Source organism: Hyperolius riggenbachi, chromosome 3 (assembly GCF_040937935.1).
Source record: "Hyperolius riggenbachi isolate aHypRig1 chromosome 3, aHypRig1.pri, whole genome shotgun sequence".
Classification (NCBI taxonomy): Eukaryota; Metazoa; Chordata; class Amphibia; order Anura; family Hyperoliidae; genus Hyperolius; species Hyperolius riggenbachi.
This window is the reverse complement of record NC_090648.1, coordinates 90,137,921-90,282,099: the sequence shown is the minus strand read 5'-3', so window position 1 is coordinate 90,282,099 and position 144,179 is coordinate 90,137,921. Positions and strand designations below refer to the sequence as shown.

At 44.7% G+C, this 144,179-nt stretch overlaps 2 protein-coding genes across 3 annotated transcripts; both read left to right on the top strand.

Annotated features, from left to right (window-relative positions):
- Window positions 1–21,714: 21,714 nt before the first annotated feature.
- Window positions 21,715–56,922, top strand: LOC137561045 (C-type lectin domain family 4 member G-like). 2 transcript variants are annotated; one of them, XM_068272264.1, is made up of 11 exons: window positions 21,715–21,781; window positions 26,962–27,078; window positions 28,145–28,213; window positions 30,879–30,980; window positions 33,271–33,312; window positions 36,830–36,874; window positions 37,245–37,289; window positions 39,509–39,553; window positions 46,713–46,855; window positions 51,259–51,365; window positions 54,392–56,922. In XM_068272264.1, the coding sequence occupies exons 1-11, from the start codon at window positions 21,730–21,732 to the stop codon at window positions 54,522–54,524; spliced, it is 900 nt and encodes a 299-aa protein (XP_068128365.1). In that variant the 5' UTR covers window positions 21,715–21,729; the 3' UTR covers window positions 54,525–56,922. The 2 variants fall into 2 exon arrangements, with proteins under 2 accessions (XP_068128365.1, XP_068128366.1); XM_068272265.1 differs by lacking the exon at window positions 26,962–27,078 and having other exon boundaries at window positions 21,731–21,781.
- A 20,227-nt stretch (window positions 56,923–77,149) lies between these two features.
- On the top strand, window positions 77,150–136,489 carry LOC137561043 (C-type lectin domain family 4 member G-like). The gene is made up of 7 exons (XM_068272263.1): window positions 77,150–77,186; window positions 83,267–83,308; window positions 89,605–89,649; window positions 106,688–106,732; window positions 112,089–112,231; window positions 118,401–118,507; window positions 135,954–136,489. The coding sequence occupies exons 1-7, from the start codon at window positions 77,153–77,155 to the stop codon at window positions 136,081–136,083; spliced, it is 546 nt and encodes a 181-aa protein (XP_068128364.1). The 5' UTR covers window positions 77,150–77,152; the 3' UTR covers window positions 136,084–136,489.
- The last annotated feature ends 7,690 nt before the right edge of the window (window positions 136,490–144,179 follow it).

Here is a 144,179-nt window from a genome sequence, read left to right as displayed (position 1 = left end):
CTTTTAAATGCGGGAAATGTCTGTTTTCTTTGCACAGGTAACATGTTTTTTGTCGGCATGCAGTCATAAATGTAATACATATAAGAGGTTCCAGGAAAAGGGACCGGTAACGCTAACCCAGCAGCAGCACACGTGATGGAACAGGAGGAGGGTGGCGCAGGAGGAGAAGAAGGCCACGCTTTGTGAGACACAACAACCCCGGCCTTGCATGAGGGCAAGAAGCGTGCGGATAGCATGCTTTGTACCGCCATGCAGTCATAAATGTAATAAAGATAAGTGGTTCAATAAACAGGGACCACGCGGCAACGCTAACCCAGCAGCAGCAGACGTGATGGAACAGGAGCAGGCGCAGGAGAAGAAGGCCACGCTTTGTGAGACACAACAACCCAGGCCTTGCATGAGGGCAAGAAGCGTGCGGATAGCATGCTTTGTACCGCCATGCAGTCATAAATGTAATAAAGATAAGTGGTTCAATAAACAGGGACCACGCGGCAACGCTAACCCAGCAGCAGCAGACGTGATGGAACAGGAGCAGGCGCAGGAGGAGAAGGCCACGCTTTGTGAGACACAACAACCCAGGCCTTGCATGTGGACAAAAAGCGTGCGGATATAGCAGCAATGCTTTTTGCCGCCATGCAGTCATAAATGTAATACAGATGAGAGGTTCAATAAACAGGGCCCCGGAAACGCAACACCATCCCAGATGTTCATTGGTCATGTTACTTGGTTGGGGTCCTGGAGTGTTGCGTAGTCATTTCCAATCCAGGATTGATTCATTTTAATTTGAGTCAGACGGTCTGCATTTTCTGTAGAGAGGCGGATACGCCGATCTGTGACGATGCCTCCGGCAGCACTGAAACAGCGTTCCGACATAACGCTGGCTGCCGGGCAAGCCAGCACCTCTATTGCGTACATTGCCAGTTCGTGCCAGGTGTCTAGCTTCGATACCCAATAGTTGAAGGGTGCAGATGGATGGTTCGACACAGCTACGCCATCTGACATGTAGTCCTTGACCATCTTCTCCAGGCGATCGGTGTTGGAGGTGGATCTGCACGCTTGCTGTTCAGTGGGCTGCGGCTGCATGGGTGTCAGAAAATTTTCCCACTCCAAGGACACTGCCGATACCATTCCCTTTTGGGTACTAGCTGCGGCTTGCGTTGTTTGCTGCCCTCCTGGTCGTCCTGGGTTTGCGGAAGTCAGTCTGTCTGCGTACAACTGGCTAGAGGAGGGGGAGGATGTCAATCTCCTCTCTAAAGTCTCCACAAGGGCCTGCTGGTATTCTTCCATTTTGACCTGTCTGACTCTTTCTTCAAGCAGTTTTGGAACATTGTGTTTGTACCGTGGATCCAGAAGGGTATAAACCCAGTAATTGGTGTTGTCCAGAATGCGCACAATGCGTGGGTCACGTTCAATGCAGTCTAGCATGAATTGAGCCATGTGTGCCAGAGTCCTACCAGAATCCTCATCATCCTCTTGTGAGCGTTGTGATAGTTGTTGTGATGCATCATAGTCGTCACCTTCCTCCTGGTCTGCTTCTGCTGACCATTCGCGTTGAATTGTGGAAGTCCAACGTGCACCGCTCTGGCCCTCGTCAGTGGTGGCATGAAATTCCTGCTCCAACTCCAGCTGTTCCTCCTCCTCTTCTTCGTCATAGCTGCTGGGGCCAGCGTTCCCTGAGGCGGATGGCCTGATGTTGGTACCATCACGCTGATCGTTTTCTCCTTCAGATTCCCCCAGTTGCATCATGACAGCTGTTTCCTTGATTTTTAACATCGACCTCTTCAGTAAACACAGCAGTGGTATGGTAATGCTGACTGAAGAGTTGTCACTGCTCACAAGCAACGTGGATTGCTCAAAATTTTGGAGGACTTGGCAGAGGTCCAACATGTTGGCCCAATCGGATCCACAGAAGCTTGGCAGCTGGCCGGATGCGCCTCGGTACTGCGCCGTCATGTACTGGACCACTGCACTCTTCTGCTCGCAAAAGCGGGCTAGCATGTGCAGCGTAGAATTCCAGCGCGTAGGGACATCACACAGCAAGCGATGGTGGGGGAGATTGAAGCGCTCCTGCATCTTGGCGAGTGCCCCCGAAGCAGTACTGGAATTTCTACAATGTTTGGACACTCGACGCACCTTCAACAGCAGATCGGGCACGCCTGGGTATGTCCTCAGGAACCGCTGAACTACTAGGTTCATCACGTGCGCCAGGCAAGGGATGTGTGTCAGCTTAGCCAACCTTAAAGCGCGAATGAGATTACTCCCATTATCACACACAACCATGCCCGGTTTCAGGTCCAGCGGTGCCAGCCACAAATCCGTCTGTTCCTTTATTCCCCTCCAAATTTCCTCCCCTGTGTGCTGCTTATCCCCAAGGCAGATTAGCTTCAGCAACGCTTGCTGACGCATGCCAACAGCTGTGCTGCACTGCTTCCACGATCCTACTGCTGCTGGGTTAGCGTTTCCGGATGAGGTACAGCTTTGAGATGCGTTGGAGGAGAAGGAGTCAGAGAGGTAGGTGCTGCTGTTATCCAGTGGGAGGGACGGCGGTGCAGCTGTTTGTGGCGTGGGCAACACCCGTGCCGTAGCAGGTGAGGAATCGCTGCCAGGCTCCACAAGGTTCACCCAGTGCGCGGTAAGGGAGATGTATCGACCCTGGCCGAACGCACTCGTCCAGGTGTCAGTGGTGAGGTGAACCTTGCAGGCAACGGCATTCTTCAAGCTTCGGGTTATTTTGCTGACCACGTGCTCATGCAACTCAGGCACTGCAGAGCGTGCAAAGTGGTAGCGGCTGGGAACCACGTAACGTGGGATGGCCACTGACATCATGCCCTTGAAGCTGTTTGTCTCCACCAATCGATATGGCAGCATTTCGCAGGCCAGAAGCTTGGCTATGCTGGCTGTTACTGCCACGGCCCGGGGGTCATTTGCTGGCAATTTCCTCTTGCGCTCAAACATCTCCGACACAGACAACTGAACCGTAGCGCTGCACACGGAAGGGCTGTTGGTTGTTGTGTTTGATGAACACTGGGAGACCTCAAGAGCACTACTCCGGAAAGTGACAGTGTCAGCGTCGTCTGATGTTTGTGAATGTTGTGAACCACGCAATGGCTGGGCTACTGCTGCTGCTGAGGCGGGTCTGGTGAACCCAAGGGAGGCAGTGTTGTTTCTGGTACCCTGTCCTGACGCGTTTGCCCAAAGAGTGGGATGTTTGGATAGCATGTGACGGCTCATGCTGGTGGTGGAGAGGTTGTTAATATTTTTCCCCCTGCTCAGGCGGGTCTTGCACACCTTGCAAATCGCCATGGTAACATCCTCAGTGCAGTCTTCAAAGAAAGCCCAGACTTTGGAGCACCTGCCTCCTTGCTGGCGATTTCTGTTTGCTCCTCTTTTGCCTCTCACTTGAACTTCCACGCTTGTGGTGCCTGAAATTGCGCGCCGCCTACCTTGTGGCACAAGGCGAACTCGTGCAGCAGTGTGTTCTTCAACAGACTCATCTGTGCTGCTGCTACGACGGCGATGTTCTCGTTCACAAACAAAATCTGGGTCTCTGCCCACATTGTCCATACCCTCCTCTTCCATCTCCTCAAACTCGTCATATGTCATTGTGGGCCACCGCCGTGGAGTAGAGCTCCCCAGAACAACCTCTGCGCAGCTCACTCCAACGTCGTCTTCCAGATCTTGTCGGCCGACCTCCTGCAATTGCAACCCCTCCTGCCCAAATTGCTCTGGGATTTGGGTTTCCGAGTCCTCTTCGGACTCGCCTTGTATTTCAGTGCGCGGTGCATTTCCCACAGTTAACGGTTGTGAATCCAGGCACAACATTTCTGGCTGTTCCTCCATTGACCTTTGAAAGGTGGAAGTTTGTTGGGCTGGGAATAGCTCCTGCGAATACCCCATTGTGTCCTGAGGTAATTCATCGGACTGGTTATCTGGCAGTTGTGTGCGTGGTGTCGCTGCCGGTTGTGTCAGCTTTGTGCCCACTGGCTCCTTGTAACTGGCTGAGGACTCGGACCTCGTGCGTGATGTGCTGGTGCTGCTTAACCCACTGCTGGACGCTTGAGAGGTCATCCAAGTAATTATCTGGTCCTGTTCTTTTGGATTTGTGAGGGTTGTTGTCCTGGACAACATGGGCGGTATTGAGTGGGTTTTCTTGGGTGCTCCCCTGTGGCCTGTACATGAACCGTCAGGGGAAACACCTCTTCCCTTGCCCCTCCCTCTTTCACCGGATTTCTTCCTCATTTCACTTATCCTTACAGTACACGCTGACTGGCAGCAGTACAGTGGCAGTACAGAAATGCTATACAGTACCACTATTCCCAGCAGCGACACAGAGCACAATGCTATACAGTGACGGGTGAGCGGTGTACCACTATTCCCAGCAGCGACACAGAGCACAATGCTATACAGTGACGGGTGAGCGGTGTACCACTATTCCCAGCAGCGACACAGAGCACAATGCTATACAGTGACGGGTGAGCGGTGTACCACTATTCCCAGCAGCGACACAGAGCACAATGCTATACAGTGGCGAACGAGCGGTGTACCACTATTCCCAGCAGACACAGAACAGTACACAGAATGCTATATAGTGTGGCTGAACGAGCGGTGTACCACTATTCCCAGCAGACACAGAACAGTACACAGAATGCTATATAGTGTGGCTGAACGAGCGGTGTACTACTGTTCCCAGCAGACACAGAACAGTACACAGAATGCTATATAGTGTGGCTGAACGAGCGGTGTACTACTGTTCCCAGCAGACACAGAACAGTACACAGAATGCTATATAGTGTGGCTGAACGAGCGGTGTACCACTGTTCCCAGCAGACACAGAACAGTACACAGAATGCTATATAGTGTGGCTGAACGAGCGGTGTACCACTATTCCCAGCAGACACAGAACAGTACACAGAATGCTATATAGTGTGGCTGAACGAGCGGTGTACCACTATTCCCAGCAGACACAGAACAGTACACAGAATGCTATATAGTGTGGCTGAACGAGCGGTGTACTACTGTTCCCAGCAGACACAGAACAGTACACAGAATGCTATATAGTGTGGCTGAACGAGCGGTGTACCACTGTTCCCAGCAGACACAGAACAGTACACAGAATGCTATATAGTGTGGCTGAACGAGCGGTGTACCACTATTCCCAGCAGACACAGAACAGTACACAGAATGCTATATAGTGTGGCTGAACGAGCGGTGTACCACTATTCCCAGCAGACACAGAACAGTACACAGAATGCTATATAGTGTGGCTGAACGAGCGGTGTACTACTGTTCCCAGCAGACACAGAACAGTACACAGAATGCTATATAGTGTGGCTGAACGAGCGGTGTACTACTGTTCCCAGCAGACACAGAACAGTACACAGAATGCTATATAGTGTGGCTGAACGAGCGGTGTACCACTATTCCCAGCAGACACAGAACAGTACACAGAATGCTATATAGTGTGGCTGAACGAGCGGTGTACCACTATTCCCAGCAGACACAGAACAGTACACAGAATGCTATATAGTGTGGCTGAACGAGCGGTGTACTACTGTTCCCAGCAGACACAGAACAGTACACAGAATGCTATATAGTGTGGCTGAACGAGCGGTGTACTACTGTTCCCAGCAGACACAGAACAGTACACAGAATGCTATATAGTGTGGCTGAACGAGCGGTGTACTACTGTTCCCAGCAGACACAGAACAGTACACAGAATGCTATATAGTGTGGCTGAACGAGCGGTGTACTACTGTTCCCAGCAGACACAGAACAGTACACAGAATGCTATATAGTGTGGCTGAACGAGCGGTGTACTACTGTTCCCAGCAGACACAGAACAGTACACAGAATGCTATATAGTGTGGCTGAACGAGCGGTGTACTACTGTTCCCAGCAGACACAGAACAGTACACAGAATGCTATATAGTGTGGCTGAACGAGCGGTGTACCACTGTTCCCAGCAGACACAGAACAGTACACAGAATGCTATATAGTGTGGCTGAACGAGCGGTGTACTACTGTTCCCAGCAGACACAGAACAGTACACAGAATGCTATATAGTGTGGCTGAACGAGCGGTGTACTACTGTTCCCAGCAGACACAGAACAGTACACAGAATGCTATATAGTGTGGCTGAACGAGCGGTGTACTACTGTTCCCAGCAGACACAGAACAGTACACAGAATGCTATATAGTGTGGCTGAACGAGCGGTGTACCACTGTTCCCAGCAGACACAGAACAGTACACAGAATGCTATATAGTGTGGCTGAACGAGCGGTGTACTACTGTTCCCAGCAGTGACACACAATGACTGGGGGGGACCCTGGCTAGCGTGGCTGGAGCGCGAACTACCCTGCCTGCCTACCCAAAGCTAAACCCACAGACAAATGGCGGAGATATGACGTGGTTCGGGTATTTATTTACCCGAACCACGTGACAGTTCGGCCAATCAGAGCGCGTTCGGGTCCGAACCACGTGACCCGTTCGGCCAATCACAGCGCTAGCCGAACGTTCGGGGAACGTTCGGCCATGCGCTCTTAGTTCGGCCATATGGCCGAACGGTTTGGCCGAGCACCGTCAGGTTTTCGGCCGAACTCGAACATCACCTGAACAGGGTGATGTTCTGCAGAACCCGAACAGTGGCGAACACTGTTCGCCCAACACTAGTCCTCCATCCTCCAAACCCCCGCCGATGTTGTCAGACCTCTGATCCGTGGCGACAGAAGAGATAGAGGGTGCACACACTACCCACCCAGTGCACTTCAGATGTGGAAGTGACATCACCAGTGGGAGGCAGTAGACAGCAGTGGTGCAAGCTGCTCGCCGCTGATCTGAGGTCTGACTGAGTACTGGCAACCAGCCAGCAACCACCCAGTCCCCAGCCAGCATCCGACCAGTCCCCCAGCCAGCCAATAGCACCCACCCAGTCCCCAGCCAGCACCCAGCATCCACCCAGTTCCCAGCCAGCACCCAGAATCCACCCAATCCCCAACCAGCACCCACCCAGTCCCCAGCTAGCACCCAGCATCCACCCAGTGCCCAGCCAGCACCCATCCAATCCCCCAACCAGCACCCACTCTGTCACTAGCCAGCACCCAGAAAATCCAGAAAATGGATCATTTGTATGTAGTTACCAGATTTCAGTACTTAATGTGTGGTTTAAATGACTCCAGGAAAATACTTGATTATTTCCTACTTTTGGTTGATTCAAAACTAGCTTATGCTCCTAGAGTCGGCCAGGGAAGAGAGGGTGGATTTCCTGGCCACTGTGGTGAGTAGGAACAGGTGAGGATTTCTGCTTCTGGCCCAGCTAGCCTGAGTGCTTAGTGTGCAGTCTATTGCAGGAGACTGAAGGAAAAGGAGCTTCCTGTGTGTGTGATCTCATGCAGTGTCGGACTGGGACTGGGAGGTGGAAAGACTTAGGAAATCCACCTGCTGGTCAAGTAGCAGTAACCCTGTGTTATCAAACCTGCAGCAAGGCTTCACTGTGAGCAGCAACACCTGATACTACTGCTTGGCCAGCAAGTGGATTTCCTCAGCTTTACCACCTCCCAGTCAGACACTGATCTCATGTAATGACTGTAATCTGTATTTTTACCTGCATTTGTTTTAATGTTAGGGTTACATGTGAGGTAGCTAGGTGCCAGATGACCATTGTTTGGAATTTGCTGTTTACTTGTTATTTTGATCAAACTTATATTAACTGCAGGCAGCAGCATGTTTTAAAAAGTGAAACATCTGCTGAGATGCCTGTTTTCTGTTCTGCTGACCCCTAGTGAAAGTGGGAAGTAACTCGCACATGGGGTTGGATGCAGCCATAGAGATTCCCTGTGGCGCCAGTTGTGATTATGTCTATTTTTCTTGTTGTTTCATGGTTAAAAAAACAAACAAAAACAAAACAAATATGCCAAACAAATATGCCAATAAAAATAACACCTAGCAAGTTTTTGTTGAATTACATCCCAACTACCAATTGTAAAAACAGTGGAGGATCCGGTGTTATGATTGTCTCAGACTAGTGCAAGAAGCAAATGCTGTTCCGTGAGAAACTAACATTAGACACCAAGAAAATATTTTCCGCCCAGCAGGAGGTGCAGCGGGAAACTGCACATCTGTTGAGTGCACAGGTAGCAACCACATGCCTAGAGCTCTGGGCCCCCCCTCCCAAGCACTGTATACATAACAATTAATATGGCACACCAGAACCTGCCAAGGACAACCACAGTGTCAGGAGTGCAAGAAGGGGATGGGGAACAGTTTGTTAATGATTACTATTATTCAAAGTATTTATAGAAGTGATTATTAAAAGCACAGGACCACTAAAGAGCTAATACTTCAGTTGCGGGAAGGTTCTGTGGGTAGAGATGGCCCAAACAGTTCGCCGGCGAGCAGTATTTTGCGAACATCGGCTGTTCGCATTCGCGGCGAGCAGCAAATATTTGGCATGTTTGATTTGCCCCCCTATACATTATTATTGAGCTAACCTTTCACTCCTTACCTCACAGTCAGCAGACACATGGCAGCCAATCAGCTAGCACCCCTTCCTGGACCCCCCACCCCCCTATCAAAAAGCAGTAGCGATGGTCATATTGGATTAATTTTCTGCTGGCTGCAGACTGTTAGCGAGAGCAGGGACAGACTTACTGCAGATAGGTAGGGAAAGCATTAGCTAGGCCTGTAAAAACAAAACAGAGGACACCAAGAGCCCAATAGTGCAATATTGTCTGGTAAGCTCAATATATAATGTAATGTCAAAGGTTCTTATACTCACAAAGGTGGGTTACCATCAGGTAACCACTTGACAGGCAGGTGGGGAGTATTAGTACCTGACCCCACTCAGGTATAAAAGTCGCTCTCTGTAGATAGGAAAATGGGGAAAGAACCCCTCCACCAGGGGTGGACTTAATCGTGCTGTAATAGGTACGAACAGAGGCGCCAAGCAGAGTAAAAGAATGTTCTAAAAATGATAAAAAGAGGGACATTGAGGTGGACTTACCTCCCTCTGGTAGTGGACATATACTCAAATGCAGAGTAAAAAATATACAATTTATTCACAGCTCCATAAAATCGCAACGCATTTCGCGGTCAACAGTCCCGCTTCATCAGGCAGTACAGGAGCATATAAAACTGGTTCAGGTCCATAAAGCGTGTGAGCGCCACTGTTGACCGCGAAACGCGTTCCGATTTTATGGAGCTGTGAATAAATTGTATATTTTTTACTCTGCATTTGAGTATATGTCCACTACCAGAGGGAGGTAAGTTCACCTCGACTTCCCTCTTTTTATAATTTTTAGAACATTGTTTTACTCTGCTTAGCTAGTCCTGTGTCCTTGTTCCTCACTAGCTGTGAAAGCACCCCAAACAGCCCTTTTGAGGGCTAGCACATCAGTCTCGTGTGTTTTTTATGTGTGACACTCCACAGCCCACTGACACCCAGAGTTGTGTGCATACTATTGCTGTTGCCTCATTACGTTGCAGCCACAGAACCACTCCAGTGCATTACTATTTCACTGTATTCTGGTAGTATTATTGTATTTCTCTGTGTGTAACACTCCACAGCCCACTGACACCTAGAGACGTGCATAATGTGATTTGCGTCAACTCCGTAATTTTTGTTGGGACTTTTGGCATGGACCCCCCTCCGGCATGCCCCTGTCCAGGTGTTAGACCCCTAGAAACAATTTGCCCATCACTTCTGTAGCCAGAAACAGTCTTTGTAGGTGATAAACCTCGCCTGCCCATTGAAGTCTATGGCGGTTCACTAGATTCGCCTGTTCGCAAACATTTGCGGAAATTCACGTTTGCCGTTCGCAAATGGAAAATTCTATACTCACGTCATCTCTACCTATGTCCCTGGTGTGGTTGAGACCTCTGCAACCCCTATTGCTACTCCACTGATTTCAGCGTCCGCGCTTAGATGTTATTCCATTCAGCACTGCGTAAAATGTTGCCGCTTTATAAATACACTAAATAAATGAAAATAAATAAATAAATTCCATGTGTTGGCCACCTGCATAGCGCCAATACTGAGCACTGACAGGCTGTAAATTCACTGTCTACAGCTGCACAGGGCCGGGCCGAGGCAGAGGCGAGAGAGGCTCCAGCCTCAGGGCGCAGTGTAGGAGGGTGCACACAACTCACTCAGCTATCATTACCCTATTATGTTTGGAGCAGAGGAAAATTAGAAAAGGGGATACATGGCAGTGACTGAAAGCCAGATAACTAGAGATTAAGGTGTTGGGGGCCCTGGAGCGCCTCTTAGTCTAATAGCAATCAGTGTGTGGCGGCTGGGGTGGGAGGGATAGAGGGGCGCACTTTGGTGTCTCAGCCTTGGGTGCTGGAGGACCTTGTCCCGGCTCTGCAGTTGCACATATGAAAGAGTCTTTAGATTGCCTTGATTTTTCAGTGACTGTGATCTGTATTTCTATAAGCATTTGTATTGGTAAGTTAGGGTTACTAGTGAGTTAGCTAGGTGCCACACAGCCATTGTTTTATTTTGCTGGTTGTGTTATTTTGGTCAAGCAGCCGTTTTAAAAAGTGACGCATGCACTGAGACACCTGTTTTCTGTTCTGCTGATGCTTGGTGAAAGTGGGAAGTAACTCACACTAGACATAGGGCTTGATTCACAAAAGAGCGCTAACTCAGTTAGCACGCCTAAAAGCAGGTTTTCACATGCTATTATGCGAGCGCAAAGTATTGACATCACGTGCAAACACGATTTTTCATGCAAAGTCATTGCTTTGCGCACGTAAAGTTTTGCGCGCATCTCGTGCAAACCAGCTTAGCACGGGCATGCTAAGCATACACTCTAATATGTATTCTTAATATATAATCCACTGTGCTTTTCCAAGGTATCCTGAAAAAAAAACAACTTTACATAGCGTAATACTGCTTCACTTCCATAAACTTATGCTTTACCAAAAACTTCCGTGCACATGCAGCACAGTGCTATACAATGTTCCCACCACATCATAGATCAAGAGGCTCACCAGATTCAAACAACCTCTGTACAAGTGGAGGTCTCGCTCAATCTGTATGTCTCACTCCGCACATCAGTGATCCATACTCAGCATCACGTTGTAAAATAGGCCTTTTTAATAAAACACATTAAAATTGAATCGCGCAGTATGTCAGTACAAAACAGATCTCAACTGCGCTTCTCGTGCACTCTAGCAACTTACAAGTTGCTCTCAGCGATGTTTACCGTTCCACCTCTACCACGTGACGTGCATCAGGCGTACTGGCTCCGCCCAAGGCGTTTCGTCATCAAGACTTATCAGGGAGCCCCTGATGAGTGGATGTTATACAGCGCACTAACAGGACATTCCTGATAATTGTGCAATTGGGTTTGTGCAATTGCATTGCAGAGGGTGCAGCATATTTTTGCAATATTTGATACACTCTAATAGGTTTGCACGCAAAGTCCACCTGTTGCGCATGATGCGTAACGCTGTGCACGCGATAAATAGTTAACACACTAAATTTGCAAGTGCAAAATAGCTGCAAAGTGGCTTGCACTCCTGTTTGCACGTGCAAACTTTTTAGGCGTGCTAACTGAGTTAGCACTCTTGTGAATCGAGCCCATCGTTGGAAATATATTTGGCGTCAAAACCTGCAAACAGCTTTAGTACTAGTATCAACACAACCAGGGCTGTGGAGTCGGTCCAAAAATCCACCGACTCCGACTCCTCAGTTTAGGATTCCACCGACTCCGACTCCACGACTCCGACTCCTCTAATTTGCATATTACAATTTTGTTGATTAAAAGTATGTAACATGAAATTCGTCTCTTAACTGCCAACGCTTAGGAATTTTACAAGACAACTGAAGTGAGAAGGATATGTAGACTACTATATTTATTCCCTTTAGACTAAAACTAGTCCTTGGTAAGAGTACTTGTAAAAGGTACAACGAACATCTATCAAGTGTGGGTGCATGTAAGAATGATGTGCAGGTACTCTGCAGGGGAATGAGGAGATTGTAAACAGACAACACCTCTGTGTTCAATGTGCACAGCATTCTCAGTGGATTCCCTGCAGCTCTGTGGGGAGTGCATATGTAGAGTATTGTACTACTGTGTAACAAAGTAAACCTGAGACAGATGAAATTAAAGTTTTATACATACCTGGGGCTTCCTCCAGTCGCCTTCAAGATAATCAGTCCCTCGTTGTCCTCCTCCACCACCTGGATCTTCTGCTATGAGTCCAGGTACTTGAGTCAGTCAAGCGTAGTGCGCATGCACACACTCCGCCGCCAGGAGCATACTACACCTGTGCAGCACTATTGCGCAGGTGCAGAATGTTCCTGGCTGTGGGAGCGGGGTGCGGCCGGACAGCGCTGACTGGCTGAATTACCAGGACTCATAGCAGAAGATCCGGGTGGTGGAGGACAGTGAGGGACTGATTAGCCTGAAGGGGGCTGGAGGAAGCCCCAGGTATGTATAAAACTTTACTTTTCATCCGTCTCAGTTACCCTTTAATTTGTAGTCACCAAACCATATTTTAATAACATATCAAATTATTTTATTTCATCAGCAAAGGGAGTGCATACATTTGCATAAATCAGCATCAATGCAGAATTATTTCCATCTCATTGACCATCTCTATTAGTGACATAGCTACACATCAGGCTTTATTCTTACAGCATAGATGTTATTTAGTATATATAAGAGATTCCTGTGTACACATCATATATACAGTCACAATCAGATATGTATATCTGACCTTAAAAATACGGGAACTGCTTTATTGAAGCAGCACAAGTAACTAATTTTGATTGGTTTCTTTCATCTTTGTGGACTAAGCACAGCTATTACTGTATATATACTGTATATATACATTATTTTTAATGACTATTATCTGAGAAATAGAACATTTTATCATATTTTCTATTTTAATTACAGTTACAAATTCATTAGGAGTCGGAGCATTTTTTCCCGACTCCGACTCCAGGCACCCAAAATTGCCCGACTCCACGACTCCGACTCCACGACTCCGACTCCACAGCCCTGAACACAACAACTCAACTTTCCATGATAAGGACAAGTCAACAACACTGACCTACAATGATAAACTATTCTGTCTACCTATCTTCTATCTATCTATCTATCTATCTATCTATCTATCTATCTATCTATCTATCTATCTATCTATCTATCTATCTATCTATCATGGCCGAACAGTTCACACAGCAAATGCCCATTTGCCAGTAATGCAACCTACACCGGCCACTTGCACTCGCCCTCTACTTTTTTATGGAGACATTTTTTACCCTTCACCTTGAAGTCAGGTGGGGCAGGGCATACATGTTATATTGCCGCCGATGAGCTGGGCTATCTGTGTTGCAGAGCAATGCAATAGTGAGCCCAGGACCTTAGTATGATCTCAAATCACTGTTTGTATGATTGATAACTAGGGATTTGCTTATTTATTAAAGGAGAGGGTGCTTTAGCCAACGTTTCACTGTCCTTATGTTACACTGTTGCTTGGTTCATGTACATTTGGCCCCACCCACAGCCACACCCACTGCTCACTACATGGCCATGCCCATATTTCGCAGCAGTGTGCTGAACCTGATGCCCAGGAATGCCCCGGATCGCCCCCATAGTGCACCATCAACTTTGACCCTCTACATCACAGTCAGCAGGCACATTGTAGCCAATCAGGCTACACTCCCTCCTGGAGCCGCTCCCCCCTTATAAAAGGCAGACAGTGCCGGCCATTTTACTCACTCGTGTGCCTGCAGTAATTAGGGAAGGGACAGCTGCTGCAGACTCTCATAGGGAAAGATTAGTTAGGCTCTTGTAGGCTTCTTAGCTTGCTCCTTGCTGATTCTTATTGCTAAAATAGCACCCCTTAACAGCTCTTTTGAGAGCTAATCTTGTTCTTGTGATCTATTTTTTGTGTGTGTGTGTGTCCCACTGACACTTGTGTTACATAGACAGCCTTGATCATACATACTGTGTGTGCCACTGCCAGGCCTAGCACATTCAGTGACTACCTGTGTATGTGACAGGTGCACATTGTAATACCCATTACTGCATATACCTACCTGTTGTTCACTTCAGTGCACCCACCTAGCTACGTGAGCGCACACAGTGTCACTGTGCCTGTCCAGTACCAGTCTGTGTGTGACTATCAGGTGCACATTGTAATAACCATCACTGCATATACCTACCTGTTGTTCACAGTGCACCCACCTACCTACGTGAGTGCACGCAGTGTGATATACCACTCCATGCATACCTGCTAACTGCACCTGTGTGACTTCACATTGTATTAGTCAAGTCAGTGCATACCTTTCACTTCATCCCCCCCCCCCCCCCATTATGGACAAAACAGGTAGAGGAAGAGGTAGAGGCAGACCCAGAGGAAGGCCACCCGGCAGGTCTGTGTGAGGTTGTGTTGATGTGATGTCGTGCGGCCCTGGCCCAAAGTGTAGTGCTCAGAAGAAGGCATGTCCCATCAACTCCCAAGATTGTCAGGACGTGGTCGACTATTTAACACAGAACACCTCATCTTCTGCAGCCACCAGCGCTACTACAAGCACCACATACACTGCATTTGACACTTCACAGGAGTTAATTGGTGGGGAATTAGCTGATTCACAGCCATTATTGTTACAACCAGATGAAGGCGCTAAGCAAGTTACACCACCTCATATGTCTGAGTTAGGCGGCGACACTATGGACGTAACGTGTGAGGATGAGGCGTTTGACAGCTGGCTTGGCTGAACTGTTAGCTCACCAGCTGTTACCATACCAGCTGGTGGAGTCAGAGGCCTTCCGTAAATTTGTGGCCATTGGGACACCGCAGTGGAAGTTACCAGGCCGCAATTATTTCTCTAAAAAGACGATACCCAAACTGTACCGTGAGGTTGAGAGGCAAGTGGTGTCATCTCTGGCACACAGCATTGGGTCAAGGGTCCACCTGACCATGGATGCCTGGTCTGCCAAGCACGGTCAGGGCAGGTACATAACTTACACAGCCCATTGAGTCAACCACCTCCTCTCTGTCATGAGCCTGAACGGAGAAACTGGGATTGATTGCAGTTTGCAGCAACACAGACACTGAGACAGGAATAAACTATGCAGGAAGGTTTATTTACAATCGTGCATACAGTATTATGCAATATCAATGCAGCAGCACACATAACACTATGTACAGCAGTCAGAGAATATGGTGGCAATTATATACAAGAACGCAACCACCACATACATACACACCATACAATCAAGGCAAGATGCAAAAACCCCAATCCCTATCTATCTATCTACCTAAATATATACAGGATATATATATATATATACACACACACACAGATACACCGGACAAAGATATACAATATATACACCAAACGCAGTACAAGAAGGCAGGCACAAAATCACAGTCAGGACAAAGCATAGGTCGGCAACAATCGAGCAATCACGGTACACAAGGAGCAGGCAGTAAACGAGGTCAGACAGAATCTAGGTTCAGAAACAGGATAACAGATACAGGGATACAGGATACCAGAGAACCAGGGTTGTCCAGATACTCCAGCTAGCGAGCACAAAGTTCTGGCAAAGGTTGCTCCTTGCAGGGCTCTTAAATAAGGAGGACACACCTGCAGCATGATTGACAAGCAAAGTCCATAGAGAGCAACCCTTGCAGTGGCAGAGCTGTCTCCAGCCAGCATAGAGCCACCCAGTGGTGGAACAAGGAAAGTTCAGGTCCTGCAAAGTCTCTAGAGCCATCTGCTGGTGGAATAAAGGAAGTTCAGAGTTCAACACAATGCTGCCACCAGCAGGCAGGAAGTGGCATGACCATATTCCTAACACTCTCCTTCTCCTCCTGCTACAGCCTCTTCGCTATCGTTCTCCTCCTCCTTGGCTGAATAGCAGTTCAACTCTACCGGTGCTGCAATCTCCTCTCAAGCTACACAGCCCCATCTCTCCAGGGCCTATGCTGCATGCCAGGTATGACGGTGTCACGCGATCTTAGACATGTCTTGCCTCAAAGCAGAGAGTCACACTGGACCAGCTCTTCTGGCTGCTCTTAACAAACAGGTGGATCAGTGGCTGACCCCGCACCAGCTGGAGATTGGCAACGTGGTGTGTGACAACGGCAGCAATCTCCTTTCCGCTTTGAATTTGGGAAAGCCGACACATGTACCCTGCATGGCACATGTGCTGAATCTAGTCATTCAAAGATTTGTGTCAAAGTACCCAGGCTTAGAGGACGTCCTGAAGCAGGGCAGGAAGTTGTGTGAGCATTTTAGGCGGTCTTACATAGCCATGGCACGCTTTGCAGACATTCAGCAGAGAAACAACTTGCCGGTGAGACGCTTGATATGTTATAGCCCGACGCGCTGGAATTCGACCCCGGTCATGTTCTTTGCCTGCTAGAACAGGAGAAAGCCGTCACCCAGTACCTGTACAATTACAGTAAAAGGACACAATCTTGGGAGATGGGGATGTTCCGGCCCAACAACTGGACACTGATGAGAAATGCATGCAGGCTCATGCGGCCGTTTGAGGAGGTGACCAACCTGGTGAGTCGCAGTTAAGGCACCATCAGCGACTTGATCCCGTACGCTTACTTCCTGGAGCGTGCCGTGCGTAGAGTGGTGGATCAAGCTGTGGAGGAGTGTGAAGAGGAACAGTTATGGGAGGAACAGTTGTGGGAGCAATTTTCATCAGAACCAGATGTTTCCTCAACACCTGCGGCAGCACAGAGGGGAGAGGAGGAGGAAGAGTCGTGTGGGGAAGAGGAGTCAGACTCGGATGATGAGGAAGGTGTTTCTTTGGAGGAGGAGGAGGCGGCGGCAGAAGAACAACTGCAGCAGGCGTCGCAGGGGGCTTGTGCTGCTCGACGTTCCCGTGGTATTGTTCGTGGCTGGGGGGAGGAGAAGGACTTACATGACATCACTGAGGAAGAGCAAGAGCATACGGATAGTATGACTGGATTCAACTTTGTGCAGATGGCGTCTTTCATGCTGTCCAGCCTGTTGAGGGACCCCCGTATAAAAAAACTCAAGGGGAATGAGCTGTACTGGGTGGCCACGCTACTAGACCCTCGGTATAGGCACAAAGTGGCGGACATGTTGCCAACTCACCTGAAGGCAGAAAGAATGTAACACATGCAGAACAAGCTGGCAACTATGCTTTACAATGCGTTTAAGGGTGATGTCACAGCACAACGCAATAAAGTCACCACTGCCAGTATTCCTCCTCCCATGTCCATACAGGCAAGGACAGGACGCTCCAGCGATCTCATGGTGATGTCGGACATGCGGACATTCTTTAGTCCAACGCCTAATTGTCCCAGCTATTTCAACATTTCAATTATCCGCTTCCGGATCCACCCTCCACCAATGCCTGGACTGGCAGGTAGCTGACTACCTGGCCTTAAGTGTGGATGTAGACACTGTGAGCAGCAATGAACCCTTGGACTGCTGGGTGCGCAGGCTTGACCTGTGGCCAGAGCTGTCCCAATTTGCCATCCAACTTCTGTCTTGACCTACCTCAAGCGTCTTGTCAGAAAGGACCTTCAGCACATTTGGAGGCATTTTCACTGAGAAGAGAAGTCGCCTAAGTCACAAAAGTGTTCAGTACCTCACCTTTATCAAAATTAATGAGGCATGGATCCCGGAGGGCTACTGCCCGCCCGAAGACTAAGTCAATCCCCACACACAGCATCTCTGCCTGCACGCCGTGTGACTGGCTGCCTGCCCCTAGACTAAGTCGCTCCCCACACAGCACCTCTGCCCGCAGGCCGCTTGACTGCCTTCACCGCCACCACCAACAGGGTCCAGGACTCCAGGCGGATTCCTGAACTTTTAAGGCCGCTGCTAGCAGCGGCCACTATAATAATTTTTCTGGTGCGTGTACATGCCTGCCTAATTTTTCTGGCTGCACTGCAGCTGCTACAACAAAACAAAAGGCATGTACATGTGCCCATTCCCCTTCATGATCATTACCTTGCCGCGGTGAAGGGGCATGCATATCATAATGAAGCAATGAGTTGACCGCCGGCTATATGAGTGTCTCGGGGGGTGGCACACCAAAGATAATACGGTCATTGCCTCATTGTGGACAGACCAAATTTGATCAGCTGGACAGTCACTGTTCTGTTAATCAGCTACCTCAGCCCGGCGACCATATGGGCTGGAAAGCTGCCATCACCTGCACTCTCGTCATGGGACGCACCAGTCCAGCATGGCCGTCACTACACAAACAGCTGTTTGCAGTCACTGCATAACTTTCACTGCATCTTTGACTGCGCATTGTATTATACCTGGCAGTCAGTGCATACCTTTCACTTGAATGGATGGCAGACTTGCCCTCCATAACAGATTCTCATTAAAGGTAGTAAAGTCTATCAGTGTCATATACAGCAGGGCCTCGAAAGTCCTCCGGTATTGTTATTTTTGGTCACTACCTCGGACATGCATGCCATGCCTGCTGCCTTCCTTGGATGTGTGGTAGCCGTTCCTGCTCCTTTGCCCACAGCGTACCTGCTGCCTTCCTTGGATGTGCGGTGGTGGTAGCCGTTTCTTAGGGTCCCACTCCGGACAGGAATCAAACCAGGATTCCCCAGCCATTACCCGTGGTCACCATGCTACTGAGAAAGTACCATAGAAAGTTTCACAGAGTTGTATGAATGGCAGACTTGCCCTCCATAACACATTCTTGGCAAATGCTTTCGATTTGGTTCGTCTTGCGCTGGGTCAAGGGTCCATTTGACCACAGATGCCTGGTCTGCAAAGCACGGTCAGGGCAGATACATTACTTATACAGCAAATGGGTCCTTACTTGGATGTGCAGTGGGGGTAGCCAGTTCTCAGGCTCTCACTCCGGACCGGAATCGAACCTTAATTCCCCGGCCATTACCCGTGGCCACTCAAAATGGCAGACTTGCCCTTCATAAAAGATTCTCGTTGCAGGTACTGAACAGCAAGCAGAACAAGTATTTAAAAAAATAGGTGTAAGCTTTAACAATGGTAGCGAAAGAACCATTGAAAGTTGATAAGGCAGTCAGACATTACCTGACATCACTGAGTGAGGAAGAGCAATCTCGCCATGGTGCGCACCAGTCCAGCACGGCCCTCACTACGCAAACAGCTGTTTGCGGTGTGTTACACAGTGAGTTCGGTGCGTCAGTGTGAAGCAGTACACTAATTACACTCCCTTATTGATGTATACACATGCAAGATGTTTTAAAGCACTTTAGGCCTGCAATTTAGCATTCAATGTGATTTCTGCCCTTAAAACGCTGCTTTGCATCAAATGTAGATTTTCCCCCGGGACTTTTGGCATGTATCCCATTCCGCCATGCCCCCCTTCAGGTGTTAGACCCCTTGAAAAAGTTTGCACGAATCGTTTGGCGACGGTTCGCGAACCTAAAATTGGAGGTTCGGGCCATCTCTACAGGTGATCTGATCGCACAAGACAGATGTTGCAAAAAATTGTATGTTCATTTATTTCACTGTGTAAGACACTGACCTGTTGTACAGCATTGCAACTACAGCATTGCAACTACACTGAAAGATTGATGGGTGGCATTCATGTCATCCAGTTCATAATGCAAACTAACAATATTGCATACCTTCCTACCACTTCCTGGAGCACAGACTACAACTGCAGTGCCGGCACACACCATCTTGGTCTAGGCCTCTTCTGGGTTGCATCGCTGATGCACTCTACCAAGCTCATGTTGCCAGCTAGCAATAAGGTCCAAGCTCTGTCTCGGGGCTCACTGCCTCCTCCTTCTGCTGCTGCCCACAACAAAGGTTAACACTAGATGACTGTAGTGCAAGCTACTGTTTCTTATCTTGTCACACAAGGGAGATGATTAGATGTACTCTAACCACAATTAGGTAACCAGGCAACAGAAGGCACAGGAGGTGGGAGGGGGAGAGAGGTGGGAGGAGGAGAGAGGGGGGGGGGTGAAAGGAGAAATACCTAGCGTAAGTAAGTACCTCAAGTAGAGATGAGGGGATAAACAGAGCTAGTGACACGTGGCAGCAGCAGACATGAGGGCAAGGTGGGTAGCTGAGTGTAGCAACATTGAAGGGTCAGGTCTGCAAAATAAACAGGTGGAGATACTTTACTCAGAAGACAAACAGTACCGCAACATGGACGGCCAATCATTTTTTTGACCCATTTCCATAAAAAAATCAGTTGAATGGATTGGTCGGTAATTACATAAAGTGTGTGTCTCCACCATGTGCAGTGTTAAAGACTTGCCTATCTGCCCCCTGAATCCTGGCCTCCTCCAGTGTCCGGTTTCAGCCACTGTCTTGCCAGTGAGGCCCATTGTCTTTAGGTTACATCGCTGCTAAGTTCTGGTTATCAATACCCTGGTGCCGAGGGGTGCCCAGGATCTCCCAGGATCCTAGCAATGCCCCTGAGCCCAGCTAACAATGTTGTCTATGCTCCATCTTAGGTCCCACTGCCTCTGCTTCCTGCTGCTGCAGCAGACACCTTTTGGTATAAGTACTCTATTGATGCTACTTGTATGTATACTTCTGGAGATGCAGTCCACCTAGCTCATGCTGCCAGCTAGCAATGCTAGCCATAAATTGCTACTGCTCTCTTATGGAACCACAAACAAAGTTACCCATTCAAAAAATCCACGACCATTCCAATCAATTAGGTAATCAATCAATTATTCAACACAGGTTAAAAACATTGAAAAACAAATTAAATCTCCCCTGGTCACCAAGTAATAGTAAGTACCTACTGCCAGACCCACACTGAAAAATAACTTGGTTAGCAAAACGCAGTAAGCAGGTAAATAATACATTAGTAAATGCACTTGCACCCTTAGCACTGAGCACTTTTCCCCTGACGAAGCCTCCTATTAAAGGGGTGAAACATGTTGGATTGGTGGTGGTGGTGGTGGTGGTGATGGGGGGGGTGTTAATGTAAATACAGCATTATTTTAGTCGATGATACAGTGAACCTGGTTCCACTAAGCAGTTGTGACAAGAAGTATATAGGGATCCAGAATAAACTTAGATCCTGTACTCGTTTTGGTTTAACTATTTCAATATGATATGATGCAGCTTAGTTTTTAAACATCTTTATTAAATGTTATGTTTTATCTTTCCTTCTTTCCTTATAGGGCAATCTTGTGTTGAGGGAATGGGGATCATGTAAGGGGGTGGGGTAAGGGTACAGTGGGTTAGCACATACAATTCCAATTTATCTGATGTCACTTTAACTGCACTTTTCTAAAAAACCACAAAGTCTTTTGGAACTTTTTTCCCTTGTTGCCACTATCCTCCTACACATACCTAACACATTTGGTGCTTCTAACACGTATAGGGACTTTGATTTTAAAATTTAAAGTTGACTATTTGACTTTAATGGAGCTACTGTAATTTGCAGAGCGATGAGAAGTTTGAGGACATTTTCATGAGACTGCCAGAGGCATTCTCGCTCATTCCTCCTTCAGCTTTCTACAGGAGCTGTCAATTTCAATATTGCTCCATTTACTTATCACTGAAGCTAATTACAGTACAGTAGTGTTCATTTTGTGCAGATATTTTTCTTTACGTCACAAGTATTTTGTTCAACTTAGGTAAACTTTTACATTTTCTGGTCATGTGAAATTTATAGGCAGAATTATATAAGCTTCCCCTTTGTGGTTACTGAGGTTCCTGAAAATGTTCATCCTCAGTTCCTATAAATGCTTGAAAGGAAAATAACATTTTAAGAAGAATCACAACCTTGCAGTGAATGGAGTCCCACTTGTGTACAAGGATGAAAACTGAATATACTGAAATGTCAGGTAATTCAAGAAGGTTTTAATTCACGTATGTTAAAGTAGGAAGGAACCTTGTGTGTACAGTTGGGACGAGGGTGTAGCAATAGCCATCGAAACCATAACAACTGTTGTGGGATTCTATAGCAAATGAGGGACCCAGTATAGGCCTAACCTACCTGAGCAATATACTACATATCCTCATGTACTCCATGCACTGGTAAATGTGATTGGGCATTGCCATACACATGCATATCAATATGTCTGGGCTAGAGAAGGAATCATTGCTAATGTGTATTTAGGGCTTTGGGCCCCATAAAAAACCTTGGCATGGGCCCCTGTGATATGTAGGTATTACTCTAGGGAGAGTTATTTAGCAAACAAGACAGATTCAAGAATGTATCTGGTGCCACAGAGGTTGCTTCTTAAAGTGAATGGGAACCGCATTTAAAAAAAAAATGAAGCAAATACTTACCTAAGGAGAGGGAAGGCTCTGGGTCGTATAGAGCCTTCCCTCTCCTCTCTCGGTGCCCTCTATCCTGTGCTGGCTCTCCCCGATTTTAATCCCCCACCGAAAGGGTATTTGGAAGTCTTCGGGAGCCGTGTCCTCCCGAAGACGTGCGGCTCCATACTGCACAGGCGTGAGCGTGCAAGAGAGCGTACTTGCGCAGGCGCAGTACAGGGCCGCCCTTCTTCAGGAGCACTCGGGCTCCCTGAAGACTTCTGAAGCCTTCTTCGGCCGGGTAAAGCAGTATTTGACTAAATTAGTCAATTACTGCTAACGGGCGAGCCAACACTGGAACGAGGGGACCAGGAGAGGAGCGGGAAGGCTCTATACTATAGAGCCTATAGGACCCAGAGCCTTCCCTCTCCTTGGGTAAGTATCTGCCTAATTTTTTTAAATGCAGTTCCAATTCACTTTAAATATCTAGAGGCATACAATCATTGATGTGTATCTTTATTACACAATGTTATTTCTGGGAAAATCTATGAATCTAGATGAAATTGTCACATTGCCCCATATGCAAATAAGTTTTTCTCCTGAGTTTTTTCCTATGTGACATTTTCAAACTAAAATTTCCTTTAAGACACCAGAAAAGCTAATTAAATAAATAAAAAAAAATACTCAAAATAATTTTGATAGTACTTTTTCTTTTGATAGTACTTTTTCACTTACTTTTTCAATTGCAAAGTGCTGAAAAGCTATTCTAAATTGATGGTGAACAATGTGATTGGATATGGCCCTATGTCCTTTAAGCAATTAACTTTTTCACCTGAGTTTTCTCCCAGGTAAGAAAAAGCTGGTGGCACACCTTGGCACATATGCTATTAACTTTTTCTCCTGAGTTTTCTGGAAGGAGATCATTTTTTATCTTCTATTTAAAATAATTTTCTATCACTTTTCAATTGAAAAAGTGCTGAAAAGTACTATCAAAAATATTTTGAGTATTTTCTTGCTTGCTGGTGGCTTAACCTCGTCATCAACGTCGTGACGTCAGAGGGAGTCCCGATCCACCCCTCAGCGCTGCCTGGCACTGATTGGCCAGGCAACGCACGGGTCTCAGGGGGGGGCACCCTCTGATGTAGCGGCGAATCGGCGCGGAGCGGTGGCGATTGTAAGTGAAACGCAGCTAGCAAAGTGCTAGCTGCGTGTATAAAAAAAATTATGCAAATCGGCCGAGCAGGGCCTGAGGAATCCTCCGCGGCAGCTGAGCTCGGGATAACCGGCAAGGAGGTTAGAAGGCATTTTATTGAAAAGTTTAAAAATATCACCTTGGAGAAAACTCAGGAGAAAAATGTTAATTACATATGGGCCCTTGTCAATAAAATACTTTTTAGGCCACCAGTGTGCTGATTAGGAATATCAGAGTAACATTGTTAGCGATAATTGGAATTGCATATTTCCAACTTTAACATAATTCCGACTTAAATTCTGACTTTTTTTACATTGAACTTTTGTGTGATGTCATTGAGAAATGTAATTGTATCCATTAGAAGTTACCAAAAAATAAATAATTTATAATAATCCAGACCTTTTACAATTGCTATATATCACACTGAACACCACAAATAAGATTTAAAATATTATACTTGTGTGAAAACATTTTATTTTTGGTAAATCCTCACTATTAAAATTGTTAATTTGTAAAGATGTCACAATAATTTATTTTGCAGACACCTCAACCAATGTCAACAGTATTGTTCATTTTTTTTTTAATCTACAGTAATTCACATTTTTTTGCTTGAGACCAATTTTTCAACATATTTTCAACTTTCACAATGATTATCCTCTTTCATAAATTCATACTACTATTCCTTCTCGGTTCATCAAATGCTTTCTAAATTTTACATTTTCTATTGGGAACCCTCATTTTAGATCTAACCCTTGGATCACCAACCCACAATCCATTTCTAACCCCTCTAACATCAAATTTGGACTGTACAAGAAGAATAGGGCCCCTATGCAAATCACTTTTTCGCCTTAGTTTTCTCCAAGTTGATATTTTTACACCTTGCCCATAAAATGCGTTTTAAGCCACCAGTAAGCAAGAAAAAACTCAGAATAATTTCGGCAGTACTTTTCAACCTACTTTTAATACTTTATCAATTGCAAAGTGCTGAAAAAGGCATTTTAAACAGAAGATTAAAAATTATCTCCCAGGAGAAGACTTAGGTGAAAAAGTGAATTGCATATGGGCCTAGAACTCCTAAATTGGTTACATGTGCTTATAGCCTAAAGGTGGACAAACACCATACAATTTTTAAATATCTTTTCAATTCAAGAATTGCAATCAATTTTTCTGATTGATTGTAACTTTTCAGAAATCTGTCAAATATACCACATACCTTTGTTTCAATTTTTCCCCAATTATGATAACAATGCTTGACAATTACTTGACCCAAGCAATTTTTCTGAGTTTTCAATCTACAACATACCATTTATTTTTCATATAAATTGATCATCCAACATTCCCAATCTTCTTTTATTGAATAAAAATGGGAAATAGGATCAGATTTATTGAATGAATTAAAAAAAAATAATTCAATTTTTCGGTACAACTAATCGTATTAATTGAATTGATGTAAAATTGGATCTTTTAATTGTATAGTGTGTGTCCACCTTAAAGCCCAATCTACACGATACGATTCTTTGTGAGATTCGATTACGATTCTATTTACAATCCGATTAAATCCAACATGTTCGATTGGGATTCGATTCAATTCAATTTGCCATTGCAAAACAATGGCAAATCGAATTGAATCAAATCGAATCCCAATAAGACATGTCAGATTTAATCGTATCGTAAATACAATCATAATCGATTCACACAAAGAATCGTATCGTGTAGATTGGGCAAGCCCCATTTACACGTTACAATTCTTTGTGCGATTGTATTTTCGATTCTATTTACGATCCGCTTAAATCCGACATGTCTGATCAGGATTCAATCTGATTCAATTCGATTAGCCATTTGGCAAATCGAATTGAATTGAATCGAATTCTGATCGGATATGTGGGATTTAATTGGATCCTAAATACAATCGTAATCGAATCGCACAAAGAATGGTATCGTGTAGATTGGAGTTTACACTGTATTATCTAAAGATAGATCACAATAATGTTTTTGTTATATATATTTTGAAACTATAAACACATTTTGCATAACATAATAAAAGACTTACGTGACGATAGGTGAAAAGATCAAAGTTTATTATTTTCAGATACGGATAATTATTTTTATTAAAGTACATTTTATTTCACACTATTATAGAATCTGTTGGGTGCTCATGTCCCTCAGTAACAAGTCAAATAATACATAATAATAATGATGAATCATTATTTTCAGTATTTATGGTAATTAATACAATTGTGTCTGTTCTTTAGATTTTATTTTTGTATTGCAGTTTAAAAAGTTTTCTCCTGGGTGAAATTTCACAATTTGTCAATAAAATAACATTTAAACCACAAGCAAGTAAGAAAACACTCAAAATAATTGTGCTATTACTTTACACAAACTTTTGGCACTATTTTATTGTAAAGTGCTTACAAATTATTTTAAAGAGAAGATGAAAATGTATCTCCTAGGAGAAAACTCAGGAGAAAAGGTGAATTGTATATGGGTCAGAATGTATAGCATAAAATCATAGGGAAAGTGACATTGGTAGTATACAGGCAGGGCTGAGCTCACAACTTCCTCTCGGCTCTAAAAGATTAGGCACAGTATGAAAACAATCAGGGAAAAATGTTTTAATTACAATGCACAGAAATCCCCAAATAGCCCTGAAAATGTACTGGGTGAACTTTAAGGGAGCAAAAAAAAAGGGTTAAAGCATCTTTATTTTCCTGTATAGTAGCGCCAAAGTGCTGACAGTCATGCCTACTGATTACACACTTGTTACACTCAACTGTAGCTAAATAAAAAAACGCAGCTCAGTGCAGCTGATTTCTACAGCATTTCTATGTGCAGTGAACACTTTTCAGTCTGTTCTTTGCAAGAGCACCGGTCCATTTTTAATACTTCAAAATAGAAATTTGCAAAGTAAGATTCATGGCAATTCCGGATGTTTTGTGCAAAGAACACTCCTTGTGAATCTGATGCCAAAATTTGCTGTGATGCAAATTTTGTTTCAGTGGAGTCCATTATCTTTTTTTTACATTCAATAAAGTAGTAGCACTAGAGTATTGTACTGTGTTAGCCATCAGTAAATTCAAAAACATCCTACATTCAATGAAGTGTTTCCAGGTAACCTAGCAAACAAATCAGACCATACACAGTCTGTCCCTAGCAATTAGTAAGGTATCATCACCACTTTATAAAGGGGAGAGTTTCCTGCTTCCACATTGGCTGTGGAGGGATGGAGAGTTACAGGGAGAATTGATTGACAGGGTTGGTAAGAGTATGCAGAAGAAGTGAGTGCTACACAAATACATACCGGTAATAAGGTCTCTTTTAAACTGTTGACTAGCGATCACACTGCAGCTAAAAAAAACAAAAAAACAAGTAGGCATACTTTCCATTGAAAGTATTATTCTTATTTAGTATTTATATAGCACCGACATCTTCGGTGGCACTTTAAAGTATATAGTTTTGTCACACTGTTCCCCTTAGAGGAGCTCACACTCTAATCCCTACAATAGTCATATGTCCATTGTAGTCTAGGGCCAATTTAGGGGGATGCCAATTAACTTATATGTATGTTTTTAGGATGTGGGAGGATACCGGAGTGCCCAGAGGAAACAGGAGGAGAACACAGAAACTCCGTACCGATGTGTGCATATAATGCCCAGGCTCTGATTCGTACCAGGGACCCAGCAGTGCAAGGCGAGAGTGTTATCTACTATGCCACCATGCTTTCCACTTCTGGTGTATATGTGCAAGTCATCTGGTAACACACTGTATGCAGTGTTACCATGCTGGGCCCCGCCACACCGAGATCACTGATATAGTCCCATAGGGCTATCCTTGCTCCTGGGAAGCAGAGTGTTCGCAATGTATTAAGTGTAAAAGGGGCCTAATAATACTAGTCTAATGGTAGCAGCTGAAAGGTCTATGACTTACTAGGCTGTGTGACTGCTGATATTCTCAGCGTCAGAAGCAATAAGATTTTTAATAATTTTAGGCTGTCCTTGGTTTATTAAAAATAAATTCTTGCTTTCAGAATGTTATGTGAATACAACTGCAGTAGCACAAACAGAAATTCACTGGTTTTTAAAGGGTCTCTGAACAGAGGTGAAAAATGAAATACTGGACTTACCTGAGGCTACCTCTAGCCCCCTGTAACCTATGCTTCTTCTGGATCCCCTCCGTTGTCCTGCTGGTGGCTCCACAAGCACCATGACCCAAAGTCTTGCGCAACTGTGCATGCGTTACCTGTCCATGTGCCCATCGCAATCATGCGCCCATCCCCGTGAGAAGTCTGTGCAAACCTGGTTCTTAAAAGAATGAACTGCTTATGGTGACAGGCGCAGACGGGCCGTGCATGCACAGTAGCACATGACTCCTGGCCAGGTCACGCTGCTTATGGAGCAGCCAGGGGCTGGACAATGGAGGTGACCCAGAAGACGCCGAGGGACCGCAAAGACTACAGGGGGCTGGAGGAAGCACCAGGTAAGTTCAGTATTCTATTTTTCCGCTCTGTTCAGGGTCCCTTTAAAAATCTTCACTATGTTTTGCTGTGGGCCTGGAAAACTTGGCTTCCCTATTCTTCCCAAATATATACTCTGGTTGAACTCGCTGGACGTATGTCTTTTTTCAACCCAAATATCTATGTAACTATATATTCCATCTTTACTAAATTAGCCCCACTGTATTTACATGTTATCCTTTTTGCATATTTGATTTGCTTGAACTATTGAACATTTATGTTGTGATTTGTTCTTGTTTTCAGTAGGAAATATGTATACAAATATGGCTGATTTTGTTGCACAGAAGATAGAAGAAACACCAAAGCACCAAGGTAAGGTGTCATAAGAAACAACCACTACAGTATTCCATTTGAGTCAGCTAAATAACACACAAGGCACAGGCTATAGGATTAGTGGTGCTCGGGATACAATATGTGATCGCGGCATAGCCATGATTCACAAGCTTTTTTTCACTATCCGACATCGTGATGCAAATCCGTGATAGGGAATCGATCACAACAGTCAATCACAAATTCAGTCGTTGTTCCAAGTATTCGGCCCTTGATCATGGGAAAAGTATCTGTGATTATCACCTGAAAACCAGCCAACTTTAGCAGTTAAAGTGAATGGGAACCGCATTTAAAAAAATGAGAAGATACTTACCCAAGGAGAGGGAAGACTCTGGGTCCTATAGAGCCCTCCCGCTCCTCTCCTGGTCCCCTCGTTCCAGTGCTGGCTCCCCTGGTAGCAGTATTTGACAAATTTAGTTAAATATTGCTTTACCCGGCCGAAGGAGGCTTCAGAAGTCTTCAGGGAGCCGAGTGCTCCTGAAGAAGGGCGGCCCTGTACTGTGTCTGCGCAAGCACGCTCTCTTGCACGCTAACGCCTGTGCAGTATGGAGCCGCACGTCTTTGGGAGGACACGGCTCCCGAAGACTTCCAAATACACTTTCAGCAAAGGATTGAAACGGGGGGGGGGGGGGGGGGGGGGAGGGGAGCCAGCACAGGATAGAGGGCACCGAGAGAGGAGACGGAAGGCTCTATATGACCCAGAGCCTTCCCTCTCCTTAGGTAAGTATTTGAGTCATTTTTTTTTTTTTTAAATGCGGTTCCCATTCACTTTAATAGCAAAGTCCCTTTACATGGTAGAAACACCAAAACGCCATGTTAAGAAGAATAGTGGGAACAAGAGGTAACATTTTTTTTTCAAAAAGACCTTATAGTTTTTGAGAAAATCAATTTTAAAATGTCAAAGGAAAATAGTATACATTTAAATGCGTTAATAGCTGTAAATGACAGTTAATGTATTTACCGCATTTACATGTATAATATTTTTCCTTTGAAACTTCCTTTGAAATTTTAAAATCGATTTTCTAAAAAACCTATGTTTTCCCCTTGTTCCCACTGTTCTACGTAACATATCCTGCAAATGTGGTGTTTCTAGCAAGTAAGGGGGCTTTGCTATTAACCGCTAAAATCAGCGGGTTTTGGCACTTTTTAAACACGAATATTTTTTTTATTTGAAACTTTAAAATTGATTTTCTCAAAAACTATTAGGTCTTTTTGAAAACAATCTTTTTTAAGTTGTGGCGACTGATCACCTTTATATTCCATGCAATTTTGGTGATTGTAGCATGTATGGTGGCTTTGCTATTAATGTTAAAGTAAAATCCGTAATCATGTCCGTTCAACATGTAATCACGGCTAAAATCGGGAGCTCCGATTCAAATCCGGATCACGATCATGGCATATTCGGATTTCGACTCTCCTGGGGCCGGATTTACTTGAATTTGTGATTGGGGGTATCCGAACATCCCTGCATAGGATATTTGTTTTCTACTAACAAAAGCCATTAAAAATGTGGGCTAATTGTGGTTTTGAAGTCAAACATGGGATCGAATATCCTGCTTTTATGATTAAACACAGATGGGTAAATACAAACCATGGGCCCTCCAAGCCATAATCTCGCAGGGCCCCCTCTCTTTGATACAACCTCACCCAGCTCACCAATTGTGGGCACTATAACATTCCTCCATCCCCCCCCCCCCCCCCACACACAGCAAGAGTGGCCATCGCTGCCCCCTAGCACCTGTAGCTAGTATAGCACCCCACATCCCCATAGCAAGTATGAGAGCCCTTCCTTCAGTAGCAAGTGTGGCCGATAAAGCAACCCCATTCCCTCCAGAAAGTGTAGCCAGTAAAACACACCAACCTCTAGAAGCATATGACACAATTATCCCGTGCCCCCTACCCAAATTGCACAGTTGGGTCCTCCCTGCATCATGATACACCATGATGCATACCAGTGTTTGGCTCCCGAGTCTTTCTAGATGTCATGTGACTTACATTAGAAACTGGACACTAGTATATAGCATAGTGCATGTGGCTGCAGGGAAGCACAGAGCGGACCTACCCAGCGCTGAAGCAGGTATACATTGCACTGCTCTGCTGCACAACATTCCCCTCAAAGTCACTGTGGGGGGCATTTATCAAGAGTGTCTGAGACAAAATATTAGTAGGTTTTTAGAAATCCAGAACTGTCTCAGACATCCTAAGAAATCATTAGATAGTCCAGATTCCTTCTTAAACTGTTAGGAATTGGAGGGACTAGAAAGGTCTCTCAGGCAGTGCAGTGTGTGAGGGGAATTACTGTTTCCAAGGTATTCTGCAGCAGTTTAGGGATGGATTTGCACTTTTCTTAACTGTAGTGTAGCTCTAGAAATCCACGCTAAACTGCCGCTATTACATAGGATTTGTGAAGTTTCTTACTATCATGCAGAACTGTTCCTCTGCTGGTTAGACCAGTTTTAGAAGAAACAACTGTCAGTAATGCTTTGATAAATCTGACCCACACTCTGCTCTCAGATGTAGCCTAAAAATATCATATTTATGGGTAAGATAAAATCTAAGATGTTTTGATATATAAAGTATGGCAGACTGTGAAAACTCCTAAAACAACCAGTCTTATTTACAAATAAATTGTTGCATATAATTCCAGGAGCAAAGACAAATGGAAATCGGGCGCTGCAGATCTTGGTGATCCTCCAAATCATAATGTTCTGTATTCTGGCAGTCTTCACAAGTGTCCTGTTTGTTCACTGTGAGTATCGGTCATTTATCCAGATCTGTGATTGCCATAACTATTGTTACAAAAATATGCCCGGTCCCATGTTTAACCATAGAGCAGGAGTGTAAATCAATGCACGGGTTCAGTGGTGAAACTACAATTGATGGGGAACCCCAGCAAGACTTTGATAGGGTCCCCCAAGGTTTACCCTCCTTCTCTAGCCTCCTCTTGGTGACCATCAGGGCCTGGGGCTCCATCTTACAGGGGTCATAAAATAAGTGTAGCCACAAAAACACTTGATCTAGAGGAAGGACCACTTTATCAGAGGGAGTAAAGTAGTAGTTGGGGACCCCTTACAGCTCTAGGCCCCCCTGTGGTAGCAGGGGCTGCTTCTCTATAGTTACGCCCCTGATGTAGGGGCCACCTTCTTTTGCCACTCTGCCTCCCCTTTGCTCGACTGTAGGTTATCAGCCACCACTGTAGCAGTAGCAGCCACTGATTAGCAGCGGCCACTATGCCAGCAACAGTACCAGCCACTAATTAGCAGTTGCCACTGTGCTAACTGCACACAGTATATGGGTTATTTCTCTAAAATATCACAGACATAGGCCTCAATTTATCATTGTCTTTGAGATAACTTTTTCCAGTTCGTTAAATTACCGAATTCGAAGTTTATCGATTTCTAGTTGTATTCATCAAGGTTTTTTTCGCATTCGGTGTGAATTCGATAAAATATCGATAACAATCCGGTAACCATTCGGTAACGTGTCGATATTTCCATTTTACAGTGGTAATTTAACACAAGGCCATAAGATTCCCATGGAATTGTGGGTTAAAGGCAGTCCTTTGAACACTACGTAGCAACATTCTGAATAGGGCTTAACACCTGGACCAGGATTCTGGAAGTGGTTTGGGACAATCCCACAATTTCGCCAGCTGCAGCTTGATAGGAGCCTTTTCTAAAAAAAATAGTGCAGCTAGCAAATTAGTTAACCCTGGCACTGCCTGTGTTCTCTTACAAGATGATTCAAAAGAAATGCAGATGTCCTGGTATAGCAAATAAATCCATTATCTTCCAAATTGATATGGTTCTACACCTTACTCTTGCCCTTCTGCGCCTTTGAATCACTCTCAGCTGATACATAACCACTTCAAATGGCTCCATCTTCTCTGTCAGCAATGATCTGACCGGAATAACGACACAGCAGTGAAGGAGATAACTAATCCTAAATGTAACGCTAAACCACGCCCACTTTCATTTTCATGAATTGCACTTTCTTCCGCTTTAACGCATCACTAACGAATGGTTACCGAATGCTTGCTAACAGCTGTAGATAAATTTGATGAATCCTGAAATCAACTTAACGAATTCGTTATTTACCGAACTGTTGTTAACCTATTCGATAAGTCTTGATGAATCGAGGCCATAGTGTATCTAGCGGCAATCATCAAACATTGTGTTCAGCTAGTTCGGCTACCTAACACTCTCAAGAACGACGATATGGCCCTTGGCCTAAAAAGTTTAGACAGCCTTGGTGTACTCCACAGTGCTGCACCTCCTGCTTTTTTCCTCCTACCATAGCCACACTGTCCATTGGAACTAACATTAGAGAAGGACAGTGAAGGGTTGTAACATTCATGTCCTCCGCCAATGAAACAAGGGACAGAGAATGAAAAAGGTAGAAGGCATCATGGGAAGAGGGCCTCTATGATGATGTAGCAGCCCACTTCCAGAACACTATGGGAAGTGGGCTTACAAATGAACTGACTGAACATATTTGATATTTTCTCATATAAATGTCAGTGGTGTCTGAAAAAGTAAGTGGTAGGGAGAGGCACACCTTTCCGTAATGTTCGGGTCCGTAACCACGGATGCCAAGCAACATCCAGAGAACAGTCCAATAGTAGAAGAAATTGGTTAGCACTCCAGCTTCTCAGTGAGCAAAGTTTTATTCTCCAATCACGTCAACACTTAAGTTAACAATTGTTTCGGGGCCATCAGGGGTCCCCTTCTTCAGAACAGTGCAGACAGTGCTGGTGAAAAAAACACATGTGAAAATATTGGCAGTTTTCGTGCTTACAAGTGTGAACCCAGCCTTGCGTAAAGCTTTCTTTTCACTAGACCATTTGTGAATATACATGGCATGCAGAAAAAAGCATGCAGATGGAAATGGGGCCTGTATTCATCTGTGCTGCAACCCTCTGACTGGTGACTTATAACATCAGAATTCTTACCATAGTACAATCCACAGGCGGAACATTTACATGTCACATAATGTGCATTACAGCTTTCATTCATGTGTTTTATATGGTTTTCTTCCAGATAAAAGTACGAGGGAGGAAACATTTCAGCTTCAAAATAACGGTGAGTGGTCAAAAAGCCGGTGTTGCTTTCTTGCTACTGAAAAGTTCCTTTGAGATATCCAACAGTAAGACAGTAAAATTTTAACGCGAGTCGTGTAAAAGACAAAGACAAACACTTATATCGCGCTTTTCTCCTGGCGGACTCAAAGCTCCAGAGCTGCAGCCACTAGGACGCGCTCTATAGGTAGTAGAAGTGTTAGGGAGACTTGCCTAAGGTCTCCTGCTGAATAGGTGCTGGCTTACTGATCAGGCAGAGCCAAGATTTGAACCCTGGTCTCCCGTGTCAAAGGCAGAGCCCTTAACCATTACACTTTCCAGTCACTATCACTCCTGCAGGGATGACAACTCCTCCTCTGCATGTCTAAGCTGAGCATGACGTGTTCCGCACCTCTCTGACTCAGGGGGCTGGGCTTAGCAGGAAGGCTCAAAACATACCTAAACCCAGATCTTCCACTCAGCTCTAAAACATAAGCAACAGCATAATAACCTTTATAGAACTCCTACTGAGATTCTGCAGACTGGTTACTTCTTGGTTTCATGGAAGCACAGAAACTGTTAACCTCCTGTGTTCACGTATTAGCCTGTCTGAATGGCACAACCATGGCACAGATCAGACAGAGCTGACTGTCAGGAACTGACCCCGCGGAACGTCTGCAGAGACGGGTACAGCTGGGTTTGACCAAATCGGGAGGAGGAGCAGCCCTATTTAAAGTGAACCAGATCCTTCACTGCTCAGCATGCTTGTTAACAGCCATGTTTAAATCCCCGAATGAGCATTCAGCCTGGCTTTGCTCAAGAATCATTATAGCTGAGTCTGTCTTCTCTGGTGTCTTTTCAAGCCCAAGCCTGCCCCCTTCTGGCTCTGCTATAATGGCTCAGCTTTAATCACTCCTGAGCAAAGCCAAACTGAATGCTCTGTCGGGGATTTTATCTGGGCTAATAACAAGCAGGCTGAACAGTGAAGGATGAAGCAGAGAGCAGGGTAGGTGTTTTCTCTAATGTTCCCACTGATATATATGGTAAAATACACAAGGGTGCTTTATCTCAGGTTCACTTTAAGCTAAAACAAGGCTTTCGCCCTCAACCCCATCCTGCAAGACTCCGCCACTACTAGCAGTTGTACATGATGATACTGGTAGACAGCATACACACACAGATTCCTGTACCAAAGGAGATCTGCCCCGTCTATGGCAATTATGACAATTGTATGCACTATTGTCGAGCTGCACACACTCAGGCTGGCATTCACGTATACTGGGTCAGCCACAGGCTTTAGATCAACACTACGGGAACGCCATCCACACTCACAATGCAATCTAGCACGGTAGCAATGAACAATCTGGACATACAAACTGGCATTGAACTGTAACACAGTACACTGCAGTCTCAATCTAGGAGATGCCAGTTCTCTGCTTAGTACACAGATGGTTAGTTTATTAAATAAGACTTAATATTTCAAAAAGTGGAAAAAAAGGCAGAAAGAATATATACAGAAATATTTACAAAAAGAAAAGTAAAAATGACAAAGACACACAACAAGACATTCCTTTATACAATAAAAGGGAATAAATTAGAAATAAACATTACCCTGTGTAATGTCTAATTTCTCACCATGGTAGGTCACACAAGTTCTGATTTGATCAGGGACTTCTCTGTTCAGGGAGCAACTTTCGGAGAATACTCTTACTGGCTCTGAGAGCTGGTTTTATAGGAGGGAATATAACCTGGGATTACCCAATATTCAAATCCAAAAATAATCCAATTTCTTCCTATTCTATAAAAAACGGTGCCATCATCTTTGGTACATCCAGGCTTGCTTTTACATGCAAACATCAGAGCATCCTGCATCCCTCAGCTATCATCTCTGAGGCACCAGACAGTCTATTCAGGTTTACATATGCCAATACGGTGTTTGCATTGACCATAGCTTAACAATGGCTAATTGGCCGCTTCCTCATTTCTGGTGGGCTATTGAATAGCTAGGTGTTACTGTATGTTTAAATGTCAATGTAGCCAGATTTCCAAACAGATGCACACACTTACCCCTTTGCATAGTAGATGGAATGTCGAGACACTCTCTTCAAATGAAATACAATGCATAACACACACAGCAGACATAACATGTAACCAAAATGGATTCCGTATGAGGTCACACAAGATAGCTTCCATGTCCTGTATGCCAACATACTGCGTATATCATTACACTGACAGCTCAAATTTCAGTGGCTAATTATTTGCAGATAAGGGCAAACTAGACAGGCTGATATCTCTACATACACACAGGGTGGGGTTCTCTGTGTTTTCCTTCTCTCCTGTAGAAGAATTTAGGTCCACTTTAAGGTGAAAGAGGACTTCCAGTTAGCTGTCCCCAATTCCTAGGTAACTAGGTAAAAAGGGGGGCATTTTTGACCTTTTGACTCTCTGTCTACTTAGAGAAAATGATATTAAAATGGATCTGAACTCAGAACTTTCTCTCTAAAAGTTCTAAAAGATTAGGGACAGTCTGAAAACAATCAGGGGAAAAAATGATTTGTTACAATGCACAGAAAGACCTAGAGAGAGGGAAGTCTCAGGATCCTACTGAGGCTTCCTTTGCTGATCTGATGTTCCTCGTCGCTAAGCGCGGCTCTCCCGAAGATTAACAACAAGGCATTGTCGCTAATTATATCGGGGTCACGCAGCTTCTCTTCATGCAGCGTGGATGTGCAGTAGCCGCACAAGCCTGCCTGCATATACGCAGTAAGTCAAAGCCGTGGACTCCGTGCTACTGCACATGCGTGGCCGTGCTTGCGTATTTAATGCGTGGTCACACTGCAAAAAGAAGAGCATGTGGCCATGTGGAGAGGGGTTCAGCGAGGGGGGTCATCGGACCATCCAGGGAAGCCCTAATAGGATCCTGAGGCTTCCCTCTCTTCAGGTGAGTATCTTAATTCCGAGCCATTTTGGTGCGATTGAAGAATAATCGGATTGCAAAATTCTCTACATAGTGTGAAAGGAGCCTAAAGAGTAAAGGTGGCCACTAACAATCCAATTTCTAGCGAAAAATAATTTGAGCGATCAGAAATTCTGATCGGAAGTGAAATATTGTAATACATCATTCATTACACCATCAACGAACCAATCTTTGCTTCTTATCTATCGCAACCAACAAGAAAATCCAAATTTTGGTTCGACGAAAATTCATTCGGCTGACATTTTTTTCACTCATTCATAATAGATTGTGTCCACCAACTGAGATTATTTACAACCAATCCGATCAAAATTTCTGATCGCTCGAACTATTTTTCGATAGAAATTGGACCGTTAGTGGCCACCTTTAAAGAAAGAAGGGGTCATTTTCTGCAGCGTTTACCTGTTAATGGATTCCCTCAGCAACGGTTTTACTTGTTTTGGAAAGCTGGGCACAGGGCACATCCATGGCATATTGCCAAATGATTTTAGAAACTGTAAAATGTAAAGTTTGCTGTATGAATATGTCTGAGCTTTTCTCAATATATATTTACTCTCTTTGCTTAAAGACACAGAAATAATGAAACAGGAGTTGAACCAGTTGGAGAAAACAGGTCAGTGACGAATCGCTCTTTTACAGTCTCCTGTGGTGTACATACAATCCAATTTTCCAACAAATTTTAAATAGGCAACTTCAAAATTGTACATTTTTATGCAATTTTTCTGCGTTGCCACACACATGAGTCACACACGGAAAGAAAGCAGACCTGCTGTGCAATTTTAAAACACAGAAAATTTCAAAACGCGAAAAATGCAGAAAAAAAAACCTGTTATGGCATTAAAATACATTAGATGTCTGATGAATGCGATTTTGGAGAAAGGCAAAAAGCATGCAAATTCAAATAAGTGTAAACTGTATGTAACTTTATTACATGACTTATTTCCTCTTCATACTTTTTTCATTGTCACTATTATTTTTTTCAGTTTCCAATTTTCCTGCCCAACTACAAAATTCTATTCAGGAAACAAGTAAGTCAAGAAAGTGCATACGTTAATTTTCCAGACAAAAACTGAAAATGCCAGCTGCTCACACATAGTATACTTCAAAAAGTTGAGACTTCATTAAATATCCTTCGCCCAACGAGAACACTAAATTACAGATCAACTGGAAAAGCCTGTGTTACATGGGCATCAAGCTCACCTACAGCACAGATTTATTTGCTGCCAAAATTGGTTATAAGGTCATACAGGATGAAGTTCACAGAAAAGATTTAGAGAAAAAAAAATGGCACAGTCAACACTAACCAGTTCCCCACCACCACAGGCTTTTTCTCCTTAAAAACCAGAGCAATTTTCACACATTACGCTTATTCCATTCATTTGCCAATAACCTTATCGCTACTTATCACACCAAAATGATCTATATAATCATTGCATTGATGCCGGTGCTCATTTACTACAGCATTATGATCATATGAACATATATCCCCATTTACTGATCATTACCCTGCAACGAGGGGTTGCGGGCGCTAGCCTGAGCGCATACACGCACCCCTGCAAACAGCCCAATACGTGTATCTATGCCCCTGGTGCTGTAGTGAAGTCTACAGGGGCGTATATATATGATACAGCAGTGCTGTACTGTTAAAATTGTATTTAAGTAATCCGGACATAAGCTTTTTACCAAACAAAGACATCAGGGTAAATGTTTATAAAACAGCCCATTAATTAATATGCCACCACAGCATCCTCACTAGCTGTTTCACAGGTGCAGGCAGTACAGTGATAGAATCACTTTGTGAATTATAAATTGATATCCGGGTACCCACATGCATGGCATGCAGGCTTTTTTGGGGCTAAGAATGCAATCATCATTGGTTGGTGATTGGCAGGCCCGGATTTACCCCACAAGAGCCTATAGGCACAGATGTCCTGGCATTCTAGACTTCGTCCTCCATGAACCTATAAATCCCACCAAACTGCATCGCAAGTGTGCTGGCTGGCCCAGCTGTCACTTCTCCCTTACTTACCTTGCCCGTCATCGGTAGCTACAGGTGCCCCTTTGTATGAGTTAGCCAGAAGTACCATCAGTATTAAGTAGTTTTAGGTGCTCCCAAGTATTATGTAGCTAGAGGAATCTCAGTATTAAGTAGCTTAGGATTGCCCCGGACTGAAGGGAGATCTCATCAGTGGAATGCAGACAGCCGGGTGAGTAACCTCTCATTTACACTCTCATCAGGACTCAGCATTGGGAAGGAGGTAGAGAGGCACTCGGGGAGGGGAGTGAGCCGCCTTTCCATCATCAGGTGCCTGTAGGCACGTGCCTACAGTGCCTTATGGTAAAACCTACCCTGGTGATTGTAGGTTCCCATTGTCTGGGATGAAAATAACTCTTGTGTTTATGAACAGTTTGTGCTTGTGTATTGACCACATTATTTCTTGTGTATTGACCACATTATTATGCTTGTAAATGCATGTACTTTCTACCATCCAGTGCCATGGAAGACGTTGGCACAATATTAATCCGTATGAATGGATGGAATCACATTTAGAGCCATAAACAACTTATTACATTGTTGCGATCTTGCATAGAACAATTTGGCTGTCAATGGATCAGGGAAGTTGAGAACCATTTTTCTTAGGTCGTAGAGGGAGGAGACTGAGGAAAAGTTGACCTAAAGTATGCTGCTTTCATGTGTCTTTGTTTAAATGCATAGGCAGTGATTGGCAGGATGACAAATGCTTGGAAATGTCAGGGGCGTTCCTAGAAATCCCGGGCCCCTCTAGAGAACGGAAGACCTCTAGCGAGAAGGAGGTAATGTGTTATCCTGCCACCACCACTGGTGCTGCCCGCTGCCACCAATGATTGCAGGAGGGGGAGCGCTGAGAGGAGAGCCTGAGGTGAGGGAGAGGGGGAATGCCCCCCCCTCCCCACCGATCTGCCACACTCTCCTCTTATGCTGCAACCCCTCTTGCCCCCAAAAGTCCCTGAACGGGCCCTTGCCCCCGCGACGGCATGGGTCGCATCCCCTATTGTTACGCCAGTGGGAAGTGCCATGACTCAGGGGGTACAAGTGGTAGAGGCGAGGGAGGACTTTGGTGCTTAGGCCATGCTGAATGTTGTGGACAGTGATTCTCGCCTTGCTCCCAGTTGGTTACTATTTGAAGTCCTGTGGGTTGAATGGCATTCCTGAGTTGTGACAAACTTTAAAACATTATTAATTATTTTATTCTATTTTTTTTTTCAGTCAGCAAATTCACTGCACAACTAGAAACATCTAAACGGGAATCAAGTAAGTCAATACATTTTTTTAACATACTATGCAAAAAACAAAACATGCCTGCCGCTCATAGATTGTGGATGTATACATCTTCAAATTATTGGTCATAGATTTCCATTTCCCAGTAGGGGGATAAGTGGGCAAGAATCTTAAGCTCGGTCTTGTGGCAAATAACACTGATTTCGCTTTCCAAATTTTCCAGAAAATTGCTTAAAGAGTAACTGTTAGCCCCAAAAATGAAATTTAAATCTCTATTGCAATGTTTTATTTACTTTTTAAGTGAGCCAAAAAGGCAATGCAGAAGTTAAAAATCAATCTAATTTTTTTACTATGTAGCCTTTTAGCCAAGCTCCGGACGCAAAGCCGCATATCAAATACTGCTGAGCATGCAGAGCATGCCTATGTCTGCCCGACCCTCCTCTCCCCCCCAGGACCAGGTGCCGATATATTCTCACCCCAAACAGCTGACCGCTCTGACACGGAGAGAGAGCGGGAGCACTTCCAGCGCCGCCACCGCAGAGCAGCCGCCGCCGTGCACACACGCAGTGTGTGTATTTGCACAAGGGTGTCACTGATGAGGCAATATTCACTATGAGAAGGTCTGGTCTGTTGTGTTTCCTTTCTAGGAACTGCTTGGATTACAAACGATGATATAGAATACTGGCGCGGCTATAGTGTGGTAATTAATGTAGAATAGGATAACAAATAGTCTCAGCTCTGTATCGGTAGCTATGTAAAAAAAAAAAAAAAAAAAAAAAACACCTCATAGTAATCTTCTTGAAAAAATACCATAAATATAGCTTTTAAAAAAACTTCTTGCTAACTTAATGTTGAAAAATTAATAAATGAAATCACCAGAACATTAAGCATATTACCCCTTCTCTGTCATCTCTTCAGCATCTAGAACCTTGTGTGGGAAGGTAGCTTCTGGCTTGTAGCTGAGTAGTGTCTTTCAGGAGAGATTTGGTCTGTATTCTGGATAGCTTTTAAACCACCTATTTTTTATACACACTGGATCCAATATGGCTGTCAAATTTGGAATTTCCCTAAATCTCTGGTTCTAATTGGCTGAAGTTTACATGCATCAATATGTATCATATTTTGAATACCTAAGCCATAATATTTTTGTTTACAAATTCCTTATTTAACTTATCAGTGGGAATTTAGGTAGTTTGGGATGTTTACACATACTGACATTTGCTTATCGGGTCTATTTAATTAAAAATGGATGTCACCAGCTATCTTGTCCTGCTGATTGACTTAATTGCCCCAGACATTAGAGGCCATATGAAATTCACTTTTTCACCTGAGTTTTCTCCTAGGTGATATTTTAAAACTTGTCAATAAAATGCCTTTCAAACCACCAGAAAGCAAAAAAATACTCAAAATAATTTTGATAGTACTTTTTGATACTTTTTTTTACATTGCAAAGTGCTAAAATGTTATTTTAAATCAAAGATGAAATTTTTTCTCCTAGGAGACAACTCAGGTGAAAAAGTGAATTGCATATGGCCCTCTGACTTTTAAATACTAACCATTTGAAGACCGCGGTGCTTGAAGACCGTTGTGTATTTTTTAATAAATCTGTCTATTTTTTGAATTTTTTTTTCCCTATCTTCCTCCCACCCCACAGCCAGCCAATAACGGTGATTAGCTGTCATAGGCTTCTGCTTATGAGTGCTGATCGCTCTCTAGTGTCCCATGGGGACAGCCATGTCACATGGCTGTCCCCAGTACAGCGCTGCTGCAGATTGCAGCGCTGTACAATGTAATTAGATGGCGATTCTGCCGACTAACAGTCTCCCGAGCGGCAACCGCCACTCGGAGACTGAAGGTGGAGCTCCGCTCTGCCCACTAACAGGAGATGCGCGTGCATGTAAATATATTTCTTTCTTTTTTTTAATACATTTACTTAATTTTTAATTCACTTTCCCCCCCTCTCCCAGTTAGCCTATCACAGTGTATTGCTCATATGTCCCCCAGGGGGACAGCCGTGTCACGCGGCTGTCCCCAGTACATGGCTGCCTTAGATTGCAGCGCTGTACATAGTTATTAGATGCCGGTTTCACCATTTAAAGAGACACTGTAACATCGAAAAGTTCCTTTGGGGGGTACTCACCTTGGGAGGGGGAAGCTTTAGGGTCCCAATGAGGCTTCCCACGCTGTCCTCTGTGCCACGGGGGTCTTGCTGCAGCCCTCCAAACAGTGGCCCACACAGATCCGACAGCTTGTCCAATATTTACCTTTCCAGGCTCCAGCGGGGGCGCTGTTGCGGCTCTCGGCTCCGAAGTAGACGGAAATACCCGAGCTCAGTCTGGTCCGCTCTACTGCGCAGGCGCCGGAGACTTGCGCCTGTGCAGTAGAGCCTATTTCTGAGCCCAAGAGCCGCCACAGCGCCTGCGCAGGAGCCGGGAAGGTAAATATTTACATCGCTACTGTTCTGAGGGCTGCAGCGAGACCCCCGAGGGATGGAGGACAGCGTGGCAAGCCTCATTGGGACCCTGGAGCTGCCCCCTCCTGAGGTGAGTACCCCCCAGGGGAACTTTTTGATGTTACAGGTTTTCTTTAACAGTCTCCGCTGGGAGACTGAAGGCGGAGCTCCTCTCCGCCCTCCAAGTAGAGATGCTCGCGCATCGGCACGTGCGCGCTCCTGCAATGCCCATGGGAAACCATTCACGCCAATTCATTTTTGGAGTGGGCATGGGGCTGCCAACGCGTTCATGCCAATTGGCATGGAGCGGTCAGCAAGCAGTTAAACAATCTTCATTCTATCTATCTTTTTATGATGCACTTCTGATAATAATGTCTCTCTGCTAATTCATTTGGAAAGTGTCTGTCCTGTACCATAAGCCATTTTGGCTTATTGAAGTATACAGGTCTTCAACCAATATACTCATTTAAATATAAATCTGATTATATAATTCTTCTTAAAACAATTATTCATGTAAGATATAATTGCATATTATAACTTAATCATTTAAAGAGAACCCGAGGTGGGGTTCTTCCATCGCAATCCATATACAGAGGCTGGGCCTGCCTATAGAGCCCAGCCCCTGTTGCTAGTTCGTTTCCTCCAAAGCCCCCCCTGCGCGCTGTCAGACCCCATAAAACACAGCAGCGCTGGCGACACGCAGCGTGTCGCAGCCGGCTGCGTTTACCTCACTAATGCCAGTCTCGCCGCTCCCCCGCCTCCTGAATCGCTCGGTCCCCGCCCACGTCCCTTCCCTAGCCGCTGATTGGAGGGAAGGGACACAGGCGGGGACCGGAGCGATTCAGGAGGCGGGGGAGCAGCCGAGACTGACATTAGTGAGGTAAACACAGCCGCATAGCGCGGCTGTGTTTTATGGGGTCTTGCAGCGTGCAGGGGGGGGCTTTGGGGGAAGCTAAATAGCAACAGAGGCTGGGCTCTATAGACAGACCCAGCCTCTGTATATGGTTTGCGATTGAAGAACCCCGCCTCTGGTTCTGTTTAAAACAATTTTCTATATATTTGTCTTTTTTATGAACAAATAAATTCTTTAATAATTTTCAGCGGCAGGTGTCAATATTTAATCATTTTTAAATAATAGAACAGACTCAATTCATAATGTCTGTTCCCAAAACAATCATAGCATGTGTTGGGCCATATGCAATTCACTTTTTTTCCTATGCTTTCTCCAAGGACTTATATTTTCATCTTCTGTTTAAAATAACTTTTCAGCATTCTGCTGATAAAAAAAAGTACCAAAAAGTAGGTAGAAAAGTACTATCAAGATTATTTTGAGTATTTTCTTGCTTGCTGGTGGCTTAAAAGGCATTTTATTGATAAGGTGTGAAAATACCACCTTGGAGAAAACCTAGGAGAAAAAGTTAATTGCATTTGGCCCCTAATCTCATAGCTAGCTCAAAAGGCCTTGATTCAAAAATACTTATAAATAATCTTCTATCTTAAAAATTAAAACACATTTATGAAAGTTTCACTGTCTAAATTATAACCTTCCCTATCCTGGAAAGTCTCAGAGCAATATTGTAAGAAGTACCCCAACCTTACATTTTACTCTGAAATGTTGCATAGCACATTCAAATGTATAATGTACTATGAGATATAAATATGGCAGCTTTTCCTGCATGAACAAACCACAAGAATTCTGACAGGTAGTGGGACAAAGCAAAGGTCAGCAATGTAGTAGTTATACAGGCCAGGGACAGTATAAACATAACATGCAGATACAAAGATCAGATTACAGAAAACGCACACTAACCAGAATAAGCTGTAGTAGTGAAAACTGAATCTCACCAGATTGAAATAGACTGTCTGGCATGAATCGCGTAGGATGTCATATGTATACAAGTGCGTAATGATGCACAAAAGAAGAAGAATCATGTGAACACAGGTGTCCCCTCACACGCCTGCGCACAATGCTCAAGTCAGTGCCTTTTAGCCCCAAGACATAGGGCCATATCTTATTGAAGGTGATAAGATGCAAGCTACTTATCACCTTGCCATCAGGAGAGGCAAATCCTATTGCCAGTTTCACTTGTGCAATGGCTGATCATTGGGAAGCATTACTCAGGTGAAAGCCTGACTGATGCTCCCATATCCCGGGCGATAGGGAGTGAGGTTTTGCACTTTGGTGCGCGCACACCCGCCAAACATGCACCGCTGTCGTTTTGGCGCTGCATCTGGGGGTCTCCTTTAATAAGGAATCCCCAGAGCTCCCCGTTGGGTTGCTCATGGTCGCCAAAGTTCACCGCAGCTGAGACAGCTGAGACAGGCCCCCAGAGTAATTTACCATCAGCCATCGGACATCTGCCATTTTCATTGGTCCAGACAGTGGACCAATGGGGAGCCCTGGCTGGAGCTTCAAGATTGCTTTACCGCTTTTCAGTATCTGAGATACTGTAAGTACAGCTTTAGGCCTTGCGGCAAGAGAGAGCGGATGTCTGATGGCTGATGGTAAATTACTCAGGGGTGCCTGCCTCAGCAGCGGGGGGCTTTGGAAATCACGGACGGCCCGTTTAGTAATAGGATATGGCCCATAATGTAGGTAGAAAGGTTTATCATGAAAACAAATGCTGGAGATTTCACCATTAGCCCCGTTTTTTTCCACCAAGCTGCTGTTTAGGTCTTGTGTGTTGTGACTGGTGGCAGGTATGTGCAGAGGAATAAAATATTTATGACCTGGGGTAGATTTAGGGCCGGTTCACACTTGCGGTTCCCTGCCAAACGGACCAGATGACCTGACCGGATCCGGACCGGATCCAGATCGGAACCGTACGGTTCTGATCCGGATCCGATCCGGATCCGGTCAGGTTGCATCAGGTGTTCATCAGGATGCGATCCGGATCCGTTTGGCAAAAGATAGTAGAAACCGAATAAAAATGTTGGGGTCTGAGAGGTCAGCAGAAGGTGGACCTGTGGAATCAGGCCCTCCGCTGTTTAGCACTCACCTCCACCTCCGACATACTGCCAACATCTCCAGCACGTTTAAAGTCACTGCTGCTCCACTCCAAAATGCTTGCCCATGTGTCCCCATCCAAAATCGCCACTACAATACGCATAGGAAGTGGGGTAGAACATCCGGATTTTTAGCCAGTGTGTTGTGCGCTCTCCGGTTCTCATTGGTTTGTATTGGCCGGATGGTGCAGTCCGGCTCCGCTCCGGATACGGCTGCCGGAGGAGCCGGACCAAAAAATAGCGCATGTTGGGTCTTATGCCGGAGTCCGGATCCGGTCCGGATCCGGTCCGGACGAAACGGACGCATGTGAACGGACGCATAGGCTTTCATTGCTATGCCGTGCGTCCGTTCCGTCCGTTCTGCATGCGGTCCGGCTCCGGCACGGCGATTCCGGACGGCGACCGCTAATGTGAACCGGGCCTAATACACACATGGAAGTCAGGTGTTTCTAAGGATGAGACAACCTCACCCCCTCTGCTCTGCCTGATTCATTTTCTGCCCACATCCCAGCCCAGCATTGGTCAAGATTCGAGAGATGGAATTCCAAGATTGTCTGCTGCTTCTGGACTCTTCATCTACTGTAATAGCAAAAATCAGGAAATGGGAAGATACATGAATTTCATTAAAGAGAATCTGTAACGTCAAAACGTCCCCTGGGGAGTACTCACCTCGGGTGGGGAAAGCCTCAGGATCCTAATGAGGCTTCCCACGCCGTTCTCCGTCCCTCAGGGGTCTCGCTGCGACCCTCCGTACAAGATGACGTCATTATTTACCTTCCCGGCTCCTGTGCAGGCGCTCTGATGGCTGTCGGCTCCGAAGTAGGCGGAAATACCCGATCGCCGTCGGGTCTGCTCTACTGCGCAGGCGCAAGTTTCCGGCACCTGCGCAGTAGAGCGGACCCGACTGAGATCGGGTATTTCCGTCTACTTCAGAGCTCAAGCAGCCACAGCTCCCCCGCTGGAGCCATCAAGGGTAAATATTGAATTGACAGTCGGGTCTGTCGCCGGCTGTTCGGAGGGCTGCAGCGAGACCCCTGTGGGACAGAGGACAGCGTGGGAAGCCTCATTAGGATCCCGAGGCTTCCCTCACCTGAGGTGAGTACCCCTCAGGGGATGTTTTTGATGTTACAGAGTCTCTTTAAATCTTATTGTTTCATAGCTTTTAACCTTCCTGGCGGTAACCCCGGAGGAGGTTTTCTCAGGCCCTGCTGGGCAGATTTGCTTAATTTTTTTTTTTGCTGAACGCAGCTAGCACTTTGCTAGCTGCGTCAGCACACCGATCGCCACCGGCCCGCGCTCGATCGCCGCTATCCGCTCCGCCGCGCCGCCCCCCCCCCCCCATACCCCGTGCGCTGCCTGGTCAATCAGTGCCAGGCAGCGCTGAGGGGTGGATCGGGACTCCCAAAGACGTCACGACGTCGCTGACGTCGGTGATGTCATCCCGCCCCATCGCCATGGCGACGGGGGAAGCCCTCCAGGAAATCCCATTCTTTGAACGGGATTTCCTGATCGGAGATCGCCGAAGGCGATCGAAGCGGGCGGGGGGATGCCGCTGAGCAGCGGCTATCATTCGGCTCGCTACATGATTTTAAAAAAAAAAAAAGTGCTACGCTGCCTCCTGGCGGAAAACATTAGACTGCCAGGAGGGTTAATGTGATTTTTCTTCAAGGTTTGTAATAAATATAAATCTGTGTACAAGTGTGTAACTTACTGTCACCATGTTTGCTTTGCCAGAGCCGTCCTGTGAAAGTGGTTGGGTGGAATTTGCAGGCCATTGTTATTTCTTCTCTACTATTGGACTAAACTGGAGGAACGCAGTGGATATGTGCCTCAGTAGACAAAGTCATCTGGCTGTAATCACCAGTGCAGAGGAGCAGGTACCGTAATCAGCATTGTTAATTTTGAAAGGACATGACTGCTAATGATGTTTTCTGCCAGGAACGCCTACGCTGAATGGATAACTAAGTTTTCTTAATCAACAAACCATAATTTCCAGCAAGTTCACTGTTATATGTATAATGCCATAATTACCACCTGAGAAACAATGGACTACTGGAGACACTACTCCTATCCCACATTGAATTTGTGATTGCCATCATATTAGAAACAGGTTGACTACCACTATCACAAAAAATTGTATAATCTAAAATGCATGTGTATACATGTGTATAAAATTTGTACACGTTTGTTCCAGAATAAAATGCAGTACAAATAATGTTTGTTTTCCTATCTCGCAGTCACTTACAGTAAGCAGTAAAAATCTGACAGCTCTAACAGGTTTTTATAGTAGTCCATCTCCTCGTGGTTTTTTTTAAGGCTTTTCTTTATTTAAAAAAGCACTTACTGAAGGACAGTCAGTTGTTCCATCCAACTGCCAATAGTGCAAGCAAGTAGGGAAGTTGGCTGGCATCCTTATATACGGTAGATCCTTTCCATAGAGTGCTTTTTTAAAGAATAAAGGAAATACTGAGAATCCTTCATGAGGACATGGACTAGTCCAAAACCTGTCAGATCTGTCAGATTTTTACTGCATACTGCAAGCGACGGCAACATTGGAGACAAGTGCCATATGTACTCGAGTATAAGCCGACCCCCCAACTTTTACCTTAAAAAACTGGAAAAAATGTTTGACCCGAGTATAAGAGGGGTTGGCAACTGGCAAAAGCCACAACACTACTCACAGCCATGGCAGGCCACAACCATATATTAGAAATGCAGCATAAATGCAGCAGATTACAATAATAGGCCAGAGCATAGCACTACAATGGAGATGGACATGCAAAGAACTCCTGTTGCAAAATTTAAACTAGCATAAAGATAAAGCAAGGAATGCAGAGACACATATTAATGTATCTAAAACTTGTTATAGGAATGCAAGGATTCTCACCACTCAGTAGACACTGTCCCTGTATGCCTTCCAAGGCTACAACTCGAGATGAGGTTAGCTGGCACCTCCCATAGAAATGTCAAATGTCATGTGTGGTCTTCCTCAGATGATGCACCACTGTGCATATAGTGGGGGCACTGGGGGGGTTACTCAAAGAGTAGTGACTCGAGTATAATCCGAGACCTCCACTTTTGGGACACTTTTTTTTGGCCCAAAAATTAGGCTTATACTCGAGTATATACAGTAAGTTACAGTGCATTTTACTCTGAAAGAAATGTACTTCTTATAAATATGTATTTTAAATTTTACAATTTTTCATGATATCTGTCCCTTAAAGTGAACCAAGGTGAAAATAAACTGATGAGATAAACAATTATATTTATCCTTCTACTCCTAAAAATGACTTTAAGTATCTCATGGTTTTATTTTATATTTAAACATTTACAAAGTAGGTTGAATGTTTTACTATCTCTAATCAGTGTCAGCCTATTAAGGGTCCCAGGGTTAAAATACATGAACTATTGACCTTTTTATATCTGTAGCCTAAGCTCAGAAGTTGTTTTCTGCCTGGAAAAAGTTTATGGCTGCAATTTGCAATCAGTGAGGCTTACTAAATTGCTGACAAGGTACCGACAAGACAGAAGCAGTAACTTCCATGCCTATAAATTAACTCTTTCAGGCAGCAAAATAAAACAAGTAAAACAGCCTGGTTATTGATATGTTTTGTACTGTACAAACATATGTTAATTTCATCATGGCACATGTCACCTTGGGTACACTTTAAATAGAAAAAGCGTTGTAAACTATTGACAGGTTGCAGTGCCCACAAAGACCCACATCTGTACTAAAATATTACTTACTTTATTTTAATTTCATAGGTGGCCTCCTTTCAGAAAGTATATTGTGGAAGAGATCTTTTTTAAAATTTTTTAGCCTGTAATGTGTGTTTTGGTGGCACATGCACCCGCGTTACAAATGAATGGCACTGTGGTACCTTGCATTTGCGACGCACATGTTACTGTCTATTGAGGTGCTTCACACTGAGCTGGTGGTCATTTCAGATGCAGCCTTAGTGGTATGCGCTGGCGTTCTCCTCGCTGTTCAACAAAATGTAAGTTACACATTTTTTTTGCTTAGCTGCTCCCAAGGTTTTAAATTTAGGTTAGGTCACTTGCCCGGAGGTTTGCCTCACCGTGGCGCAAGTGTCTAGTATAATATACTTTGCATGCAAACCATATTGGAAGCTAAAGTTCCTCCTAGTTTAGTAAATGTTAGCACTTGTCTAGGATGCAGGGCATGCATCTTTCAGTTTGACAGAGGCGGTGTATGCCTGTGCGATTAACCATTCAATTGCAACATGTGTTTAGGGACTTTCCCCCCACCTTTTTTTTATCTTTGTAACTATGTAACTGTCAGGTTAGCTGCTCCCAGCCCCTCCTCCTGAGTTTCCTGTTTGCGTAATAAGTAGTAGCAGATTTGCATATGGTTTGCATCTGAGTTGAATGCAAAGTGTGCAGAAAATCTATTTAGGTGCTTTACACTGAGCTGGTGGTCATTTCAGATGCAGCCTTAGTGGTATGCGCTGGCGTTCTCCTCGATGTTGCTGCAATCGCCTGTTTTTAAATCCACTGCAATGTGCTGCGTGCATATCGCAACAAATTCAGGGTAAACTTAGCCTAATTTTTATAGATCATTTTTCATCTTACTTACAAAATTATTTTTCAGCACCTAAGTATTAAAAAAGTGCATAAAAAAGTAGGTAAAAAAGAAATATCAGACTTATTCAGAGTATTTCCTTGCTTGCTATGGGGCTTAAAGTGTACCCTAGGTGAACCTTTGGTTAAAAAACACATACTTCTCTACGAAGAGGGAAGCCTCTGGATCTAGAAGAGGCTTCTCACATTGTTCTCCGGAACTCTGTCACCACTCGTGGACCCCGCCAAAAAATATGGCAAAAGCTTGTCAGAATGACTATCTAGGCTGCACAAGTGCAGTTGTACTGCACCTGTGAGCATGGCTGCTTCTGTGCGGTAAGCCGAAGCCACATACTACGCAGATGCAGCCATGCTTATACAGGTGCAGCATGGCCGCCCTCACGCATAAAGTAGAATTTGGTCTGGATCTTGCAGAGGGCCCCGCTAGCAGCAGCAGCAACAAAGAGGACACAGGAAGCCTCATTTGTCCCATGATATTGCTGCCTTGCCTCCCAGTCTACCATCAATGTAACTGTTGCTCCCTGGGCCTTCCGCACAGTTTTCAGCAGAGTATAATTTCACCTGTCTCGGCGGGCGCACTCCACTATCAGTCCGTGGCATCCTGCTCCCTGACTTCATCTACAGCTGGATGCATCTTCCCTGTGACCTGCGGCATGTTATCACATAATAAAATGCGTCGGGTTACAGAGGAGAGGTGCTCCTGCGAGGATGAGTGAGTCCGCTGGGACAGGTGAGATAATACTCTGCTGAAGGCTCTGCAGGGGCACAGGAAAAAAAAAGTTAAGTTAGGGGAGACCAGGGGGGACCTGGCAGCTGACTCGGGTATTATCGTAGTCGGAGAGGGCCCCCCAGTTAAGGTAGCCAGAGAAGTATGTCTTTAGTATGGGTAGCCATGGTGGGTCCCCCAGTATAGGTAGCCAGAGAGGGCCTTCCCCAACACAGGTAGCAGAAATGGGCAACCCCAGTATAGGTAATGAGAGAGAGGGCATCCACAGTATAGGTAGCCAGAGAGGTATATCTTCAGTATGGGTAGCCAGTGAGGGTCCCCCAGTATAGGTAGCCAGAAAGGAACCCCCAGTTTAGGTAGCCAGAGAGGTATGTCTTCAGTATGGGTAGCCAGTGAGGGTCCCCCAGTATAGGTAGCCAAAGAGGGCCTTCCCCAATACAAGTAGCAGAAATGGGCAACCCCAGTATAGGTAACGAGATAGGGCAATCACAGGATAGGTAGCCAGAGAGGTATGTCTTCAGTATGGGTAGCCAGTGAGGTCCCCCAATACAGGAAGCCAGAGAGGGCCTTCCCCAACACAGGTAGTGGAAATGGAAAGTCCCAGTATTGATAACGAGAGAGAGGGCACCCACAGTATAGGTTGCCAGAGAGGGCCTCACAAAATGTAAGCCCATTCTTTTGATAATTGATAGTGCCACAGCGGCTATTTTTAAACACTGAGTGTTGGTATTACCCAGCACCAAAATGAATGGATCTCCATTAGAGGTGTATTGTACATAGATGAACAAGTTAATTATGAACAGACTTGCAAAGTTGTTACCATCTGTAGATATTTTGACATTTTCATTTATTTTTGTATTTGTAATCTATGGCTATAGGTAGGTTTAATGAACAATGAACAATATAGTTTAACACTGTGTTTTATGCAACTTATTATTGATATGTTTTTAGACCTTTTTAGCCAATCAAAGTAATGGGACATCGTATTGGATTGGCCTAACAGATGAGGGGACAGAAAATAGGTTTCGATGGATTGATGGCACAACATATTCATATACGTAAGCAATTTATTTACTTTTTAAAACACATACAGGTAAATAAACGTACATGAAGAGTGTAAAGCAAGGACGTCAATAGCTGCAAACTCAGCCCAGAGAGGGGTCACAGCTAAAGAGAAATTTCACCATTTTGGAGGAAAAATAACGAAGCAGGTGGTTTCAGTGCACGGCGCCCCATAGCAGCAATGTCATGCTGCGTGGGGCGCATAAGGGTAATTCGGGGCTCCGGCAGTTGGTCTCTAAGTTGTGACAACTCAGAGGGGGAATAGTGTTTAATGCCACCGGGCAGTTTTGCGGCAGCAGGGCGAGCCATCATTCAGCTCTCCCGGCCCCCAACTCACCACGACATGGACATACGTACGTAAAAAATAATCCTTCAGCTCTACAAATTGCTAGAATTAATGAGACACATTATTTCAACTTGCTTTCCCTTATACATTTGAATTCACATCCTCTTCTGCTACATACTTATAGGAACTGATTCTGTCAGTGCTGGGAGTGTCAAAGTTTCCTGCCAGTCACTTAATTTGTGCAGGTGTGGAAACCAAGCGCAAGTTGTTCCTGCGCAGTGTAGCCAATTACTCTTAAGGTGGCCCCTAACGGTCCAATTTCTAGCAAAAATTCATTTGAGCAATCAGATAATTCTGATCGGAAGAAAAATTGTTCACTACACCATCAACAAACCAATCTTTGCTTCTTTACTATCACAACCAATAAGAAAATCCAAATTTGAATTTGACTAAAATCCAATTGGACAACTATTTTTATAATCTTTCGTAATCGATTGTGCCCATCAACTGAGATTATTTACAACCATCTGAACAGAATTTCTGATCGCTCGAACGATTTTTCGCTAGGAATTGGACCGTTGGTGGCCACCTTTACAGGAAGAAGAAAAAGAACACACTTGGGCTATTTGTACTGAGAACTGGTGTAGCGCAGACTAAACAGTACATGCTGATTTTTGATTCCGATTAAAAAATGTACTGCATGCTGCTACGTTTTTTAACTGGAATAAAAAAAACCGACGTATAAAAAATCTGAATTGCATGTAGTGTGCAAGAGGCCTTAATGTGTTGTGACTTCCTGAACCAGTGCCACAATATACTGCTAAAGCAGACTGGGTCAGTACCTGGTGAGGTGCACTGGTAGATAAAGGTACCTCACTAACCCAGGAAGCCTCCAATCCCCTGTTATTTCATGCGTAATGTCCTCCTGCCACAATCTCCATTAAATGATGTTCATCCTACTCGCTACATCTGGATGTCACTCTGCTGATTGGGCTGTGGCCTTGCCAATCAAAACTGATTCCTGAGTGCTGGGTGCAGTGGCGCACGGAAAGGGGGGGTTCCGGGTGTCTGGAACACCCCCCCTGCACCGAGACCTGAAGTGGGGCTGCCATTTGTGTGTGTGGCCGAGGGTCCCATCTGACTGGCAGCACGTGCAGGGGCACCCGAGGCCTCACGCTGCGGGGGGCCTCGCTTGCTGCTGGCGGCGGGGAGCGGTCGTACGGGCACTAGCGCTGCGGGGATAAGACTTTCCACTTACCTTCCTCGATCCTGCCAGCTTCTACCTACATCCTGTCCCGGACGGTGTCTGTCGTTATGATAACAGCGCCCCCTGTGATGACGTAACCGCATGTCATCACAGGGGGAGCTCTTACCGATGCGTTGCGCGTCGGGAGAGGATGAAGATAGAAGCTGCGTGCAGGATGAAGACAGGTAAGTGGAAACTCCTCTCTCCCCGCTCCCCCCGCCTAACCTAGCTAATGTATACTGGGCATATACCTATATAATTTATACTGGGGGACATATACTTATCTAATCTGTACTGGGGGCATAAACCTATCTAACTTATACTGGGGGCATATACCTATCTAATCTATACTGGGAGACATTTACCTATCTAATCTATACTGGGGGACATTTACCTATCTAATCTATACTGGGGGAAATATACCTATCTAATCTATACTGGGGGCATATACCTATCTAATCTATACTGGGCATATACCTATCTAATCTATACTGGGGGCATATATCTATCTAATCTATACTGGGCATATACCTATCTAATCTATACTGGGGGCATATACCTGTCTAATCTATACTGCAGACATATACCTATCTAATCTATACTGGGCATATACCTATCTAATCTATACTGGGGGGCATATACCAATCTAATCTATACTGGGGGCATATACCTATAGCCTATACTGAGGGCATATACCTATCTAACCTATACTGGGGGCATATACCTATCTAACCTATACTGGGGGGCATATACCTATCTAATCTATACTGGGCATATACTTATCTAATCTATACTGGGGGACATTTACCTATCTAAACTATACTGCAGACATATACCTGTCTAATCTATACTGCGGACATATACCTATCTAAGCTATACTGGGGGCATATACCTATCTAACCTATACTGGGTGCAACTATATGGGCTACCTATACTGGGGGGGGGGGGGGGGGCTATAGCTGGCTACCTATACTGCGGGCACCTATACCTGTCTCCACGTTGGGGGCACATTTTACACCCTCACCCTGGATGCAATTTAGCCTAGAAACTGCTAGTATTTGGCTCCACTCACACCATGTTTTGGCCACGCCCACACGCCGCTTTCAGGAAGCCCCCCCCCCCCTGGGAAATCCTGGATTTGCCCCTGGGGTGGGACTGCTGGAATCCAGTAAAAGGGCGCCGCCATAGAGACTAATGTTAATTGCTGCAATTACCCGCTATCAATGGTGAAAAGGGAGCCGGAGGCGCCCAATAAAAAAGTGTGGTGACAAATAATGCCATGCGTCATTTTACCGATATTCTACTAGCGGCTGTATCCGGCGCCTTTTTTCCATGTATACTTGACTGCTGGCCATTAAATAGTTTGTTTTATGTCTTAAACGCTATACATTACTTATTATGAGTAGCAAATGTGATTTGTTGAGAAATGCAGCGTCATTCTTTACCTAAGATAGGATGCTTACTTTCATTCATTATTTTTTATCTGGCAGGTCATGGAAGCCTGGAGAGCCAACTAACCTGAGAAACCAGGAACACTGTGTCCACTTATGGCACAAGGGAAACTGGAATGATAATGTCTGCAGTATTGATCTTTCTGCGATCTGTGAAAAGAGAATGACATAGCTCTGACATCACAATACCAGTGCCTGTAGAAAAGTATTTTGTTGTTGTTGCTCAGTTTGTCAGCTCTTACACAATGGATGAAGTATATCTACACTGGAAGTACTGAATATTAATCCCTCTCCCAATCACTGAATCTAACCTCACGCATGCCCTAGGCATTGGCTCTAACCCCCTCTTTCCCCTCTGCCTAAATCTGAAGGATTACTTACTAAAGTGGGAGAAAACTGGAAAACATAAGTGATATAACAAACCTGAAATAGATTTTTTTTAAACACTGTCTACTGTTAGGTGGCAAAGGTTTGCAATGCCTCTTAGGTTGTTTTAGAACATTGTGAGTTTGCTGAAAGGTTAGTAAACTTGCAGCTGCAGTCATGTGCAGAACATTCCATGATAAAATAGGTTGTACTGGAACAGGAGCGTAACTGTAGCTGGCTTGGCGCCCCTGCGGAGATCAGATCTGTCAGTGAGCCACCCCTCCCCTGGGGGTGGCATGGGCCAGGAGCTAGGGGGACCTGGTCTTGTGCCCAATGTAATATTGCACAAGGTGCAGCAGAAGCCGGTAGCCTTATATATTACCTGCTCCAGTGATCATTTCTCCTCCACTTCCCAGTTATTAAGTGCAGTGCAGCCAGCCAATCACCATGCAGGGACTGAAGCTGCATAGTGATTGGCTGCCTGGCTGCACAGAGCTTGCTAAGTAACCAGGAAGTTGAGGAGATGCAGCTGCTGGATCAGGTAATCTGTATAAGGCTTCCGCTGTACGCTGTTATTGTTATGCCACTGTCCTGGAATGATTACGTTCTTGCTGTCGTTGTGTGTATGTGACTCAAATAACAAACTCTAATTGACAAGGCTTTGGGCAATCCTTAAAGTGAACCTCCAGACTAAAAATCTACTCAGCAGCACTAAATAGGCTTGGTGTTTCTTTAACAGTTTCACAGCATCAGAACTTTGTTTTTCTTACCCAAGCCTCCTTTTTAGCTGCACAGAAAAAAACTGCTTTTTACCCTGATGCTGTGCAAAGCATGATGGGATTTCTGATGTTGTTGTTCTCCTTCTGCTGTTTTAGTGCAATTTTTTTTTTAAATTTTGAATTTGAGATTTGAAGCCTAGCGCGGTAGTAGCGCCCTCAGCTGGGAGGGGTGATCAGGACACAGGACAGTTGGAACTGTCTCATGCTCCCTGTCACCTCCTTTCAACCAAAAAGATGTCTGCCCTCATGAAAAAGGCTGCCTCCATGAAATCACAAACATTTGCCAGTTCTTTTAAAACAGGGCGGGTAAGAGATTATATTACCTACCTATTTTAATTAACATAACTAATGTAACTTAATGACAGTATGTTTTTTTTAGTCTGAAGTTCCCCTTTAAATTAGCTTGATATCACCCAGACAAGTGTTGAATTTCTTTTTCACCTAATAGTACACAATTTTTTAAGTGCTGGAGCACTTATTTTCTCAACTGTTTTCAAACTTTAACAAGTACACACACAGCATGCAGTCCCTTCCACCTGCTTACTCCATCCCTCTCTTCTCTACGGACTGTCCTATGTTTAACCTTGGACCTAACTATTCCTAGTCTCCACCCTTCGAATGATAACACATCCTACTTGATCTCCTTTAAGATGCATATACACGCACTACGGAAGTCAATGACGGGTCCGTCAGACCCTCCCGCTGGGCGGACTTTCAGCAGACAGTAGTGCGTGTGTACGCACTGTCGGCGGACTGATAAGGCTGTTTCTGAACGATCCACTGAGCGGACCCGTCATTGGCTTTCGTAGTGCATGTGTACGCACCTTTAGATTATAAGCCTCTCGCCTTTATATTGTAAACCTTTTGCTGGTCCCTCCCCTCTAGTGGTTCCAGCTTAATTATGCAATCTCAATCTCACTGTCTGACACCCTTCTTGTGGACTAGAACTATTTTGAATAGGCACTGAACTACTGTGATCATGGCATTTTCATTATCTTGTTTTGTTGTGAGTTCCTTGTATGTCTTTCCTTTGTATGTTGTTAACCCATTTATCTGTTGTGCAGCACTGCGTAATATGTTGGCACTTTATAAAATACAATACATTTATAATAATAATAATATCTTGGTAAAACTACCCTTACTGGTACTTTACCCAAAACACTAACCCTGTCCTGATGGTTAACTGACCTGGATCCAAATACTGACACCCCCTAACCCTACCCTTCCTTAATCTTCCTAACTCTTGATAATTGTAATAGTTTTAGGATGGAGAGTCTAGATAATTGTTTTAGAAAAAGCAGCAAAAACTATTGCTTCATTGCAGGGTAAAAGCATATCTGAAACAAATTTTCAAGAGAATAATAGATATTTACCTTAGTAATAAGAAGCCTGAGGATATTCCAGTGCAGTCAGAGGCACAGATGGGGGGGGGGGGGGGGGGGGTGAAAGGGAGACATCTGTCACCAGGGGGGCGTGGCATATGGAGGTGCTGATACCAAGGTCGGCCCTAACATGAGGCAACATGAAGTATGGGATTTAGGAGACTAACTCAAACTAAGGGAGGCATTCGTTTGGATTTGGAATTTAAATTTCCGATTTTATGATCGGAAATTGTAATTTCTGATTGGAAATCGTAAAACCTCATTATAATAATAATACAATTCAAAATATTTGTATAGCACTTTTCTCCTGTCAGACTCAAAGCGCTCAAGAGCTGCAGCCACTGGGACGCGCTCAGAAGGCCACCCTTAGGGAGTCTTACTTTGAACTCCTTACTGAATAGGTAGTGTCCCCAGCCAGCCAGTCATGCAAACCCTGGTCTCCCATGTCAAAGGCAGTGCCCTTCACCAATACACTATCCAGCCACTTAATTCTAGGAAAAAGGAAAAACCTCACTCTTTAATTTTAGCTCTCCATGTGCTTCTGCCATGCTGGAGGTAAGCTGCTCTTATGCCTGAGGACATGCTGTGCGTGTGAGTTTCCTTGCAGTGTGTTTCTGCATGTGAGTAAATTTCTACAGCACACTATCAGTAGCGTGCTGGCACCCGGAGCCTGTGCAGTAAGTCCCGACCCGGCCAACCAGAAGAGGATCCCGGGTGGCTTTTAGGTGAGCTACGGGGGGCAGATAGGAGAATGGGGGGAGCAGTGAGCACAAGGACAAATAGTAGTTTCTCCAACGTTTCTGGGCTCTGGTATCCTTTAAAGATAAAAATAAGTGAATAAAGCTCTCCTTATCTAGATAAAAGAGCAGGCTTTAAAATTACAGTACATTTTATTTATCATGATTTCTTCTGGAAATATTTTTCTTGATAATGTTATTATTGTTGTGTTTTGTTCTTTGGTCTGTGATTAAAGTTTTAAAAAAAAAAAAACAACAAACCTCTCTCATTTGTGAACCCTTGTTAATGATATCTGAACTGTGAGCCTTTTTAATCATACATCATTAAATACAAGGTATAAGGGGAAAAAGCTCTTTTGAAAAATCTATACAGGTAATAATAATAAACTGACACAAGTGAGCTCCTCCTATTGAGAGTTCATTTGGGCGCTTAGACTGATGACAAAATTAGGCCCTGCCATAGATCCCAATGTAAATACTGTAATCTCAAATCCTCATTCACCCACCACTAGTCTACAGGTGTCTATGTTATCTGAGTCCCCAATCTGAGTTGGACCTTTCAACAGGACAATGATCCCAAGCATACCTCCAAGTCCACAAGAGCATGTTTGCAGATTAAAGGCTGGAATATTTTGGAGTGGCCATCGCAGTCACCAGACTTAAATCCAATTGAGAACCTCAAGCAGTTGCAGCGCACAAGCCTAAGAATGTGACTGAACTGGAGGCTTTTGTCCATGAAGAATGGGCTAAGATACCCGTAGATGGCTGCAAGACACTTGTGTCAAGCTATGCTTCACGTATAAAAGCTGTTATAACTGGAAAAGGATGTTGTACTAAAGTACTAAGAATGAATGTCACTTGGGGGTTGAATAAAACTGATAATGATGAGAGCACAGAAAAGACATTTGTGGTTATTTCATTATAAATGTTATGTTATATTTGTCTGACTTACAAGTGCCTCTTTGATTTAATTGTAAACAAGATGACTGAAATGATTAAAATCAATGTCAAACTGCCCAAAACACTCAATTTCACTAGGGGTTGAATAATTTTGAACACAACTGTATGTTATTTTGACAGACTTGTCTACTTAATCATTTGATTTGGATGCATCTGACTATTTAATTATTTTATCCGGTGGTATGTGACTACTCGATTAGTTTATCTGAAAGCCTGTCATAATCTGATTATTTTATCTAGAAGCATGCAACTACTTTATTCTTTCATTTGGAGGCATGCGACTACTTAATTCATTTATCTGGAAGCATATAATTACTTAATACATTAATCTTAAAACACATGGCTACTTAATTATTGTATCTAGAGAGGCCATAGCTACTATAATTTCTGTCTCTGAGAAATTCTAAATCTGAGAGGCACTGTAGCTATGTTACCCTTAATTTGGGTATCTGGGGATAAAGGACCACATAGCTGTCTGATAACAATAGTGCAGCCTGCAGATAAAAGCCTGGCTGATAAATAAGTAAGGAGAGATAATTTAACAGAAAAGCTCAGCCACATCTGAGAAGTGAGAATGGAGGAGCTGGTGACATGGTGAGAGTTGGAGATACTAGATTGTGTTTTGCTGGCTAGATCCCGAAATCTCACAAGATTCAGCTCTTGCTAACATTTTGTTATATATTTTTTTAAATATTCTAAAATGCTTAAATTCGCTTACCTCTATTTTTCCACCATACTGATGCATCCTGGCCAACTCAGTAGTGTTGGCAGAACAGTTCACCAGGGGAACAGTTGCCTGTTAACATTTAACTTTCCTGTCAAAAGTTTGTGTTCGCATTTAACATTAATGGCTGCCGACTTCAGCGGTTAATAGCAAAGCCCCCTTCATAAATGGGGCTCCCAGATACCACCAGAACACCCCCCCCCCCCACAGGGCATCATGGGATCCCACCTCCACCTGAGCACCGGAGGGGAAGAGCCCCTTGTCCAAGAATTGGGCAAGGGCACTGGGGAGAGGGGGAGGCTTGGCTGCCCCTGTCTTCCAGTGCTCCCCATACCATGGACCATGCGGACTGGTATAGCTCAGGGTGCAAAGCTCCACGCAGTCGGGGCTCTGCATTCTGGCTATCCCAGCCTGCATGGGGACAAGGCATTAAAGAGGCTCGGGAAGGGGGACCCAACATAATATTTTAAAAATTTCCCGCACTCTGAGCAAAAACATTTTAACAGCAAAAAAAAAAAAAAAAAAAAAAAAATAAGTTGCCAGGGTTCCTTAACTATTTGACATTCCTGGACGTGAAACTCACGTCCAGGAAGCCATGTGCGCTCCTGCGCGTCCACGCGGCCGATCGCGCGCGTGCACGCGCGCTCCCTGCCGGCGGTTTGTTAGCCAGTGAATCAGTGAATCGGGCAACGGTGCCCGATCACTGATTCCTCTCCCCCGCAGAAAAAGCGACAGCTTCTCTCGGAAGCTACGCTTTTTCTGCTTCCTATGTCGCTCTAAGCGTACGTGGTACGCTTAGAGTGACGTCACTGTAAACAACTCATGGCTGCCATCTTGTGGCCAAAAAGTAAACTACATCTAAAGGTTAAATAAAAATAAAAATACACATATATTTACAAAAAAAATACAATTTCAATCCCACCCTCCCAAAAATACCCACATAAAATGTTTAATTAAAAAAAACAAAAAACATTACAATTAAAAAAAAAAAAAAACACAAATATTTACCTAAGGGTCTAAACTTTTTAAATATCTATGTAAAGATGAAATATTTCTTTTTTTTTTATTATAAGCTTGTAAATAGTGATGAATGCAAAACGGAAAAAATGCACTTTTATTTCCAAATAAAATATTGTCGCCATACATTGTGATAGGGACATAATTTAAATGGTGTAATAAACGGGACAAATGGGCATATACAATACGTGGGTTTTAATTATGGAGGCATGTATTATTTTAAAACTATAATTGCCGAAAAGTGAGAAATAATGATTTGTTTCCGTTTTCTTCTTATTCTTCCTTTTAAAATGCATTTACAGTAAAGTGGCTCTTAGTAAAATGTACCCCCCAAAGAAAGCCTAATTGGTGGCGGAAAAAACAAGATATAGATCAGTTCATTGTGATAAGTAGTAATAAAGTTATAGGCTAATGAATGGGAGGTGAACATTGTTCGGATGCATGAAGCGAAAAACGACTGAATGCGAACTGGTTATACAGCCATATTGTGGCTATATAGCGATCCCTGACCAAAGCGCTGCACACTGCTACCACCTGGAAACCGGGTCATGAAATCCACTGCTCTTTCTTTTGATATATGTATATTTACACTACACTTTTCCACTGTTATTCTTAACATGCCCTGCAAACTTTGTGTTTCTAGCACATACTGGGCTTTGCTATTAGCCACGAAAGTCAGTTAATGACCCTTTCCCACCCTCTGAACATAACTTTAAAATCAATGTTACTACAAGGACTTTTTGAATTTTTTTTCTTCTTGTACCCACTTTTCTCCTTTCCACACCCTGCAAATTTGGTGATTCTAGCTTGTATGGCGTTTTTTCTATTAACCGCTTAAGTCGGCGGCCATTAAAATTTCTTAAAAAATGACCATGAAAAAAGTTTGTGCTAAACACGTATTTTTTGGCGACTATTTTACCTCCTCCGCCATGCCACTGTCTGGGTTTTGGTACACTTTTACACCTTTTTTAAATAAATTGTGGCTGCAGAGTTGCCCTGAAAATTGTAAAAGTTCACCTGCCCATTAAGGTCTATGGAGCTTTTCATAGTAAAAGTCACAAATGCATTCTCAAACACAAAATTTTGATGTTCGCCCCTCACTACAACTCAGTTACTAGCAGTCATAGTATACTTAAAAAGAGTCATACATAAGGGTACAACAGAGCGTGACAAAAAAGGCTGCAATTTGCTTTAGCCAGTCCCCAGTCTCCATAGACACTAGAGGGCAGCCAAGCACAGAGACAACAGTTTTAGGATAACGAATCTTAAAAGTGTTGAAAAACACTTTCTAAACGTAGCTCTGCCAAGCATAAATACGTATATAATTATAATGAGGAGTGGGGCAAAACAGTCAAATGCTCCCATTTTTGGGTTATCAACCTCCTTAGCGGTATTGATGGTTATACACCTCAATACAAAACCTGCTGTGAACAGTATTGACGTGCGTACACCTTAATATTCTCCTGCACTGTATACTAGACCCTTGCTTGACATATATTGGCAAGTTACAGGAAAAAAAAAGGTTATGAAAATTAATTGGATCACTTTTTGCACAGAAATCATGAGTAAATTGAACACCAGGTTAAGGGCCCATTCACACTTAGAATCGCAAAATGCCGGCAATGTTTGCTGGCGTTTTGCGTGAGTGATTTTTCAGCGGAAAAATCACTGAACACTGCGGCGATTTTTCCGCGATAGCGTTTAGCGCTTCTATAGCCCTGAAACGCGATCGCCGGGAAATCACCTAAAAAATGGTGCAGGCGACGTGTTTGCATTTCGGTTCGTTTTCGGGCGATTTGCGGCGATTAGCGCAAATCGGCCAAGTAAGAACGGGCCCATAGTGTTTAATTACACTAGCTTTCAAAAGCGCTAGTGTTTGAGTGTTTTGCCGACATCACCGGCAAAACGCTCAAGTGTGAATGGGCCCTAAGAAGAGATGGTAATCATGCAAAAATGTTATTATTATTTTTAGAAGTAGTTTTAATAAAAAAATAAAGGTTTTTATACCCTGGCATTCACCTATTTCACACTTTTCGGCAGCAGAGAGATCATTTTTCTTTCTCATATTGCTTGAAAATGGTGGTGCGCTTAATAATGCAGAACACCATTTTATAGTAGTTTTTTCTTTCATCAGGCTCACCTGGCAAACTAGCTATCAGGGGTGTCTGAGATTGATTTCAGTGATCAAAAGAGCCCTGAGACACAACACCATTTAAAATTGAAAAGTTTAAATGAAAAACGAAATATTTAATCTTTACGACATTTAAATATAATTAGCACAATAATTTGGAATGCAGTGTAAAATGTGTGGGTTTTTATTTACAGTGGCATTGATTATTTTACTAACTATGGGGATGGAATTGGAGAAATAATGTATTTTTTTTTTCATTTTTTCCAATGTTTTCTCTTTAAAATAAATAGAAAATAAAGCAATTACTGAAAAAAAATGTCATCCCTAAAAACCTAATTTGTGGTGAAAAAAAACAAGGTATAGATCAGTTTGGTGTGATTAGTAATGGTAAAGTTATTGACGAATGAAAGGAAGGAGCGCTGACAGATGAAAATTGCTCTTGTCAGTTAGAGCCCGTTCACACTTTAGCGCGGAAAAATCACTGGACACTGCGGCGGTTTTGGAGCGATCGCGATTAGCGTGCTGTGCACGCTAATCACGATCGCTAATTGCGGAACGCTCGTCGCCGGCAAACCGCTGCATGCAGCGCGGTTATCGCTAACCGCAACCGCGGCAGTAAGAACACTGCCACTCGCTACATTGTGTAGCGGTTTTTGCAGAACCGCTAGCGGTTTGCCGTGAGCGGGAATCGCACGATTCCCGCTCAGGTGAGAACGGGCCCTTAGGGTAAAAATCCCTAGAAAAAAAAGGTTGAAATTCCAGCATGGCTCAATTTCAGAATTGAAAATTCAGCAATTCCCAACATGTATTTTTAACCAAAGGAGGACTTCCTATTACATTGCTGCAGATAGCAACATACTCGGTGATTTGTTTACATCATGCCACCTAAAATGAACAGGATAAATGCAGTTCATTGTCACTGCTAAGTATGCTGTGCACATTGTGCATACATTTTGCTTTGTTTCATATGTGTTTTGTCTAAAAAAAAATGTGAACTTTTACATTTTCGTGACATTCATCAGCAGAATCAGATAAGCTTCCCCTTTGTGGCTACAGATGTTCCTGAAAGGTTAATCCTCAGTTCCTATAAATGCATGTTAAGAAAATGACATTTCAGGAAGAATCACAACCTTGCAGTGGACGGCATCCCATTTGTGTGCAAGGAGGAAAATGGAAGATACTGAAATGTCAGGTAATTGATACATATTTTAATCCCTGCATGTTAAAGGAAGAAGGAACCTTGTGAGTATAGCTAGGGCAACTGATGAGCACAAATTTCGCTTAGGGGCACTATGCCGAAAATTTTTAAAATGTAAAATATGTGCAAACATAAACAAATAAGAAGTATGTTTTTCCCAGAGTAAAATGAGCCATAAATTACTTTTCTCCTATGTTGCTGTCACTTACAGTAGGTAGTAAAAATCTGACAGAAGTGACAGGTTTTGGACTAGCCCATCTCTTCATAGGGGAAAAATTTCAGGATAAATTGTAATTCATTTTGTATGTGAACACAATCAAGAACCTGTCATTTCATAAATTTGCGTAATTTTCACGTAATTTTATGCCTGGTTAAAGTGGACCTGAACTCTTGCACTTGACAGAAGAAAAACATAGAGAAATGCACCCTGTATGACTTAGGGAATTTAGCCTCTCTAATTTCCCCTCATCTGTGACTTAGCACAATTTGTAATTTGATCCCTTATCTGTGTCAGCTGACTGCCACAGCAGGGAGCTTATTTGCATATACAGGATGTTACCAATATGTCTGCTTCCAGGAAAGCAGGAAGTAGACATACTGCAGATTCATTGCATTGTATCAGCTGTAACAAAGAAATACTTTTCTGTAAAGGTTATTATGCTGCTGCTTGTCTTTTAAAGATGAGATGAAGTTCTGAGTTCAGCTTTGCTTTAACGTGGGATGGAACATCCCATTAACTGGAAAAAAAGTCATCCAATAAAAACTTACATTTTTACCTTACTTATCCTGTTGTTTTAAAGGACATCTGAAGCAAGAGGGATATGGAGGCTGCCATATTTATTTCCTTTAAAGCAATGCCAGTTGTCTGGCTATCCTGCTTATCCTCTGCCTCCAATACTTTAAGCTGTAGGCCCTGAAAAAGCATGCAGCAGATCAGGTCTTTCTGACATTACTGTCAGGTCTGACTGGATTGTTTGTTTGTTTCTGGTGCAAATCAGACACTACTGCAGCCAAAGACACCAGCAGAGCTGCCAGGCAACTGGTATTGTTTAACCTTCCAGTCGGTAAGCCCGAGCTGAGCTCGGGCTATGCCGCGCAGGAGGATTTCTCAGGCCCTGCTGGGCCGATTTGCATATTTTTTTTTTTGGTACACGCAGCTAGCACTTTGCCAGTTGCGTGTACTGCCCGATCGCCGAAGCTCCGTGCCTATTCACCGCTACCTACCGCGACGCCCCCCCACCCTAGACCCCATGCGCTGCCTGGCCAGTCAGTGCCAGGCAGCGCTGAGGAGTGGATCGGTGATGTCATCCCGCCCGTCGCCAGAACGGGATTTCCGGACGAGCTTGATCGCCGGAGGCGATCGAAGAGGGTAGGAGGATGCCGCTGCACAGTGGCTGTCATGTAGCTAGCGCTAGGCTAGCTACATGATTTAAAAAAAAAAATTCCATGTAATTTTTTACAATTGTGCCCTTACATACTTACAATTTGGAAATTCAATTGATTTACTGTTATCCGTTCAAAATGTCACATCATTTTCGAGTAATTGCGTGCCGACTTTAGCGGCTTTAGAGGCTATCATCACCAAAATTGCTAAGTATGTTAAGGGATATAGTGTAAATAACTTACAGTATAAGTAAAGAAAAAAAAGAATTTTTTAAAGAGATCTGGTAGTTTTTAAGAAAATAGATTTTAAAAATGCTATGGAAAGGGGGTTTTTAAACTCACAAAAATGGCAGTTTAAAAAACATTTTTCTTTTGTATTTTTAAAATCGATTATCTAAATAACTACAAAGTATTTTGGGAAAATGGCTTTTTAGACATATACCCACTATTCCCCTTAACATACGTAGCAATTTTTGTAATGATATAGCGTGTGTGGAGGCTGAAATGAGAAATATTTGGGGGTGGGGACATTTATTTCCTTTAACCCTCTTGGTGTTCAATTAAAACCGCCAGGGGGCAGCGCAGCACTTTTAAAAAAGGGCTCGCTACATGATAGCCGCTGAGCAGCGGCAGCTCTTCAGCCACTCCGATCGCTTCCGGCGATTGGAGTAAGCAGGAAATCCCGTTCAGAACGGGATTTCCTGCTGGGCTTCCCCGGTTGCCATGGCGACGGGGCGGGATGACGTCACTGACGGGATGTCATAGGGAATCCCGGGCCACCCCTCAGCGCTGCCTGGCCCTGATTGGCCAGGCTGCGCAAGGGGTCTGGAGGGGGGGGGCGCGCGACGTTGCGGATAGCGGCGGATCGGCGGCGAGCGGCAGCGATCGGATGTTACAAGCAGCTAGCAAAGTGCTATCTACTTGTAACAAAAAAAAAAATTATGCAAATCGGCCCAGCGGGGCCTGAGAAATCCTCCTGCGCAGGTTACCCCGAGCTGAGCGCAGGATAACCGGCAAGGAGGTTAAAATAACTTTTCAGCACTCTGCAATTAAAAAAGTAGCAACAAGTAGGTCAAGATTATTATTATTAATTTTTTATAATTATATATTTTATTGGTTGCTGGTGGTTTAAAAAGCATTTTATTGATAAGATGTCACCTAGGAGTACAAGTGAATTGTTTTTTACAATTGTAGAGTGCTGAAAAGTTATTTTTAACATAAGATGATTATTTACTAGGAAAAAAGTTAGGGCCCCATGTCTACTCTTAAATTGTTTGTCAGGAACCCTCATCTTGCACCCCAACCTTGGATCACCCACCCACAACCTTTTTCCAACCCCTCTGATTTTAAAGAACAAGTTAACTATCAAAGAAACTGTCCTTCTGTAAGCCTCACATACCTGTAGCGCTTTTAGCCAGCAACAATAGAAAGCTTTTCAGAGATCTCTTATCACAGCCTGTGTGAAAAATTGCTTTGTTTATAAGCTGTTTGTAACAGTTTGTGTCAGTGTCAGGCGAGAATCTAGAGCAGGGGTCTCAAACTCGCGGCCCGCGGGCCATTTGCGGCCCTCGTTACAATATTTTGTGGCCCTCGCCGGCAAAAGCTTCCTTATAGTTCGCTTCAGTGCTCCCAAGTAATCCGCCGCATCCCCGCCGCTAAACGAGGGCTGCAGAGCCCCCAAATCGCCCCGGGGGCAATCCGCCGGCATTTCCTGGAAGGGGCAGAGCTTTCAGCTTCAGCTCTGCCCCTCCTGACTTCAATCGCCGCACGGATCGGCGCCTCTCCCCGCCCCTATCTGTGAAGGAAGAGTGAGAGGGGCGGGCAGAGGCGGCGATGCGCCGCGATTGTGAAATCCCTTATGCGGCCCAGCCTCATCCTGACTTTGCCTCCTGCGGCCCCCCAGGTAAATTAGTTTGAGACCCCTGATCTAGAGCATGTAGCATGTAGCTAGGTTCCACTATTCACAGAGGAATGATTTACTGTTTGTTTCTGCCCTGCCCACACACACTGCTTTCTCACAGATCATATGAGAACAGCTGAGGGATTTGTCAGCTACAGAGAAAGGATCCGAAGAGAAGGACCTGTACTTTATTCCTGTTCTTGCATGCTCCCCCCCCCCCCCCCCCCCCCCATTCAGAATGAGCTCTTCCTGTCTGTAAACTGTTTAGTTTTCACTGCGAGGCAGAAGAGAGAGACAGAGGATCAGGAACACAGAGCTGCATCTGATGAGTTATTTACACACCTATTTGAAGCTATATTTATGCTTCTATCATTCTGAACACATTTTACTCACAGTATTACAGCCAGTGAAGATTGTTTCTATATACTGGAAGTGCTGGACACATATTCTTCACCTTTACTAAATCAGCCTCACTGGCGCATATGCAATTAACTTTTTCTCTTAAGTTTTCTACTAGAAGATATTTTTTCAACTACTTTTTAAACTATTTTTTCAGCACTTTGCAATACGAAAAAGTACTAACGAGTAGAGGGAAAAGTACTGTCACAATTATTATGAGTATTTTCTCACTTGTTGGTGGTTTAAAAGGCATTTTATTGACAAATATTGAAAATATCACCTAGGAGAAAACTCAGGAGAAAAAGTGAACTGCATATGGGCCACTGTATTTACATGTTATCCTTTTTGCATATCTGTATTTTTACTAAAGTATTAACTATTGAAAATGTATGTTGTGATTTGTACTTATTTTCAGAAGTTAATGTGTATACAAACATGGCTGAACTGTATGCACAGAAGATGGAAGAAAAACCAAAGCTCCAAGGTAAGGTTCCATACAGGGCAACCTCCTCTTCACTTATAGACAGCTAAATACACAAGGCACAGTTTACAGATTATTTGCTTTTTACTAACATAAGCTATTCGACATTTCTGCTAGGTATATCTGCATTGGCCAGTTGTGGTATTTTAAAGAGAAACCGTAAGGGCTTGTTTACACCTAAGGCCTTTTTTTCAGTCCTTAAAGTACTTGTGAAATGATTCCCTATGAGCAGGGGCGCCTCACCCACCAGGCACTACAAGCAGTTGCCTGGGGCGACATGAGGTGAAAAGACGCGACCCCCACTGCTGCTACAGTGATTGTGTATTTTTCTTATTTAAGCTCCCGACTTGCCCTGAGGGCTCAACATGTTGCCTCCATGTGCTCACTACAGTGCCTCCACCTCCATAGAAGCCCCCTCCTCCTCCCCAGCCACTAAAGCAATCGATACTGCGCTTTTCCACCATGCTCCTCCTCTAAAATACGCCCCTGCATCTCAGCAGCCACACGGGTAAAGTGTTTACCCAGCCTTTAACTCCGCCCCACCCGTCAATCCAGGAGCCAGCAGACCAGCCAGCATATGCCCCCCCTGACAGTCTGACCCCACCATGTGTCACTGGCTGCACAGACACTCGAGCGAGCCAGACAAGGGCAGATGCAGTCACAGTGAGAGTGGACACATTAGAATGTGAAGTGTCCATGTAGGAGCTCCCCCCCCCCCGGCCCCCCTACAAGAGTTTAACACAGCCCTGGGAGCCAGGAGGAATGGCAGTGGCTTTTGCTCCTGCTTGGGAGATACTATAGGCTGCATGCACGGACAGAAGAGAAGGTATGCAGGCAGCCTGATGAACATGAACACATCCTGTCCTGTGTGCAGACCACTGTTTACTATTGGGATAGCTGCAAGAATGTGTCCTGCTGCTTTGATTGGAGAAGTTTATGTGAAAGCTGGTTAGGCTGTAACCTGCTGTGTTTCAGTGCTCTCCCCCCCCCCCCCCACCCTCCTCCATCTTGTGCTCTCTCCCTCCCCCTCTCTTTCATCCTGCTCTGTCTCTACTCCCTCTCTCCTCTTCCATTTTGCACTGTCTCCCCCCCCCCCCCTCTCTTTTCCTCTGCTCCCTCTTCCATCTGCACACAGCACTGTGTACAGAGTATATATAGTCTTGTCACTAACTGTCCCTTGGAGCAGCTCACAATCTAGTCCCTACCATAGTCTTATGTTTATGTATGCATCGTGTATGTATCGTAGTCTAGGGCCAATTTATAGGGGGAAGCCAATGAACTTATCTGTATGTTTATGGGATGTGGGAGGAAACCGAAGTGCCTGGGGGGAAACCCATGTATACATGGGGAGAACATACAGTACAAATTCCTTGCAGATGTTTACTTGGATGGAATTCGAACCAGGGACCCATCGCTGCAAGGCGAGAGCGCTAACCACTATGCCACGGTGCTGCCCCTTATGCTTTTGCTGTTTTATGCTGTCTCTCCCTTCCCCTCTCTGTTTCTCTGCCCCCCTCTTCCATCTTAGGCGGTCTCTCCCCCCCCCCCTCTTTGTTCCTCTGCCCCTCTTTCATCTGATGCTGTCTCTCTCCCCCTCTTCTCTTTCCCTCTGTCCTCCTCTTCTATCTTATGCTGTCTCTCCCTCCCTGCCCCCTCTCTCTTCCTCTGTCCCCCTCTTCCATCTTATTTTCTCAACGCCAGAGGCACCTGGTGCACGAGGGCGACCAGTCGGTTGCATGGAGCGCAGGGGCCCCCGTGCTGCCCCGGGGGTGGGTATTGGGGTAAAACGCTGGCGCATTACGATTATTTTCTGGTGAAATGTTTCCGCATTATGATTATTTTCTGGTGAAATGCTGGCACATTATGATCATTTTCTGGTGAATCGCTGCTGCATTATGATTATTTTCAAGGGGGAGGGGGGGGGGGCACAGTTTTTTTTCGCCTGGAGTGACAAAATGGCTAGAGGCGCCCCTGCCTATGAGAGTGTTCACATCTGAGCGGTTTGATTCCGATCTGCTCAGCAAAGCGCTGCCTGTACCATTTTTGGGTGCAATTTGCCTCAATGGAAGGCATGGGGAAATCGCAAAGCGCTTGAAAAAACACTTATATAGCAATTTCCCCATTGCTTTTATGACTGACATCAGGAAGTTAAAAAATGGAATCGCTCTGCAAAAGCGCTTACAAAAGCTCTTTATACAAAATCGAAGTGCGCAGGTAAGCGACGGGAGGGGGAAATAAAGTGCAAAAAAAATGAAAATCACTGGCGTCAGCAATTTCGATTTTAGATGTGAACAAGCCCTAACCAAGAGTTGAACTTCATCCCAATCAGTAGCTGATACTCCTTTTCCCATGAGAAATCTATTCCTTTTCTCAAACGGATCATCAGGGGGCTCTGTATGGCTGATTTTGTGGTGAAACCCCTCCCACAGTGTGATGTCAGTGCCTGAAAGCTCTGAGGTCCTGACATCGCACTGTGGGAACCTTGTTGCATTGTGGCAAACAACAGCTGTTTCCAACTGCCAAAAAAGCAAGCAGCATCTCCTTCCACTGACATCACCTGCCAGCAGTAAAAATGTCACCATATGATAAATGTCAGAATGTAAATCAGGGAGAGGAAAGATTTTACAATGGGCAAACACTGACTAAATCCTTTATATTATAAAAAATAAACACTTTTTTAATTACATTATTTTCACTGGAGTTCCTCTTTAAGTCAAACATGGGATTGGATGTTATGCTTTGAGGATAAATTCCTGTACAAAGTTACTACTAGCAATGAGTCAATATCACAGGGCCCCTTCCCTTGGATCCAACCTTCCCTTGTGGCCACTATAAGATTCCTTCCCTCTCCCATAGTAAGTGTGGCCAGCACACTTTCCCCTATACTCCTTCCCATTTTGCTGAGTAGTGCAGAGAAGCGCTGTAATATTTACATGCTCTAGCACTGGGTGTTTCTCCTCTGCTCTTCCTGCAGTTGCATAAGGCTTCCAAGTCTTCTTCCTTGTCATGTGACATGCATCAGGAGCTGGATACAGGTACGCAGTTTGGAAGAGAAGAGCAGAGGGCACCTGACCCAGTACTGAAGCAGGTATTTATTACATTATTGTGCTGCACTACTATGCAGAAAGGGAGTGTTGGAGAGAGGATGCCCACTGGGACCCTCCAGCCCCCAGGCAACCATTCCCCCTGCAGTCAGTTTGCTGTCAGATATAGTATAGGACTTATAGTTTAGATAATTTCAGAGATATTTTGAAATACCCATATATACATATAAGCCGACCCAAGTATAAGCCGAGGTACCCACTTTTCCCTCAGAAACCGGGAAATGGTGATTGACTGGCATATAAGCCCCTCCCCAGTATAGTCCCCTCCACAGTAGACAGATGTGCCCCAGTAAAAGTCAGATCCCCTCCCCATAGCCAGGTGTTCCCCAAGGATGATACAGCTGTGTCTCAAGATGCCACTGGAAGGTGTCATAGATACTGTATGCGATAAAGTGATCAGTCCCTGATCAGTGCACCACTGACTCATTGCTTGCACGCTCTGCTCTACAAGCCAGGGCACACAGGTAGTCTTGAGCAGCGCACTCTGCGTACCATGTTGCAGGGGATGAGGGGAATAAACACAGCAGGGAGCCAGCTGGTAAGAGCAGGATCACTAGTGCAAGATCCTTAGGCTCCTCTGCCATTAAGAAAACCTGCTCCACCATCCGTTCTGCTCCATTGACTCACATATAAGCCGAGGGGGTAACTTTTCAGCACATTTTTTGTGCTGAAAATTTAGGCTTATACATGAGTATATAAGGTATATAAAAGATGTGGGAACAAGTGAGAAAAGTAATCAACACATTAATGGGGACGTGTGAAACAACTCCTAAAACAACTTATTCATAAATTTTTTTGCTTATAAATATTTCAGAGTTTCAAATAGCAAAGAAAAAAGAAGACTGGGTCCTACGGATCTTGGTGGTCCTCCTTATCATAATGTCCTTTATTCTGATCATCTTTACAAGTGTCCTGTTTGTATACTGTGAGTATCGGTCATACAGTTGTGTAACATTTGCACTCTTTCTAAAAGGACTGAAAAGAGAGAAATACATTTTTGCTTTCCCCCCAGATATATCACATTTATCCTGATTTTTTATTTTCATGGCCATTGTTACAAAATTGTGAAAAAAAACTGCATGTTTAACTGTAAAACAGAATGGTAAATCAGTGCATGGGTTTATCTGGGTGCTGGAAGATCTCCTCAAGTTCACAGAGAAACTTGCATATGATGACTTCAGTGCTTCCTGTCATTACGCAAAAAGTCACTTCTCTTTCCTTTAAATAGTTCACACTGTAAGTCTGTAACATCCTAACAGCCTTGTTTTAAAACACACCATACAATATTTCAAACTGCTTAAAGTGTACCTGAGACAAAGGGATAAAATAATTTTTACTTACCTAAGGCTTGTTTCAGTCCCCTGTAGTCTGTATGTTTTCTTGCCGTCTTCCCAGTCCCCTTGGGTTATGCCACTATGAGCACCGTAAAGACCGTGATTTGGCTCAGTTGCGGACTACTGCGCATGCATGGTCCCAGCTTTGTGCACCAACCAATTGTGCTTCCATCGTCCGGACCGCACTGCGCATGCACAGTTTGTTAAGACTGTAACTACACTTGCGCAGAACACAACCAGCTATGGAAGCGCGATGGAGGAATCAGAATCAGATTTTATTTCGCCAAGTGCAGCAGTTGCCACACTCGGAATTGTTTGTGGTACACATCGGCATAGAGCATTGTACATCAAAGCATGCAATGACGAGCAGACAAAGACATTAAACAAGGTAGTGCAAAAAACATGTGCAGTCAAAGGAACGCAGCCTAGAACTGTGCATGTGCAGTGGATTGTAACCCAGCAAGCTACAAATTCTTGTATCATATCCAACAGTGGGGTATTCCACAATGCTGTACCCCCTGCTTGCTTCTTCATACCATAGCCCCACACTATCCATTGGAGCCAACACTAGAGAAGAACAGTGAATGGTTGTTACATCCATGCCCTCCACCAATGAAACAAAGGAGAGAGAATGAAGAAGGTAGAAGGCATCATGGGAAGTTGACCTCTATGATGATGTAGGAGCCTACACCCAGAATACCCTATACACCTACCTCGAAAACACACCATGTGACATCAGCACCATTGCTAGGATCCCAGGAGATCTGGGGCACTTCTGGGCACCAGGTCATGGGTGGGGCCATGGGTGAAGGAGCGGAGTGAAGGAGCGATCGCCGGCCGGGACAAGGTAATGTATGCATCTGCACATATCCTCCCTCCAGCTAGTCCTACTCCCTCCAGTGTACCGCTGCCTCTCCCCCACCAACACCGCTGCCTAAAACTATCTCCCTGAATTTTTTAAGACTTATAACGCTATTTAGAGTTATAAGTGTAACGCACACTGCCTGCACCATTTTTTTAAATTTATAGCGCTAAATAACGTTATATACAGTAATTGAAGTCAATGAGGTGCCAATTCTATCCTCGCGGCACTGTGCGCCATTTTTATCTGATCCGTACCACACTGCAGTGCAGTAATGCACCACATACAGCGATATTTACAGTGTGGCAACTGTGTTCCCACATAAAAATATCATAAATAGGCAGCATTTTAGAATAATTGGCAAAGTGTTCCTTCACTTGGCTTCTGTGCTGGCCTGGGTGCTGTGCTCGGCTGGCCTGGTGGTGATACTGTGCTGGCTGGCCTGGTTGGCAGTGATGTGTGCTGGGTTGGCTAGCAGTGATGTTGGGCTGTCTGGCAGTGATGCTAACTGGCTGGTGGTGATGCTGGCTGCCGGTGATGCTGGCTAGCTGGACATAATGCTGACTGATTGACTGTGATGCTGGGCTTGCTGGCCTGGCTGGGGGTGTTGCTGGTCTGGCTGGCTTAGCTGGAAGTGATGCTGGTCTTGCTGGCCTGGCTGGTGGTGATGCTGGTCTGGCTGATGGTGATGGTGTGCTGGCTGGTGGTGATGCTGGGATGGTGGTGATGCTGATGTGTGGCCTGGCTTGCTATGTGAGGAATTCAAATGGTGGGGGATGCCAGAGCGATGTCTCCATTGTTATGGAACCAAGTCCCCACCATTACAGCGGGCAGTGTCCTGTGCACAGGAGAACTTACCTAGCTTGCAGGACACAGAGACAGAGCAACAGATGCATTCCATTGCCCGGCAGCAGACGTCACATGGGGCTGGGCAGCCAATAAAGGAAAAGTGAGACTCACTTCTCCCTTACTGGCTGCCGGGCCCCATCGGATGTCTACCACCAGGCAGTGGAATGCATCTGTAGCTCCACCCCTGCATGCCTCTGTCTCTTGCATGCTTCCGCTCCCTGCACAGCGGCCACTGTAATGGTAGTGACATGGTGCTATAGCAACGAAGATACCACTCTGGCGTCCCTGAACATTCGAGCATTCTGGCAGGGCAACATTTGGGGCACCACTACGATAAATTCAAGGTAGTGCGCTGGATATATTGGCCGAAGGAGGAACCTGTGTGTCTGGCTTTAAATAACTGTTAACTGAGACAATCCCTATTAGCAAATTCATGACAAAGTTGAGATGTTAATAGGTGGCCAGAGCATTCCTTTGTGGATTACATTTCCTGGCTAACAGAAATTGGGGTTGATTCACTAAGAAAACTGTTACTCTCGCTATTTAACCTTGCGCACCTTAATGCATGCTACGTGCACTATTGGCAGCATAGCGTGCATTATTACCTAAGGTCAGAGGAGCGCTCGCTATGCACAGCATAGTGAGTGCTTAGCCAATAGTGGGCGCCAGTGGTGCTCGGATAATTTCCGAATACGGAATAGCCGTGATTAACTAGCATTTTTCCACTATTCAACTGCCGAATCCGAATTCGTGATCGATTCTGGATCACAGAAACCGGCCATGGAAATTCCGTGATTGCAAGTATTTGGAATTCGGTTACGGCCGTGATCGTGGTGAAAATCCAAGATTAGGTTGTGATTGGCAGAAATAGGCAGAATTGACCTCCCTGGGCCAATCAGAGGCCCCCCAGCCAGGCCCTAGCAACCAATCATAGGAGGGGAGGCTCTGCCCTCCCCTCCTGTATATAAAGTGGGGGCCATTTCCAGAGTTCCATCCTTGCTAGACTCCGAGGCACTGAGAGGATCATCTCCAGGCTATATTGTACATTAGCAAGAGCGTTTTCAGTCCTTACATTGCCCTTATACTGTATCTGATACTTGTATTCAACTAGCTAGCCAGTGAGTGATTACTTAAGTCAGCCCCACGCTTGCTGTGATATCCACCCGCGGACATCCACCTGCCAGGTGCCATTGGGACTCACCTTCACCTTTGTGATTGCTTAAAGTGTATTTCCCTGTTTAAAACCACTTACTACCAATTAATAGTCACATTTAAAGTGTTGATTTAACTTTAAAATATATTTTCACAAAAACTAAAAGTTCTTTTTGGAATTTTGTTTAAGTTGTAGCCTCTTCTCAACTTTATTATCCATGCAATTTGAGGGATTGTAGCATGTATGGGGGCTTTAATAATAGCTTAAACACTCTTCCGTGATCACGGCCGTGAATTTCCGTGATTGCCTCATTCACGGAAAAACTCTGAGTTGAATTCGTAAGTCCGTTTCAAATTCAGAAATTAATCACGGAATTTCCTGATTCTTTTTCAGTCACGGCCGAATAGTCGAATCCGTGATTGGGGAGTATCCGAGCAGCACTGGTGGGCGCTCCATTCATCCCACCCTGGACCCCTTTGGGTCCAGTAACTTTAAAGGAAGTGATCCTGCACTTTGATTGGCCCAATAGGCTGCCTGTCATGACTGCCTGTCTATTGGGTCGGGCTTGTGCTTACAGACAACACATTTACATGTTGACATTTACATGTTACATAATGTGCATTACATATATGCATTACAGCTATCATTCATATATTTTATATTGTTTTCTTCTGCTTTCTACACAGATAAAAGTATGAAAGAGGAAATATCTCACCTTCAAAATAATGGTAAATAGTTAAAAAGCTGATTATGCTTTTTTGCTACTGAAATGCTTCTTTGATACTTACAAGAAATAATTAATGGATTATGCAAAATTAATTGTAATATAAAATTATAATTACTGTATTTTTCGGACTATAAGGTACACTTTTCTTCCCCAAAACTGGGGGAAAAAGTCAGTGCATCTTATAGTCCGAATAATGCAATGTGAAAAGCGCCAGGTGCCCCAGGTGTCCCCCCACAAATACTGACATATTGCAGCAGTCTGTTGGCACCAGTCTGTCCAGTCTCTGTGGGAGTCGGAAGCCAGGGCTGCTGCTGAGGTATGGCTGGCAAGAGGTACATGCCGCTCCCACTCAGCTGGTGCAGAAGTAGCTGCACATAGAGAGCCTTCAGCAGGCTCGAGAAGCCATCTTCCAATCAGGCGGGGGGTGCTGCCCCAGACCCACCAATCATGGCTGCTCACTGCTCCCTTTCTTAACTGGAGTCGATGAACAGTTCACGGATGGGACCACGGCTACAACATTGGGGTCACTCCCTGCACTCCCTCAGTAGCAGTGACATCTGATAGGTTCCTGCTTCTGAGGGAGTGCAGGGATTGGCCCTAATGGCCCCCCTGCACCATAGACTCACCAGATTTAGTATATATTTTGCCTTGTTTGATCTCCTTCCATCAGGTAAAAGTCTTAGATCAATCCGCATACAAACAAACAGACTGAAAACCAGCTATTTCCCATCCGCCATAAACTTGATGAACTCTGAATCCTCTCTGAAATAATTAACACTGTGCACAAATTGTTTAAATATCTGTAATACCTGGCATACTTGTATAATTTCTTATCTTTCTACGTTTGTTACTATCACTATGCTCCCTATATGCACCATGGGGTTGTCATGAAAAGTAATTTCGTTGTGTTACACAATGACAATAAAGTGTTTGACTCTTGATTCTATGGCTTTTCTCCTTTAAACGTAGGTGCTTCTTATAGTCCCTAGCTTCTTATAGTCCGAAAAAATACTGTGTGCCTATAATTGGTAAATTTACACCAAATTTCATGTAATGGTAATTAGGAGATTATGATTATCACTAATGCTAAAAACATGCATGTTTTTCTGTGTGTGAACATACATAGCGTGTGGGAAAATTCACACAGTGCAAGTGGAGATGAGACCTATATTCATTTATGCTGCAACCCTCTGACTGAACTCTAACCACAGTGCAATCCACAGACAGCTCATGTCACATGTCACATATAATGTGCAGTACGGCTTTCAGTCATATATTTATCTTGTTTTCTTCTGTTTCCTCCCAGATAAAAGTATGAGCGAGGAAATATTTCAGCTTCAAAATAATGGTAAGTTGTCATAAAGCCAGTGTTGCATTCTTGCTACTGAAATGTCCCTTTGGTATCCCTAACAGTAAGATTTTAATGCATAGGAAATTCTAGTTTATCAAATTGGTATTCATAATTTTAAAGTGCACTTGTCATTTTGTAGTAACATTTCCAGTAATTTCCACCAATTTCCTTCCTGCACTTATGTCCCAATCTACTCCTTTAGCCAAGCCCCTGCTAAGAGGCGCCAGGGTTTAGAGGGGAAAAATCAGGGGAAAAAAATACTAAACCTGGTAACCTGGTGCGTCTACAGTGCAGGGGTGTCTTAGAGACCCCCACCCCTCTCCAAACTGTCTCTAAGTTGCACTGACCAGCTACACTAACCCCTGCTGCACCCACCGGCTAAGCTACACTACACTGCACTATACTAATCCCAGCTGCTCTACCAGCTAAGCTACACTACAGACTACAGTACAGACTACATTACACTGCACTGACACTTCTCACCTGATCCTGCCACCATGCCCCTCTCCCCTTGATTCAGCCTCTGTACACATTCATACTTCTCACTAATCTCCTCACACTCCCACAACCCTAAACTACTCTTTGCTACATTCAACTCCCTCCTCTGGCCCCCACCTCCCACTCCCTGCATTTCTGCCGAGGACTTTGTCTCCTTCTTTAGTGATAAAATCACCAACATCCGAAAAAACTTTAACCAGTAGCCTACTCTTTCCTTACATATTCCAAACCTTACATCCTCCCTGACAACCTTCTCCCCACTAATTGAACTTACTGTCTCCTCTCTCATCTCTAAATCACGTCCCACTACATGCCCCCTTGACCCCATGCCCTCTCACCTCATTACTCATTATTCCTCTACTATCTCACCTGCCTTAACCACCCTCTTCAACCTTTCTCTCCCCAGAGGCATAGTTCCATCCTCCTTCAAACAAGCCCTTATTACGCCCATACTGAAAAAAAACTTTTCTTGACCCCTCTTCCCTGCCCAACTACCGACCCATTACTCTCCTCCCCTTCTCTTCTAAACTACTTGAGCGCCACGTCTACAATGACTTAGTCCGTCACCTCACTGCCAATTCTCTGTTTGATGACCTTCAATCTGGATTCCGCCCCAGCCACTCAACAGAAACTGCCCTACTTAAAGTAACCAATGACCTGGCGACTGCTAAATCTAAAGGCCTCTACTCTATTCTCATCCTCCCAGACCTCTCTTCCGCTTTTGACACTGTGGACCACCCCCTACTTCTCCAAATCCTCTCATCCATGGGCATTCAGGGTCTTGCTCTCTCCTGGCTTTCCTCCTACCTCTCAGATAGGACCTTCAGAGTTGCCTACTCCGTCACCACCTCCTCTCCATGTCCTCACACTGTTGGCATTTCCCAAGGCTCAGTCCTCGGACCTCTTCTTTTCTCTATCTACACATATGGTCTCGGTAAGCTCATCAGCTCCTTTGGTTTTCAATATCACCTATACGCTGATGATACCCAGATCTACATTTCAGCACCTGACTTGGACACCTTAACAGCTCGTGTCCCAGACTGTTTCAATGCCATCGCCTCCTTCATATCCTCCTGTTTTCTAAAACTCAATATGGACAAGACTGAAATAGTAGTCTTCCCACCTCACAACTCAATGCCCCTGCCAGACATCTCTATTTCTGTTGATGGCACTTCCATAACGCCTGTCCCCCAGGCTCGCTGTCTAGGTGTAATTTTGGACTCAAGTCTCTCATTTCACACAATGAAAAACTCTCCTCCTCTTGTCGCCTCCACCTAAAAAACATTTCCCGCATCCGCCTTTTTTCTAACACAGGACACTACGAAACTTCTGTTGCATGCCCTGATCATTTCCCGACTAGACTATTGCAACTCTCTGGTCTGCGGTCTCCCTGCCAACCATTTAGCCCCGCTAGAGTCTGTTATGAACTTTGCTGCATGACTCATCCACCTCTCCTCACGCTTCTCCAGCCCAAGCCCCCTCTGTCAGACCCCTTCAATGGTTGCCAGCTACACAAAGGATACAATTAAAAATCCTTACTTTTGCCTACAAAGCTCTCCACAACATAGCTCCTTCCTATCTTAATCAACTTATTTCCAGATAACATCCTACACGCAATCTCCGCTCTGCTAACGATATCTTCTTCCCTGATCACGTCTTCCCACTCCCGCTTACAAGACTTCTCTCGATCCTCTCCCCTCCTCTGGAACACTCTCCCTCAACACATCCGCCACTCACCCACACTTACTATTTTTAGGCGCAATCTGAAAACTCACCTCTTCAGGCAAGCATACTGTCCTACCTAGGACAATGCCCACTGACCACCATTTCTACCACCCCATACACATTATATGTTTAGACTGTAAGGCCTTTTGGCCCGGGCTCTCTTCCCTTTTGTCTCACAATGCTGTGTAATGGGTGTACATATCTCCCACCTCTGTGTAAAATATGTTGTTAATTTGTTCATTGCTTTAGCTGTTATATCCTCTTGTATACTTTGTTTTGTTTTGTTATACCCTGCATGTTTTTGTACAGCGCTGCGGAAGATGCTGGCGCTATATAAATCAATAATAATAATAATATAAATAATGATCCTCTTCTGTAGTTCCTGATGAACACTGCAGCTGCGTGCCGCCTCCTTCCATCACTGCCCTACCAGTTAACCTAAACTACACAATAGACTACACTACAGACTACACTACACTGCACTGACACTCCTCACCTGATGCACTACTCTCCCCCTCGTCCCAGCCCCTGTACACCCAATCCTCTTCTGTAGCTCCCGATGTACACTGCAGCAACCTGCAACTACCTTTCTCCAACGCTATATGGTCCTCAATTCCTTGTGGCATCTGTACTTCCTGTTGTGGATCCTTGGCTTGTGCACTACATGTCAAGCGGGACCCCAGCAGCGCATGTGCAGCTACCAATTCTAAGTTCCCGAAATTCTTGTGCCATATCCAACAATAGTGTACTCCACAATGCTTCACCCCAGCTTCCTTACTTAATCCATAGCCCCACACTGTCCACCTGAGCCAACATTAGAAAAGGACAGTAAATGGTTGACATCCATGTCCTCCACCAATGAAACAAGCAAAAGAGAATGAAAAAGGTAGAAGGCACTAGAGATGGCCCGAAACTCCGATTTTCAGTTCACGAACCGGGTTCGCGAACTTCCGCAAAAATTTTAGTTCACGCGAACTTCCGCGAACCGCAATAGACTTCAATGGAGAGGCGAACTTTGAAAAATAGAAAAAATTATGCTGGCCACAAAAGTGATGGAATAGATGTTTCAAGGGGTGTAACACCCGGAGGGGGGCATGGCGGAGTGGGATAGACGCCAAAAGTCCCGGGGAAAAATCTGGATTGGACGCGAAGCAGCGTTTTAAGGGCAGAAATCACATTGAAAGCTAAATTGCAGGCCTAAAGTGCTTTAAAACATCTTGCATGTGTATACATCAATCAGGGAGTGTAATTAGAGTACTGCTACACACTGACACACCAAACTCACTGTGTAACGCAGCGCAAACAGCTGTTTGCGTAGTGACGGCCGTGCTGGACCGGTGCGCACCGTGGCGAGAGTGCAGGCCATGGCGGTTTTCAAGCACATATGGTCGGGCTGAGGTAGCTGAATGACAGAACAACAGTGACTGAGTGTCCAGTTGATCGAATTTGGTCTATCCACAATGAAGCAACAACCTTATTATCTTCTTGTATGTAGGTAGGCATAGGTAGGTGCCCCAGTATAGGTAGGTAGGCATAGGTAGGTGTCCCCGTATAGGTAAGTAGGTGCCCCAGTAGTTAGGTAGGCATAGGTAGGTGCCCCAGTAGTTAGCTAGGCATAGGTAGGAGTCCCATTATAGGTAGGTAGGCATAGGTAGGTGTCCCAGTATAGGTAGATAGGCATAGGTAGGTGCCACAATAGTTAACTAGACATAGGTAGGAGTCCCAGTATAGGTAGGTAGCCATAGGTAGGTGTCCCAGCATAGGTAGATAGGCATAGGTAGGTGCCCCAGTAGTTAGCTAGGCATAGGTAGGAGTCCCATTATAGGTAGGTAGGCATAGGTAGGTGTCCCAGTATAGGTAGATAGGCATAGGTAGGTGCCACAATAGTTAGCTAGACATAGGTAGGAGTCCCAGTATAGGTAGGTAGCCATAGGTAGGTGTCTCAGCATAGGTAGATAGGCATAGGTAGGTGCCCCAGTAGTTAGCTAGGCATAGGTAGGAGAACCAGTATAGGTAGGTAGGCGTAGGTAGGTGTCCCCGTATAGGTAAGTAGGTGCCCCAGTAGTTAGGTAGGCATAGGTAGGTGTCCCAGTATAGATAGTTAGGCAGGGCCTGGCTGGCACAGTAATAGCAATTACCAAGGTCCAGCTGCAACAGATAGAGCTGTATAATGCATTGTCAGTTAGCAACATACACAAAAAAACACATCAGGAGAACATTGGCTCTCAAAATAGCTGTTGAGGGGTGCTAATTTAGCAATAACAATCAGCCAGGAGCAAGCTAACAAGCCTACAAGAGCCTAACTAATCTTTTACTATGAGAGTCTGCCAGCAGCTGTCCCTTCACTAATTACTGCAGGCACACGAGTGAGTGTAATAGCCAGTGCTGCCTGCCTTTTATAAGGGGGGAGTGGCTCCAGGAGAGAATGTAGTCTAATTGGCTACAATTTGCCTGCTGACTGTGATGTAGAGGGTCAAAGTTGACCCTAATGGTGCATTATGGGGGCAAACCGAACTTCCAACAACAACAACAACAACAAATAACATTTGTAAAGCGCTTTTCTCCCGTGGGACTCAAAGCGCATAAGCATGGCTCAGACCATCGTGGTACAGAGGAAGAAATTTTATAAGTCTGGAAATGCCAGGCTAAACAGGTAGCTTTTCAGTCTGGATTTGAATAGCTCCAGGGATGGTGCTGTCTTTACTGGGTGTGGTAGGGAGTTCCAGAGAGTAGGGGCAGCATGGCAGAAGGCTCTATCTCCAGATTTTTTGAGGTGCACTCTGGGAGTGACCAAGTTTACAGAACATGCTGATCTGAGGTTGTGAGAGGTGTGGTGCAGCTTTAGCAAGTCCTTCATGTATCCAGGGCCCAGACTGTGCAGGGATTTGAATGTCAGCAGTCCAATCTTGAAGAGTATTCTCCATTCTACTGGTAGCCAGTGCAGTGAGCGAAGGATCGGTGTAATGTGACAGTGGCGAGGCTGGTTTGTTAGCAATCTGGCAGCAGAATTCTGCACTAATTGCAGGCGACGCAGGTCCTTTTTGGGGAGGCCAACATAAAGGGCATTGCAGTAGTCCAGTCATGATGTGATGAAGGCATGGACTAGGGTTGGAAGATCCTCTGGGGGAATCAGATGTTTAATCTTTGCAATGTTCTTCAGATGAAAGAAGGAGGATTTAACTACAGATGAAATTTGGTTTCTGAAACTCAATTCCCCATCGATTAGTACGCCAAGGCTGCGCACAAGGTTGGAGCTGTTTATGTCTGAATTCCCAATCCTGATTGGTGTTGCTTTAGGATAGAGCTGTTTTGATGGCGGGCACTGGCCTTGGACAAACAGGACCTCAGTTTTGTCAGCATTCAGTTTCAACCAGTTATCATTCATCCATGCCTGTAGCTCAGCTAAGCAAGAGTTTATTTTTGGGGTAGGGTCTGTTCCACCAGGTTTGAAGGATAAGTATAGCTGTGTGTCATCGGCGTAGCAGTGGTACGTCAGGCCATGTCGTTGGATAAGTGTGCCGAGTGGCAACATGTAGATTGCAAACAGCAGAGGGGATAGGATTGATCCTTGTGGCACTCCGAATTGTAGAGGTGCAGGTTTGGACATTATAGGTCCGCAAAAGTTTGCCTTCGCTGGCGAACGCGAACCACCAAAAGTTCGCCTGGAACCGTTCGCGGGCGAAGCGTTCGGGCTATCTCTAGAAGGCACCATGGGCTGTGGGCCTCTATTATGATGTAGCAGCCCACTTCCAGAACATCCTGTACACCTACCTGTACACCTACACACCATATGACAACACATTTGCATGTGAAATGTGTATTTTATATTGATTGCTTCTTCTGTTTCCTCCTAGATAACAGTATGAGTGAGGAAATATCTGACCTTCAAAATAATGGTAAGTTGTCAGTTGTTTTCTTGGAGGAAACGGGTGGCGTTCTATGCCAAAAACACAATGTGGTAAAACACTTCATGGATGTGCATAAAATCCAGTGACATGATAATAATTCTGGCCTACATGCAAATTGTATGCAAAGTTTTAGGCTATGTTCCAAGCTGTATACAGTTTGTGTTAAAGAGGAACTCCAGTAAAAATAATGTAATAAAAAAAGTGCTTCATTTTTACAATTATTATGTATAAATGATTTAGTCAGTGTTTGCTCATTGTAAAGTCTTTCCTCTGCCAGATTCACATTCTGACATGTATTACATGGTGACATTGTTACTGTGGGCAGGTTATGTAGCTGTTTCTAGATGTTCTGGCTGTTACAGACAGCTGTAAACAGCCATTTCCTGTCTGTGAACCTTGTTACATTGTGGCAGTTTGCCCAGAGTACCGCGGTATTCAGAGCTTCTTGTGGGAGGGGTTTCAGCACAAAATCAGTCACACAGTGCCCCCTGATGGTCTGTTTGTGAAAAGCATTCTATTTCTCATGTAAAAAAGGGGTATCAGCTACTGATTGGGATAAAGTTCAATTCTCGGTTGGAGTTTCTCTTTAAACTTGCATACAAACCACAATGATTAGCATCTCAGTTACCATACCTGACTCTACACCAGCCTACTTTAGCGAAGCTCTGCTTTGGAAAACCTGGCACCATCATCTTCACCTAAAGACAAGTCTCCACTTGAATGGGAGACTGAAAATATCACTCTGACTTTGGTTGCCCACAGGACTTATTCACGTAAAGTATTGGATCTGAGGCCCAGGTAACCGATGAAAAACCCAAAAACAAAACAAGGTGTAGGGAAAAGGCCAAAGTTCATACACAGATGGTCAGATGACTTACAAATCTGAGGGTTAGGCCCACTCTAAGTCAGGAACCATCCAGAGCTAATACACACAGGATCAGGCAGACAAGTGGACAAACCAAGAGATGAGACAGTAATGTCACAGATAATCTAGAAAGATTTCATATTTTAGTTTTTAGTTGTATTATTCATAGCTACACTACACTAACCCCCACTGCACCCACTGCATTCGAGAACAAACCATGTGATTTCCATGACTGGAAATGGGCAAATTAAGATCACAATAAAGTCACTCATTTTAAACCCACTGCATAATGCAGAAAATGTACATTTATTTTGAGTAATTAAAAAAGTTGCATTAATTCATGCAACTTTAATTAATGTTAATTAACTTTAAAGGACCACTGTCGCAAACAAAAGTAGGCAGTTAAAATCTGAGAGAACAGAAGGGTTTGGGCCAGTCCATCTCCTCATGGGGAATTCTCAGGGTATTCTTTGTTTTTAACAGTATTTCCTGAACACCAGTTTAACTGCCAATATAGCAAGATACCAGCCTTCCTCCCTACTCACTTGCACACTATTTTGTCAGTTAGACTTTTCAACTGCTGTTCAGAAAATGCTGTTGAAAACAAAGAAATCCCTGAGAATTCCCCACGAGGAGATGGACTGGCCCAAAACCTGTCGGTTCTCTCAGATTTTAACTACCTACTTTTTTCGCGATAGTGGTCCTTTAATTATCCACAGGTAAAATACCATAAACTAGGCAATACTTTAAATGCAGCGCCTTCTCTCTATTACAGAAAAGTTGAAAAAATATATGTAAATTGTAGAGTGGCAGTTATGTTTCCACTGCTGTTTCATGATGGCCACTGATCCAAGTGTCCCTGAACTTTGAAAGAGCTTATGCTCTCCAACCCTGACACTGGGAGTAATGCTGACAGCCATATTATGAATTAGGAATGAGTAGACTTTTACAGCATGTCCAAGTAAGCCAATCTCCCATTAGATTGCTTTCCCGAGCATTGGCAGTCCAAGACTGCCTCTTATTAACTCAAAATTAAAATGTACATGAACTAAGGCAAAGCTACCTAAGCACAGAGGTATGTTCAAGTTGGATCCACATACCTCTATGTATTGTCCAATTCTCTTCTTGTTCCCCCTGGTCCCCATAATCTGTTAAGGTCAAATACACAGACAGGATGGGGCAATGTTCCCTCTCACCTATTACCCTCCCATTCCCTCTTCTTCCCCACCCCATTTACTCCCCATTCACTTCTTTAATAAGGGGCAGGGCTGAGTTTTAGACCCATAGTTCTCTTGAAACGTTAACATTGGCTTGATTTTGAATCAATAAAGCTACACAATTTATAAAAAGGAGTGCTGACTCTGAATAAGGTATCTTATGGTTACATGGATGGTACCGTCCACCAAGAGGGTATTGGTTGCAGAATGCAGGGCAATTTATGACTTTATGTTGTACAGAAGAATCTGCTAATATGAGAGCAGACTCTGCCGGGCAGGAAACTTAACTACTTTTCACCTTCTAAATTCAGTACATGACCAAGGACAGGGTAGGACAAACTTTGAGTCATTGAATTTCTGACCTACTACATTCTGTAAAAAAGCAAAGTAGGAGACCTTTAAATCAGGCAGACAGCTGGGTGGGAGCTAAATTTCATCCATTGTCATTGACTCTACTGAGAAACTGCAGCTGGGTAAGGATAAAAACATGTGTCATTTGGCAGTGCTGATATTAGAGAGCAGTGTTGGAGCACTTTAAATTGAATTAAAGTGTTGTGCAGGTGAAGGGGCATGGTATTAATATATGTTTTCATTGAAGTGTTTTTGGGTTGCCGCTGTTAAAATGCACTCCTAAGTTGTGACTGAGGGGCCGTTCACAATTGTCAGTGCAAATTCTACATGTGATTTTCCCTTATGCCTTAATTTGCATTTGCAATGTTTCAGATATGTTGTCAATTAACTTTCGGGCACATTTTTGCAATTGTTATGCAGGTTTCCATACAATTTTTCTTTTGCTGTCTTTCCATGCATACCAATGAAGTTACTGTACATGAAAAAAAGATAAGTAACTTCAAATTCATGCATTTTATGCATTTTTTTTTTTTTGCAGTGCTATTGACTTGCCCAAACACAAACCACACATTACACATAAACAAAAAGCAGACCTGCTGGGCGATTTTAAAGCTGAGAAAATTCCAAAATTCTTCAAAAACTGCAAAAAATATGAAGCCTTTGAAATACATTAGATGTCTGACGAACGTGATTTTGGTGGACCATAAAAAGCATGCAAATTCAAATAAGTCCCTAACTTTAAAACAGTATAGGACTTATTTTCTCCTTATTATTTTGTATTAATACCAGAGCAGGATCATCCACCAGGCAACTTGGGCAGCTGCCTGGGGCCTAGTGGATGTCAAGGGCCCACCTGCCACCTTCTCTGAACTTTCTCTACTTCAGCTTACCGAAAACACCAAAAGGGGTCCCCAAATCTTCTACCTTGCCTAGGGCAACATTACATCTTAAAGGGAATCTGAAGTCAAAATAAACTTATGAAAATAAACGGATGATATAATGAATTGCATGTGTAGTACATAACTAAGAAATAGAACATTAGCAGCACAGAGTCTCATATTGTTTCCAGTAACAGGAAGAATTAGGAAACTTCACTTGTTATCTATGCAAAAGAGCTTCTCTGAGCTCTCCAACTAATTTAGTCAGAAAGCAATGCTATTTTCTGAAGCACTTATACATTAACCTCCCTGGCAGTCAATTAAATCTGCCAGGGAGGCAGCACTATTTGTAGCTAGCTAGCTACATGATAGCCGCTGAGCAGCGGCATCCCCCCACCCCCTCCGATCGCCTCCGACGATCAGGCCCATCAGGAAATCCCGTTCTGAACGGGATTTCCTTTAGGGCTTCCCCCGTCGCCATGGCGTCCCGATCCACCCTTCAGCGCTGCATGGCACTGATTGGCTAGGCAGCGCACGGGGTTTCGGGGGGGGGGGGCACCCTCTAATGCGGCAGGTAGCGGCGAATCGGCGCGGTGCGGCGGCAATCGAAGGTAACACGCAGCTAGCAAAGTGCTAGCTACGTGTATGAAAAAAAAATTATGCAAATCGGCCCAGCGAGGCCTGAGCAATCCTCCGTAGCAGCTTACCCCGAGCCCAGCACGGGGTTACCGCTAAGGAGGTTAAAGAAACAATGAAAGACAACTTCAGATAAGATTTTACTGCAGAGAAGTTCAAAGGGTCATTAGCTCTGCTCTGTTTCATAGCTTAAAATGCAGAGTGTAGTTTGTAAATTGCAAATATTAGAGAATGATGCAACGTTATACAAAAAAGCTATTTACCTGAAAGTAAAAATATAATACTTTTTTTTGCTACTAATGTTCAATTAATTATCCGTACTACACATACAATTCATTGTATCATAAGTTTATTTATTTTGTTCTTCAGTGTCACTTCAGTCTATCTCTGAAAAATACTGTATATTATGAACAGGAGACAAGAAAATCGCGAAAGTGTACACGGTATTGTTTCAGGCAAAAAACCAAATGTGCTAACTACTCACACATAAGAACTTCAAAAACTTCAGACTGAATTGTGAACACTGGATACCTTATGAGTGACCCTGCCTTTCCTTGATGGCTGCACTATTTAGGGTGATGTTCTCGCTTTAGGGCAGTGGTATCAGTTTTACTGTATGTGGTTGAGTTACTGTAGATATTATTTAGTGAATTTTGCATAGTACAGACTGGCTGTCAATGGATCAGAGATGCTGAGAGCCATTTTGGTTAGTTTATAGACAGAGGAGAGAGTAGGTTATGCAGCAATGCAAGTCAATGGCTATATAGCTGAATTGACAATTGCAGTTGTGGTGGAGCACACATGCGCAGAGCAACAGTTATTCAGTGATGTTATACCTGTCCAGCAGGGAGCACGTCACTGAGCGCAAGGGGAGCAGACCTGTGTATATATTACCCTGTTGCTGCAGTCTTCCGCAGGGTACTGCGCAAGTGGCACAGCCGCAGGACGATCGCACCACACAATGGGCTTGATTCACAAAGCCGTGATAAATGCTATCATGGCCGTGATAAGACTAGCGCACGGGTTAGCACACGTACAGGTTTGCAGGCATAATAGTAAAGGTTTGTGCACATTCACTTTCCCCTTCACGCGCTAACATATGGGTTAGTCCAATGTGTGAAGGTAGCCTTAAAGTGAAACAGAGACGAAGCACCCTCATGTATTTTACAATATATATATTGTATATAGGAACATTAGAGAAAACACCAACCCTGCTCTCTGTTTCATTCTCCACTGCTTAGACCTAAAGCCTGTGGCTGACCCAGTATACGTGAATGCCAGCCTGAGTGTGTGCAGCTCGACAATAGTGCATAAAATTGTCATAATTGCCATAGATGGGGCAGAACTCCCTTGGTACAGAAATCTGTGTATGTATGTTGTCTAGCAGTATCATCACGTACGACTGCTAGTGGTGGCTGAGTCTTGCAGGATGGGGTTGAGGGCGACAGCCTTGTTTTAGCTTAAAGTGAACCAGAGATGAAGCACCCTCATGTATTTTACCATATATATATATCAGTGGGAACATTAGAGAAAACACCTGCCCTGCTCTCTGCTTCATCCTTCACTGCTCAGCCTGCTTCTTATCAGCCCTGATAAAAATCCCCATCTGAGCATTCAGTCTGGCTTTGCTCAGGATTCATTATAGCTGAGTCATTATAGCAAAGCCAGGAGGGGCGGGCTTGGGCTTGAAAAGACATCAGAGAAGACAGACTCAGCTATAATGATTCCTGAGCAAAGCCAAACTGAATGCAAAGTGAGGTATTTTATCAGGGCTGATAACAGGCAGGCTGAGCAGTGAAGGATGAAACAGAGAGCAGGGTAGGTGTTTTCTCTAATGTTCCCACTTATATATATTGTGAAATATTTGAGGGTGCTTCGTCTCTGGTTCGCTTTAATGTGTTTTTGTGTGACTGCATAGGCATATGAGAAATCTCAGATGCTACATTATTTATGTACCCATTCACTAGCCGGAGGACTAAGAGGGCATGATTATGTAAAGTGCTAAGTACATTGGATGTCACTGCCATGGATGCCAGTATACTTAGGAGGCTGCTAATTGGTCATTGCATGCAGTCATGTGCAGTGATGTATTCAGGTCTGCATTGATTGGTTGGATGACAAAGGCTTGGAAGTGCAATGAGTCAGGGGATATAAGTAGTAGAGGGAGGACTTTAGTGCTTAATGCGTAATGCTTAGTGCACAGGCCATGTTTTAGGTTGTGGGCAGTCATTATTGCCACGCTGCCAATTGGTTACTATTTGAAGTCTCGCGGGTTGAATGGTATTATGTTGTGACAAATTTCAAAACATTCATTCTCTTCTTTTTTTTTAATTTCAGTCACTGAATTCACTGCACAACTAGAAACATATAAACAGGAAACAAGTAAGTCTATTAAATGTATACGGTACTTTAGCATACTATGAAAAAAAACAAAAAACTTACAAGCTGCTCATAGTAATGGACAAACATCCAATTTTTGCGAATTTACTGCGAAAATTTGCGAACCAACCGTTCGTGGTGAGCTCCATAGCCAAAAATACATATTTTGCGCAAACACTTTTTTTGAACGCTATTTTTCAAGACATTTTAATGGGCGCCGACTTTAGAAGTTAATATTAAAGCTTGAGTAGCTTAAGGAGAACAGTAGAAACAACAGGAAAATTGATGTTAAGTTTAGAGGAAAAAAGTCTATATTTAAATTTATCAACATGTGTGTGTATATATATATATATATATATATATATATATATATATATATATATATATATATATATATATATATATATATATATATGCTCAGAGTGTGGAAAATAAAAAAAATTAGCCGCTTTAACCGCTTGTGCCGCATGCAGGCTGAGATAGCAAGAATGCGGAACCCAGGCTGCTTGGGGCTTCGTATCCTGAGCAATACCTAATTAACCAGGAAGGGTGTGAAGGCCCAAACGGCCAGGGCTCCGCATTTTGGCTATTCCAGTCTGAATGGGGACAAGGGTTTAAAGGGGGGACCCCACGTCTTTTTTTTTTATCTCCCACACTTTGAACAGAAAAATGTTAATGGTCCCAAAAAAAGTTGAGAGGGATCCCTATAAAGCCATATTGCGGCTGTATAGCGATCCCTGGCCAAAGTGTTGTCACATTTTCCACAGGTACTGGCCCCCTGGAAACCCCGTCATGAAATTCACTGCTCTTTCGATATTTATACTTTTTTTTCCAAGGAATATATGGATTCTTTATTTCCACCAACTTTATACGTACAAAGAAATATATTTCACAAGACATTATAAAATAGTAATGTATCAAATACCATCAATCCAAATAAGCCTCCGCAGCCTTAGCTGCTCCATCCTATTAAATAGATACAATACATGATTTAGAAATGACATAGGTATCTTCGTATGTAAAATAACCATTAGACTGAAGGCTTGTCAGTTGAACCCCTGGCTACCTCTACAGATATATGAAATAGGAAACTATTTCCAGAAAATTCAACATTATAGATATCTCCAATCCCTATCAGCCCACCTTATACCTCTATTTTACTATCCTTATAAAGGATACTTATACCCATGTAGTTAAGCAGTTAATAAGAAAAGAAAGGAAAAAAGAAGAAACAGACTAAGAAATAGAAGAGGAGAAAGAGGCCTGGTCTGTCCAATAGGGTCTTCTAGAGTATGATCCCAATTGTGGTGTAGGGTGTAAATTTACTCTACCAATATATTGATACATTATCTGTCATTTAACACCATTTAAATATATACATTTTTTTCTATCCTAACTTTAAAATCAATTTTCTTCAAAACTACAAAGTCTTTTAGAAAAAAAAAAAGTTCCTCTTGTTCCTACTGTCCACCTTAACATACCCTGCAAACTGGTGTTTTTAGCATGTACTCTGTCCACCGGCTAACTGTTTGGGCCATCACTAGCTGCTCACAAAAGTGTATGAAAAAATCTTCAGACTTAAGAACTATTGAGCATTCATTTCCATTTCCCAGTAGGGATAAGCAGACAAGAATTGAAAGCTTTAAATTCCAAATTGGTGTATATTAGGGTATTTTAAGAAGAATAGTGGTGTCAGAAAATCTCATATTAATGCAGAGAAATTATGATCTCCATCTTGCTTTAAGTTGATTACATATGTTTTAAAATGTTTTTCAGATTTGAGTGAATTTCAAGATTTTATGATTATAAGCAGAGTTATTCTTTAATCAGGGTTAGATTGTTGGTAAGAGTAATCCTTAGTGTCATTTTCTGCAGTAAGCTGTCTGTTCCCTGTACAAGGTTATGTTTATATTAAGATAATGCTGGAGAAATGTTCTGACTTTACTCAGTTCTTGCTGCAATGAAATGAGCTTATGCAAGGCCAATCATATGCACCGCAGAAGCTAAACCTTCTATATGCTGATATATTAACCCCCCTGGCGGTATAAAAAAATCCGCCAGGATGCAGCGCATCAGTTTTTTTTAATTTTTTTTATTATATTATGTAGCGAGCCCAGGGCTCGCTACATGATAGCCGCTGCTCAGCGGCATCCCCCCGCCCGCTTCATTCCTGGAGGGCTTCCCCCGTCGCCATGGCGATGGGGCGGGATGACGTCACCGACGTCACCAACGTCGGGACGACATTGGGAGTCCCTAACCACCCCTCAGCACTGATTGGCCAGGCAGCGCACTGGGTCTGGGGAGGGGGGGCGCACGGCGCGACGGATAGCGGCGATCGAGCGCGGGGCGGCGGCGATCGGTGTGCTGACACAGCTAGCAAAGTGCTAGCTGCGTCCAGCAAAAAAAAATGTAAACAAATCGGCCCAGCAGGGCCGGAGAAAACCTCCTGCGCGGCTTACCCCGAACTACGTTCGGGGTTACCGCCAAGGAGGTTAATCATGTATAGTGATCATAGAGTTATTAATTAATGAGTTGATCAATAACAGACCTAAATATTAAGGTAAATAAGTTTGCATTCATATAATTTAGCATGTATTAAAACAGATGGCTTTTTGTTATGCATACAAAACCAAAACAATAGGCCATGCGATTAAACAATAAAGCATGAGATCAAGACAGTACAAGCTGTGACCACAGGGGGGCGTTCAGAAATCCCCATTAATTCATGATGTACTGTATTTTCTGCCGTATAAGACTCACTTTTTCTCCCCCAAAAATGGGGAGAAAAAGGCTCTATTGAAAGGCTCGTACTGATGACGCAATCAGTACGAACCTTTCAATAAAGCCAGCCGTGCACAGGAGACAGGTCTGCAAATCCTTGCGGCGATAGGGAAGCAGTTGCCCGATATTTCACATTGGCAAATGGTGGAGCGGAGACGCAATAGAACGAGCGGGCACACGGGGATAAAAGCCACCAGCAGCATTACACAGGAGGCAGTTCCAGGCGGCGGCCATGTAATATGTGATCCGGCTGCCTGAACACTACGATATACTTGTGCAGGGGCATCAGAGACACGGGGGAGAGAGCGACCACCCACTTGGCACCAGGGAATGGCGACACAGGAGCACACATAAAGGGATACATAAAGGGACACGTGCACACACATATGGGACACAGGAGGACACATAAAGGGACACAGGTACACACATATGGGACACATAAAGGGACACAGGTAGACACATATGGGACACATAGAGGGACACAGGTACACACATATGGGACACATATAAGGGACACAGGTACACACATATGGGACACAGGAGATCACATAAAGAGACACAGGTACACACATATGGGACAAATAAAGGGACACAGGTACACACATATGGGACACATAAAGGGACACAGGTATGAGACACAGCAGGTCGCATAAAGAGACACAGGTACACACATATGGGACACATAAAGGGACACAGGGACACACATATGGGACACAGGAGGTTGCATAAAGAGACACAGGTACACACATATGGGACACAAATAAGGGACACAGGGACACACATATGGGACACAGGAGGTTGCATAAAGAGACACAGGTACACACATATGGGACACAAATAAGGGACACAGGGACACACATATGGGACACAGGAGGTTGCATAAAGAGACACAGGTACACACATATGGGACACATAAAGGGACACAGGTACACACATATGGGACACATAAAGGGACACAGGTACACACATATGGGACACATAAAGGGACACAGGTACACACATGTGGGACACATAAAGGGACACAGGTACACACATATGGGACACATAAAGGAACACAGGTACACATATATGGGACACATATAAGGTACACAGGGATACACATGTGGGACACATAAAGGGACACAGGTACACACATATGGGACACATAAAGGGACACAGGTACACACATATGGGACACATAAAGGGACACAGGTACACACATGTGGGACACATAAAGGGACACAGGTACACACATATGGGACACATAAAGGGACACAGGTACACACATATGGGACACATAAAGGGACACAGGCACACACATATGGGACACATAATGGGACACAGGCACACACATGTGGGACACATAAAGGGACACAGGTACACACAGGAGAACTCATAAAGAGACACAGGAGAACACATAAAGAGACACAGGAGAACACATAAAGAGACGCAGGAGAACACATAAAGAGATGCAGGAGAACTCATAAAGAGACACAGGAGAACACATAAAGAGACACAGGAGAACACATAAAGGATTCAGGAGAACACATAAAGTCACACAGGAGAACATATAATGGACACAAGAGGGCACATAAGGGACACAGGAGGGGACATTGGGGACACAGGCGGACACCATTTGGGGGAGAACATGTATAAGACGCTCCTGGAATATGGACGCACCAGGTTTAGTATATATATATATTTTTCCTGGTTTGCGACCTCTAAACCTGGGTGCATCTTATATTACGGCAGAAAATACGGGTACCAAAGAACATACTATATGTTTCGAATAGGATAAGATCATACGTGTTATATTTTCTTTTACCTCACTCCAGTTAGGAGTATCTGATCTAGAAAGATGTCAAAGAACACCACTTGGGTCATAAGTTCTATCCTTTAACCCCCAGGGACGGACAAATCCGTACCTTCCGCGCTCCTGCCGCTCGTGCGCGCTCCTGCCGCTCGTGCGCGCGCACCCGCCGCTCGTGCACGCCGCCACCCGCTCGCCCGGAGATCAATGAACGGGAAAATCGATTCCGTTCGTTGATCTAAGCCCCCGCAATGATCCGCTGTTTCTATTAGAATCAGCGCGATCATTGTGATTCTCCCAGCCTCCTACTGCTTCCTGTAAGCGTCCTTCAGGATGCTTACAGGTCGCATGTAAAAAAAGACTCAAAACTACACCCTAAAGTATTTTACACATACAAGTACATTGTATTACACAATAAATTAATTTATTACCTCCCACACTCCTTAATATTTTTTTTTGTTATTTAAAAAAAATACAATAAAAAAATAAACAAAATAGTTACCTTAGGGACTGAACTTTTTAAATATTTATGTCAAGAGGGTATAACACTGTTACTTTGTAAACTACGGGCTTGTAATTAGGGATGGACGCAAAACTGAAAAAAATGCACCTTTGTTTCCAAATAAAATATAGCGCCAAACATTGTGATAGGGACATAATTTAAACAGTTTTATAACCGGGACAAATGGGCAAATACATTTCATGGGTTTTAATTACAGTAGCATGCATTATTTAAAAACTATAATGGCCGAAAACTGAAAAATAATATTTTTTCCAACATTTTTTCCTATTTTCCCATTAAAACACATTAAGAACAAAATAATTTTTGGCATAATGTCCCACCTAAAGAAAGCCTAATTGGTGTCGAAAAAAACAAGATATAGTTCATTTCATTGCGATAAGTAATAATAAAGTTATAGACGAATGAATGGATGGAGCGCTGAAAGGTGAAAATTGCTCTGGTGTTCAAGGGGTAAAACCCCTCAGTGGTGAAGTGGTTAAGTTTTTAAATAACTTTTTTAATGGTATTTTTTATATACAACTACAACTACCCAGCTTTCTTTGATTAAAATATATCTACTTAAAGTTCTTTATACAAGAATAGAACTCTATATACCATTTTCAAAGATAAAGCTATATTTGTGTGCACCGTACACTGTACAATATCGAGATAATTATTGATGAAGGATAAAATCTACAGCAGAAAAGTTGCTATATTGATATGGACTTGTTTTATTAAAGGAACTTTGACAATGCATATTAGATGATGGACAACAACTGGAGAGATGTATATTCCTGTATATAAATAAATGCAGAAGGGAAGCAGCACCGATATGCCAACAGCTGGAGCGTGCCTGGTCCAAAAGCACCCCAGTGCCTCCTGGGGAGTACTCAGTATGTTCACAAGAAGGAGGACCGGCACCGCTCAAATGTATTATGCTCTTTATTGAAAGATAAAAGGCAGCAGGACAGACTGCTGTTTCGGGATAAACCCTTCTTCAACTGCTAAGTGCCATATAAACATGTGATCCCATACACCCTTAAATAGCCCGGAGACGGACCTGATGGAAAACTACTGGTCTAATATGCAAAACAGGCATGAGGTAAAATACACAGACTCACCATATTAATGCAAAAAGACACGCTCCATGTGTGTCAAACATAGTGTTGGGCGAACATCTAGATGTTCGGGTTCGGGCCGAACAGGCCGAACATGGCCGCGATGTTCGGGTGTTCGACCCGAACTCCGAACATAATGGAAGTCAATGGGGACCCGAACTTTTGTGCTTTGTAAAGCCTCCTTACATGCTACATACCCCAAATTTACAGGGTATGTGCACCTTGGGAGTGGGTACAAGAGGAAAAATTTTTTTAGCAAAAAGAGGTTATAGTTTTTGAGAAAATCGATTTTAAAGTTTCAAAGGGAAAACTGTCTTTTAAATGCGGGAAATGTCTGTTTTCTTTGCACAGGTAACATGCTTTTTGTCGGCAAGCAGTCATAAATGTAATACATATAAGAGGTTCCAGGAAAAGGGACCGGTAACGCTAACCCAGCAGCAGCACACGTGATGGAACAGGAGGAGGGTGGCGCAGGAGGAGAAGGCCACGCTTTGTGAGACACAACAACCCAGGCCTTGCATGAGGACAAGAAGCGTGCGGATAGCATGCTTTGTACCGCCATGCAGTCATAAATGTAATAAAGATAAGTGGTTCAATAAACAGGGACCACGCGGCAACGCTAACCCAGCAGCAGCAGACGTGATGGAACAGGAGGAGGCGCAGGAGGAGAAGGCCACGCTTTGTGAGACACAACAACCCAGGCCTTGCATGAGGTACCGCCATGCAGTCATAAATGTAATAAAGATAAGTGGTTCAATAAACAGGGACCACGCGGCAACGCTAACCCAGCAGCAGCAGACGTGATGGAACAGGAGGAGAAGGCCACGCTTTGTGAGACACAACAACCCAGGCCTTGCATGAGGTACCGCCATGCAGTCATAAATGTAATAAAGATAAGTGGTTCAATAAACAGGGACCACGCGGCAACGCTAACCCAGCAGCAGCAGACGTGATGGAACAGGAGGAGGCGCAGGAGGAGAAGGCCACGCTTTGTGAGACACAACAACCCAGGCCTTGCATGAGGACAAGAAGCGTGCGGATAGCATGCTTTGTACCGCCATGCAGTCATAAATGTAATAAAGATAAGTGGTTCAATAAACAGGGACCACGCGGCAACGCTAACCCAGCAGCAGCAGACGTGATGGAACAGGAGGAGGCGCAGGAGGAGAAGGCCACGCTTTGTGAGACACAACAACCCAGGCCTTGCATGAGGGCAAGAAGCGTGCGGATAGCATGCTTTGTACCGCCATGCAGTCATAAATGTAATAAAGATAAGTGGTTCAATAAACAGGGACCACGCGGCAACGCTAACCCAGCAGCAGCAGACGTGATGGAACAGGAGCAGGCGCAGGAGGAGAAGGCCACGCTTTGTGAGACACAACAACCCAGGCCTTGCATGAGGGCAAGAAGCGTGCGGATAGCATGCTTTGTACCGCCATGCAGTCATAAATGTAATAAAGATAAGTGGTTCAATAAACAGGGACCACGCGGCAACGCTAACCCAGCAGCAGCAGACGTGATGGAACAGGAGCAGGCGCAGGAGGAGAAGGCCACGGTTTTTGAGACACAACAACCTAGGCCTTGCATGAGGACAAAAAGCGTGCGGATATAGCAGCAATGCTTTTTGCCGCCATGCAGTCATAAATGTAATACAGATGAGAGGTTCAATAAACAGGGACCGAAAATGCTACACCATCCCAGATGTTCATTGGTCATGTTACTTGGTTGGGGTCCTGGAGTGTTGCGTAGTCATTTCCAATCCAGGATTGATTCATTTTAATTTGAGTCAGACGGTCTGCATTTTCTGTGGAGAGGCGGATACGCCGATCTGTGATGATGCCTCCGGCAGCACTGAAACAACGTTCCGACATAACGCTGGCTGCCGGGCAAGCCAGCACCTCTATTGCGTACATTGCCAGTTCGTGCCAGGTGTCTAGCTTCGATACCCAATAGTTGAAGGGTGCAGATGGATTGTTCGACACAGCTACGTCATCTGACATGTAGTCCTTGACCATCTTCTCCAGGCGATCGGTGTTGGAGGTGGATCTGCACGCTTGCTGTTCAGTGGGCTGCTGCTGCATGGGTGTCAGAAAATTTTCCCACTCCAAGGACACTGCCGATACCGTTCCCTTTTGGGCACTAGCTGCGGCTTGCGTTGTTTGCTGCCCTCCTGGTCGTCCTGGGTTTGCGGAAGTCAGTCTGTCTGCGTACAACTAGCTAGAGGAGGGGGAGGATGTCAATCTCCTCTCTAAAGTCTCCACAAGGGCCTGCTGGTATTCTTCCATTTTGACCTGTCTGACTCTTTCTTCAAGCAGTTTTGGAACATTGTGTTTGTACCGTGGATCCAGAAGGGTATAAACCCAGTAATTGGTTTTGTCCAGAATGCGCACAATGCGTGGGTCACGTTCAATGCAGTCTAGCATGAATTGAGCCATGTGTGCCAGAGTCCTACCAGAATCCTCATCATCCTCTTGTGAGCGTTGTGATAGTTGTTGTGATGCATCATAGTCGTCACCTTCCTCCTGGTCTGCTTCTGCTGACCATTCGCGTTGAATTGTGGAAGTCCAACGTGCACCGCTCTGGCCCTCGTCAGTGGTGGCATGAAATTCCTGCTCCAACTCCAGCTGTTCCTCCTCCTCTTCTTCGTCATAGCTGCTGGGGCCAGCGTTCCCTGAGGCGGATGGCCTGATGTTGGTACCATCACGCTGATCGTTTTCTCCTTCAGATTCCCCCAGTTGCATCATGACAGCTGTTTCCTTGATTTTCAACATTGACCTCTTCAGTAAACACAGCAGTGGTATGGTAATGCTGACTGAAGAGTTGTCACTGCTCACAAGCAACGTGGATTGCTCAAAATTTTGGAGGACTTGGCAGAGGTCCAACATGTTGGCCCAATCGGATCCACAGAAGCTTGGCAGCTGTCCGGATGCGCCTCGGTACTGCGCCGTCATGTACTGGACCACTGCACTCTTCTGCTCACAAAAGCGTGCTAGCATGTGCAGCGTAGAATTCCAGCGCGTAGGGACATCACACAGCAAGCGATGGTGGGGGAGATTGAAGCGCTCCTGCATCTTGGCGAGTGCCCCCGAAGCAGTACTGGAATTTCTACAATGTTTGGCCACTCGACGCACCTTCAACAGAAGATCGGCCACGCCTGGGTATGTCCTCAGGAACCGCTGAACTACTAGGTTCATCACGTGCGCCAGGCAAGGGATGTGTGTCAGCTTAGCCAACCTTAAAGCGCGAATGAGATTACTCCCATTATCACACACAACCATGCCCGGTTTCAAGTCCAGCGGTGCCAGCCACAAATCCGTCTGTTCCTTTATTCCCTTCCAAATTTCCTCCCCTGTGTGCTGCTTATCCCCAAGGCAGATCAGCTTCAGCAACGCTTGCTGACGCATGCCAACAGCTGTGCTGCACTGCTTCCACGATCCTACTGCTGCTGGGTTAGCGTTTCCGGATGAGGTACAGCTTTGAGATGCGTTGGAGGAGAAGGAGTCAGAGAGGTAGGTGCTGCTGTTGTTATCCAGTGGGAGGGACGGCGGTGCAGCTGTTTGCGGCATGGGCAACACCCGCGCCGTAGCAGGTGAGGAATCGCTGCCAGGCTCCACAAGGTTCACCCAGTGCGCGGTAAGGGAGATGTATCGACCCTGGCCGAACGCACTCGTCCAAGTGTCAGTGGTGAGGTGAACCTTGCAGGCAACGGCATTCTTCAAGCTTCGGGTTATTTTGCTGACCACGTGCTCATGCAACTCAGGCACTGCAGAGCGCGCAAAGTGGTAGCGGCTGGGAACCACGTAACGTGGGATGGCCACTGACATCATGCCCTTGAAGCTGTTTGTCTCCACCACTCGATATGGCAGCATTTCGCAGGCCAGAAGCTTGGCTATGCTGGCTGTTACTGCCACGGCCCGGGGGTCATTTGCTGGCAATTTCCTCTTGCGCTCAAACATCTCCGACACAGACAACTGAACCGTAGCGCTGCACACGGAAGGGCTGTTGGTTGTTGTGTTTGATGAACACTGGGAGACCTCAAGAGCACTACTCCGGAAAGTGACAGTGTCAGCGTCGTCTGATGTTTGTGAATGTTGTGAACCACGCAATGGCTGGGCTACTGCTGCTGCTGAGGCGGGTCTGGTGGTGAGTCTGGTGAACCCAAGGGAGGCAGTGTTGCTGGAACCCTGTCCTGCCGCGTTTGCCCACAGAGTGGGATGTTTGGATAGCATGTGGCGGCTCATGCTGGTGGTGGAGAGGTTGTTAATACTTTTCCCCCTGCTCAGGCGAGTCTTGCACACCTTGCAAATCGCCATGGTAACATCCTCAGTGCAGTCTTCAAAGAAAGCCCAGACTTTGGAGCACCTGCCTCCTTGCTGGCGATTTCTGTTTCCTCCTCTTTTGCCTCTCACTCTAACTTCCACGCTTGTGGTGCCTGAAATTGCGCGCCGCCTACCTTGTGGCACAAGGCGAACTCGTGCAGCAGTGGGTTCTTCAACAGACTCATCTGTGCTGCTGCTACGACGGCGATGTTCTCGTTCACAAATAAAATCTGGGTCTCTGTCCACATTGTCCATACCCTCCTCTTCCATCTCCTCAAACTCGTCATATGTCATTGTGGGGGGCCGCCGCCGTGGAGTAGAGCTCCCCAGAACAACCTCTGCGCAGCTCACTCCAACGTCGTCTTCCAGATCTTGTCGGCCGACCTCCTGCAATTGCAACCCCTCCTGCCCAACTTGCTCTGGGATTTGGGTTTCCGAGTCCTCCTCGGACTCGCCTTGTATTTCAGTGCGCGGTGCATTTCCCACAGTTAATGGTTGTGAATCCGGGCACAACATTTCTGGCTGTTCCTCCATTGACCTTTCATAGGTGGAAGTTTGTTGGGCTGGGAATAGCTCCTGCGAATACCCCATTGTGTCCTGAGGTAATTCATAGGACTGGTTATCTGGCAGTTGTGTGCGTGGTGTCGCTGCCGGTTGTGTCAGCTTTGTGCCCACTGGCTCCTTGTAACTGGCTGAGGACTCGGACCTCGTGCGTGATGTGCTGGTGCTGCTTAACCCACTGCTGGACGCTTGAGAGGTCATCCAAGTAATTATCTGGTCCTGTTCTTTTGGATTTGTGAGGGTTGTTGTCCTGGACAACATGGGCGGTATTGAGTGGGTTTTCTTGGGTGCTCCCCTGTGGCCTGTACGTGAACCGTCAGGGGAAACACCTCTTCCCTTGCCCCTTCCTCTTTCACCGGATTTCTTCCTCATTTCACTTATCCTTACAGTACACGCTGACTGGCAGCAGTACAGTGGCAGTACAGAAATGCTATACAGTACCACTATTCCCAGCAGCGACACAGAGCACAATGCTATACAGTGGCGGGTGAGCGGTGTACTACTGTTCCCAGGCCCAGCAGACACAGAGTGGAAGTAAACACAATGCTATATAGTCTGGCTGAGCGGTGTACACAGAGTGGCAGTACACACAATGCTATATAGTCTGGCTAAGCCGTGTACACAGAGTGTCAGAAAACACAATGCTATATATAGCGTGGCTGAGCGAGGTGCACAGTGGCAGTACACACAATGCTATATTAGTCAGGCTAAGCCGTGTACACAGAGTGTCAGTAAACAATGGTATATAGTCTGGCTGAGCGGTGTACACAGAGTGTCAGTAAACAACGGTATATAGTCTGGCTGAGCGGTGTACACAGAGTGGCAGTAAACACAATGCTATATATAGCGTGGCTGAGCGAGGTGCACAGTGGCAGTACACACAATGCTATATATAGCGTGGCTGAGCGAGGTGCACAGTGGCAGTACACACAATGCTATATTAGTCAGGCTAAGCCGTGTACACAGAGTGTCAGAAAACACAATGCTATATATATAGCGTGGCTGAGCGAGGTGCACAGTGGCAGTACACACAATGCTATATATAGCGTGGCTGAGCGAGGTGCACAGTGGCAGTACACACAATGCTATATATAGTGTGGCTGAGCGAGGTGCACAGTGGCAGTACACACAATGCTATATATAGCGTGGCTGAGCGAGGTGCACAGTGGCAGTACACACAATGCTATATTAGTCAGGCTAAGCCGTGTACATAGAGTGTCAGAAAACACAATGCTATATATATAGCGTGGCTGAGCGAGGTGCACAGTGGCAGTACACACAATGCTATATATAGCGTGGCTGAGCGAGGTGCACAGTGGCAGTACACACAATGCTATATATAGCGTGGCTGAGCGAGGTGCACAGTGGCAGTACACACAATGCTATATATAGCGTGGCTGAGCGAGGTGCACAGTGGCAGTACACACAATGCTATATTAGTCAGGCTAAGCCGTGTACACAGAGTGTCAGAAAACACAATGCTATATATATAGCGTGGCTGAGCGAGGTGCACAGTGGCAGTACACACAATGCTATATATAGCGTGGCTGAGCGAGGTGCACAGTGGCAGTACACACAATGCTATATATAGCGTGGCTGAGCGAGGTGCACAGTGGCAGTACACACAATGCTATATATAGCGTGGCTGAGCGAGGTGCACAGTGGCAGTACACACAATGCTATATTAGTCAGGCTAAGCCGTGTACACAGAGTGTCAGAAAACACAATGCTATATATATATAGCGTGGCTGAGCGAGGTGCACAGTGGCAGTACACACAATGCTATATATAGCGTGGCTGAGCGAGGTGCACAGTGGCAGTACACACAATGCTATATATAGCGTGGCTGAGCGAGGTGCACAGTGGCAGTACACACAATGCTATATATAGCGTGGCTGAGCGAGGTGCACAGTGGCAGTACACACAATGCTATATTAGTCAGGCTAAGCCGTGTACACAGAGTGTCAGAAAACACAATGCTATATATATATAGCGTGGCTGAGCGAGGTGCACAGTGGCAGTACACACAATGCTATATATAGCGTGGCTGAGCGAGGTGCACAGTGGCAGTACACACAATGCTATATATAGCGTGGCTGAGCGAGGTGCACAGTGGCAGTACACACAATGCTATATATAGCGTGGCTGAGCGAGGTGCACAGTGGCAGTACACACAATGCTATATTAGTCAGGCTAAGCCGTGTACACAGAGTGTCAGAAAACACAATGCTATATATATAGCGTGGCTGAGCGAGGTGCACAGTGGCAGTACACACAATGCTATATATAGCGTGGCTGAGCGAGGTGCACAGTGGCAGTACACACAATGCTATATATAGCGTGGCTGAGCGAGGTGCACAGTGGCAGTACACACAATGCTATATATAGCGTGGCTGAGCGAGGTGCACAGTGGCAGTACACACAATGCTATATTAGTCAGGCTAAGCCGTGTACACAGAGTGTCAGAAAACACAATGCTATATATATAGCGTGGCTGAGCGAGGTGCACAGTGGCAGTACACACAATGCTATATATAGCGTGGCTGAGCGAGGTGCACAGTGGCAGTACACACAATGCTATATATAGCGTGGCTGAGCGAGGTGCACAGTGGCAGTACACACAATGCTATATTAGTCAGGCTAAGCCGTGTACACAGAGTGTCAGAAAACACAATGCTATATATATAGCGTGGCTGAGCGAGGTACACAGTGGCAGTAAACAATGCTATATATAGTGTGGCTGAGCGAGCGGTGTACTACTGTTCCCAGCAGCGACACACAATGACTGGGGGGGACCCTGGCTAGCGTGGCTGGAGAGCGAACTACCCTGCCTGCCTACCCAAAGCTAAACCCACAGACAAATGGCGGAGATATGACGTGGTTTGGGTATTTATTTACCCGAACCACGTGACCGTTCGGCCAATCAGAGCGCGTTCGGGCCCGAACCACGTGACCCGTTCGGCCAATCACAGCGCTAGCCGAACGTGCGGGGAACGTTCGGCCATGCGCTCTTAGTGTTCGGCCGAACTCGAACATCACCCGAACAGGGTGATGTTCTGCAGAACCCGAACAGTGGCGAACACTGTTCGCCCAACACTAGTCAAACACAGCACGTATCCTCACCCGGAAGTCACCCCATCCACACCCGCAGCCAATCTCCAAGTGTCAGGAAGTGACGTTACCAATGGCGTAACCGCGTCACCTCCTCCGCGTGAGCCATAAACAAGCGGCGATAAAGACGCCGCAAAGATATGCAAGCATAGTCAAACGCGTACAAAAACGCCAAGAAAAAGTCCAAACACCTGCAAAACAAACGTACAAGCGTGAACTAACGCGTAAAAACCGCGGCAAAAAACAGACGTACAGGCGTAAACCAATGCGTAAAAACCGCCGCAAAAAGGTCGTCCAAACGCCTACATGAAAAACACGAGGAGGAAGATTGACGCGTGACACACGCCACATAAACGCCACAAAATGACGTTCAAACGTCATGGCGTATTAGATGTCTATCTTCCATATGGTAAAGCTACCGCCGCCTGACGCCTATCCGACGTCACAAAAGCGTGACAAAAATGTAAACATAAAATAAAGATGCCAGCATCGCCATAACCATATGGCGAGGCTGCATATGCCATAACGCATCGGTAAGGTGTGTTGTGCAACATGTTCACATGTCGATGCCAACTCACCTGCCCAAATCCAGAGAAAATGACACTTATATGAGATCAGCTGAAGGGTGATGACAGAATCTCCCCCGATGGGAATCACCATGTGCTCCATGAAGCAAGGTAAAGTCTGCAAAAAACGTAAAAAAATGAAAGAAAAATACAGGCAAAAGTGTATCCATCAGATCCCTCCCTAGGTAAACATTAAAAGTATACATAAAAAAGAGACATATGAATTTATATGAAAATGCAACATGTTACACTCCAGATCCCTAGCCAAAACTCAAATACAAAAACTAAGATCATAATCTCTGTTCAACCCTCCAGCTCCCAAAGTCCCCAATCTTCTGATCCAAAAGGCCTCCTTCCGAGAGAGGGCCTGATCTCTACTGCCCCCCCTCCACGTCACTGGTACCCCATCGATGGCAGTCACCCTTAACTGAGACACCGAATGCCTACATTTATGGAAATGGTCAGCTACTGTCAACTCACAATTGGGATTACGTATATTAGATTTATCCCCTATCCTCATACGGGACCCTCCTCCTCCCACTAATTTTATCTCTAATGGTGGGTGCCCTCTTGAAGGACATGAGGGGGGGTAACGGAACTCAGGAACTGATGGAAGGCCATTTCTCAATATGTGCCAATGTCTACGGATGGATCGTGAGATGGAATCACTATATGCACTATAAGTGGAAACAAAGGGAATGCGGGCTGACTGAAACTTGGGTTTATTGTTAACATATGGCCCAAATGTGCTGTCAGGATACCCACGAGCCCTGAACTTTTTTATCATCTCATTCTTGCGTGTCTCCCTCATTGTAGTATCACTGACTATAGTGGAAACTCTAGAGAGTTGACTGCGGGGTATACTATCCTTAGTGCTCCTAGGGTGGAAGCTCCTATAATGTAAGACCGAATTACGGTCTGTGCTTTTAACAAATAGGTCTGTGGAAATACAGCCATCCACCAAAGAAACCAAGGTATCTAGAAAGGGGATACTCCCAACGTCACTATGCACAGTCAGTCTAATGTACGGACACAAAAGATGCAGTTCAGACACAAAATCCATTAGGGCCGAATGCGGCCCCCTCCAAATGCAGAAAATATCGTCTATAAATCTCCACCAGCACAAAGCGTGCTGGTGGAACAAAGAGTGATTATAGACAAAGGCCTCTTCGTAGAGGGCCATATAAAGATTAGCATAGGAGGGGGCCACATTTGACCCCATGGCCGTCCCACGTCTCTGTACGTAAAATTTTCCTGCAAAAGAAAAATAGTTATATCTCAATACCACCTCTAGCAGCTGAATCATAAAGTGCCTTTGTTCATTGGTAACATCTAGCCTAGTCATAATGAACCAGTCTATAGCCTCCACACCTCCATCATGAGGGATGGAGGTGTAGAGGCTCTCCACATCCATAGTGACAAGCAACACATCATCACCTGCAACATCACTATTTTTAAGTGTTTTATGACTTTTGTGGCACCTCCCTCCTAAGTTATTTTGGTTTTAAGTTGAGCTCAGTTGCTGCCTACTTTGTTAATATTAGTTATCTCCAACCTTGAGTGGGCATGGCTAAATATCACACTGACTAAAAGCATGTGTTATTGTGGTCATAAATGGCAGCTTGTCAAGACCATTTATCCTCAACAGGATCTAGGGTAGAATCACCCCTTTGATATCAAGGATTAGTCGAGGCATAAAAACTATTTCTTCAGGATTCTCTTGCACAAGGTTTAAACCAGGTCAAGTCTTGCACAAGGTACAAACCATGAGTCAAGGGAGACAAGTGGCAGAGGAATGATATTAGTGCTTAAATGCTTAGTGCTCTTGTCATGCTTTATGTTTTGGGAAGTCTTTATCGCCATGCTCAACAAAAGCAAGGTTCCAAGGAAGCAGTTGCCCAGGTATACTGCGTCCTGAGATTTGCCGGTGCCAAGCCTTGACCGGATTGCTCCCACGGTCTCTGAATCAGCCCAAATTGAATAAAGAGGCGGCACACCACTGGCTGCAAAGATGCATGTATTGTGAAACAGAAGCATTACATGTTACGGCACGCAGGTCCTTCATCAGGCAAATAACTTATTAAAAGTATGTGCCTGATTAAGGACCTGCATGTCCGTAACATGTAGTGCTTCTGTTTTACACCACATGCATCTTTGCAGCCAGTGGTGTGCTGCTTCTTTATTCATTTTGGGCTCCCTGTTGTTTACTACTTGAAGTCCCATTGGGTTTAATGGCATTATGTTTTGAGAAACTTTAAAACATTAATTCTCTTTCTTCTCTTCTTTTATTTCAGTCACCGAATTCACTGAACAACTAGAAACATATAAACAGGAAACAGGTAAGTCAATAAAATGTATAATGTAGCATACTATGCTAAAAACAAAACGTGCAAGCTGCTCACAGATGTGTATGTAAAAGCTTTATACTTTAGAATTATTGCATATTACTTTCCATTTCACAGTAGGGATGCACAAGAAAGAATTTAAATTTCTTACAAAAATCGGGACGATTTTGCTTTCCAATTTTTTCCAGGAAATTTCTGTCGAATTTTGCTTGAAATTTAAATTTTACATTTATGTGAAGTTGGTGGCTGATTTTGGATGAACTTTTAAAAAATTGCATTGAAGTCAATGGCACCCACTTTCAGGGCCCATTCACACTAGAGCATTTTGCCGCAATTTCAGCAAAACACTCAAACGCTAGCACTTTTTAAAAGCGCTAGTGTAATGAACGGGCCCGCTAATCGGCGTAAATCACCCAAAAACGGCCAAAAACGCGAGACGCAAACACCATTTTCAGGCGATTTCCCGGCGATTGCGTTTCAGTGCTATAGAAGAGCTAAACGCGATCGCGGCAAAATTGCCGCAGTGTTCACGTGGAAAAATCACTCCTGCAAAACGCTGGCAAAAATCGCCAGCGTTTTGCGTTTCTAAGTGTGAATGGGGCCTAACGGTTCATAGCAAAGCCCCCATAAGTGATTTAAACTCCAAATTGGTGTATGATAGGGTATGTAAAGAAGAATAGTTGGAGCAAGTCAAACCTTTTTTTTTTTACCTTGGCAGTTTTTCAGACCTTGCAGTTTTTAAGAAAATCTAATTTAAAACCACTTCACAACTGAGGGGTTTTACCCCTTAAGCATCCGAGCAATTTTCACCTTTCAGCTCTCCTTCCATTCATTTGGCAATAACTTTATCTCTACTTATTACAATGAAATGAACATTACCTTGTTTTTTTCATCACTAATTAGGCTTTCTTTGTGTGGTACATTATGCCCTGAATTATTTTATTCTAAGTGGTTTTTAATGGGAAAATAAGAAAACATTGGAAAAAAATACTTATTTTTCAGTTTTCAGCCATTATAGTTTTTAAATAATGCATGCTACCATCATTAAAATCCACGTAATTTATTTGCCCATTTGTACCGGTTATTGCACATTTTAAATTATGTCTCTATCACAATGTCTGGAGCCAATATTTTATTTGGAAATAAAGATACATTTTTTTCAGTTTTGCGTCCATCACTAATAACAAGCCCATCATTTATAAAGTATCAGTAATATACCCTCTTGGCATACATATTAAAAAAGTTCAGTCCCTAAGAAAACTATTTATGTATTTTTTATTGTAATTTTTATTTTATTTTATTTATTTATTTTTACAAAAAACAAATGTTGGTAACTATTTGGGAGTGTGGAAGGTAAGGGGTTAATTTAAAATGTAAAAAAATAGGTCTTTGCATTTAAAAAAATGCTTTTAGATGTAGTTTTACTATTTGGCCACAAGATGGCCTCAGTCATTTTTTTTAATGAGTCCTGTAAGCAAAATATGTACGCTTACAGGAAGTGTACTGAGGATGGCAAACTTTTACTTATTAGAATGATTGCGCAGCTTCTCATAGAAGCCGCCGATCATTGCTACGGGGACTTAGATTAATGAATGGGAATTGCTTTCCGATTCATTGATCTCCCGGCGAGCGGACAGCAATGTGAACGAGCGCACAAGTGAGCGGGAGTGCGGACAGCGGTGGTGGCAGCGAGGGTACGTATATTTACTCCCCTGGGCATTTTAATGAAGTCTAAAGGGGAGTATATATACTGTACAGAAGCTGTGAAGACCCTTATTCAATTCCCTTTTTCTCCTAAGAAATAATTTTTCATCTTTTTAAAATCGCTTTCAGCACTGAAAATTGAAAGAGTACCAAAGAGTAGGCTAAAAAGTACTGTCAAAATTATTTGGAGTATTTTCTTGCTTGGAGTGCCTGTGAACATAATGAGTATCATAGGTGCTCCAAGCCATGCGATACTTGCCCTAAGACACTATTTACTGACCTGAGGAAACATGTTCACTTCCATGAAATGTCAAATGTGTTCCCTTTTGTTTATTTCTTTCTAAATAAACCACCATGTTTTACCCTAAACAATGTGTTACCTTTAAACTGTTTTTAAGGGTTTAATGACTTTTGTGGCACCTCCCTCCTAAGTTATGTTGGTTTTCAGCTGAGCTCAGTTGCTGCCCACTTTGTTAATATTAGTTATTTCCAGCCGTGAGTGGGCATGGCTAAATATCACACTGACTAAAAGCATGTGATATTGTAGTCATAATGCAGCTTGTTAAGACCATTTATCCCCAACAGGATCTAGGGAAGATTCACCCCTTTGATATCAAGGATTAGTCGCGGCATAAAAAAAATGTTTCAGGATTGTCTTGCACAGGGTTTAAACCAGTTCAAGTCTTGCACAAGGTACAACGCAGTTTGAAGGCAAGTCAGATACAGCATAAGTAATGTAGGAAGGCATTTCAGAGTAACTGAGATTTAGAGTAACCCAGAGATGAAACACACTCATGTATTTTACCATATATATCAGTGGGAACATTGGCAAAAACATCTACCCTGCTCTCTGCTTAATTCTTCATTGTTCAGCATTCTTCTAATCAGCCCTGATAAAATCCCCGACTGAGCGTTCAGTCTGGCTTTGCTCAGGAATTATTATAGCTGAGTCATTATAGCACAGACACAAGGGGGCAGCCTTGGGCTTGAAAAGACATCAGAGAACACAGACTCAGCTATAATGATTCCTGAGTAAAGCCAGACTGAATGCTAAGTTGTGGATTTTATCAGGGCTGATTAGAATCAGAATCAGAATTTATTATCGCCAAGTACAACGGTGAATTGTACCCGGAATTGGTTTTGGCGCATACAGGGTCGTTGGTGAAGAAACAAGAAATAGCATACAGTTAAGCATGGCACATACATAGACATGAGACAAGCATACATAGGACAACATTACAGCTTGTGCGTACAATTAAGCAGAGTGCAGCATCACATACAGTTAAGCATGGTACATACATATAAACAATAAAAGCAAAAATAAAAAACAAACAGAGAGCATTACAGCATACACGTACAGTTAACGTAATACAAACATAGCAAAGCATACACTGATAGCAGGAACAGAAAAGAGTGGGACTTGAGGAGCAGCCTGAGAACTAATATGAGCGCTGCCATCTTCAGCACTGGACGCTACACAGCGACACGCTACCAACAAGACAGGTGCTACCGATTTGTCCACGAAAGTAGAGAGAAAGAAACTGAGAAAGCTGAGAGGCATCATGATGGAGGCGGACAGCAGAGTTCACTCGGACCAGGTTGCCCGCTCCAGATTACAAGTCCGCACGGCTGGGTAATGAGGGTGCAGACACAGCGGGGGCCCTGTGAGGCCAGGGGGCACCTTTGGTGGGCAGCAGTGGTGGATGTGGGGCCGGGGCCACCCTGACTGGGCAGCAGTGGTGGACAGGCCAGGGGCGTTTGCCTTTGGTGGTGGCAGGACACCGATGCCCAGACACAGCAGCCAGCTCCACTGGGAGGGGGGAAGCATCATCTCCTCTGTGGCTGCATGGTAGCCTACCTACAGCAGGTAGAACTGCCATTCTGGGACAGCGGCAGTGGACAGTCCCTGGCTGAGGCTTTTCTCTGTGCGGCATCTGGGTCTCCATGGCTGAGGCTCCCCGTGGCCTTGGTTGGCTGTGCGTCAGAGGAACAGCTGTGTTTCCCTCAATAGGCACGACCTGGTCCCTGGCAAGGCCCCGTACAGCCCAGAGCACTGATCCGCTGATTGGCAGTACAACAGCGGCGGCCTGGACCTTGGCGGGCAGGACACGTGGGCTGGAAGCGTCCGACCTCTGATCCGCCAGCCGAAGCGCACCCGAGGTCCCCGTATCCTCCCCAGGTGGGTCTAGGAGGGCGGGTGGGCGCATGGCGAGGGGTTAGGCGAGAAAAGAAGAAAAAGGCCGGAGCCCTGTGGCCGAGGCGACTGAACACGGCGCCATCTTGGATGAAGCAGACTGAACAATGAAGGATGAAACAGAGAGCAGGGTAGGTGTTTTCGCTAATGTTCCCATTGATATACATGGTAAAATACATGAAGGTGCTTCATCTCTGATTTACTTTAACTGCTTGCTGACCGCATCACACCGATGAGCGTGGCCACGGCGGCAGCCCCAGGATCGTCTAACTGCGTAAAATCCTTGGCGCTCGCAGTGCAGGAGATCGCGCACACGCTGCATGCGCATCTCCTGTTAGTGAGGGGCGGTTGCCGCTCGGGAGACTGTTAGAAGGCGGAATCGCCATCTAATTACATTGTACAGCGCTGCGATCTGCAGCAGCGCTGTACTGGGGACAGCCACGTAACACGGCAGTCACCATGGGACACTAGAGAGCGATCGGCTCTCATAGGCAGAAGCCTATGACAGCCGATCGCCATTATTGGCTGGCTGTGGGGTGGGAGGGAGGTAGGGAAATTTTTTTTTTCAAAAAATAGGTAGATTTATTAAAAAATACACAACATAAATATTTACACAAAAAAACAAACACTAGAGGGCGATTAGACCCCACCAACAGAGAGCTCTGTTGGTGGGGAGAAAAGGGGGGAGGAATCACTGGTGCGCTGTGTTGTGCGGCTCTGCAGCTTGGCCTTAAAGCTGCAGTGGCCTTTTTTGACAAAAATAGCCTAGTCTTTGGGGGGGGGGGGGGGGTAAAGTCCATGGTCCTCAAGAGGTTAAGTAAGTGGAGATTTCACAATTTATTCCAATATCTTACACCCATCAAGCTGCTGCCTATGTCAATGTTTTTACAAAGTGGCCACTTGTGCAGCATTTTAAATGTAACTTTGTGCATGTTTCTCATACAATAAAGTGGATTTGATTGTAAAAGAGATGTGCTGGATTGAAGCGGACTCTGTTTGGAGGCCTGTTACATACACGGGTGAATACTTGCACGCTCCAACACCCTGGCCATTTGAGTGCTGCTCCAACTCTTGTGTTCTGGACTAAAGGATTTTTGTTATGACTAGTGGCAAGTGTGTGCAGAGGAATACAATACTTATGACCTGGGGTAGATTTATATACACATGAAAGACTAGGCAACCCTACCCCCTCTACCTGATTCTTTCACTGCCTACCTCTTAGTCTGGCCCTAGACAAGATCTCAGAGGTAGATCCCCGAGATTGTCTGCTGCTCCTGGATTCTTCATGTACTCAGTAATAGTAAAAATCAGGAATTGGAAAGATACATGTATAGATTTAAATAAAGATAATTATTATTTCATAACTTTAATGTGATTTTCCTCCCAGGTTTGTAATAAATATAAATCTGTGTACAATTGTGTACCTTACTGTCACTATGTTTGCTTTGCCAGAGCCGTCCTGTGAAAGTGGCTGGCTGGAATTTGCAGGCCATTGTTATTTCTTCTCTACTTTTGCACTAAACTGGAGGAATGCAATGGATATGTGCCTCAGTAGACAAAGTCATCTGGCTGTAATCAACAGTGCAGAGGAGCAGGTAATTTGTTGTAACCATTATAGCTACTCTCTGCATCAGCGTCTGGTTGGTTTTCTATTCAGATTCTGATCCTATTAACCTACCTCGCCTACCTTAAAATGCATGAATTAAAAATGTCCTGTCCTGGATATTACAGATAAATAAGGAGTCAGCACACCACGGACTTGCAATTTTATTATTGGATACTAAAACTATAGAGAGAACACTACTACATGCTATTACACTAATACTCAGTGCCCTAACATACTGTAAATAAAAGGACATTTGTTGTTTGTAGTTGCGTACTTTGTTTATTTTGAAACAACAGTACATTTGTGCAGACAGGCTCTAGAAAAATGACAGAACTCGTTTATAACTGGAGGGAATGCCATGCTCATTTTTGAAGAGGATTGACACAAAGCTAACTAATTGCACAATCAAATCGGTTGTGTGTTGTTTTAAATAATTACAGCTGCAGGCATGTTCTCAATTTGCTTAAAGCGGAATATAACCCTGCATTTCAACTTTGCTCTAAAACATTATTTACAGCATATTATATGCAAAAAGCATTTTTTTTTTTAGTAGACCAGCATTGGAAGGGTTAAACACAGAGGTTTTAAGTTCCGTGCAGACGTTCAGATAGTTACATTCTATTTAGTTAGATGTATCTATTGATAAACAGTTACACACTCTTTGGCTGTCCTCCAAGCTCCTTCTCAGTGAGAGAGATGAGTCATAATAAACACTTAGATACTTATTTGTAAACAAAAAGTATCTAACTGAAGTTCGGATGCGTCTGCAAAAATCTCCAGGGACTTTAAAGCCCTGTGTAACCCTTCCAATGCTGGTCTAGTAAAAAAAAAAAATGCTGGTTGCATATAATATACTGTAAATAATGTTTTAGAGCAAAGTTGAAATGCAGGGTTATATTCCGCTTTAATCAGATTCAGCTCAGTATTTTTTTAAATATACAAGCTCATGATGATTTCCAAAGACAGGCCTGGAACCCACTAGAAAGTGCAAAACGCTATCGCAATCGCTAGCGATTTGTGATAGCATTTTGCAAGCAACTTTGGGTGTGATTTCCCTGCTCCTATACAATTCTTTAGAACTGAAACGCTCCGAAAATGCTGCATGCATGTCCTGCGTTTGAGATTTGCAGTCACTGTAGTGGAATCTGTCCCATCCATTTATATTGGCAGAGCGTTTAGGGAAATCGCTAGCGATTGAAAGCGCCCCCTAAATGCTCAAAAAAAAAAAATGCTCTAGTGGGTTCACACTAAGGGCTGGGGCACACCGAGCGTGTTTTGTTGCGTTTTTACATCCGCTTGCAGCTGTGGAAACGCGTGGGTAATGTATTTCAATGGGCTGGTGCACACCAGAGCGGGAGGCGTTTTGCAGAAACGCATACTCCCGGGCTGCAGCATTTTTTGGATTTCTGAGGCATTTCTGCCTCCAATGTAAAGTATAGGAAAAACGCAAACCGCTCTGAAAAACGCCAGTTCAGGCGTTTTTGTTACAGAAGCTGTTCAGTAACAGCTTTACTGTAACAATATATGAAATCTGCTACACAAAAAACGCTACCCAAAACCGAAAAACGCTAGCTGAAACGCTTCATAAAAATAAGAAAAAGCATTTCAAAAACCGCTATCATTTTGTGGATCTGCTAGTGGTTTTTGGTGTGCACCAGGCCTAAGAGCTGAGACTCACTGCATGGCACTTTTTAATCCGCCAACACTGCATTTTAAAAAAAACTGTCCCATTGACTTGCCTTAAAGGACACCCAAAGCGGAAATAAACTAATGAAATAAACAATTGCATCTATCTTCCTTCTCCTAAAAATGCCTTTTTAAGATATTCCACAGTTTTATTTTATGTTTAAATCTACTTTTTAAATTTTAAGGTCTAGTGCACACCAGAGCGGTTCGGCTGCCTTTTGCGATCCACTTGCGGCTGCGGATACGCTTGGGTAATGCATTTCAATGGGCTGGTGCACACCAGAGCGGGAGGCGTTTTGCAGAAACGCATACTCCCGGGCTGCTGCAGATTTTGGATTGCGGCGGCGTTTCTGCCTACAATGTAAAGTATAGGAAAAATGCAAACCGCTCTGAAAAACGGCAGTTTTTGTTACAGAAGCTGTTCAGTAACAGCTTTACTGTAACAATATATGAGATCTACTACACCAAAAATGCTACCCAAAACCGAAAAACGCTAGCTGAAACGCTACAGAAAAATAAGAAAAAGCGTTTCAAAATATGCTAGCATTTTGCGGATCTGCTAGCGGTTTTTGGTGTGCACCAGGCCTTTCTGTTTTATTGTTTTTTCTCAATGACACATTCATTAAATTATACCAAAGCTAAAATCTATGAACTATTGACCCTACAGTATTTATCTCTTTGCTGCTCTCAGAAGCCATTTTCTGCTAGGAAAGTGTTTTATAGTTGGAATTTCTTATCAGTGAGGGTCACACTGTAGTCACTTCTTGTCTGAGTCAGAACTGAGTCAGCCACTTACCTACCTGATATTTAACTCTTTCAGGCAGAGAAAGTAAAAAAAGGAACACAGCATAGTTATTTGTGTGCTAGGCATTGAACATACCCATGTCTATCTCATCATGTCGCATGTCACTTCGGGTATCCTTCAAAATCAAGGCAAATTCGACATGATCGCAAATTTGAAAAAAAATTGATCACTGCAAGTTTGCCATGATTTTAATGCAAGTCAATGGGCGTTTGTTTTTAAAAACACAAACACAGTGCTGACAGATCGAACAGCACTCTGCAGTGTTTCTCAGCATCATTCTTATTTCTGAAACCCAATTCACTGCCTGACAAGTTATTGTGCAGAAATGACCAACATTCCAAAGCTGGATCAGCAAAGTAAACCTTCCCCCTTCAGTTTGCAGGGACTCCAAGGAGTAAAACATAACAAAATCGGAACTTACCTGGGGCTTTTTCCAGCCCACCGTAGGTCGGGAAGTCCCCCAGCGTCCTCCTGGCTCCTCTCCCGGTCCCTTCGCAGAAATCATGACCGGCGACACCGGGGCCGAGTGTCGAGCTGACACTTCCCGAACGATGTCGCTCGTCGTCATCACGCTGGCCAGTACGCGTCATAACGCCGGCCGGCGTGACAGTACTGCGCATGCGCGGTTTTCTAACTCTAAACTGCGCATGCGCAGTACTGTCATGCCGGCCGCCATGAAGACACGGAGCGATTGGCATGATGACGACGAGCGTCATCGTTCAGGAAGTGTCAGCTCGACACTCTGCCCCGGTGTCGCCGATCGTGATTTCTGCGGAGGGACCAGGAGAGGAGCCAGGAGGACCGGGGGACCTCCCGACCTACGGTGGGCTGGAGAAAGCCCCAGGTAAGTTCCGATTTTGTTATTTTTTTCTCCTTGGAGTCCCTTTAAAAGGAACTCAACGTGAGAGGGAATTGGAGGCTGCCATATTTATTCTCTTATAAACAATGCAAGTGGCCTGGCTGTCTCACTGATCCTGTGTCTCTAAGGCAGCCTTTCTCAACCTTTTTTGGGCCAAGGAACCCTTAAATTGTTTTCAAATCTCAGGTAACCCCTGCATGAAAATGATGCTGAGAACCATCGCCATTTTAAATTGCGAACTTATCCTATTCTGGTTCCTGGACGTAGAAACTACGTCCAGGAACCATGCGCGCTACTGCCGCGCTCCCACGGCCGATTGCGCGCGTGCACACGTGCTCCCGGCCCGCGGTTCGATTGCGCGCGTCCATGCGTGCTCCCGGCCCGCGGTTCGTTAGCCAGGCAATCAGTGAAGCAGGCTATGGTGGCCGATCACTGATTGCTCTCCCCCGCTGAAAAAGCGACAGCTTTTCTGACTGTTACCTCGCCCATGCGTCGCTCTAAGCATGTGTTACGCTTAGAGTGACGTCATGTAAACAAACTCATGGCCGCCATCTTGTGGCCAAAAAGTAATACTACAACTAAAAGTTAAAAAAAATGAAAATTAACACACATTTACATTATAAACCTATTGTTTACCTCCCACCCTCCCAAAACTACCCAAATAAAATGTTTACTATAAAAAAAACAAAACATTACAATAAAAAAAAAACATGTAAATATTTACCTAAGCGTCTAAACTTTTTAAATATCAATGTAAAGATGAAATATTTCTATATTTTTTTTATTTTAAACTTGTTAATTGTGATAGATGCAAAACGGAAAAAATGCACGTTCATTTCCAAATAAAATATTGTCGCCATACATTGTAATAGGGACATAATTTTAACGGTGTAATAACCGGGACATATGGGCAAATACAATACGTGAGTTTTAATTATGGAGGCATGTATTATTTTAAAACTATAATCGCTGAAAACTGAGAAATAATCAATTTTTTCGTTTTTTTCTTATTCTTCCTGTTAAAATGCATTTACAGTAAAGTGGCTCTTAGCAAAATGTACCCCCCAAAGAAAGCCTAATTGGTGGCGGAAAAAACAAGATATAGATCAGTTCATTGTGATAAGTAGTGATAAGTTATAGGCTAATGAATGGGAGGTGAACATTTCTCAAGTGAAAACGACGGAACGCGAATGGGTTAAAGCATTTACAAATAAGCATTCTATCACCACTATGTCATGTACTACTGTATGTACCAAAAATATAAGAATAAAAAAAGAATTACCTTGCCTTTTTCTGCAAAAAGCATAAATTCAGTATATGTAGGCAGGAATAGGGGCCCCCAGTAAAGATAATCAGGCATAGGTGTTCCCTGTAGGTAGCAGGAATACAGGCCCCACATATAAGTAACCAGACATAGGTGTTCCCTGTAGGTAGGCAGGAATAAGAGGCCCCCAGTATAGGTAAATCAGGCATAGGTGTTCCCTGCAGGTAGGCAGTAATAGAGACCCTTAAGGTGGCCACACACCATACAATTTTTTAAATATCTGTTCAATTTAAGAATTCCAAATTCCATAAATTTTTCTGGCTGATTGTAACATTTCAAAAATATGACCACTGTACCACACACGTATGTTCAATCTTTCCCCAATTATGATAAAAATGATTGGAAACGCTGACAAAATTACTAGGGTGTGTAATAAATTGACAACCTAACACACACCATACAATCTTTAGTAAGATTGAAGAAAAATATCAGGCATTCCGGATAAATAAAAATTGAAGAAAACGGAAAATCCGGTTGGATTTTTCAGTTGAATGAAAAAAAAGCTTTCGATTTTTTGGGGAGATCCCATCATTTTTATCAAATTAAAATCGTGTGTGGCCACCTTGAGTCTAGGTAATCAGGTATAGGTGTCCCCTGTAGGTAGGCAGGAATAGATGCCCCCAGTATAGGTAATCAGGCATAGGTGTTCCCTGTAGGTAGGCAGGAATAGAGACCCCGAGTATAGGTAACCAGGCATAAGTGCCCCTTGTAGGTGGGCAGGAATAGGGACCCCCAGTATAGGTAAATCGGGCATAGGTGTTCCCTGTAGGTAGGCATCCGGCGATCAATGACACAGGGAACTACGTTTCCCTTCACTGATCTCCCCACCAATGGGCAGCAACGAGAACATGCGTGGGAGCGAGCACAGTAGCCGATGAATATCTACATCCCTGGTACTTCAGATGAAGTCCTGCAGGTGGTAGATGCACTGCATGCTGTGCGGTAAATAGGTAGCCATGTTCCCTAGTTAACAACATTAATCTTATTTGAGGTCTGAGTGAGGCATGGGGGCAAGTATAGCAGTGCAGTGCAGGAGCAGGCATGGTGGTGCAGCACAGGGCCAGGCATGGCGCATATGGTGCTGTGGCGCCCAAGGCACGTGCCATGCCTGCACTCCTCTAGCTACACCACAGTACTTTACTTGTGGTTCTGGGTTACCAAGAGCCATCCGGGTATTCCTTACCAACGCTAACCTGATACAGCTAAAGTGCCGCATCAAAATGTGCGCACATTGTTTTAATAGTGCTGCAGTCTTTAACGCTGAGTACCAGTATAACTCAGCACAAAAAATTAACGGATCTCAATTGGGAATTTCTTGGATATGGAGGGCCCAGGTAATTATTAACATATTTGCAAAATTGATAGTGTCTGTAGATACTTTGTAATTGTAATAGTCATTATTTGGTATTTGTAATTGATTACTATCAATAGGTTTATTGTACTGCAATGTGGTTTCACATTGTGTTTTATATGTTTTTTTGTAGGACTTTTTAGCCAAGCAAAGTAATGGGAGATGGAATTGGATTGGTCTAACAGATGAGGGGACAGTAAAAAGGTTCCGGTGGATTGATGGCACACCATATTCTTATCAGTAAGCAATTTATTTACTCTTTAAAATATACCACACATAGAGGTAACTAAACCAACATGTAGAGTGTGGAAAAAGTACATAAATGTCTCCAATCTCTGCCCAGGGAGGGGCCACAGCTAAAGTGAAATTGCATGATTTTTGTGCAAAAATAATCCCTTCAGTTCAGCTGTACAAATTGCTAGAATGATTGAAACTTACTGGTCCCCCCCCCCCACTTTCTCTGCCCCCCCTCCTACACACACACACGCCAAAAATATATATATATAAAAAAACATAATTTCAGTCCTATATAAATACATAATAATAATATAGTAGGACATCAGACTATGACTATGGAAAGGATTAAATTGTGAGTCCCTCTGTGGACAGTCAGTGACATGACTATGTACTCCATAAAGTAATGCAGAAGATGACTGTTAAATAAATACAGCGACACCTTAGAGGAATTCTTTTAGAGAGGGAGATATCAGGAGGAAACAAAGGAAAGATAAGGCGAGCGAGGGAGAAAGGAGTAGAGAGTTGAGAGACTGTGGCTCATGTGCAATTAATTTTTCTCCTGAGTTATCTTCTAGGGCAGGGGTACCCAACCTTTTTAAGCCCGGGGCCCACTATCCCGACCAAACTTTTCTCTGCCCCCCCCCCCCCCCCCCGGGGGGAGGGGGGCGTGGTTAGTGGCGGCGGCAGCCCCCCCCCCTCTTTTCCCTGATTTTGAGTGTAGTATATAGGTAAGTAGGTATCTAGGTATAGTTGCCCCAGTATAGGTAGCTAACACAGTTGCCCCTGTATAAGGACTATAGTTGCCTCAGTATAGTTAGTTAGGTAGTATAGTTACCCCAATATAGTTAGTATAGTTACCCCAGTATAGCAAGTACAGTTAGCCCAGTGTAGCCAGTACAGTTAGCCCAGTATAGCAAGTACAGTTAGCCCAGTATAGCAAGTACAGTTAGCCCAGTATAGCAAGTACAGTTATAGCCCAGTGTAGCAAATACAGTTAGCCCAGTGTAGCCAGTACAGTTAGCCCAGTATAGCAAGTACAGTTAGCCCAGTATAGCAAGTACAGTTAGCCCAGTATAGCAAGTACAGTTAGCCCAGTATAGCAAGTACAGTTAGCCCAGTATAGCAAGTACAGTTAGCCCAGTGTAGCCAGTACAGTTAGCCCAGTATAGCAAGTACAGTTAGCCCAGTATAGCCAGTACAGTTAGCCCAGTGTAGCCAGTACAGTTAGCCCAGTGTAGCCAGTACAGTTAGCCCAGTGTAGCCAGTACAGTCAGCCCAGTACAGTTAGCCCAGTACAGTTAGCCCAGGTGTAGCCAGTAGTTACCCCAGTATAGCTGCCCCAATGTAGCTAGCAGAGGTGCCCTCTTCCTCCCCCCCGACCCCCCCCCCCCCCCCCCCCCCCGCGGCCGCCGCTACTGTTACCTTATGAGCGGGCGTCCGCTTCCTTCCTTATATTCCTCCAGCCGCGGCTCTCCTCTTCACAGCATGTCGTATTATAGCAGCGCTTCCTGCGTGGCAGCTGCAAGGAGGGAAGGAGGTGCGGTAGCGTCTTTCTGTAGCGGCGATACGCGTCACCATTACTATGGGAACCGCTGTCCCGGCTCCCTTGGCTCCTTACAGCAGCCGTGCAGGAAGCGCTGCTGTAATACGACATGCTGCGAAGAGGAGAGCCGCGGCTGGAGGAATATAAGGAAGGAAGCGGCCGCCCGCTCATAAGGTAACAGGAGCGGCGGCCATGGGGGGAGAGGGAGAAGCCGCAGCCCCCCAGAAATCTGCCCAAGGACCCCCAGGGGGCCGCAGCCCCCAGGTTGGGGACCCATGTTCTAGGGGATAATTTTCATCTTCTCTTTAAAAAAAAAAAAAAAACTTTTTAGAATTTTTCAATTGAAAAAGTACCCAAAAGTTGGTGAAAAAGTAACATCAAAATTATTTTGAGTATTTTATTGCTTGCTGGTGGTTTATGGGCCTGGGAGAGGAGGAGTAGAAGAGGGAAGGAGAGGTAAATGGGAAGACACAGCAAGAGGAGGGAGGTATAGAGAGTGACAGGGGTTCGAAGACAACATTGTAGCCTTGCAGCCAGGCTCGGACTGAACCACTGAACCACCGATTTTTCCATCGGTGGGCCCCGGCCGCCCCGCCTCCTAGGGGCCCCAGAGCTGAGAAGGAGGGGGGCACAGCGCAAGAAGGGGGGAAAGAGGCCACAGAGTTGGGGGGAGGCCCCTTCCGCACTCCCCCCCTCCAGAATTGCAGCCAGCCAGCGGCAGCAGCGGGAACGGCTTACCGAGATCGATGGCTCTGCGTGCCGCTGGTCTGGTCTCCTGCACTGACACTGTCCAATCACGCTCTCGCAGTACTTCCTGTGAGAGTGTGATTGGACAATGCAGTGCAGGAGACGGAGACCAGCAGCTATCGATCCCGGTAAGCGATTCCCGCTCGCTGCCGCTGTTGGCTGCAATTCTGGAGGGTGGGGAGCGTGGAAGGGGTGGCCCTAGGTGAGGGAGGGGGAGAGGATCCCCCCTCCCCGCCGCTCTGTGCCCACTGCCCCCCCTTTCAGCATGGGGGCACACTGAGACCTGTCTACCTAACTGGGGGGAGCGTGGAAGGGGGGCTCTAGGTGAGGGAGGGGGGGAGGCGTCCCCCCTCCCTGCCGCTCTGTGCCCAATGCCCCCCCTTCCAGCATGGGGGCCCCCACTAACTGGGGACCTGCCTTTGTGGGGATATCTGCCGCAATCTGATTGCATTTTGTGGTGATATCTGCTGCCAATCTAATTGCAATTTGTGGGGATATCTGCCGCCAATCTAATTGTATTTTGTGGGGAAATCTGCCGCCAATCTGATTGCATTTTGTAGGGATATCTGCCGCCAATCTGATTGCATTTTGTGGTGATATCTGCTGCCAATCTAATTGCATTTTGTGGGGATATCTGCTGCCAATCTAATTGCATTTTGTGGTGATATCTGCTGCCAATCTAATTGCAATTTGTGGGTATATCTGCCGCCAATCTAATTGTATTTTGTGGGGAAATCTGCTGCCAATCTGATTGCATTTTGTGGGGATATCTGCCGTGAATCTGATTGCATTTTGTGGGGATATCTGCTGCCAATCTAATTGTATTTTGTGGTGATATCTGCTGCCAATCTAATTGCATTTTGTGGGGATATCTGCCGCCAATCTGCTGCCAATCTAATTGCATTTTGTGGGGATGTCTGCTGCCAATCTAATTGCATTTTGTGGGGATATCTGCCGCCAATCTGCTGCCAATCTAATTGCATTTTGTGGGGATATCTGCTGCCAATCTAATTGCATTTTGTGGGGATATCTGCCGCCAATCTGATTGCATTTTGTGGGGATATCTGCTGCCAATGTAATTGCATTTTGTGGGGATATCTGCTGCCAATCTAATTGCATTTTGTGGGGAAATCTGCCGCCAATCTGATTGTATTTTGTGGGGATATCTCCCGCCAATCTGATTGTATTTTGTGGGGATATCTGCTGCCAATCTAATTGCATTTTGTGGGGATATCTGCTGCCAATCTAATTGCATTTTGTGGGGATATCTGCTGCCAATCTAATTGCATTTTGTGGGGATATCTGCTGCCAATCTAATTGCATCTTGTGGGGATATCTGCCACCAATTTGATTGTATTTTGTGGGGATAGCTGCTGCCAATCTGATTGCATTTTGTGGGGATATCTGCCGCCAATTTGATTGTATTTTGTGGGGATATCTGCTGCCAATCTGATTGCATTTTGTGGGGATATCTGCCGCCAATCTGATTGTATTTTGTGGGGAAATCTGCCGCCAATCTGATTGCATTTTGTGGGGATATCTGCTGCCAATCTAATTGCATTTTGTGAGGATATCTGCTGCCAATCTAATTGCGTTTTGTAGGGATATCTGCTGCCAATCTAATTGCATTTTGTGGGGATATCTGCCGCCAATTTGATTGTATTTTGTGGGGATATCTGCTGCCAATCTAATTGCATTTTGTGGTGAAATCTGTCGCCAATCTGATTGTATTTTGTGGGGATATCTGCTGCCAATCGGATTGCATTTTGTGGGGATATCTGCCGCCAATCTAATTGCATTTTGTGGGCAAATCTGCCACCAATCTGATTGCATTTTGTGGGGGTATCTGCTGCCAATCTGATTGCATTTTGTGGGGAAATCTGCCACCAATCTGATTGCATTTTGTGGGGGTATCTGCTGCCAATCGGATTGCATTTTGTGGTGAAATCTGCCGCCAATCTGATTGCATTTTGTGGGGTTTCTGCTGCCAATCTCATTGCATTTTGTGGGGGGTATCTGCTGCCAATCTGATTGCATTTTGTGGAGATATCTGCCGCCATTCTAATTGCATTTTGAGGGGAAATCTGTCGCCAATCTAATTGTATTTTGTGGGGATATCTGCTGCCAATCTGATTGCATTCTGTGGGGGTATCTGCTGCCAATCTGATTGTGTTTTGTGGGGATATCTGCCGCCAATCTGCTTGTATTTTGTGGGGAAATCTGCCGCCAATCTGATTGCATTCTGTGGGGATATCTGCCGCCAATCTGATTGCATTTTGTGGGGATATCTGCTGCCAATCTAATTGCATTTTGTGGTGATATCTGCTGCCAATCTAATTGCAATTTGTGGGTATATCTGCCGCCAATGTAATTGTATTTTGTGGGGAAATCTGCTGCCAATCTGATTGCATTTTGTGGGGATATCTGCCGCCAATCTGATTGCATTTTGTGGGGATATCTGCTGCCAATCTAATTGCATTTTGTGGGGATATCTGCTGCCAATCTAATTGCATTTTGTGGGGATATCTGCCGCCAATCTGCTGCCAATCTAATTGCATTTTGTGGGGATATCTGCTGCCAATCTAATTGCATTTTGCTGGGATATCTGCCGCCAATCTGATTGCATTGTGTGGGGATATCTGCTGCCAATCTAATTGCATTTGGTGGGGAAATCTGCCACCAATCTGATTGCATTTTGTGGGGATATCTGCTGCCAATCTAATTGCATTTTGTGGGGATATCTGCTGCCAATCTAATTGCATTTTGTGGGGATATCTGCCGCCAATCTGATTGCATTTTGTGGGGATATCTGCTGCCAATCTAATTGCATTTTGTGGGGATATCTGCTGCCAATCTAATTGCATTTTGTGGGGATATCTGCTGCCAATCTGATTGCATTTTGTGGGGATATCTGCCGCCAATGTAATTGCATTTTGTGGGGATATCTGCTGCCAATCTAATTGCATTTTGTGGGGAAATCTGCCGCCAATCTGATTGTATTTTGTGGGGCGTATCTGCTGCCAATCTGATTGCATTTTGTGGAGATATCTGCCGCCATTCTAATTGCATTTTGTGGGGAAATATGTCGCCAATCTAATTGTATTTTGTGGGGATATCTGCTGCCAATCTGATTGCATTCTGTGGGGGTATCTGCTGCCAATCTGATTGTGTTTTGTGGGGATATCTGCCGCCAATCTGATTGTATTTTGTGGGGAAATCTGCCGCCAATCTGATTGCATTTTGTGGGGATATCTGCTGCCAATCTGATTGCATTTTGTAGGGATATCTGCTGCCAATCTAATTGCATTTTGTGGTGATATCTGCTGCCAATCTAATTGCAATTTGTGGGTTTATCTGCCGCCAATCAAATTGTATTTTGTGGGGAAATCTGCTGCCAATCTGATTGCATTTTGTGGGGATATCTGCGGCCAATCTGATTGCATTTTGTGGGGATATCTGCTGCCAATCTAATTGCATTTTGTGGGGATATCTGCTGCCAATCTAATTGCATTTTGTGGGGATATCTGCCGCCAATCTGCTGCCAATCTAATTGCATTTTGTGGGGATATCTGCTGCCAATCTAATTGCATTTTGCTGGGATATCTGCCGCCAATCTGATTGCATTGTGTGGGGATATCTGCTGCCAATCTAATTGCATTTTGTGGGGATATCTGCTGCCAATCTAATTGCATTTTGTGGGGATATCTGCCGCCAATCTGATTGCATTTTGTGGGGATATCTGCTGCCAATCTAATTGCATTTTTGGTGATATCTGCTGCCAATCTAATTGCATTTTGTGGGGATATCTGCTGCCAATCCGATTGCATTTTGTGGGGAAATCTGCCGCCAATCTGATTGTATTTTGTGGGGATATCTCCCGCCAATCTGATTGCATTTTGTGGGGATATCTGCTGCCAATCTAATTGCATTTTGTGGGGAAATCTGTCGCCAATCTGATTGTATTTTGTGGGGATATCTGCTGCCAATCTGATTGCATTTTGGGGGGATATCTGCTGCCAATCTAATTGCATTTTGTGGGGATATCTGCTGCCAATCTAATTGCATTTTGTGGGGATATCAGTCACCAATCTGATTGCATTTTGTGGGGATATCTGCTGCCAATCTAATTGCATTTTGTGAGGATATCTGCTGCCAATCTAATTGCATTTTGTGGGGATATTTGCCGCCAATTTGATTGTATTTTGTGGGGATATCTGCTGACAATCTGATTGCATTTTGTGGGGATACCTGCTGCCAATCTAATTGCATTTTGTGGGGAAATCTGTCGCCAATCTGATTGTATTTTGTGGGGATATCTGCTGCCAATCTGATTGCATTTTGTGGGGATATCTGCCGCCAATCTGATTGCATTTTGTGGGGAAATCTGCCACCAATCTGATTGCATTTTGTGGGGGTATCTGCTGCCAATCGGATTGCATTTTGTGGTGAAATCTGCCGCCAATCTGATTGCATTTTGTGGGGTTTCTGCTGCCAATCTCATTGCATTTTGTGGGGGGTATCTGCTGCCAATCTGATTGCATTTTGTGGAGATATCTGCCGCCATTCTAATTGCATTGTGTGGGGAAATCTGTCGCCAATCTAATTGTATTTTGTGGGGATATCTGCTGCCAATCTGATTGCATTCTGTGGAGGTATCTGCTGCCAATCTGATTGTGTTTTGTGGGGATATCTGCCGCTAATCTGATTGTATTTTGTGGGGAAATCTGCCGCCAATCTGATTGCATTTTGTGGGGGTATCTGCTGCCAATCTGGTTGCATTTTGTGGGGAAATCTGCTGCCATTCTGATTGCATTTTGTGGGGGTTTCTGCTGCCAATCTGATTGCATTTTGTGGGGATCTCTGCTACCAATCTTATTGTATTTTGTGGGGATATCTGCTGCCAATCTGATTGCATTTTGTGGGGATATCTGCCGCCAAGTTGATTGCATTTTTTCGGAAAATCTGCTGCCATTTGACTACTTGATGAATTATCATGAGGCATGTAACTACTTGATTATTTTATCTAAAATGTATCTGGTCTAACCTAATCTCTGTGAATGACTCATCATGACCATGCCCATGTTCCAGTGCGTGGTGACACTCATTTATCTTTGCTGCGGCCCCGCATGTGGACATATCCCTATTGGAGACTGTCCTCAGAAGTGCTCACAATCTATTCTCTATCATAAAATCATGCAACATTTCTAGAGTACATGTGTATGTGAGCCCAAAATGGGGGGGAGGAGGAGAGGGGATCGGAGGGGGGGGGGAGGAGGAGGAGAGGGGGGCAGGCCCCAGGCTGAAACTTCCTTGGTGGGCCCTTAGTGTCCCAGTCCGACTGCTTGCAGCAGTAGGGTCCTTTGTTCAAATCTTAGCCAAAACACAATGGGGATACTGGGGGTGTATGGCAATGAAGAAGACACATGGGGAAGGGGGTCAGGGCTGGCTTTATTAGGGACTCTGGGGAGATATAACTGTACACAGGAGACAGGTGGCACATTGTGGGCATGGCTATGCTGAGGATTCTGCAGTACGTGGGGTATAGCACCGCAGATCATGGGGGGACCTTATTGATATGGGGTTAAGAATAATTTGTAGCTAAAGATCTTTAAATAAAAAGTCCTAACTATTAAAGAAGAGTTGTAGAAGAAGGGGGGGGGGGAGAGGTAGGGAGCAATGTAGATTAGGTGCAAACTAGTAAGATTATGGATTCTCTAGTCAGGAGCATAGCAATAGGAGGTGCAGAGGTTGCAACCACATTGGGGCCCTTGGGCCAGAGGGGCCCCGAAGGGCCCTCTCTCAACTTCAGTAGTAGCTCTCTATTGGTCCTGTGCTCATAATAATGACTTCTATATATGCTTTGAATAGTGGTAATCATTAACAAACTGCTCCCCATTCCCTTCTTGCACCTCTGACACTGTAGTTTTCCTTGGCAGGTCTTGGTGCGCATATCAGTTGTTACGTATAGCACGTTCGGGGGCCCCAATGTAAAACTTGCATCGGGGCCCAAAGCTCCTTAGCTACGCCACTGTCTTTAGTATCCTCTAGTGCAGTGCCTCGCATATCAATTGTTACGTATAGCACGTTCGGGGGCCCCAATGTAAAACTTGCATCGGGGCCCACAGCTCCTTAGCTACGCCACTGTCTCTAGTATTCTCTAGTGCAGTGCCTCGCATATCAATTGTTACGTATAGCATGTTGAGGGGCCCCAATGTAAAACTTGCATCGGGGCCCAAGGCTCCTTAGCTACGCCACTGTCTCTAGTATCCTCTAGTGCAGTGCCTCGCATATCAATTGTTACGTATAGCATGTTGAGGGGCCCCAATGTAAAACTTGCATCGGGGCCCAAAGCTCCTTAGCTACGCCACTGTCTCTAGTATCCTCTAGTGCAGTGCCTCGCATATCAATTGTTACGTATAGCATGTTGAGGGGCCCCAATGTAAAACTTGCATCGGGGCCCAAAGCTCCTTAGCTACGCCACTGTCTCTAGTATCCTCTAGTGCAGTGCCTCAGCATCTCACACAGGCTTCAGTCATTGTAGGGATAGACTATTACTGACTAGTCCTGTGTGATCTATCTTTCACTCAGAAAGTCACAGTCTTTTATCTTAGTGATAGGGCTACATGTATTGCTGGTCTATCCCAGACCTCCACACGTGCAGAAGCTTTGTATTGCTACTCTGACCTATTTTTAAGCTATTAGAAAAACAATTATTTTATAACCAACATAAAACACCTAGATTCAGGGAGTGAATCTTCTTTCTGTTTACCTATGCTAAACATGGTATGTCCTGCTCTGGATAACCAGTGAGTTATTGAGCTGATAACAGAGGTAAAAATGCACACCATTTGTGAGCCTCAATGTGGGATTCCTTAACTCTGTAGCTGCTTTTCCTGTTCAGTGCACGCTGCTGGAGCCTACAAACAGTTAATTGTATGTTACTCAGCAGGGAGAGGGCTCAGGCCCCATTAACCACCCTGGCATTCTATTAGAACGGCCAGGGCGGCGGCGCAGCACATTTATTTTTTATTTATTTATTTTAAATCATGTAGCTAGTCTAGCGCTAGCTACATGATAGCGGCTGTGCAGCGGCATGCCCCCACCCCTTCCAATCGCCTCCGGCGATCATAGCAAACAGAAAATTCAGTTCAGAACGGGATTTCCTGTTTGGCTTCCCTCGTCGCCATGGCAATGATCGGGATGACATCATCAACGTCATGGCGTCGGAGGGAGTCCTGATCCACCCCTTAGCTCTGCCTGGCGCTGATAGGCCAGGCTGCGCACGGGGTCTCGAGGGGAGCCTTGTTATGCGGCAGGTAGCGGCGCATCGGCGGCGGTCAGTATACACACGCAGCTAGCAAAGTGCTAGCTGCGTGTTTTAAAAAAATTATAAAAATCGGCCCACCAGGGCCAGAGCAATCCAGTGCGGCGGTCATGGGCGAGCTGAGCTCGTCCATACCGCTAAGCTGGTTGGACACTTAAGGCTATAAAAAAATGAGTTTGACTCACCTGGGGCTTCGGCTGGGCCAGGAGGATCCAAGCGAGACAGCGTGGGCACGGGACAGCTGCAAGGGGCTGGTGGAAGCCCCAGGTGAGTAAAACTCATTTTTTTATAGCCTTAAGCGACCCTTTAAGGACTACTGTTAGTATTGCCCTGTCAGTGGGTCTGTCCTATGGCCCCCATACAACAACCTTTGGATGTGAAACTGGTATGGGTAATGCTGTGCTGCAAAAATCATCTTTCTATATTTATAGCTTTACAGTGCTATCAAAGCTTCCTGCCAGACGTTTAGTTTGTGCAGGTGTGGAAACCAGGCACAAGTTGTTCCTGTTCCATGCAGCCAATTAAACCTGTTGGAAGAGAAACATACCTGGGCTATTTGTAGTGAGGACTGGCGTAGCGCAGAATAAAAATGAAAAGCTAGAAAAGTAATGAAACTGGGCGTACAGTCAATTTTGGAAATCTATATCTGTCTGTAAATTATTATCAACTAGCAAAAACATTTGTGGACCACTGATTCATGGTTATAGTAGAGATGCATGCACAGATTTCATGGAAGTCTGACGTTGGTTTCGAAATTTCAAGGTGAAAGTTGGAACGTTCCGACTATCCCTACATCACATCAAATGTTTAGTTAAAGTGGAATGTCACTCTGAGTAGCCGTCTCGGATCATCAGAATAAAAATGGCAGGTAAAAATATAATGTAATATGAAATAATTTGCACCAATTAAATATAAACAAGATCAGAGCAAAGAGCTTGGTTATGGAAGATGTCCTAGCGGAAGGTCCTAGGCAATCCAGATGCCAGTAGTTAGCTCTTTTCTGGACCTTCCTGGTACTGATGAGCACACATTTAGCATAATCGTAATTCCAAGATCACAATAAAGGTGTGTAGTGTACACATATCCAAAGAGTGCCATACAGACGTGTCGCAAGGCTAGTGTGCTTCTGAGGCGTAAGAGAAAGCACCAGATTTAACAGCGGCCACAAAAGTTGCAAGACAAATCAAGACACTAAGTTAAGGTTGCAGATGTTCAGAAGCTGTGAAAGAAACTTGACTGGGAAATCAGGAGCATGGCAATATGACACACATAGAAATTGTTATTTTTCATAAACTCAAGCAAGGACCTCTCCAAATAAATAACCTAGATGACTTTAGCTTGATCTGCAGAAATTTCTTCTAGTAATTAAAGGATACCAGAGGTGAAACCCTTAGGAGAAACGTGAGGAGCCGGCATGTATGGTGAGCTATCCTGATGCCCACCGCTCCCCCCGTTCTCCTGTGTCTCCCTTCTTACATACCTAAAGCCCCTCCGGCAGCCTCTACTGGGTCACTGGAGTCAGGCTTAATCGTAATCATAACATCATGCGCATGTGCAGAGTACTCCCAGACGCAGTTGCGCGTTGTAGGACGTGCGCAAACCGGGCTAGTGCCTGTGCAGTGAAGCCCGACTCCGGCAAACCCGGAAGAGGCTGCCGGAGGGGCTTTAGGTATGTAAGGAGGGGGACACAGAAGAACAGGGGGAGCGGTGGGTATCAGGGCACCTCACCATTCATGCCGACTCTCCTCGTATCTCCTAAGGGTTTCGGCTCTGGTATCCTTTAAGGCTGAATTATCAAATTTATAGGAAGTTCCGGCAGTCCATGTAACCATAATTAAAATAAAGTGAATCCAGTAGTCTGGGACTTCCTGAACCATCTACTGCTGAAGTAGGAGGTGCAAGTACATGGGGAGGTACACTGGTAGATGAAGACACCTCAACAACCGCCTCTCTGATCATTAGTTGTTTCAGGTTTATTGTCCTCCTGCCACAAATGTCTCAGTTAAGTGTTATTCATCTTAATTGCTCACTCTGCCGATTGGGTTGCAGTGCTGTCAATCAAAGCTTCCCTAGAATGCTGAATAGCAGGAGGGGTGGTATTGATGGCCATGTTGGATTTGGATCTCCAGAGAGTTAACCACAAGAACAGTGAGAAGGAATAGAGATCAGCATACATTTTCCTGGGATGGTCAGTGTTAGCTTTCATTTTGAGTTACAGAGTACCCAGCAAGCTCATGGTGAACCAGAACTCCTAGGATTGTGTAAAGGGCTGAAAGAAGTTAAAAAGGCCTCTTTACTAAAATGCTATGCAAAACAGAAGCTTGTCTTCTTGAATGCAATGATGTGTCAGCTTCTTAATATTACAGAGCCAAACTAATCCAAAATGGATACAGACTGTTTCGGAGTGGTTTATCCTCATCAGTGCATGGCGTGGATTAATATGGCTCCATGGGGTAGGACTTGAACCACCCAGAGTTACTTTTTATTCCTACAGGGTAGTTATATCATACCATTGCTCAGAGCTATGCATTTGAAAAAGTCGCAAGCTAATTTAGGCACAACATTAACCACTTCAGGATCACAGGTTTTCTTCCCTTAAAACCAAAACAACTTTTACATTTCAGCGCTCCTCCCATTCATTCACTGATAACTTTATTGCTACTCATCACATGTGAATGATCTATAGGTTGTTTTTTTCGCCACAAATTAGGCTTTTCAAGGGTGATATTTTATTTTAGTAATAATGTTATTCTCTATGCATTTTAAAAAGAAAAAAGAGAAAAAAATGAAAAGATACACTATTTCTATATTTCCAACCATAAAAAAAAAAGCAAGGGAGGCTAGGATTAGATCAGGGTTGATCAGGGTTAATCAGGGTTGATCAGGGGTATATAGTCCTGGTATATTTATTTATAAGTCCTGGTATATTTATAAAATCCTCTAGGTGGCAGTCAGACTACAAGAAAAGAAGATCCAGTTACCTTGTAATCCTCTCAGGAGTGATTACAAGGTAACTGTATCTTCTTAAGTGCTGGCAACATTGTTTGTAAACCTCACAAATGAATGAGCACTGCTATTGGCTTATAGCAGTGCTCATTCATGGTTACAGGCATCTGATTGGTGATGGGAGTAATTACTCCCATTCATCAATCCCACCCAGAAATAAATGAAGCTGGTGCACGTGCACGTGCACGCACGGGGGCGCGCACCCGCGGGCGGGAGCGCGGGAGCGCGCGGGAGCGGGGGCGCGCGGGAGCGCGCGCGTGCACGCGCGCGATCGCGCCCGCACAGCACAATAGCGGCAGGGGCGTTTATAAACACCCCTGATCCGCTAATTAAGTCAATAGGGGCGTAGTTATGCGTCTGGGAAATCCGAAAGTGGTTAAATAACAATTTCAACAACAATTACGGTAAATAACAATTTAGGTGCAATGTTAAATAACAATAACCATAACAAAAATGGTAAATAACAATTTAATAGTGGTTCCAAATATATATCCACAGCGCTAGGCGATCACACTGTTATCTGTAGTCACACCACAGTGTATGTTCTCAGACAGTGACCATCACCAAGGATAAAAATCACCAAATGGTCATTCACTGTCATTAAAAGCAATATATTTTAATAGATTTCAAACAGTAACACATATACAATATCTTACTTTAGGGGTCCTTTTGACAGGGACACTTAGTAGTGATAAGCATATAGTGTATATAAATACACAAAACGGTCTCACAGTCTCTTTGTACAATTGCCCAGTCTCCAGTTGCTGTTCCGACCGGTTTCGGCCTTTCGCCGTCGTCAGGGAACACTGGAGACTGAGCTTCTGGGCAAATATATACAGGATTACCTCCTCTGATGGCAATTGAAGCCGCCGCGGGCACATTCACCGGCTGATTCAATTTCCCGGTGAGCTCAGCCCTGATTGGTGGGCAAGCGTCATCTGACACCAGCACAGGGGTGCTTGGGAGTGACATACGTCACACCCAGCTCCCTCAGTGCGCTCCTATTGGTGGAGCAGGTATCCATTGCAATACAATGCTGGCTACACGTTTCGGCCAGAGAGAGTGTCGGGAGATGTAGTTCATAACATCCCCGCTCACTCATTACTCATTATACATAGAACAGTTAATAACATATACTGGGTGCGGACTACACACCGCATACCCTGATAACACTCCACATAATTAAAGAGACACTGAAGCGAAAAAAAAATTATGATATTATGATTTGTATGTGTAGTACAGCTAAGAAATAAAACATTAAGATCAGATACATCAGTCTAATTGTTTCCAGTACAGGAAGAGTTGAGAAACTCCAGTTGTTATCTCTATGCAAACAAGCCATTAAGCTCTCCGACTAACTTAGTCGTGGAGAGGGCTGTTATCTGACTTTTATTATCTCAACTGTAAGTGAACTGTTTACTTTTTCTCTGCTAGAGGAGAGGTCATCACTTCACAGACTGCTCTGAAAGAATCATTTTGAATGCTGAGTGTTGTGTAATCTGCACATATTATAGAATAATGCAATGTTAGAAAAAACACTATATACCTGAAAATAGAAGTATGAGAATATTTTCTTTGCTGCTAATCTTCTAGTAATTATTCATAGTACACAACCAATTTATTATATCATATATTTTTTTCGCTTCAGTGTCTCTTTAAAATACATAACTATTAATGTTATATGCAAAATTGCAACTCATATACAATTATTCCACAATATATTCTTAACGTATCTCTCATTGCACAAATTCCCTAATAAATAGATAGTCTGACATCTAGTGTCCAAAGTCATTATTGCACCTATGAATTATCTATAAAACAGTTGATATTAAAATCATTGTTCAAACCCCTTGGTTGCATGGTTTTCAGGGTGAAGATCCATTTAGTGGTAATAGTGGTATTACATTATCAGGAAATGTATATTCTTTAGATAGTTACAACCTGACTATACCCTAAACTCTCCTTACTCTCACATAGAACCAGAGCCGGATTAAGGCTAAATGCCTCTGGTTCTATGTGAGAGTAAGGAGAGCTCTGGTTCTATGTGAGAGTAAGGAGAGTTTAGGGTATAGTCAGGTTGTAACTATCTAAAGAATATACATTTCCTGATAATGTAATACCACAAGCAAAGTAACTGATTTGGGCCCCCCATCATGTCGTAATAGAATCAGAAGATGCAGCTGCACAGCAACATGCCGCACACACCGGGGCAGCCGAGCTACTGGTTGCTATGGGCAACAGCCCGCTTTCCTCTGTGGGTGCACAATGCAGGGAATAGCAGCGGCAAAATGCAGAGTGAGAGATGAATGGCTGGGACATTTGAACTCAGGGGCTGGGGCACCCCTGTGAAGAGGGCGCCAGATATCACAGCAGCAGCACTTTCCCCCTGCATCTCCAGCCTGGCAATAGCAGAAAGCTCTGGACACCGCCAAACCGGAAGCCGTTCCCCAGACAGCATTACATAACCACCACCGAACAACGATTTCCTCCCAAACTAGACAGCCACCATGCAGCCTCCGTCCCAGTGAATATGATAGTCCAGCAGAGAAGGCAGCCGAAGCGGGGGAGAATGACAGCACCAGATGATTTACATTCACCTATTGCGATCCAAGCAATAGAGGTCCCGTCATCCGGAGCCCATCTGTCTCCTCTAGAGTGCTGCCGCTCTGAAACTACTACTATTACTACTTCCTACTTCCTGCCTGATCTGAGAATCAGGAAGTTCAGAGCGAGCGGCTGCACTGTAGAAGAGACAGATGGGTTTCAGATGACGGGATCTCTATCGCTTGGATCATGAATAGGTGAGTGAGCTTTTGCCATCTGCTGCTATCATTCTTGCTGCAGCTGTGGTTCTCTGTGGGAAGGGAGGGAGGAGTGGGCAGCGGCAGAGCGCACAGTAACAGGAGTGGGACCTAGGAGGAGAGCCTGGCTCTTAAGACAATCAGCAGCAGCTCAACGGCATCATTTGACAAGACAAGACAAATAACATTTATATTGCGCTTTTCTCCTGGCGGACTCAAAGCACCAGAGCTGCAGCCACTAGGACGCGCCCTATAGGCAGTAACAGTGTTAGAGAGACTTGCCTAAGGTCTCCTACTGAATAGGTGCTGGCTTACTGAACAGGCAGAGACGAGATTCGAACCCTGGTCTCCTGTGTCAGGCAGAGCCCTTAAAGGGACTCCGAGCAGTGCCTGTGGGTATGCCTTTAACCTCCTTGCCGGTTTTCCCGACCTGAGCTCGGGGTAGAAAAAACAAGCTATTAGCGGTGATCCCGAGCTCAGGTCGGGGTAGGGAGTGCAGCACTTTACCTGAAGTTGTGGAGTCCCGCACGCGATCTCGCTGCACAGCGGGACTCCAGCCTCTCTCTCCGGCAGTGTGGGGTCTTTCCCTGGCCGCCGGGATCCCCCATGTCCCCGCTATTCTTCCGGGGACCCGGCAGCCAGTTGGAGCAGCGCAGCCGTGGTGGCAGCAGAGCAGTGGTGGCAGCGTGACGTCATCGGGGGCGGGGCTAATATTGAAAACGAACTTCTCTATATTAGAGAAATATAGAGAAGTTCGTTTATATGTATATTAGCGCCATCTTGTGGGCAAAGAGAAAACTGCAGCACAGGAGCCCAGGAAGGTACATTTTTTTTTTATTTTGCTGCAGATCTCCCTGCCAGAATGATTTTTTTCAGGTTTTAGGGTCTGAAAGAGTGAAAAAAAATTGCACCGCTTTTAGACCCTAAAATCTGGAAAGAATCAGACCGCCAAGGAGGTTAAGCATACCCACAACTAATTAATTACATCCTCACACCTACCAGCATGATGTTTGTAATTATATCCCCCTGGGTTCCTTATATTTCCATGCATTGTGTTGAATCGAGCTGCCAACTTTGGAGAAAAGTCGTCCTCTGTAATACAGTGTAACTATGAAAAGATGCATATTATTTTGAAGCTCTCTTCCTCCTCTTTCCAATGATAGATAAACTGCCACTCTACGCCTTTTAGTTTTCACAATTTTTGTGATCGAAATTGCTGCAGCCGCGATTTCGATCGCGAAAATAGCGAAAACTAAAAGGCATAGGGCGGCGGTTTATATATCATTGGAAAGAGGAGAAAGAGAGCTTTAAAATGATATGCATCTTTCCATAGTTACTGCACTGCTCAGAGTTCCTTTAACCATTATACCATCCAGCCACCACTGACAGGATGGCGAGGGCTGGTTTATGTGCTGATGGGGCCCCTTTGACTCTGAATGGGGCCCCAAGCGACTGCTTTTGTTGCCTGGTCAGTAATCCGGCCCTGCATAGAACCCTCCCCTGGTGGTGTCTAACTCTAAGACTCCCCCCTGATGTTGCCTAACCCTAACCCCCTTCCCGGGGTGCCTAACCCTAAGACCCCCCTGGTGGTGCCTAACCCTAAGACCTTCCTGATGGTGCCTAACGCTAAGTCCCCCATGGTGGTGCCTAACCCTAAGACCCCCTGGTGGTACCTAGCCTCAAGACCCACTGATCCCCACTAACAATAATACGCTAAATAACAATTTAATCGCAGCTGCCCGCTAAATAGTGTAACGGCTAACAATAATACGACAAATAACAATCTAATTGCAGCTGCCCGCTAAATATCGTAATGTTATCAATTTACGCTAAATAACAAACTCGTCCATTTTTGGCCATCCTGTTTTTAACTGCTCCTGCTCAGAGTTCTGCTTTTATATATTTACAAAGGTCGTTTTATGTCTTGATTTTGCACAATATGAGTAGCTAATGTGATTAGCTGAGAAATGCAGCGTTATACTTGCTGAGAAATATTTCCTACTTTAATTCATTATCTCCCTTTGGCAGATCATGGAAGCCTGGACAGCCAGACTCAGGAGGCCGAGAACACTGTGCTCACTTATGGCATGGGGGAAAGTGGAATGATAATGCCTGCAGTTCTATTCAAACTGCGATCTGTGAAAAGAGAATGAAATAGATTTAACTTCATAACGCCAGTGCCAGTTAGTTTCCTGTCAGTAGAAAAGTATTTTTCTGTTTCAGTCATTTAGTCAGCCCTTGCTAATATTCAGCACCTCCAGTGTAGACATTTTTCACCCATTGCATAGTTCTTCTCCGGTCCCCAAACCAGCCACTCAGTCACCTAGTCTAACTTTTCCCCTGCGTATGTGTTAGGAGGCCGCCGGTGAGTTGGGCACAGGGCAAGCCGAATGACGGCTCTCTCTGCTGACGCTTAACTCCCCGACGGCGTTAAATACTATTCCTGCTCCGAGTTGTAGCAACTCAGAGGAAGATGTAATTCCGGGTTTGGTTATCGCCGGATCTCCGAATTATTCTTGTGCGGGCACTGGCACGCATCATAGCATTGCTGCCATGACGGCACCCAGCTTCAGTGTTTTTTTCGATTAGATAATTTAGTTCGAATATTTAGTTAGATCGAATATAAAGATTTTTCCAGCATGTCTGATCAGATTTTTCTCGGATAATCTTTCGAATTTCTTGATCGAAAAAAAAATATTTTCAACTTTCATTCAATTCGATCATTTAGATCGAATAAACGGGAAAATCGAACTTTTTTATTGTATCGTGTATGGGCACCACATGACTGTTGAAAGGTTAGAAAACTCAGCTGCAGTCATGTGCAGCACACACACGTCTCCCACCTGTCCCTTTTTCGTAAGGACAGTTCCTCTTTGGGAACCAAATCTCTCTGTAATGCTTTCTTCCTCATTTGTCCCTCTTTCAGGACTGATGTACACATCCATGTCAATGCATGTATTTTTCTACTGAAAAAATGTATTAAACTGACTCTGAAATTGTACTTGATTTATTAAACTTTATTCCCATCATTTAAATTGATATTGTTCTATTTTCAAATGTTAAAATTAAGGAAATGGAATGATGATGCAAAGGTTAAAGTGTGGCTTGCATTATAAAACTATTGGTAGTAAGTGTGACTAAGGGTGTGATTAGATGTCTGGCAGGGGTGTGTCTTAAATTGTCCCTCTTTCTTATCTTAAATGATTGGAAGTATGCACACAGGGATAATATTAGCTGTCCTGGAATCATTACATATGTGTTCTTGCTGTGGTTGCATATACTGTATTCAGTGTTCCCCAACCCTGTCCTCAGGGGCAGGGCCCACCAACAGTGCATGTTTTGTAGAAATCTACAGATGTCGTTAATTAGCTCTGGTGAGACACTAATTACCTCACCTGTGAATGCTTGTGGTTTCCTGCAAAACAATTACTGTTGGTGGGCCTTGATGACGAGTTGGGGAACTTTGCTGTATGTGACTCAAGTAGCACAAATTCCAGTTTATCAGGCTTTCTGCAATTCATTTAATTCACCTAATACCAGGGATTTTTTAGAAGCCCAGTTTAGGTTTGCTGGAACACTCCTGTTCTCCATGGTTTTCCAACTTTAAAGAGAAACTCCTACCAAAAATTGAACTTTATCCCAATCAGTAACTGATACCCCCTTTTACATGAAACATCTATTCCTTTTCACAAACAGACCATCAGGGGGCGCTGTATGGCTGATATTGTGGTGAAACCCCTCCCACAAGAAAAGTTCGAACTTTTGTGGGAAATAGCTGTTTACAGCTGTTTCCAACTGCCAAAAACCATGCAGCAGCTACATCACCTGCCAACAGTAAAATGTTCACTGGAGTTCCTCTTTAACAACTCAACATCCAACATGCAGTCCCTCCCAATTGCTTACTCCATCCCTCTATTCCTTTTGGACTGTCCTAGGTATGCTTGGTTTGCATCTAACCTTATTCCTACCCACTCACGCAGATCAGGGATGGTCGTAGTCAGCCAACTTCGCTACGCTGGAACTACGCATAGTTTTACGCAATTACGCTTTGCCAAACTACTGCTTCCAAATCAAATATTCGCTTTGTATGCATTTCGTAGACTACGCATTAAAATACGCAATTACGCATAGTGCGAAGCGTAGTGTATGCTGATGCTTATGCCCGTATGCAGAAAATTTTACGCATTAATTAAGCATACAATCGCATGCGGAAAATTAGACATGAGTAACACATTCGTAGTTCACTACGCAATACACATGTTAACTACGCATAGTGGGCTTAAGCTACGCATAGCGATACTTTGCTACGCGTAAATTCGTAAGCGCAGTTTTGAAACTTCACCTATGAACTACGATACGTAGATGCGAACTACAATGCGTAAATTCGCACTGGCATAGTTTCTGCTCATCCCTGACCCAGATACCTATCACCCTATTGTGTGCATTATGGTACGTACACACTTGCAATGACGATTGTTTGCAAGGAACGATAGTTACCAGACGAAACAATCTTGGAACGATTGGAATGCAACGATGGGATGCAGCGATCACCATACACATTTTAACGATCGTTCTTGCAGAAAAGAATTATCAGAGGGAAATGCTGCGTACATATTTATATAAAATTAAAAAAAAACACTAAAATGGAGTTACAATAGATAAAAATATATAATAGTTAACTTGAAAACAAAGTTTATTTGAAATTTATAATGTAACAATCATTACGGGCCGTGCTACACAGGAAGTACGGAAGCTGGGCAGAATCCAACGCAGGCGCATTGGCCCTTGTAACGATCGTTCTCGGCCGATGTCTGTACACACTATAATTTTGTAACGATTGTCGCTTGACACGGTCCGTCCTGTTGGATTTTCTCATTGTGCCGATATCGTTCTTTCGTCATTGTACATTAAGTACAATGACGAAAGAACGATATCGGCACAATGAGAAAATCCATTAAGATCGTTTGGTAAAGTTCTTTACCTGATTGTTGGCAGACCGATCGTTAAGCTGCTGTTTCAAACGACCATGGTCGCGTGTACGTACCATAAGTCTATTACTAGCCTACATCTTTCAAGCAATGACAAATCCTTCCTGATCTCTTGGTAAAACCACCCTGAAACTGAACCTGAGGTGAGAGTGATATGGGGACTGCTATATTTATTTCCTTTTAACCCTCCTGGCAGTTGATTTTTTCTGCAAAATATGCAGAAATCCTTTTCTTTTTTATTTATTTTTTGTTTCATGTAAAGCTACCAGAGTGGTAGCTGCATGAAACACCACTAGAGGGCGCATGTGTCCCTCTAGTGCGATCGTCGCCGGCATCAATAGCAAACAGGGGAACGCGTATATAACGCGTATATAACGCGTTTCCCTGTTTGGCTTTTCCTGTCGCCATGGCGACGATCGGAATGACGTCAGCCGACGTCCTGACGTCAGACGGCTCAGATCCAGCCCATAGCGCTGCCTGGAACTCATTGGTCCAGGCAGCACAGGGCTCTGGCGGGGGGGGGGGGCCTCTTCCGCCGCTGCGTGCGGGCGATCGCCACAGAGCGGCGGCGATCAAGCTGTATGCGCGGCTAGCAAAGTGCTAGCTGCGCGTACTGCACTTTAAATGGCGCAAATCGCCCCACCAGGGGCTGAGATATCTTCCTGTAGATTTTTGCAGACGCATCCGAAGCTGAAATAGATACATTTTGTTTACATAAATGTATCTAAGTGTTGAATGTGACTCACTCTCTCTGACTGAGCTGGAGGACAGCCAAAGTGTGTAACATTCAACACTTAGATACATTTATGTAAACAAAATGTATCTATTTCAGCTTCGGATGCGTCTGCAGAAATCTCCAGGAACTTTAAAACTCTCTGTAACCCTTCCAATGCTGGTCTAGTAAAAAAAAAATGCTGGTTGCATATAATATACTGTAAATAATGTTTTAGAGCAAAGTTGAAATGCAGGGTTATATTCCGCTTTAAGCTACTGTACACGCTCAACCGTACTCACGCATGTTCAGTATGACCACGTTCATATCTGGAGGAAAGCTTGGCCACAAGAACATATCCAACAAGCTCTTGTTGGATGTGTTCAGAGGGATCCAGCTCAGGAATGCTGGGCTGTTGGATGGATTGGGAAGTGTCTGGACTTCACACGAGCTGAAAGGGGTAATTATTCATCAAAATGTGACTGGTGGGATCTCCAATATTTACTGAACCTTCCCCACAGGGGGTTAACAGAATATCATATCATATTGTATCATAAGTGGTCCAGCGTATACATTAAAGGACCCAGCACCGTCTTTTAAAGTGTACCTGAGCTGTAAAATGTTATATCTATCTATATAACAGCTCTATTGAGAGCTAATCTTGTTTTTGTGATCAATTTTTTTTTGTGTGGCCCACTTGCATTATATACACCCCAGTCAGTCGCAGCTGGCCTTTGGCCCCTTGGTGGTAATTCCTACTGTGCCACTGCCAGGCCCAGCACATTCAGTGACTACCTGTGTGTGTGTAACAGGCAGCTGCACATTTGTAATCCCAATCACTGCACCTGTTCACTGTTTAGTGCACCTACCTACCTACCTACGTGAACGCAAGCAGTGTAATATACCACCAGTCATTGAACCTGTTCACGGTGCCTGTGTGTGACAGCTGCACATTTCTAATTCCAATCACTGCAGTGCATACCTGTAACCTGTTCAGTGCACCTACGTGAGCGCAGGCAGTGTAATATACCACCAGTCATTGCACCTGTTCATGGTACCTGTGTGTGACAGCTGCACATTTGTAATTTCAATCACTGCAGTGCATACAAGTAACCTGTTCAGTGTACCTACGTGAGCGCAAGCAGTGTAATATACCACCACCAGTCATTGAACCTATTCACGGTACCTGTGTGTGACAGCTGAACATTTGTAATTCCAATCACTGCAGTGCATATCTGTAACCTGTTCAGTGCACCTACGTGAGCGCAACCAGTGTAATATACCACCAGTCATTGCCCTGTTCACGGTACCTGTGTGTGACAGCTGCACATTTGTAATACCAATCCCTGCATACCTGTTCACTGCACCTGTGTGACCGCACGCTGTTTAGTATACCAGTCTGTGCATACATGTTAACTGCACCTGTGTGACAGCTGCACATTGTATTATAATACCAGTCACTGCTACCTTTCACTGCACCTGTGTGACTGCACATTGTATTAGTCAAGTCAGTGCATACCTTTCACTTCACCCCCCCCCCCCCCCCCCCCGATATGGACAAAACAATCTTTCTCAGCTTCCGCATGGACATATCTTCCTCCTCATGCTCTGATTCTGGCACCCCACTTAACACTCCATTGGCAGTCATCACCAAAGTGCTATCATCACAAGGCTCAGCGGTGTGGAATTTTTTTGTGTGTGTCTGCTTCAGATGAGAGCAATGCCATCTGTACTCTCTGGACTCTGCCACCAAAAATTGAGCCGTGGAAAGACCAACACCCGCGTAGGGACAACTACCTTACGAAGGCACATGATTACAAAGCATAAACTGCAATGGGATGACCACCTGAGGAAAAGCAGGACACAAAGCAAAGCCACACACCGCAGTATAAGATACCAGGTTGTAATTATTTCTCAAAAAAGGCAATACCTAAACTGTACCGTGATGTTGAAAGGCAAGTGGTGACATCTCTGGCACAAAGCATTGGGTCAAGGGTCCATCTGACCACGGATGCCTGGTCTGCAAAGCATGATCAGGCCTGCCCGAAGACTAAGTCAGTCCCCACACACAGCATCTCTGCCTGCACGTCGTGTGACTGCCTGCCCCAAGACTACGTCGTTCCCCACACCGCATCTCTGCCTGCAGGCCGCTTGACTGCCTTCTCCGCCACCACCAACAGAGTCCAGGACTCCAGGCAGATTCCTAAATTTTTGAGGCCGCTGCTAGCAGCGGCCGCTATAATAATTTTTCTGGGGCGTGTACATGCCTGCCTAATTTTTCTGGCTGCACTGCAGCTGCAACAAGAAAACAAAAGGCATGTACATGTGTCAATTTCCCTTTGTGATCGTTACCTTGCCGCAGTGAAGGGGCTTGCGTATCACAATGAAACAATTACCGCCGGCTATATGAATGTCTCAGGGGGAAGGGGGGGCACACCCAAGATAATAAGGTTGTTGCTTCATTGTGGACAGACCAAATTCGAACAGCTGGACAGTCACTGTTGTTCTGTCATTGAGCTACCTTAGCCCAGCGACCATATGGGCTTGAAAACCGCCATGGCCTGCACTCTCACCATGGTGCACACCAGTCCAGCACGGCCGTCACTACACAAACAGCTGTGTGCGGTGCGTTACACAGTGAGTTTGGTGTCAGAGTGAAGCAGTACACTAATTACACTCCCTGATTGATGTATACATATGCAAGATGTTTTAAAGCACTTTAGGCCTCCAATTTAGCATTCAATGTGATTTCTGCCCTTAAACCGTTGCTTTGCGTTAAATCCAGATTTTTCCCCGGGACTTTTGGCATGTATCCCACTCCCCCGAGCAAAAACTCAAGTGTTATACCCCTTGAAACATCTTTTCCATCACTTTTGTGGGCAGTATAGTTTTCAAAGTTCATCTCCCCATTGAAGTCTATTGCATTTCGCGTAAGTTCGCATGTTCGTGAACGTTTGCGGAGGTTCGGGCCATATCTAGTCAGGTCATTTCAGGTTTACTTTAAAGTTGCTTTATATTGCTCTTTTATTAATAAATGCATAATTCCATAGCAGTACAAAAAGGCTTGGCTCATACAGTAAGTGCCATTTCAAGAGAGCCATCCTCTCTTATTCAAGCTCACCAGCCATCTAACATATACATTGCTTTACTGGAACTATCTATAGCTGGCCAGTCACATTGAGGATGCTATGGAATATCAAAAAAAGTCCAGCCTCCACCAGGCGTAGTTGATGGGGAACTTCTAGCTAAAAACCAGTGACCAATGGGAGACGGACAGGCATAAAAATGCCAACCAATAAACTAAGCACCACTCATCAGATGCTCATCTAAAAGTACAATGTGTGAAGCGCACCCTTGTGCATGTGGTGCAGCATGTGGTGCAATACACACTCAAACAATAACAAAGGCCGTGTATCCTGGAAGGGTGGTGCCGTGACACTTTTAAACCACATTTAGATCATACACCAGGCATGGGCAAACTCGGCCCTCCAGCTGTTGAGGAACTACAAATCCCACAATGCATTTGCCTTTATGAGTCATTACTGTGGCTGTACGACTCCTGCAATGCATTGTGGGACTTGTAGTTCCTTAAAAGCTGGAGGGCCAAGTTTGCCCATGCCTGTTATACACGCTAACCAATAAGATAAAAAGGTTGGTGTGCCTGACATCAGCAGACCAGCTGGGGAACTCATCCAGCTCCATCTCACATAATAGATGGAAACCAATGGGTACTCAGAGTGGGCTAAGAGTACATACCCAGAAGTATTGAGCGTCCAACCAGGACTCTTCACCGGGCTCACCTAAACTGGGGAAAAGTACCATATCCCAAGTCTCTGTCAGAATCCCATCAGCCACGGTATAGACTATAAGCCCCCTTGGTCCCCAAAGCCCATGCAGGTCATGTGATCGGGAGCCAGCAAATGAAAGCAGAGAGTGTTCTGCTGTGAAGCCGCGTCTGGAAGCAGGAAAATATTACACATGCTCCTGCACATTATTTTTGTGAGCGAACAGGGAGGTTTTTTTTGTTAATTGGCTGCACTTGAGGTTGGAGAGAGGTAGGAGGAGGGGCCCCCAAAGACTCTGGGCGCCCCCTGCGATGGCAGGGGTCGCCGGGGTCATTGCTACGCCCATGACCCGCACCCTCAAATGGCTGACATTATGCTGTTTAAAGATAAAATGGCTCACCACTGCTTACTCACAGTGACCTGATCTAATTATTGATTTATGTAGTGTGATCCTATCTGCTTGTGTTATCGTGCTTGTGTTACCTTCCCAATGTAATCAAGCCTGCAAGAGCATCATATTACCGTAAATATATTGCATAGGACAAATCATACATAACAAAAGTTAATCTGAAAACACCTCCCTGCAGGGGATGATAAAAAAAATTCACACTATTACACATATGGCATGAAAGGTAGGAAAATAAACTTTGACCCAAAATCTGCTCTAACCAGCTTGTTGCCAGTTGTGGGTGATCATCTAATTGGAGGTTTATTAAATTTTCTGATCCTGGGGAACCCCTGCCTCAAGATCGACCAATGTTTTGTATCA

What these genes read in the sequence shown, in the direction of transcription:
- LOC137561045 (XM_068272264.1), top strand. Translation starts at nt 21,730, where the DNA reads ATGGAGTCCCACTTGTGTACAAGGATGAAAACTGAATATACTGAAATG. An exon ending in TGAATATACTGAAATGTCAG is followed by an intron (nt 21,782 to 26,961) that starts GTAATTCAAGAA and finishes GTATGTTTTTAG; the next exon opens with GATGTGGGAGGATACCGGAG. An exon ending in AGAAACACCAAAGCACCAAG is followed by an intron (nt 28,214 to 30,878) that starts GTAAGGTGTCAT and finishes ATATAATTCCAG; the next exon opens with GAGCAAAGACAAATGGAAAT.
- LOC137561043 (XM_068272263.1), top strand. Translation starts at nt 77,153, where the DNA reads ATGAGCGAGGAAATATTTCAGCTTCAAAATAATG. An exon ending in AACATATAAACAGGAAACAA is followed by an intron (nt 89,650 to 106,687) that starts GTAAGTCTATTA and finishes CTTTTATTTCAG; the next exon opens with TCACCGAATTCACTGAACAA. An exon ending in GGCACACCATATTCTTATCA is followed by an intron (nt 118,508 to 135,953) that starts GTAAGCAATTTA and finishes TCCCTTTGGCAG; the next exon opens with ATCATGGAAGCCTGGACAGC.